The sequence below is a fragment of the Podarcis cretensis genome, assembly GCF_951804945.1.
Source record: "Podarcis cretensis genome assembly, chromosome: 2".
NCBI lineage: Eukaryota > Metazoa > Chordata > Lepidosauria > Squamata > Lacertidae > Podarcis > Podarcis cretensis.
The window spans coordinates 84,961,245-85,084,524 of NC_137171.1; the positions used below are offsets into that span (position 1 = coordinate 84,961,245).

A 123,280-nucleotide genomic window follows, 5' to 3' on the forward strand; every position below is an offset into this window, starting at 1 on the left:
TGCAAGCAGGGGGGCAGCCGCAATGGCACCCCACTGTGATCGCACTGCCAGGGCAGTGTGCCCCCCCTGCACTCCTCTTCCACTGCCAGTGGTCCAGTTAATCTATTTATTGAGCACTCATTCTGATCTGCTTGCACAAAGCTGACATGGTTGGACTACGGCCAGTCTTTATTGTACATATACTGTACCACTTTGGTAAGGTTCGATTGCAAAGTGGTTTGTAAATCTGCAAATAAAGTAAGGGGAAGGGAAAAATGTGAAGGGGGGGGGACTCTGATGAGATGGAATAATGGGGCAGCTTCAGAAGGTGCTGAGGCCATGGAAAATGAGACTGGACTTGCATAGGATCCCTGAGCCACAGGTTGTCCATTTGTGCTTTATAGCAGGTGTGGGGAACCTTTCGCCTTCCAGCTGTTGCTGAACTGCAGCTCCCATCACCTCTGGCCATTGGCCCTGCTTGCTGGGGCTGCTAGGAGTTGTAGTTCAGCAAAATCAGGAGGACCAAAGGTTCCCCAAGCCTCCTTTATATAAACACTGACATTATGGTCTCCTCTGTGCTGGAGAAGTGAACCTGCTTGAATGCTTCCTGTGTAAATAAACAAAGGCACCAACTTCCCCAGCCTGCGGAAAACAAGAACATCATAAAGAAGGCAGAGCTAAAATCCATCTCTTGCATGCACAGCTGCCCTGCAGAAAGAGTTGTTCTGACTGGAGAAGATTAAGGCTCATTGGGCTTCTTGTCCGGGCTGCATATACTGGACCTATCCTCCGAGTCCCATCGCACTCATGGCCCTTTCAGGGATAGAGTCAAACTAGGCAGAATAAAAGTGTGCACAGTTCCATATATATCACAGATCTCAGGTTACTGGTGATTCTGAATGAATTTCAGGCTAGCAAGGATGCAGAGACAGTCCTCCCAGATTGGAAGGGCTAGTAAATTAACCTTGCCCAATAAGAAGAGCCTGAAAGTGCAAGGATTTAATATTTCAGAGCGAAACCTCCCACCTACTAACTGGTTCTCCTGGCAATCTGATGAACAGCATGCCTTTATTAACACTGGTCAGCTCTCCCAGTTTCACCAATCGACAATCAAATGCATATGGGTCACTTTTACTCATCCCCTATGAGGAGGTGGTAGACCTGTTCGGCTCTTGCCAGTATCTGATGTGTGAAAGTATCAACACTTCCTACATTAATGAATAACCATTTATGGCCCTCCTGAATCCCCAGCGGTTGTTGACATACGTTGGGATCATTCCTAGGCTAAGCAATTAAAAGGAACTTTTATTGCCACATAACGCTGCATGTTTTGCCAGGGAGTTCTGGCTTTTTAGGTGGCAAAATACCTTCCTCTAGAATCTAGGTTCCCAAACAGTGCAAAACCGATAAGGAACTTTTGTGTGTCATATTGACAGTACACTCCTGTGGGTGACAAAGTAAAAGCTCCTCACTCCTTTGCAATCTGCATAAGAGCTGGGTAGAATCTACACACATAAAAAACGCTGTGAAAATGCTGCTGCTGCTGCTGTTGTTGTTAAAAAAAAACATTTTGAAAAATACATTGAATTTGGCATAGCTCACTGTCACCATCTAGTGTCACACTTGTATATTGCACATTACAACATATTTAAAACCTTTTATTTGTAGCTGTATAGCTGAGTCCCTGGATGCCTCTTAGTCTGTGCAGGACACACCTTAGGGCTACTCTGCAATTCTGCACAAGCACAGAATTTTCTTGTTTAAAAGAAAAAGCTAATGGGCTTTAGGACTAGGGAATAGCTTAGTTGGCAGAGCATGAGACTCTTAGGGTCATGGGTTCAAGCCCCATGGTGGGCAAAAGTTTTCTGCATTGCAGGGGGTTGGACTAGATGACCCATGAGACACCTTCGAAATCTACAATTCTATGATTTTATGATTCTGTAATAACTTCCTGGTAATAATGCCTCTGAACCCAGAATGCTTCAGGAGGATTTTCAAGCTTCAGAGAGCTATGCTTTAAGTGCCCTAAGCTACCCCTTTACATGAACTAAAATGCATTATTATGCTTTTTTAACGTATAAATGCAAATATATCTCATTTATACAGGTTTCAGCACTTGGCTTTTCTTTGTACAGTTCAGTCACTTGCAGTGCAACATACACAAAGCCCAGCTTAGGGATGGGTTATGTCTTCCTCTCCTAAACATCAACAGCAGTGGAAACAAATTTGGGTAAGTAATCAGAAATTCCTGTCACTCTGTTGCTAAGACAGCATGTATTGGACCCATTCCCTAGTTACATTTCCTAAACTGAAAGCAGATATGTAGAAATTGCCACGAGGATTAGCTTGCCTTTTGTTGTTGTTGCCATTGCAAATATCTCGGCTCAGCCCTGTGCTGTTGTGAAGTGTGTCAGCCTGGCTTGAGAAAGCATCTTCTAGGTTGAAAGGAATCATGGGAGATGTGTGTCTCTCGCATGCTGAGCTGAAGATACAAGTTCCTGATGTCATTTTAAGAAAATCATTGGCCTAATCTTGGCTGGGTCTCTTGTTTGTCTGTCATCATCTGGAGTTTGTTAAATCCTTTTGGCTTAGTAGATGTGGATGCTGTTGTGTCATTCATTGCGCTTGCCAGCACAACAGCCCTCAGCCACTCCTGCTTGGGTTTTTTTTACAGATGTGGAACTGAAAGAGGGTGACAGTTTATTCCCTGCTCCAGGGAAGGTAAACGGTGTTTCCGTGCGCTGCTCTGGTTTGCCAGAAGCGGCTTAGTCATGCTGGCCGCATGACCCGGAAGCTGTCTGCAGTCAAACGCCGGCTCCCTCGGCCAGTAAAGCGAGATGAGCACCGCAACCCGAGTCGTCCACGACTGGACTTAATGCTCAGGGGTCCCTTTACCTTTACAGGTAATTCAGGTCTCCCCCATCTTAAATTTGTGCATTGAAATTCACACTCTTAGCCTGGGGCTAGTTCGAACACAGAACACAGCAAGCTGACTAACACTGAGTCAGGCCATTTTTCATCTACCTCAATATTGTCCACACTGACTGGCAGGAACCCCCCAGGGTTTTAGACAGGACATTCCCAGACCTATCTGGAGTTGCTGGGGGCCTTCTGCTTGCAAACAGATGCTCTAACCACTGAGCGACAGCCCCACTGCTATTGATCCTTTGTATTTAGAAATCTTTGGTTATTTTATTGTCGATTGTATTGTTTTACTTTGGAGAAGCTATCAGAAGTTTCTGAGATGTTGTAAAGGGAAACCTGCTTGACCCAAACAACAAAATTGGCTAGCAATGGGTTTGTTTTGGGGTATATTTAATGCACAGGGCAGCAAAAATGGAGCATAGGTTCCAAGATTAACCTCTTTAAAAATAAAATTCATATATTATTTGAAGGATAAAAATACAGTCTCTGTGGCCCTGTGTTTACCCTGCCGTCTTCAGCGCCCTCCAATTATCGCTCCATCTCTCTTACGCTGCTGTATAATTTATACCCCTGCAGTGGAGTGTTTTGAAGTGGGAGGTCAGGACTTGTGAGCTATGAGCCCGGAGCCTTAAAATTACCCCCTTAAGCCCCTTCGAGGTATCATTACGGAGCCCTCAGAATAGACTGCTGCAAAGTCTTGGCTCACCCTTCAATTTATCTGAATTTGCTTTATTTCTGAGCAGCACCCCTCAACAAGTCTACTGAGCGACCATGACTCTTAAAAAAATGGTGGCCTGAGAAGAAATCCTTGGAGGAGGTGTGGAATATCCTTTTGCCTGGAACACGCTGGCTTGTTCCTACATCACAGCAGAGAACCACGCTGGCTTGTTCCTACATCACAGCAGAGAACCAGGGTATAAGTCTCCCTGTGTTTTTATTCTCTTTGTGTCAGGCTGCTGCCAGCAACTCCCATGGCTGGTTGCCTAGGAATGTACAAAGCCAAGGAAGGTTCTTACCGTCCACTTTTTATTCAATATTTACAGAGACAGGCTATAGAACCCAGCCTCTTGGATAATGCCGTTGTCCCAAGTGAATCTCTACCCCACCCCCCGTCTCTCCAACTTCCTCATTCGTCAATCTCATCATCTCTATGGGTGCTGATAAGTGCTCTCTGCCTTTGAGCTCTTTGCTCTCCTAATTTCAAGGCTCACCCGGTTCTGGGAGAAAGGGGTGTGGAATGCTTTCTAAAGACACTGTGTCCATCAGCTGTCGCCCCCTTGGTGCTTCCTCTTCCTCCTCCTCCTCCTCCTCCTCCTCCTCTCCCATTCTTTCCTAACTTTCCCCCTCATCTGCCTCTGAGCTGTGACCTCCCTCAACCCTCTCCTGTAAATCTAAACTGTCTTCCTCTTCTCTGGAAGGGTTAGGTTGGGATGGCGGTCTCCGCCATTCCTCCTCTGCCCAGTCCCTGACACTTTGACAGCCTTCGGGCACTGCTGCTACTTTCAAGTGCTATTGTCAATCGCTTGCCAACAAATTCATGGCGCACACTTACTACAACAGCAGCGCATGGTGTGGTGGGACAATGGCACTCACCTGACTGTCAGTCACTGCTGCTTATTGGGAGGTAGAGGGGGAGGGGACAAGGCTGCGAGGCCAGTGTGATGCAAGGGCACTGATGGAGCCAATCTGGTGCTCCCACAGCCACCTCCCCCTCTGCCTCCCAGTAAGCAGCAGTGGCACAACCAACTGGAGGTCAGGCAAGCATCGCTGCCATGCCACACCACCTCCTACTGAACAACCTGATAAATCTTCAAGGATGCACTGGCAGCCTCAGTGTCCTATTTGGGAATGACCATCATAATCATAGAATTGTAAAGCTGGAAGGGAGCCTGAGGATGATCTAGTCCAGGCATGGGCAAACTCGGCCCTCCAGATGTTTTGGGACTACAATTCCCATGACCCCTAGCTAACAGGACCAGTGGCCAGGGATGATGGGAATTGTAGTCCCAAAACATCTGGAGGGCTGAGTTTGCCCATGCCTGATCTAGTCCAAACCCCTGCAATGCAGGAATATGCACCAGTCCCATATGGGGATCAAACCTGCAATCTTGCTGTTATCAGCACCATGCTCTAACCAACTGAGCTATCCAGGCTCAATTTCTTATCCCACTGTTGAGTACAGACTGAGGAAATCTTAGGCCTTGTCCATCCTCTCTGTTATGGAACATCCCTGGTATAGGAAAATCCAAATGGAGGGAGGGAAAAGGGTGGGAAGACAGTGATTTGGAGGGAAATGGCATATAGACAGCAGAGAATTAATGGAGATACAGGATGCTCACTATCCACATGGAACAACAATGATGATGGACGAGGCTTTAAACTCAGAGCTGACTCTTTGGCTCTGCCTTTCAAGTATGAGACAACAGGCTTGCACTCAATTCCACAATCAAGTGGCAAGTGGGCCATGGAAGTGGGAAAGTAAGAAGAGTGTCTCCTCCTTCAGATCCGTCAAGAAGAGCAAAAACAGCCAGCAGGCATTCTTGGGTGTCCCTACAGTGCCAGAAAAAAGTGCTTAATTGACAAGGAGAGGCCGTAGCAAAATCAATTGGACTGTTTTTCTTGGGGTAAACAAGCCAAGACGGACAAGTTAATGGCTTGCGAGAGTTTGCCTTGAAACCCTCCATGTGCACATTTGCAGACAGAGAGTCCCTTCACACTCTGCCACCCATCATTCTCACCATTTCCCCCCTTTTCGCTTGCCTTGTTCCCTGGACCTTGTACGACCTTTTGTCTTTTTCTTTTTTTTCCACTTCTAGGAATTCCAGCTGTTGACAGCAGCTGAATGTTCCTTCCCTGGGACTTCAAGGGAGGGGCCGTGGGACACTGCCAGGAGCCTCTATAGATTCTCTGCACAACAGGTTATGTAATAGAGCCTTTCGACAAAGAGGGAAATAATACAGAAAGGCAACAACAAAACTCTGCTGCATCTGCAAAGACGAATGATGCCAGCGAGCCACCCAGATGCAGACAGCCCCTTTTTCTTTGGGTTTCTGTTTACTTCTCACTCACTGTAAGCCAGGCTGGAGATGAACATGCTGGTGTTTTCAATTAGGTCTCCTCGGCCGACTCTCTCTCCCCTGCCTCACTTCTTCTTGGCAGCAGGGTGACCTTGTGTTTACATGCCCTGCTAATGGAGCCTGATGTCCTCAGCCAGAGGCAGCGGAGATGATTTATTCTCACTGTACAGGGGTTGTCTTTCCCTGCTGCTGGCTGGAGACATTTGTTTTTGTGTTTACCCCTCGATGGAGATAAATGAATTGAATCTTGCCAGTTGAATTCCAAGAGGGAAAAAGGAAGCTAAGTAGTGACTGGCCTAAGGAACAACACCAGTGCTTTTGAGCAGCAGTGAGGAGCAGGACTGGCATTTCCGTGAAGCAGAGTAAGGCAGCTGCCTCTGCATACCCTCCAACATTTCTCCGATGAAAATAGGGATGTCCTATTCCATTATTATTATTATTAGTAGTAGTAGTAGTAGTATTAGTATTTTATAATTTATACTCCACCCATCTGACTGGGTTGCCTCAGCCACTCTGGCCAGCTTTCCAAAATATATAAAAACATAACAAAACATTAAGCATTAAACTTCCCTATATAGGGCTGCCTTCAGATGTCTTCTAAAGGTTGTAGAGTTACTTATCTCCTTGGCTCGGGGGTCGCATAACTCCATATCCTCCGACGAAAATAAGGACATCCTAAGGAAAAGTGGGCCATTTGTGGATCAAATCAGAAACCAGGATGGCTTCTGTAAATCCAGAACTGTTCTTGGACAATAGGGACACTTGGAGGGTCTGCCTCAGGTAGCAAATTCTGAGAAGTGGAAAGTGGCAAAAGAAAATGTGTGCCCTGTGGTCTGCCCTGCAGCCCCTAAGCTAAGTTGCTGCCTGAGGTTGTGGTAGTCTTGCCTAAGATTGTTTTTTAAACTTCATTCCAGAGGTGTGAGAAGATATGTATGACAGACTCGCTCAAAGGTCAGATGGTCCTTCCCTGTCTGCTATTACGCCCAACATTTGCTGCCTACGGTTAGCTTCCTGTCCCCTTGTCTTGTGGTCTGCCTGCCTCTGAACACAACTCACCGCCTTTACACAACATGATCCAGTGAATAATAATGCTTCTTTCCTTGTTTCATTTGAGAAACGGGGAAGAAACACACCTTCGGTGTTTCATGTTCCCGTTCCAGCCCTGAGGGCCATTAAACCCTATCAAAGCTCCATGTACTTTTTGCTCAGTGCCATATAGAGGTGGAACAGAATAGCTTCTATATAAAAAAACCCCACGTTTGAAGAATGGTTGCTTTGTTTGTGTTATTTCATCTGTTACGCAAGCAGCCTAAGGATTATATAAAAGTATCGAGAACATGGATGTCCATGTTTATGATACTCTGGAAAATATGGGGAATTTCAGAGAAGCTGGGTGTCAAGGGCAATAGATGCCTGCTTTCTGTGTGCAAGAAGAATCACTTTATACAGAGGGTACATAGAAAATATTACTGCCATGAACTGCAGCAGTCTGATGAGTGGTGCCTATATGATCCATGTTTGTTGCAATTTGACTATTGATTCACACTCCCTAGAAGTGCCTTTCATTTAAGAGGCTTATTAAATTGGGTTTTATATATACCATTCCCTGGGAGGGCTCTAAGCATAGGCCTGCAGAAAGGGTTTGCCTAGACCAGGGGTAGTCAACCTGGTCCCTACTGCCCACTAGTGGGTGTTGCAGGATTCTAGGTGGGCAGTAGGGGGCTCTACGGCACATGTTACTGCAGCACTGGTGGGTGGTAAGGAAACTTTACCACCAAGAAAGATGCATTAGTGGGCGGTAGGTATAAAAAGGTTGACTACCCCGGCCTAGACCAAGGGAAGAGAGGAAGTGGGGAACATATGGAAGTTAGATGGTTCTTAGGGGAACTGTGCACAACTAACCCTAACACATTTTTAGGTGGACATTCATAGTGTCTGAGGTGTACACCAAAAACTGCAAGTAGAATGGGTTGTGTCCAGATTAATGGCTGGAACTGAAACGACCAGCACTTCCACTGAGTCCCTTCTGAATGTGGCATGCATCTGGGAGAAGGGGGAAGCACTCCTTCCCTGCCTAGCACCTGCCCTCTTCAAACCACCCTCCCCGTGGTGCTTTCTAGGGTAGAACTAAATGACATGAAGCAAACATGGGGTTTAAAACCTCTGGTTTGTCTCCTAATGCTTATGTGGGGCTGGAGGGTGTTTGCAGGAGAATCTGTGGGAAGAAGGTGGTGCCTAATGATGATGTCCACCACTCCTCATCCCATGAAAAGAGTCTGGGAGAGTCTGGGAGAAAAGAGTCTGGGAGAGGGATGCAGAGTACAGTCAACACATGGAGGAAAGCTGAGTGAGATTCTCCCCCTGCCTCCACATTGCTCCTCACCTACAAGCATGTTTGGGAAGCATGTTCACTGGTGCGACATCTATTTAGATGTTCTGCCAAGACCCAGGATCCCGGTCTGGGGTCATTTCCACCCGACTTCTAATTTGAATCAGAGTGTGGAGAAACTTTTAAGCCAAGGGAGGAATAGATCAGGCCACTTGCTGTTAGAAGGTGACTCACACTGAATCGGTTTGTTGATCTACGCCACTCACCATTATTTAATCTGGCAGCGGCTTCCCAGTGTTGCAAGCAGAAGTTTTTCCCAGGTCTGCTACTTGTTATGGTTCATCTGGAATTACCAGGATTGAACCTGGGGCATTATAGTTCCATCACACATGACCTGGGTCACAGCACTTTCTTCCTGCAGAAAAGGCTGGTGTCTCGTTGCCTAGGTGATGGGGCCTGTTTGTCAAATTAGAGGCCTTGGCTCTCTTTGCATGCTTCTTGTTTGCTATGGATATACTGTCCTCACCAAGCAATAATTTATGATGTTTGCACAGCACTTGGAATTGCCTAGAAAGCTTTCCTATTGTTACCTCAACAGCCCTTGAACAAAGGTAAAGGTAAAAGGTAAAGGACCCCTGGATGGTTAAGTCCAGTTGAATTCGACTATAGGGTTGCAGTGCTCATCTCTGCTTTCAGGCTGAGGGAGCTGGCGTTTCTCGACAGACAGCTTTCTGGGTCATGTGGCCAGCTCTGGTGCACGGAGCACCGTGACGGAAGCCAGAGCAAAAAGAAAACACCGTTTACTTTCCCACTACCTATTTAACTACTCACACAGGGATGCTTTCGAACTGCAAGGTTGGCAGGAGCTGGGAGAAAGAGAAGATGGGTGGGTGGATTGGAACTGCCGACCTTATGATCTGCAAGCTGAAGTGGGCTGGTGGTTTAGACCACAGCGCCACCCACATCCCTCTTTACCTTTAACACAAGAATGTATGAACACAAGCAAAGCCCCAGAGGCCCATCGCATTTAGCATCCTCTTCTCACAATAGCTAAGCAGGTGTCTCTGTGAAGCCCACATGCATGACTTGAGTGCAACAGCACTTTCCCTGCTTGCAATTATCAGCAACTGGTATTCAGAAGTATTGCAGCCTCTGACTGTGCTCAGCAGAGCCATCACGGCTGTGAACCACCCTGAGACCTTTAGGTATAGGGTAATATATAAATTCAATAAATAATGATAAAATAATAAATAATTATTATAGTGGGACGCCGGTGGCGCTGTGGGTTAAACCACAGAGCCTAGGGCTTGCCGATCACAAGGTCGGTGGTTCGAATCCCCGTGACAGGGTAAGCTCCCATTGCTCGGTCCCTGCTCCTGCCAACCTAGCAGTTCGAAAGCACGTCAAAGTGCAAGTAGATAAATAGGTACCGCTCTGGCAGGAAGGTAAACAGCGTTTCCGTGCACTGCTCTGGTTCGCCAGAAGCGGCTTAGTCATGCTGGCCACATGACTCGGAAGCTGTACGCCGGCTCCCTCGGCCAATAAAGTGAGATGAGCGCTGCAACCCCAGAGTCGGTCACGACTGGATCTAATGGTCAGGGGTCCCTTTACCTAATAAATAATAATAATAATGGCTAATAGCCACTGATAGCCTTATTGACAGGGCCTGGACTGAGGAGGAATGGTGGGGGCCGCCGCTCCTTCTCCTGAACCTTCCCAAGAACTGGAGGACAGTATAGATTTAGAACAGTGGTTTACAGAGGGGCATAGTTCAGAGGCTGCAGAGGGGGAAAGCTGGAAAATATTGGAAGAGGAACAGCAGAAAGAAGAACAAGCACCAGGGAAGACACAGCTGACAGACTCAGTGTCCTTGGGAAGCATTCCTGACCCCCCCCCCCCCAGGCGGGCATTACGGGTAATAGAACAGAGAGCTCAGCGACAGAAAGCTCAGATTAACCGGTGCAGGAGTGATGTAGAATAGGGATGGCGTAGGGGGGTGGGACTTTACTTGGAGCAATGTCATCATGGCATAAAGCAGGCATAGGCAAACTCAGCCCTTCAGATGTTTTGGGACCAGTGGTCAGGGATGCTGGGAGTTGTAGTCCCAAAACATCTGGAGGGCCGAGTTTGCCTATGCCTGGCATAAAGATGACATTCCTTTGTCTCTCTCTCTCTGAATACTGAATAAATTCTGCGGTTAGGACCCTTAGTGTTATCTGCTTTTTTGGCTGCCACTGGGGGAGGGATAGGATTCCCTGAGCCTTGACACTTATTCTCCATGAATTTCTCAAACCCTCTTTAAACCCATCCAAGTTGGTGGTCATCACTACACGATGTGCGAGTGGATTCTGTTATTTAACATGTGCTGTGCACTTTCTTTCGCCTACCCTGGACCCCCACAATCATGGCTCTCAGAAGCACCAGAGAAAGAGGATCAAAGGGCCCTTCTACCCCACCCCATCAAGATGCAGGGCCCTGGGACAAGCAAGGCATGAGAACTCCTGGCTTTGTCTTCAGTGCTGCAGGATGCGAGGGGTGTGCTCTGCATTCAGCTTGTGGCACTTGCTGCGCTGCTGTCTTCATGGAAACGTGGCGTAATTATCCGGAGTGTAAACAACAGCTGAGCACATTCCAGGGAACAAAAGGAGTTGCCTGAACACCTGGCCCCAGCAGGCACCTGTTGCTGCCATTCTGTGTACAGTATGGAGACAAAGCTGATGCCAAACACCAAAGCAAATTGCAGCATTATAAGGGACTGCTGGGAGAGATGGGATAGGGCAGGCTTCCTGGACCTCGGCCCTCCAGATGTTTTGAGACTACAATTCCCATCATCCCTGACCACTGGTCCTGCTAGCTAGGGATTATGGGAGTTGTAGGCCAAAAACATCTCAAGGGCTGAGGTTGAGGAAGCCTGGGATAGGGAATCATCCTTGCAGGCTGTGCAGGGTTACCTGCTGAGCCATCGTATTGTTTTTGCAGCCCTGAAATAGAGTGATGTCTTTTTTTATCAGATTCAGAATCAATAAGTCCAGGCTAGATGAATTAAGGAAACTTTGCCTGTTCAGGAGACAAGGCAGAGAGTAATAAGAGCCAAATAATTCCAAGATCCATCGCAACTGAAGTCCACCACTGGACTGGAACTTAGGGGCATAAGCGTAGGAAGATAGAAGCTTTATATCAAGTCAACCTCTGATCCATCTAATTTAGTACTGTCAGCAAGGCTAGCCAACATGGTACTGTCAGGTTGTTCCTGCTATACAGTTCCCATCATCCCTGACCCCTGGCTGTGCTGGCTGAGGCTGATGGGAGTTGGGGTTCAGCAACATCTAGAAGGCATTGTGTTGGCTACCTCTGATCACCAGGGGCTGACAATGGCTCTCTGGGGTTTGAAGCAGGAAGTCTTGGGCCTGCCCTATCTGGAGAGATCAGGATTTATACCTCGGGAGCCCTTTTGAGTGTGCTCTGTGGCCCAGTGCAAAGCTGGGAACAGGTTGAGAAGGCCAGTTCTATGCATGCAAGGGCCAGGAAAGGCAATGAATGAAAGTTACTATTAAAGCTGTGAGGAGAGACAGAGGGCTGGGCAAAACCGTCCTGAACATGCAGCCACAATGTGCATTTCCTGTCTTCTATACAGACACATTTCTTTGGTCAGTGTACACAAATTGCTATCCGCATAGTATGCAGGTATGGTCTACAAAAGGGCTTTTAGAAACCCCGAACTGCAGTACTTCTAAGGCTGAAGTGTATACACAGCCTAAGTGCAGCTCCTCATTTTTTCTTCCTCCTCCTCCTCCTCCTCCTCCTCCTCCTCCTCCTCCTCCTCCTCCTTCTCTCTCTCTCTCTCTCTCTCTCTCTCTCTCTCTCTCTCTCTGTGTGTGTGTGTGTGTGTAGGAGAAAGAATGCATTTTGAACACAGACTTGGTGAATTGTGTCCATAATCTCTCCACTGCTACCTACCAAAAAAGATTCCATCTGCTGAGTCATTTGTGTAGCCTTCAGGAGTTAAAAAAACACCTCAATTTGTCTGAAGAACAGAACATACTTTGGCAGAGATATCCTTCAGTGCTTTGCTCTTTGGACCTCTTATTTCCCTTTGTTTACAGCGTGTCTTTATTTAGCTTCCATTTGTCAAGAGCCCTGGGCTTTTCCTCACCCTGAGAGGGACACCTTAGCTTCAGGTCACCGACACGTGGCTTTCCTTACCAGCCCTTGAAGCGCAATGCTCCTTTGGTGGCTGGGCCCTTATGCCCAGGTGAGGCCTCTGTTCCTTTCCCTTCACAGCAGGAATACAACACTTGGTGTTAGTTTACCTCCATGGAGGGACAGCCAGGTAATCTGAGCGTCTTGCCAAGGTATCATTAGGCCACTCTTGGTTTTGTAGCCCACACATGACATGTGGAAAACTACCCCAGTCCCATCATGCAAATTTCCCTGCTCTCTCAGTTTTTATTGAAACCAGCATTTGACTTTTGCCTCCTCACTTTCTGAATAATATGGAGGCAACTCTAATGGCATCAGAGCCATAGCGACAGGAATCCCCCACCCTAAGCTACTAAGGCAGAATGAAAGGCAGAATACTTTAAAAGCTAAGAGAAAACCCTGTTGCACATAGTTTCTTTGACCGATCTAGTCCCTCTGTTCACTCTGGAACTATGCCTTGGCTAATTTAAGATTAGCCATAGTGCAGCCTCAGGGGTGTGGGGGTCTTCTTACAGGGGAATTGTTAAGAGGGCATTCCTGGACTTCTTCCATATATGGCCTTCTTCTGAACCACAGCAATGGCCCCCTTTCTCACACCATAAGAAGAACACAGAAATCTCCTTTCTACTGAGGTCAGATGAGTTATCCATTTAGCCCAGTGCTGTCTACTCTGATTGGCAGCAGCTGTCCTGGATCTCAGGCAAAGACCATTCACATTATCTGTTCTGATCCATTTACCTGGAAGTTCCGGGAACTGAATATGAGGCCCTTTGCAAGGAATTGCACTCCCCATCTCATAGACAGCAGGCAGATGGAGTTCATAGGCTCTGGGTTTATACCACAGAAGAAGGGATGTCAGAGAATGCAGCAATAAAACAGGGACAGATATGGAAATTGAAACAGATCGAGTGTTTGTTTGCATCCCAGAATGGAAATAAGTCAAGGGAAGACAAGTGGTATTTGCTGACATCATCGTTGTTTCTAAGCCCCCAAATGGCACTTCATGGATGACGTATTTTTCACATGGTTTTACATTTATATTTCTGCGGCGTATAGATGTGTGAAAATGTTCTGCGCATGGAACATTCTCATGCTCCTGAACCAAAGCGGGACTGAACTCCCTTCATATCAACTGGTGCATGGGCAGTTTAGTCCTGCTTCCTGCAGAACACAAGTGTGCCAGCCAGTTCTGTGCAGGGTGGCACGCCCAAAGCAAGCAGGATTGAATTCATGGTGTGAAGTCACATAATCATACCAATAATCATCACAACTGAAATTATGTTAAATTCAACCATAGCAGATTGCAAGGTGAATAACACAGTACTGGGCAGAAGACAAACTGCAGCGGAAAAGAAACAGCGTTGTTTATAAGATGGCAGCAATTTCCATTCCAATATGTATTCCATATTGGAATGGAAATTGCTGCCATGTTATATTTCTGCACAGTGATATAGCTGCCATCTCCTAAAGGAAAAGAAATGCTGGGTTTACTCATTGTTGGTATATGACCATGTATCATTCTATGCAGAAATGTGACATTTCCTGCAAAATATTGTGGTCAGGCTGAGCCGTGTAGCTACATCCGATCGTAAAATAGCAGCTGAATATTGCAGCAAATGAGAAACAGGAACTACAGCAGGTCAATTGAGGCCGTGCTACTTCGCACCACCTGCAAGGATGTTACAGTGATCCTCATACCATACAAAGTGCAAGCTGGTAACACTGATCATTAGGCTTCCATTAATTAAGTGAATCTTATAAATAAAACTTTGCGGGGGGGGGGGGGTTGATGCTTACCCTTCTTTCTCCATTTGCAGGAAGGTGGAATATTTATTTCTTCCTATCCCGCTCGTCAGCAGAAATTCCTAGGGCAGTTCTGCATAAAAGGAAAACACACAGAAACAAAATAAATAAATAAAGCAGAACAAAATGGAACTGTAATAAAACACAAGCTAAAAAGGCAGCAAGACCTTAAGAGCCAGATTAAAACAACTGGAGAAGAGCCACAGCACAGTGGCAGAGCATCTGCTTTGCATGCACAAGGTCCCAGGTTCAATCCCTGGTATCTACTGCCTGAAAACCTGGAGAGCCACTGCCAGTATTGTCAGTGTTGACAACACTCAGCTAGATGGAGCAATGGTCTGACTTCAGTAAAATGCAACTTCCTTTAATCCTAACAAGAAGCAGGGACTAAAATTAAGACTGGGGAAAATAGAAAAGGACTCTCCCTGGCACTGAAAAGTCAACAAAGTATACCATAGGAAAAACATCTCATAATTGGGGGCCACCATTGAGAAGGTCCTCTCCCTGGTACCTTGCCTTAAATCAGAGGTAGCTAGGCTGTGGCCCTTCAGATGTTGCCACCCTACAGCTCCTATAATTTCTGAACATTGGCCATGTTGGCTGGGGCTGATGGAAGTCCAACATCATCTGGAGGGCCACAGGTTAGCCACACCTGGCTCAGATTTTGGGGGGCCCTTGCAAAAGGTTCTTGAAATGGTGGTGCTAAATGTTCCATGACTGCCAAACTGTACTGCCAAATACTCCAGTACTGTAAGCTGCAACCCTAGACGCTGTTACCCACTGAACTAAATAGGACTTACTTTCAAGTAGACATGTATGTGATTGTTCTGTTAGGCACCGTAGCAGGTGCATTTCAGGGCTCTATGCCGAGTTCTGAGTCATAGCTGCTGTTTTAAAGAAACATTTGTTAAACTCGTGAAACTGTTGACTATTGTCTGAATTGGATGTATGCTAAGTCACTACAACTGTGGAGCCCTCATCAGTCACTAAAATTCCTCTCCTCTGTGAATATTACCTCCGTTAAGCACCTTTTGAATGAAAGCATTAACTGCAATTGGAAAAAATAACAACGTACTGACAGAGAAATCTTAAGAGAGTTCTGTCTTCTGTTCCTGTCTGGGGAGAAGTGCTCTGCATCTTCATGAGTGTTTCTTCTCCCCCAGGAAGCAACGTGGAGCTGATGGGGTCTGCGCTCAGGCTGTTATTTCATCATTAGCCTAGTAGCTCCTTTGAGAAATAGTGAAGAATATGGCTGTTGAGGTCAAAATTAGGCTTCTAAAATCTTGGCTGTTTTGTTAAGATGGACTTAATGGTAGGGATGTGCATTGGCTCTGGATGGGAATAGAATAATGTGGGAAACTGAGGTTATTTGGGGGTCAAGTGTGATGTCAATAATCCCCTGAGTCAGATTCTGTAGTATATCGTTCAGCTCTAAATTGTCCTATATATCTCTATGGTCCGTGGGCTTTGCAAGGAATGAGGCTGTCCAAAATGCTGCCTGCAGAACACTGGATTTTTTGTTTGTTTAAGCATAACAGTGTGGGATTTTTAAAAGTTAAAAGCTTCATTATGTTTGTTTTTTAAATTATATGTTGGTCTGCTAAAACTAAAACACTCAGAACTTGCCAGAACTCTGGTTGTTTGTAAGTTGCTTTGGGCAAGATAAAGCAACTAACAAATTTAATAAATAATAAAAAATGGTGGAAGACTTCTTTAATATAAGACAGTTTATGGAAGGAACAAACCATGCAGCAGGCTGGTGCTGCTAATGCAGAACTGCAAACTAAACTGCTCACTGCCTAAGAGTTGACTGGTATGGCAAGCCAGGAGAGCCAATACACTATGCAACAGCCAGAAAGGAAGTCTGGAAAAAAGCTGCAAAACATAAAAAATATATGTAAACAATAATACACAGCACTTCACCACTTCTTAATTATTTTAGGGAAGAGTCAGCCCCCTGCTCCCACCTCCATAAGGAATTCCTGAGAAACTGGATCCCCTTTGCTCCTCATATAAACAGCGCCTGGACTATTTGTCTGCATGGCAGGCTTAATCCCTAGAGACGACTGCTGCCAGCCAAACCACTTACATATGTTTTGCCTGTTGTATTCCAGTCCTAAACAATTTGGCTGTGTTACATCTAAGCCCTTTGTGTGCTGGAGTATCAAGAGATCATCCCACTACTCACTCTGAAAGGGGCTGGCTGAGCTTTTGTGAGCACTTGCTTTGAGCGCTCGATAAAGGTTTATAGGTGCTCAAAAAGCACCCACCTCTGCCATCTCCCTCTTCCTGTAGCTCTTACCTTTTAAGGAAGGGGAAGATGGCAGTACAGTAAGTCCACAATTTACGCACATTTGACTTGTGTGCATTCAGCTTTACGAGTGGCAAAAATAAATAAATAAAAGAGGGAGCAGAAAGGGAGCAAGGTTCTTGGGGGAAATGTCTTTGGCAATCCCACCCGCCACTGAACCCAATGTGTTTTGAGTATACGTAATTGTGGCAATCGGAAGGTTGGCGGTTCAAATCCCCACAACGGGGTGAGCTCCCGTTGTGCTGTCCCTGCTCCTGCCAACCTAGCAATTTGAAATCACGCAGTGCAAGTAGATAAATAGGTACCGCTCCGGCGGGAAGGTAAACGGCGTTTCCATGCGCTGCTCTGGTTTGCCAGAAGCAGCGTAGTCATGCTGGCCACATGACCCAGAAAAACTGTCTGCGGACAAATGTTGGCTCCCTCGGCCAGTAAAGCAAGATGAGCGCCGCAACCCCAAAGTCGTTCGCGACTGGACTTAACTGTTGGGGGTCCTTTACCTTTTTAATTGTGGCTTTGGGTGTAATACCTGGAATGTAACTCCCACATGAATTGTGGGCATACTGTACTGGTGAAACTTGTTTCCTCACCAACGATGGGATTGGGATTCCCAGTCTCATAATCCCTAAAAGGAAACTGATACTATTTGTGTCATTTCCACCAGACAGAGGAAAGGCCTGGGGGGGGAGGGGTATATCTGCAACATGGTAGCAAAGGGAGGAACTAGATCTCTGACAGGCAAGGATGTTCTAGACACTAGCCAATACTGCCCCACCCCCATTTGCTCCAAAGAAACAGGCTGTATTCTTGCGGCCTGTTTCTTTGGAGAAAAAGGGGTGGGGGTAGTGACATTGCTTGAAATAGTAGTGCTTGCAAGAAAGGTGTTTACTGAGCGAGAGGTTGCACAGTCTTCCCAGGAAAGCCCAGTTCCTGAAAAAGGCTCCTGGTGACATACAGTACTTGGAAATTAAAGTGCATAATTCAAGCTTGGGCGTTTTGCTGTTCTGATAAATATGATGAAATCTCATAAGGAAATGAATTGTGTTTTCTAAGAAAACCTTGCAGTATTCATCTGAATCATCTGAATTTATTTTCCGTTTGCCTGTTTCTTTAGCTGTTGGTTCGCTAAGAAATATTTTATTATTCTTGTGTGCTTTTAATGTTTTGTGCATTTTTTCTTTATGGTCCCAGACTGGGCCAAGGGTGGCTGTCGTGCAATCACAATCATACCCCATCTCTGGCCTGGTGTTTTATTGTAGACCAAGCAGCATGATAATTTAGGATAGCACAGAGCTGGCCCCGAAACATTGCATTTGCATCGGCAAACATTGCATTAGCACCCAGTGGGAATGAAACCTGTTTGCATCTGTGCAGCCTGCCAACTTTCCATTCCTGTTTGATCCAGAGAGATCGTAAAGCTGGAAAAAGACAATACATTTCAAGAGCATTCAAAACAAGTTGAGAAAGGCAAACCACATTTGGTTGATTTGTCTCTTTTAGTGGAACTCTCCAATACCCTGCAAAACCTGGTCAGTAAGGCCCTGTGCAGGTGTCAAATTGTGGGGATAATGTGGAGGAGTAGGACTGTGCCCAGTGGTCTGGCTCCTGACCACTATATACTGAACATGTCTCTTGTGCATGTAGAAGCTCAGCAAAGAAGATCTGTTGGAGGTGCTGGTGGGGTTCAACCTGCTCCTCCATCCATGCATTGATCATGCCCACATTTTGGTCATGTCCCCAGGAATTAGAGACAAAATTATTATTGATTGATTGCATTGATATACCACCTTTTTCTCCAAGAAATGCAACGTGGTGTACATGGTTCTCTCTTTTCTCATTTACTCCCCATAACAACCCTGTGAGGTAGGTGAATAGCCCAAGGTCACCCAATGAGCTTCATAGCCAAGTGCAGACTCTAACCACTATATCACACTGGCTCTCAACTAGATTACTTGCAACTAGATGATTCTATAGGACCATGAGCAGTGATCCCTCTTTCAAATTCCCATCCTAGGCAAGTAAATAAGGGTTTAGAATGGACCTTTTCTATAGCTTTAACAGTGCCCAAATGCACAAGTAACTGAAGTAGTTGGGCAACATGACTTTTTAAGATGCTGGTGGAACATCATACAGTCTAAAAGTTGTACCCTGGGAAGGATTCCTTGAAAACATGAAAGAGCAATGCCAAAACACCATGCCCAGGTAGCATAAGCTGAGAGATGCATGTGCATGGAGCATATGTTAAGGGCTGCAAAATGTCTTAGGCCAGCATGAGATCCAAACATAGATTGCTGTTTGCAAGCATCCCTGCAGATTTAAGCATATTTGTATAAATGGTAGCAGTAAAAGCTCTGCTGAATGAAGTACAATTGCCTCCGGTCTATTTTTTGGGAACTCTGCATCGTGTTTAATTTTTTTCCACCTCTGGCAATGGCATGACAGAGACGGCTCTGGACCTTGCAGCTCCCTGATGAGCCAGAATATGATGCACCTGCTTCTTCTTTTTCCTGCCCTGGTCCTTGTTGCCCAAACAGCCATGACATTGCAATGTGTCCGTACATTTATCATGCCTCTTTTAGACATTCCCAATAACAGCTGTTATTTTGGGGGCTAACAGCAGCTCAGAGGAGAGTTCTCCTCAGGATGGTGTCATGGGGTGAAAGGGGCATACTCCCCAGTCCCCACAGACCTGCTCCTGCTCATCTCATGCAGTTGCCATTTTGAAAATTAAAGAGAGAGAGTCAGTGTAGTGTAATGCTGTTGGGCTATGACCTAGAAAACCAGGGTTTGAATCCCCGCTAAGTCATGAAGCTCACTGAGGATGACCTTGGGCCAGTCACTGTCTCTCAGCCAAACCCGCTTCACAGGGTTGTTGTGAAGATAAAATGGGGAGAGGGAGAAGCATGTATGGCACCTTGGGATTGTTGGAGGAATGGGGGGGGGAGTATGAATGTGAGAAAGACATACAAGATCAAGAAGATGACTTTCTCAGCTGGGTTAGGCACAGCCTGTTGGCCGGGAAACATCTAGTGTAAAAAGTCTCAACTCTTGTGTTTTCCTGGGAGATGACTGAGACCTGTTTCTCAGATCCCCTCAGTCCTTTCTTGGTTTGGGGCCAGGTCACCATGACTGAGTAATCAGGCAGAATCAATGGGAATTGTCCAGTATGTATTTTGCTTACCATCAGTCAGTCCATGATTTTGCAAAATTGGCCGGGGGGGGGGGGGGCTTGTGTAAAGTTCTTGGGGGTTCCATTTTAGTGCTATGTGCATTGGCAGGGTGTGTTCCTATGACTGGACAAATTCATGGATAATAAGGCTGTCACTGACTACAAGCCATATTAGAGACATTCTGCCTCCACTGTTGACGGGAGTACGCTTCTGAATACCTCTTTCTGGGAATCACAAGAAGGGAGAGTGCTGTAGCATTCAGGTTCTGCTTGTGAGCATCCCATGGGCATCTAACTGGCCACAGTGAGAACAGGATGCTGGACCAGATGGGCCTTTGGTCTGATCCAGCAGGCTCTTCTTACAAGGAGGGAGGGAGGTACCTGTTTATTTCTGGTCTCCTTCTGGGAAAGCTAGCTTTCACCTCATTTGTGCTTTCTTGGCCATCTTACTTTTTTGCTCACCAGACTCCTGCTTCCTAGTTTCACCCACTCTGCTCTCCACCATCCTTTCAGTCATCTACCACTAGATTCAATCCATATCTGTTTGGGGTGAAAATCTCACATACCCGAAAGCTGGCAAATTAGGCCATTGCCTGCAAAAGATCATGCCACAGCATGTTGCCACACTGTTCTAGATCTGTGCATTTTTATATTTTTATTTTTAGCTGGTAGGGAATAAAAGTAAACCATGACTTCCGAAAGCAAAACAAAACAGTTCAAAGAAAGCAGAAGGCAGAGTTCAAGGGCTTTTCTATATTTGGTAATTTACGAAGGAATTGGATAGCGAAAGAGCTCTGTTTTGCAAGCTCCGATCGCCCTCTACTGAGCATTTGCTGAACTAAAGCTTCATGGATATTGTTAGCCACACACACACACACACAGAGAGAGAGAGAGAGAGAGAGAGAGAGAGAGAGAGAGAGAAAGAGAGAGAGAGACCAGACACACAAACACAAGAGTTATCAGCAATCTTGGAGGAACCCCAAGGTTTGCAAAAGTACAAACAACTGCCTACGAAAAAATTACAATGGGAACTCTGCAAAAGTCTTATGTGGACTCTCTGAAGCCACAGAATGCTGGTTGATTTTGGTTGGGGAGGGAAGGAAGCTCAGAAAAGGAAAAACTCAGTGGGAGTGGAAATGACATGGAGTATCCAGGAAGGCGGGAATGGCTGGCTGGTTGGAATTCTCAGCAGGAGAACTCCATGCTGCAACACTTCGTTGCAGATTCCACTTGTGGCAATCTAACAGTTCTTTGTCCTTGGAGCTCTGTACTTGGAGCTATAACACTCTGTGAGGACTCAAGAGCCAGCTTTCAATCTCAATTCAGAGACTGATAAGGTTACATCCATACCATACATTTAAAGCCCATTTGAAGCACCTGGCTCCCTCAAACAAATAAAATAAATCATAGCAACTGCAGTTTACCTCTCATAGATTTACAATTCTCAGCACCTTAACAAACTACACTTCACATGATTCTTTGGGAGAAGCAATGTGCTTTAAATGTGGGTATGGCTTGAATAATACATGGAAGCCTCTTTTATTTACAGGTCTAAAAAAAAAGTATTCGTGGGGCATTCATGCAGTTGGGGCTGTGGTTAGTCCTAGAATTAATTTTAATGTCTCTACTGTGACTAGGGCCTTGTTAGATACAACTCTCAATCCCCCCCCCCGGTGTTTTTACTTGTGTAGCTCCCAAGCTCTGTTGGATCATTCTGCTTTCTTGCCTCTGCCATAACTCATGAAAAAGACTGTCATAGTCAAGCCTCCTTGAAACAGTTCCTTTTATTCTCTGTTTTCCATTATCAGCCTTTCAGTCTTACTGTGCCTCTCTCTCTGTCCTTGTCAGGTAGCGGAGAGTGAAAGGAGATATGTGCTCCGTACAGTTCATTTTCACTGGGATTGTCATACCAATTTCAGGTACTTTAAATGAATAGAACTCTGTGTTCTGTTTAAAAAATAAAGAAAACTTGGCAAGTGACTAATCAGTTGTGTTTTGCATGCATTTACATAGTGCAGTACCTTAATAAAGGTGCGTCTTGAAGGTGACAGTTTCTCTCGAGTATAAGGTGACTGAACATTTAAATGTTCTGAAAGCGACCACATTGCTTATGCTAGAGATGCCTGCAGGCAATACCCAGCCTCCCCTCTCATTCCCTTGTCCTCATTCATCCTCTCCCCACTCCTGGCAAGAGTGAAGGGAGCAATCTCTGCTTTCCGCCTGGCTAGCATCACTTCCAGGATGTTAGAAAACTGTGCTGGCAGAGCCAAAAGGGAGTGTGTGAGAACTGATACTCCGGAGCTTTTTTCAACATAATAGCCAACAACAAACAAACAAGCAAGCCTTGGCCCACTACAGACTGTAAAAACAAAAAAACAACCTTTGTGTTTTTACAGTGGATTTACATCTAATTGTTCCAATTTGTTTGCAATTCCTTTACTTATTTATTTCATAAAATTGATATGCCTCTCGAATGTAAAAAAAGAAGACGTCTGCACTTGTCCACAGGTTTCAGGATACAGTGGTACCTCAGGTTAAGTACTTAATTCGTTCCGGAGGTCCGTTCTTAACCTGAAACTGTTCTTAACCTGAAGCACCACTTTAGCTAATGGGGCCTCCTGCTGCTGCCACGCCGCCGGAGCACGATTTCTGTTCTCATCCTGAAGCAAAGTTCTTAACCTGAGGTACTATTTCTGGGTTAGCGGAGTCTGTAACCTACCTGAAGTGTAAGTAACCCGAGGTACCACTGTAGTCTTGTTGTACATAATATGCAGCTGGTGACACAGTTCAATGTACAGTATGTCTTTACATTAACCAGTGTCACTGGCAGCAGATTGTAGCTGAAAGGGAAATGGTTTTTTGCTCAAAAGCATATGAGCAAAGAGTGCAGTAAGGGTACTGGAGTGATCCCCACTGCTCCAGTATTTCTCACTAACAGTGATCCCAAAGTCAGCTTAGGACATCATCCCAGTGCTTAGATTCATCAATGTCTTCCTGCACTGCTTTCACAGTCTGTCTCTGAGATTTCACCTTCCTGCACTAGCTTTGAAAACTTGCCACATGCTTTGCAGTGCTGTCCATATGCTAGGCATTTTTCTTTTCTCTTTACATGTTGGTTCCCGCAATACAGGCCTTGTCTCCTGCATGCTCCTTCACTAGGTGGCACATCCTATTTATAGTGATGTCCGGACTGTTGGACAGCATGCACCTGTGTCTCTTGGGTGCCTGCTAGTATTCTAATTCTTGCTTTAGAAAGTTCTGCTGACCTGCGTACATCCAGGCAGCAATGTAGTGTTAAACTGGTTTCTCGCAACAGCTGCTCATGCAAATGCTGATCTCTTGTCCCCCAAACAATTGTGAATCTGATGCAGTGGCGTAGCGTGGGTTGTCAGGCAAGGCAGGTGGGGGCAAGGCAAGTAATTTGTGCCCCCTAACACATGGATTTGTGCCCCCAACCCGTGGATTTGTGCTCCCTAACCCTAACCCCCAGATGTTGCGCCCGGTGTGGCCGGCCCCCCCTGCACCCCCCCACGCTACGCCACTGATCTGATGAGTCACCCTAAAATTACAGGTTGATGCTAGAGTCCTTAATACAGCAACATAAGCATCTGCCTTCAGCACCATGTTCCCTCATAAAGAACTTGGCAGTGTCCCACTGTTTCATTTTGTTCAGGTATACAGTACAGTATTCATCCAGTGCCTTAAAATATCTCCTCCAGAGTACTGCCAGTGATTAGGCCAAGAGACATGCCCTTCTTGCCCCTTGTCTCCAGTAAAGCAATAGGACAGCTTTACTTTGTGATTTTCCTCCTCTCTCTTCAAAGCAAGAACCAGATAAGAGTTCAAACTCTTCTCTCTACTGCCTCCATGCCTGGGCAAGATTAGCTGCAGTGAAATTTGATGGTGAAACTACCCTCCTCAGTGTGTAGTTATTGTGGATGCATCAGGAAAAAGGCCTGTAAGAGCTTTTTTGTTGTTGTGATTGTATGCTTTTAATAGAATATCTATCTACCTATGTTTGTTTTTTGGCAGTTTCTAAAAACCTGTAAGTCACCGTGAGACCCTGGAATGAAAAATGAGGGTGTACACACAAATATATATAAAACCACACTACGGTTTTATATTTGCTCTAAGCCACCCAGCACAAATAATAGAATTCTTCTTATTCTTATTCTACTGCTACTATTTCTAATAAGGGAAAATGCAGCGCGAGAGCATTTTAGTATAGAGGGGCGCCGGAGACGTTCCCCCAAGGCGGGGTGAGGGACGACAACTTGACCCATTAACAACAGCAGGAGCAGCAGCAGCCGCTTGGGGCGCTGTTGCTCTTTCCGCCGCCGGCCGCGCTTCCCGCCTCCCTCATAGAGCGTCAGCCCAGCAGGTGGCGCCGCAGCCCCGCGAGCCCGGCAGGGGGCGTGGCTGCGCGCTGACATCACCGGCGAGGGTGACGCAGCCCGGGGCGGGGGCGGAGCCTGGGGAGCCGTGTTTTGCATCGGGAGCCGGCGGCAGCGGCGGAGGAGGCGGCGCTGGCACTTGACCGGAGGGTCCCCTTCGGGTCCGCTGCCCTGTAGTGTGTTTCCCCACCCCACCCCGCCCCACCTTCGCGGCCGCCATGTACCGGGCCCTGTACGGCTTCCGCTCGGCCGAGCCCAGCTCCCTGGCCTTCGGCGCCGGAGAGACCTTCCTGCTGCTGGAGCGGAGCAACCAGCACTGGTGGCTGGTGACCCGGGCGGGCTCCGGGGAGACGGGCTACGTGCCGGCCTCTTACCTGCAGCGCCTACAGGTCAGGCGGGGGGCGGCGGCGGGGGCAGGGGGGCGAGGGAGGCGGCGGCGGGGACGGCTGCCTCGAGGGGGCGCGGCGGGGCTCCGGCCCCTTCCTCCTCCTGCTGCTGCTGCTCCCCGTCTGCCATGGGTGGGGGGTGGGCCTTGCGCCCGTGTCCCCCCCTCTTCCAGGTGTGCAAAGCACAGGCACGCAGCTGGTCCTGGGGAGTTTTCCAGGCGCAGCCCATAACTTCGAGGGAAGGAGGCCAGTCCGGATCTGCCTCGCGCGCCGCTCGTGTTGACGCCTGCTTCGCTCTCCCGCGCACACCTTTTTGTTGCTGCGCAGGTCCATGGGGCAGGAAGGTGCCCCTGGCCAGGGCTTCCTAGTGCCGCCTATGTAGCCTGGGTGCAGCTCCGGGCACAGAAGAAGCACTTCGGGACTGTGGAAAGAAGGGGCGGAAGCGTTCCCCACCCCCGGGGGCTTTGCTGCCTTTAGAGAGCTGCTGGGCACCCGGTGAGAATGGTGCGCGCACCTTCCCCTGGAAAGTTAGGCGGCGCTGGCCTCTGGGTCTCGCCAATGCCGTGCCGCTTTGAGATGTGTCAAGTGGCGCAGGGCCTGCTCCGAGGAGATGGGCTGCTTGGCGTGTCTCACATGGTGTGTTGACAGGGTAGGGGTCAAATGACAAGACTCGTGAGACTTGAAGGTGACTCTGGGCTAGAGAGAGAGTGTCTCCTTGCTAAAGGTGCTTCCTAGTAGTGACTGTGTCACTTAGCACCTCTCCATTTCAGATCTTCTTCAAAGCTCTTTTGCGGATGTTTGTCCTTGGTTTGTCCCCTCAGTGGCCTGGTATTGCTCTTGCGGTGCACTTTAATTGACTGTGATTTCTTATAGTTGGGCCAGGCAAATGGTTAAAAATAAAAAGAATATTTTGCAAAGAACGCTTTGCAATCTTACATCAGTATCTGCTCCTAGTGTGCCAAAGGGAGGGGGGCATTTCTCGTTACTTCCAAATATCACTATGTGAGATGAAAACTGATGGGGATTGGTACATTGGGGGAAATGAAAATATGCAGTCTTGCTCAAGTAGCAAGGAAGAGAAACAGGTGCAGAATGAAAGATGGGATAGTATATCAGATGAGGTGCACCCTAAGATGCTTGGCCTATACCTGCTTCTCATTGCCCAAGGGATGTGATACATGCATTTGGTCCAAACGTTCACAGCAGAAAGTCAAGCTCTAATGTGGGCACGTTCAAGGGTGAGTTGCATACAACCCAAGGTATTCATGGTATACTGTATACAGAAACTGATCATGGGGGGGGGGAGCTAACACACACTACTTCCCTTTATCTCTAGTGTTTGCAAATCCAATGACCCGTCTTTCACACCTGATCTCCATGTGCAGAATATATAGTGCATTGGAGCTCGAGTGTATTGATGTGGATGAAATGTGAAGGCATTTGTAATGCTGAAAAGGAAAAGGAAAAGCTATGTGGCAGTTACTCCCAAAGGGAGCCTGTGTTGGATGATAGCTATTACAAAGGATTCAGAGCTCGACTAATGCATGTATTTCTTGATGTTTATGTATACATTCGTGTGTGTGTGTACATACACACACACAAAATCAGGAAGCTGTTTAGAAAGTATCTCTGAAGCTGGCTTTCTGTGTCTACTGAGAATACTATGACTCCTTGAATGCAGAGGAGAGCAGCAGTGGTTTCAAACCTCCTTCTAATGTGGATTATAATAGAGAGAGGCTAATAACAGGCCTGTCCAACTACTGATGAAGGGGCCAGACGGCTAAGCCTGAGCAAATGTTGTAACAATAGTGGCAGTAATTATAGCCAAGTCAGACATGTTAGCAATTATGGAAAGTGAAAGAACAGATTGCTTCAGCCCAAATAGGAATCAGAGTGATGAGTGATAACACCCTCCTCTCTAGTGTGAGGGTGTATTTAGTGGAGAATTCCTAGGGATAGCATAAACATTGAAATGTGAATTTGCTTTGAAACAAACACAGCTTGGCTTAAAGCATTTAGTTCTAATGCTAGAAACTTGAACTTGTGCCTGAAGCAGCTGCATAAAGAAACCATGCTTTTGTGCTTAATAGTTATAATTTACTTACTTAAGAGTCAAACTAGAGGTGATGTTTGTCACATAGTTTACTCTTGCATCGTTGATTCCCTCCCCCATATTTGGGGTGGGGGGTAGCCTCTTTTGGAACAGGCATGGAAGAAGGGGATCATAAGTCTCTAACCCCAACCACTGTCCTAACCTCCCTCACACTTGCCGTTTGCAGTGGGAGAAACACTCCCCTTTATCAATGATGGGAGCATGCAGCATATTTCATTGTAATATTTTAATGCACATATGAAGCTTCCAAATTTTTGAAAATGCAAAAATCGCCCAGTTCCCTCCCCCCCCAAACCCCCACAGCATGTGTACAAGGCCCTATAATGTTCAGAACACACTTGTGTCTTAATATAGGCAATTAATTAGTGTGCAAATTTTAAAGAAATTGTGTCTTAAAACAGGTCCATGACTCATCAGAAGCACTGGCCTTTGTGCTGTTCAGGCTTCCCTATGTTTCAGTTGCTTATTTTTGAAAAGGCCTCTTTTGCTTCAGTATCTGCCTGTCTGCCAAGAGAAAAATGGGGCCAGTGTAAGTATGGTGAAGCCTTGCCCCTTCCTATTAGAGGCCCTGCCACATCCTGCCAACACACACCTCTGTGGGCTGGATAAAGTGGATATGTGGGGTTGGAGCTGATGCAAACCAGCCCTGTCTGCTGTCCCATGCTCCTTATTTACATTGATGTGGACCTAGAACTTGTAAGTCATATTAATTCATGCTCCTTACTTCACGGGTAGCATTTTATATTATGTTGTGTGAAGAGCTCTGAAGTAAATGGGACAACCATGACTGGTTATGGGAAGTTGTGCTTTCATCATAAAATATTTTTCGGCAACTGCTTTATAATGGATATTGGTCTGGGGCCTGTCATTAATTTAATGTCCTGTCAGAATGTACCTGAAACATTTGTTTTTTCAGCCTTGCCTGGTGCATGATTATAGGAGTGTGTGCAAGAGAGTGTGCAGGGGAGCAGGCAGCAGAATACATTCAAAATAGTAGACTCCACACTGACCTCTGCAAACAGCTCGATGCCAGAATTCCAGTTTTGTATCAAAAAACTGTGAAAGGATCAGACTGCATTGGGAGTGCAGTCTTCATTGATGATGTGAGGGTGGGAGAGAACAGTATTGTTTTTTTAAATAGCCAAATTCAGCCAAACAGGAGTAGGGCATTTTGGAAATAGCTTCAAGCATTTTTAGAAATAACTGCACAAAAAAAGTTGTATGTGGCGCCTTCCATAGGGAGATGCCGAGTTCCCTGGGGAGACGTAAACTCCTCTCTGCCCTTGCGTAGCATGAAGCAAAATGCCAGCCTATCCCCTGTCTATGCATGCAGTAAGAAAGGGTGCTCCAAAACTTCTTTATTTTCACAGTTGAGGATCAGTGTCTCAAACTTGTATTTAGCAAGCATTTTCTTCTTCCAGCACCTTAAAATGCATTTTTGAGTCCATCTTTTGCCATCTTTTTGTCTGTATACAGAAGAAAAATAACTAGTGGACTAACTCATCCCTTTTGGTTTAGGGATACTCTGTATTGGTTTTTAAGAGGATTTGCTTTTTGAGCAATCCAGAGAAGTGAACTCCCAACTGATGAGTTATGCTTTCGATGATCAGTTTCTTTCCAGGTTAAATTGCCAGCATCTATAGCACATACTCAGGGATGCGGTTGGTGCTGTGGTCTAAATCACAGAGCCTAGGGCTTGCCAATCAGAAGGTTGGCAGTTCAAACCCCCGCAATGGGGTGAGCTCCCGTTGCTCGGTTGCCCTGCTCCTGCCAACCTAGCAGTTCAAAAGCACATCAAAGTGCAAGTAGATAAATAGGTACCACTCCATCAGGAAGGTAAACGGCACGGTGCTGCTCTCGTTAGCCAGACATGCTGGCTAACTCTGGCTCCCTCAGCCAGTAAAGCAAGATGAGCGCCACAACCCCAGAGTCGTCCATGACTGGACCCAACGGTCAGGGGTCCCTTTACAATAATAATAATTTATTATTTATACCCCACCCATCTGGCTGGGTCTCCCCAGCCACTCTGGGCGGCGGCTTCCATAGAAACCAAAAATACACTAAAATATCACACGTTAAAAACTTTCCTGAACAGGGGAGGGCGTTCCACAGGGCGGGCGCCACTACCGAGAAGGCCCTCTGCCTGGTTCCCTGTAGCTTTGCTTCTCGCAATGAGGGAACCACCAGAAGGCCCTCGGCGCTGGACCTCAGCGTCCAGGCAGAACGATGGGGGTGGAGACGCTGCTTCAGGTATACTGGACCAAGGCCGTTTAGGGCTTTAAAGGTCAGCACCAACACTTTGAATTGTGCTCAGAAACGTACTGGGAGCCAATGTAGGTCTTTCAAGACCGGTGTTATATGGTCTTGGCGGCTGCTCCCAGTCACCAGTCTAGCTGCCGCATTCTGGATTAGTTGTAGTTTCCGAGTCACCTTCAAAGGTAGCCACATGTAGAGCGCATTGCAGTAGTCCAAGCGGGAGATAACCAGAGCATGCACCACTCTGGCGAGACAGTACGTAGGCAGATAGGGTCTCAGCCTACGTACCAGATGGAGCTGGTAAACAGCTGCCCTGGACACAGATTTGACCTGTGCCTCCATGGACAGCTGTGAGTCCAAAATGACTCCCAGGCTGTGCACCTGGTCCTTCAGGGGCACAGTTACCCCATTCAGGACCAGGGAATCCTCCACACCTGCCTGCCCCCTGTCCCCCAAAAACAGTACTTCTATCTTGTCAGGATTCAACTTCAATCTGTTAGCCGCCATCCATCCTCCAACCGCCTCCAGGCACTCACACAGGACCTTCACCGCCTTCACTGGTTCTGATTTAAAAGAGAGGGAGAGCTGGGTATCATCCTCATACTGATGAACACCAAGCCCAAACCTCCTGATGATCTCTCCCAGCGGCTGCATGTAAATGTTGAAAAGCATGGGGGAGAGGACAGAACCCTGAGGCACCCCACAAGTGAGAGCCCAGGGGTCTGAACACTCATCCCCCACCACCACTTTCTGAACACGGCCCAGGAGGAAGGAGTGGAACCACTGTATGACAGTGCCCCCAGCTCCCAGCCCCTCAAGACGGTCCAGAAGGATGTTATGGTCGATGGTATCAAATGCCGCTGAGAGATCCAGCAGAACTAGGAAACAGCTCTCACCTTTGTCCCTAGCCCACCGGAAATCATCAACCAGTGCGACCAAGGCAGTTTCAGTCCCATGATGAGGCCTGAATCCTGACTGGAAGGGATCCAAATGGTCCGCTTCTTCCAGGCGTGCCTGGAGTTGTTCAGCAACCACTCGCTCAATCACCTTGCCCAAGAATGGAAGATTTGAGACTGGGCGATAGTTGGCCATCGTGGCCGCATCTAAAGATGGTTTTTTTAAGAAGCGGTTTAATAACCGCCTCTTTCAGCGGGTCTGGGAAGGCTCCCTCACGGAGGGAAGCATTCACCACCCCACGAAGCCCATCGCCCAGTCCTTCCCAGCTAGCTTTTATAAGCCAGGATGGGCAAGGTTCCAGGAGACAGGTGATTGGTTTCACTCGTCCAAGCAGCCTGTCCACATCCTCGGAGGTAACAGATTGGAATTGATCCCACGCAACTTGACTAGACAAAACTCTAGCACTCTCCCGCGCCGGCCCTGCTCCCACAGTGGAGTCTACTTCTTCCCGAATCTGAGCGATTTTATCTGCAAAAAACTTTGCAAAATCATTGCAGGAGATCATGTTGCCCGTACTGGGCCCCAATGTTGCAGGTGGTTCCGCTAAATTGTGAACCACCTGAAAAAGTCTCCTGCTGCTGTTTTCTGCAGATGCAATAGAAGCGGTGAAGAAATTCTTCTTCAATGTTGCCATCGCCACTTGGTGGGCTCGACGTTGAGCTCTAACCTGCGTCCGGTCAGATTCGGAATGAGTTATCCGCCACCGGCGCTCTAGCCGTCTCAACAATTGTTTCATTGCCCTCAGATCCATGGAAAACCACGGGGCTGTCCGGGCTCCATGCAATCGGAGAGGGCGCTTCGGAGCCAAACAGTCAATAGCCCTGGTTAACTCCACATTCCAGCGGGCCACCAGGGAATCAGCTGAAAGGCCATCAACATGGGATAAAGCATCCCCTACCACTCTCTGGAAACCATTTGGATCCATTAAGTGGTGGGGGCGGACCATCCTAATTGGTCCCACCCCCCTTCAGAGGGGATGGGTCGTAGAGAAGTCCAGTTGCACTAGGAAGTGATCTGACCATGGCACTTCTTTCGTTTCACTTTTATTTAGTGTCAGATCACCAACATCCATAGAGGTAAACACCAGGTCCAAGGCATGTCCGCGGCTATGGGTTGGGCCAAACTTATTCAGGGACAGCCCCATGGAGGCCATGCTTTCCACGAAGTCTCGAGCGGCCCCTTGTAAGGTTGTGTCGGCATGGATGTTAAAATCCCCTAGGACAACCAAACTAGGTGTCTCCAGGAGAACATCTGCCATGACCTGAAGCAGCTCAGGCAGGGAATCCTTGGTGCAGCGGGGAGGTCGGTACACCAAAAGGAATCCTGTACTGCCCCTATTGCCCAGCTTCCAGAACATGCACTCGGAAAACTGGGTCTTCCCAATAGCACCCCTGGTGCAAACTAATGACTTCCTAAAAATCACTGCAACCCCCCCTCCCCGCCCACATGACCTGGGTTGCTGTGCGTAAGAGAAACCTGGTGGACAAGCAGCGGCAAGGACAGGCCCATCTGCTTCATCCAACCAAGTCTCTGTTACACATGACAGGTCAAGTCCTCCATCCATGATCAAGTCATGGATGGCAGTGGTCTTATGAATCATTGACCTGGCATTGCACAGCAGCGCCTTCAGGTCATGTGGGTATCCCTTGCTGATTCTAGTATCCATCCGGTCAGGACCAGACCCAGACCTTTACCTTTATAGCGCATGCTCTGTTCTTCATAACACACTATTTTCTCTTTTGTTGTGTTCAAGCACCAGAAACCTAGCTCTTCTGGTTGTTCAGTAACTTGCTGTTAATTTAGTTGTAACTTTTTTCCCCACACCAGCCTAAAGACATTTCTCCCATGAGTTCATTCTGGTAGGTACTTACAGTGGAGTTTAGCTAGCCTAATCATAGCATCCTGTATTGTAGAATAATTAGCCACTGATTTCAAGGATTTGCTAAGTTATCCATCTATTGATTTTCAATCAAAACAAGGTTTATTTTTGAAATTGCTGTAGCATAGCTAGGCCTAGTGAGCCCAAGGCTTCAATTTGCTAGGAGACAGCGTTCTGGTTGTTTACAGTGACCCGAGCAGGAGGTTTCCAGTGTCTCGGTGACTGTAGGACGGCAACCTCTGTCCCAAATATTTCTGAGCTGCTTTCTAACTTTCAGTGTACAGTACGTCTATTGCTTCCAGTTTGGTGGTGATGCAAGTGTTGATGGATCGAAGATGCCAATAATAATATTTGGAAATGAACCAAATCTTTTATAGAAAATTCGTGTACCAAAGAGTAGCTTAAGGGTTCAAGAGCTGTCTGTTCTTGAGTCTCATTTAATAAGTGCATTGATGCTAATTAGCAAGATGCTTAAAGGTAATTTATGTTGCCACACTCGCTGCAAGAACATTGCATCAAATGATAAGTGACAGTGTGTTGAGACGAGAGAGGATGTGTGGTGCCAGTGAGAATCATCATTGCAAAAAGCAACCCAGCAGCGAACTTCATTAATAATGCAGTCAGGTTCCAGGTAAACTCCACATGCTGCAAGAGCTACAGTCAGCGGAAGAAAACCTCCCTCAGCTGATGGAACTTCCCAGTGGGAGTTATGAACTGATATCACAGCATGGCAATTGAAATAATGTAATTTAAAGTGGGATCTCTGACTTTAATTAAGGCATTACACCTGTTAATGCCACCTGCATGTTTCCTTTGAGTTCTTCCGTCACATCTTGGCTTCAAGAGGCAAAATGCACAACCAGCTTTGTTTTAGAAAACGTTCTGCCAGGCCGTGTGAGTTTTCTCCAGCTTAGTGGTATGCCAAGCTATTTTTGTTCTGTGGAACTACAGAATTTATAGTGCTTCAGTGCAAAATGGGGCACATCTAGGGTTTCACTGTTGACCTGGTTGTAAAGAGCAGCTTGAGAATTTGAGGGCCATATCTGGTGAAACCTAGAACACCAAAGAGTGATTGATTTCAGTTTCAAGTGCATACTTGGTGAGGCTTAGTACCCAGTGAACCTACTGATCCCTGTCCCTACAGGTTACCTGGAACAGATGTCCAAATCCATCTTTTCTCTTGCCTTATCCCCTACCATCTTTCTCTTCAGCAAGAAATGCCAGATTAATTCATGCAAGAGTCCAATTCAGTTTTACTTTGGTGAATTGTTTTTCTCATGTTCAGGATTTGTCACAACATATTTGAACCGAAGAAGCTAGCAGTGATCCTGGGCTTTCTTTTTTGCCTTCCCCTTGAAATTGTGGCTTGAGTCACCTTGAGCTCGTTTCCTGACTGCGTGGCTATTATATTCATTGTAATTTTGAACACAGATGTAGAAAGGGACATAGTGGTAAACGAAAGGTCCTTTTAAGCCAGCCTTGCTTCTAGGAAATGTGTTTAAATTCATGATGCAGATTTTAAGTTCTTGGGCACAGAATTTGTTTGAATTTGCATCCATAGCGTTTTTCCTCGCATGGGGACGGGACGGGACAGCAGCTTCCATGAAGTTGTGTCAACACCACAAAGATCTGGTAAACTGCTTCTTACTCAGCTGCAACGATAATGGGAGAGTTTAATGTAGGCAAGCCTTTAGTGTCTAGAGTTTTGGGTACAGGATCTGAGGTCAGCTACACTGTAGGGAACAATGACTCGAACAGGTGCTACAGCTGAGAGGTATGAGAAGCACACCTGACAGCATCATCTGGTTAATTGCTTGGAGTTACTTGAGAGTCCCTAGTAAGTGCTGCCAATAGTTTAATGCAAAGCAGATGTTGTGGTAGGAAAACCAGCCTATGAACTTCACAGTGTCTGACTAAACAGGAGGATGGCAGTTGTTGGAAGATCTCAAGAGTGTAAGAGTGATACTTAAATAGGTTGCGAACAGCAAAAGTGGTGGCTACAATGGAAGCTTTCATCTGAGGCAAAGAATAATTTATTGTAGATAGAAGAGTGAAGTTTTATATGGAGTAATAAAAAAAAATCAATTTAAAAGCTTTCTCAGGAGAAAGGGATTTATTCTGTGTGTCAAGGAAGTGAATAGTTGCTGAATAGGAAAGAAAGCCCAATGTAACAAATGAGGGCCTTATGGTTAGGTTAAACAGTCCATACATTATCTTAATAGTAAAACATGTAATCACTTAATGGGAATCTGGATCTCTTCCAAGTTTCAGCTTTTAGACCATAAGGGTTTGGATTGCACCATAGTTGTACAGGATCTTTGTCATCAAAGATGAAAGTGAGAACAATATTGCCTCTATCTCTGCAGTTGAAATCATGACAAAAAAAATAACAATTTATTATCTGTTACTGTAGGACTGTTGTCTTCTGTCTCTGAGAGTGAGACGAGGAAAAGACTGGCTCAGCTGTCACTGTAGCATGTTTATTCAGTTGCGGGAAACGGTCTGTGAAATATTAATCTGTTTTGAAATCCTCATATGTGCAAGCAGGCACATGGGTAACCAGTTGCAGCACAGCTACATGGGTAGAACTCAACATGACAATGAGCAGCTCATCAGGCAGGTTGGATGGATTCCAGCCATGCCAGTGCAATTCCAGCAAAAATAAATAAATAAATAAAAATTGGGGAGGGGGTTGCATTGACATGGCTAATCTATATGAACCATGTAGAGAGCTTCTCTTACATATGGTTTGCTACACGTAACTGATCCCTTGCTGTGGCTTTATTTAAGAGCACTTGTTACCAGCTTAATATCACAAAAAATCTCTTAAGTGGCATACAAAACTCAGAATATAGAACAGTATAAAACCACGCATCCCACATCATTGTAACAATGGATAAAACACAAGTCACAGTTGTCAGGTACAGGGGTCCAGCTTCAGCAACCAAATGCAGTGGTCAGGGAAAGCGTGGGAAAAGAAATATGTCTTTTAAAGATCTGTAAAACATAACAGAAGTATGACAGAAGGAAGAGCATTTCAAAATGCAAGGGCACAAGAGCCCACAGGACTTGTTGCTACAAGTAAGATCTCATATGATTGAAGTGATCTATCTATGGGCAGGCAGTCTTTCAGGTACCCTGGCCTGAAGTTGTTTAGGGCTGTATATGTCAACAGCAAGACAGCCATGGACCAATGGATGAATCAGATCTGTCTTTTGAGCACTGTGGATTTTCATTGTGGCAGGTTAATTCAGACTTTTATTTCATGTCAAACTCTGAGCATTCCACGCAGCTGATTGTAGAAAGGATGAGTGGTGAGGACAAAGCAATGAGAACACAGCAGATGAGTCAGGGCAGGAGGTTAAGGGTAATGGCCAACAGAAGAAGCAGTTCAGGAGTGGGGAACCTCCAGTTCACAGGCCAGACTTGACCTGCCAGGAAACCACAACTGCTTGCCCTACACCTGAAATCAGGTGTGCGGCAGGTAACTGTGGGACTTCAAAGAAAATGGGCTGCCTGTTGCCCCTTGGCTGGAGCAAGATTACTTTGTTGGAATGTGCCTTGCTCAGCAAGGAGAAACAGTAAATATTCTGTTGGAACTGTGTCTCCCTCTCTGCACTTTGAAGCCTCCCCATGCTTCTTTCCATCCCCTCCGTGGTGGTCTGTGCTCCCAAATGTTCTTTTGCAGTGAGGCTTCATTTGGTGCTGGATCCAATCCCTGCTGAAAGCAGTGGGACTTGCATTTGGTGCTAAATTTTAAAAGGACTGAGTGCATGCTTCACTGCAAAGGGACAACTGGGATGACACTCTCAGCAGCTGTGCCCTCCCAGTTGTTCTTTGGCAGCAGGGCTTGCAGTTGTCACTGTTTAAATTCAGTGCTGAATGCATCTCTTCCGCACCCCATTGCTTTTGGCAGGGATCGGGTCCACCTTAAGCCAGGTGATTGGCAGGTGGGCAGACCCCACCCACCTGTCAGAGGTGGCCCACAGAGGGTTGGCCTCCTGGACAAAAGTGGTTTCTCCTTCTAGGAGTTAAGGAAGTGCGCAAGTCTAAAAAAATACAAGCCATTCTGTTTAGGTGGCTTCCTGCTTTCAGTGAGTTCTCATTGGAACGGCCTGTGTTCACGTGCTCAGGCTGGTTTGCTGCTTGAACGCTGCTTCCAGTCTTTAGCGTTGTATCCTTCCTTGTGTGAGTTCTCTTGTCCTTCCTCCAACAGTATTGACCAAGTTCAAGGGTTAATCTTGCACTAACCTTATCCGTGGTTAATGCTACCGGAGTTCCCTCTGTAAGCAGAGATTGAAACCAAGACATGAACCTGGTTTGCAAACCATGGTTAAAAGGGAACCTATTTAGCATAAAGCATGCTACTGTAAGTCTTGGACTGTACCTGTGCACCTCAGAGTACCTTGGGCCTTTATTGGACTGACCTCTGAGTAGAAGCGGACAGGATTGCACTGCACACTGAGAATGCAACTACAAAACGCTAGCCATGGGTCTGTGTGCTCCCTACCCCAACCCATTTCTGCTTACTCTGGTGACTAGATTTCTACAGTTGTATTCTCAGTGTGCTAAACTTGAATTTGCAGTGAAATGGTGTGGAAGGTCTACTGTTGCTTTTGATTGGACACTTCTTCCAGTCTGGGAATAGGATTTTTAATTGCCTAGGTTCACTCTCTAGTGTGATTAATACTGGGTTATTTTAAGCCATGTACAATGGAGCTAATACTCCCTCTCTCAGTGGACTAGAGGATTTTTGTGACAAAGGAGGTACCACTGCAATGCCAATTTTAAAAGGAGCTGTTCTCCTAGTTTATTAGTCTAATTTTGAGTCTTCTCTTTAGAGAAAACAAAGGCATTGCCCATGGATTATAGCAAGGTTTGTAGCTTCTTCCTTGCTCTGATCTCCCTGCCTTAATCAAAGCCTCTGAGGATCAAGTTCAGTTCTGACAGCTCTATTATGCTGGCAGTTAAAACCTTTGCTGCTTTACAGTGCTAAAGAGGGCAAAAATAACTACCTTACTGGCTCTGGCTAAAATTGCAAAGGCAGGCATTTAACAGTCTTAGATCAGGTGAAGCTGAGTAAGACCAGGTGGTGTTCCTTCCTCCTTTGAGGCTACAAGAGCTATGTGCAGAATTGGCCTGATGTCCTGCTGCAAAAACTTGCTCATACTTACTCGGGAGTAAATTCCACCGTGTTCTGTGGGCTTGCTTCCAGGTTCGTGTTCATAGGATTGGAACTCCAATGCAGTAAATACTTATGAAAGATTTTCTTTGATAAGCTTCTTTATCAGTTTCTGCAGAATTCTCTAAATGTCAGATTTAGTGATTATCACTGAATCTCAGTGCTATATTTTGTTTCTTATTATAGAGCCATAGGAACAGCACCACGGCTCAGGCATCTTGTTTGTCCAGCATTTACAAAGTCTGAAAATCCTATTTTTCTAAAACTGAGGGTTTGTCCTTTCAGTACGTGTATAAGGTTTGACATGGGCATCTGCTTCATAAGGGATGTAGGTGGCCAGTGTGTGCTTTTGTGTGTTGTGTGTGTGTGTGAGAGAGAGAACGAGAACAGTGCTTTGTGTTTACATGTGGGAGGAGGGAAAGGGGTCGCTGCATGAGAGAAGGTGTTAGGAGTGAGGTGCTGCATGTGTATGTGATTTGGTCAGGTCTATTTCCCGTTGAAAAATGTGTATGTGTTTTCTACATACCATATTTTCTCTCTCTCTTTTACTCTTACTCTTACTATATACTTTGTCTTGTGACTTCAGTTGTAGCCTCTAGGTTGACTCATTCCTTGAGCCATTGAAATTCCTGCCATGGATTTACTTGATCTGCACTCTGTGATAATAATGGGCTACATTCCAAAGTTGTTATAAACTACTCGGTCTCTGTGTTAGCCCCCACCCCACCCCTTTGGGCCAATGCACAATACTGCATTGCAAAATTGTATGCCTACTATACTTCTGGACCAAATGACAAATGATGAGCAAAACAAAGAGGCAAGGTGGGGGATAATTAAAATGGCCTACATTTTACAGGGCTGATGTAAAGTGATTTCGACACATAAAAGTGCAGTATATAAGTATTTATAAAGCCACAGTGATGTTAAATCTTTCTACTTTAAAGATGGCTCATGTGATTCTGTGAATTGTTTTCAAAAACAAGAAATTGTAGCATTATAAAACCTCTAGTTTTAAGACTTCAGACTCTTACAGATTCACACATGTACAAAAAAATCACAGAAATTTCAAGTTAAAGGAAGAAAGACTCTCCTCCTGCAAGAGAGGGGAGTGGTTGTGGTCGGGAGCCGGACTCCGTCTCAAGCAGGGGGCGTTAGCCCCCTGCCTCCCACTCACCTGGCTGGTGAGGGGGCGTGTTTAGCAGCCTAAATTGCTGCGGCACCAGCCTTCCGGCCTCACTTTTCGTCGTCCCGTCGCGAGTCACCCACCCTCCACTCCCTTAGAGCTCCGGGTCTCAGTTTTTTTTGGCCTTGCTATGGACCTTAGGTTGGTCGCCCTGATTGTCTGGGGGGCCTGGTAGGAATTTTTCCATTTAGCATTAGGCTTTTTGGTTTTTTCGCCTACCTCGTAGCAATCGTCACAACTTTCGTGGTATTGGTGGGTAGGTTAGGCATTGGAATAATGTGTTGTGGTGTGTCGAAGGGCTAGGTGTGGCCATCGCCTGCGCCTTCAATTTTGGGTATTCCGTTAAAGGAATCCGGCCGTCGTGTATTCTGTCTGATGCCTGCGTGGCGGGAGGCCATGGCACGACCCTCGGTGACATCAGGGGAGAGCCTATAGTTGGATTAGCATAAACAGGCTCCACCTACTGGTGAATAACCTCCCCTGTTTTAGACTCACCCCTCTCTGAGGGGGTGGAGTCAGCTGACGTAATCCAATGCCTAAGCCAATACCTTTTCACTTGCTGTAATCAGTAAAGTTGTGGCCTTTTCTTGCCCATTAACCTTATATCACGTGTCCTTGTGTTTTCATTCCACTACGCGGAGATCGGGTCCTCGAACCACAACCTTAAGTTGTATGTCATGCAAGCAGCAAGTACTCCATACGTACACTCATTCTTGTTCTGTGCACACTTACAACTACTTTCCTTTGTCTTTCAGCCCCAGGCCCCTTTCTCTGCTTAGGGGAACCACTGGTACTTGCTCTCCCAGCTCCATGGTCCCAGTTCAGATTGGCTCTGATGGCTGCTCTTATTTGGCAAAATTTGAAAAGATGGAAGATTCATTCACAGATCTGTGGTCTCTCTTATTTTGGCATTTAAGATACAGTGCAGGCTTTATTCAATCGTGGTTCTGCACAGTTGTTCCATGCTTGTAAACATTTAATTTTGACATCATATTATATTTAGCTAAAAGATAGCTAGGTGTAGCCTTGGTCTCCTGTTACTAGGATGATAAAAGCAGCAGCTTGAACTGGAGGAAGCTCTTCTGAAAGTGACAGCCCTTTATCATAACATGTTTTACAAATGAATAGCTTATTTGGAAAAACTAAACAAATGTAGAACGAATGCAGAAAATGCATCACCTGGGTTATTGGTAAGTTTTCAATTCCTTACAGTTAAAAGTAATGATACAAAATGTAGTAGCAAACGTTGAAAATATGTTGATGGAAAGTTTAACAGTTGGGGTGGCAGGGTTGGGAAAGGAGATATGAACAGAGGAGCTAAAATATTCTAGGCCAGAATAGCTGAGGCTCCCTTTCTCCCTGTCTTCATACAAGAATAACCTGGCATGCAATGAATCGAGAGTAAATACTCTGCCAACAAGCAGTCTGTGAAATTCACACCCACAGCATACTGCTGAGGATATATATAGGAATAACACTGCTGCTTTAATAAAATTGTGAAGATAAGCATTTGTTTTTGTGTTCCAGAGTGCCTGCCACAAGGTTTTCAAGCAAGCCAAAGTTCCTCTAAATATCTACCACACTTGCTCTTGAACTGCAGGATTGGGCTATTTGGGGGTGTGTGCTTAAGAAGACCCTTGATGGATCACATCAAAGACTTACCTGGTTGTAATGGGGTATGGGGTTGCTTGTGCGTAAAACGCAAACTGCTCCAGGCTGAGTAGTTTGGACAAAACTTTCCCCCCAGGCTGGACAGTCAGTACACCATGACTGTCTCAATCACTGGAAGAATCCGTCAGTGGGCGTTTCCTGAATTTCTTCCAACATAAGAGTTCTTTCACACCCAATCGTCGTCTCCCTTCTCTGCGCGAAAGCTGTCTGCGCAGAGTGGGCGTCCCCAGAGGAGGTCCTGTGCTCTCCCCGCTGGTTTCACTGGAAGAGTCCTGGAGCCTTCTCTCCGCAGCTCCCTCGGACTCCCCTTTCTCCGTGGTGTCACCTCTATCTCCTTCCCCAGCGGAAGCGTCCTCTCTCCCTTTGCTGGTTCCCTCTCCAGCATCATCATTAGGGAGCCTCAGCGCCACCCTTGGCTCCGATGGCAGTTCCCTGACACTGGTCCAGCACCCTGTTGTCAAAAGTTGTCAGCCAGGTGATGCTTTGGAGTTCATATGAAGGGTATTCGGCCCCCTAGCAACTGATATTTAGAGAGATACTGTATCTGAACCTGAAAGTTTGATTGACTCATCTTGGCTGATACCTGTTGATAGTTCTGTTCTCCATGAATTTTTCTGAAACATGGGATCTGATTGTTAGGCCAGTTCTTCACCTCCTCCACTCCATGGACCAGCTTTGACACAGATGGGCACAGCCACCCACCTGTCAATTCTCTGACGTTACAATGACGATCAGTTGTTCTGCTTTCCTTTGCCCACACAGACACTGGTGATCAGCTGATTTTCAGCATCTGCAGAGCCCTGTGCCTTTGTAAGCAATGGCACTTAAGAGGCGCCACAGGGCTTCACAAGCCTCTGCAGCCAGATGACCTGCTGTGCCTTTGCATGTGGCATTCATTGCAGTGGCTGTAGAGGGCTGTTGCCCCACATTTCTGAGCAACAGATGCATTTCCACTTGATGGTTCTCTGCCTCTAGAGTTGTTGCCAGAGTTTCTCTGCCATTTCAGACAGGGTGCATCCAGAAACGCTTGATACACAAACTGCTCCCACCAATGACTTCCACTGGGAGAAACCTACTACAACTGCAGGTAGTGTCTTAATTGCAGGCAATGGTAAGGGCAACATCCCTATGACTTGCAGTTCCTGTCTTCTTCCTACAGATTACAGGGCTAGCCCTACAAAGGTTTGAAAGGTTGCCCTGAATTACCAAGTCTTTCACCCTCTGCCACCTTAGGAAACTCTACAGATAAGCAATGTATTGACTGATTGTGGAATGGGGGTACCACAAGCAATACCTTGGTGTAAAATTACAGCACAATACCACTTGGAGTGGTATTTAACAATTTCCCTACCGTGCAATTCTGTTCATAAACCAAATAAAGTAAAAGGAATGTGTGCAGGCAAATGCAGGTGAATTGGTACCTTTTCCTGCTGGGTCAGACTGAAAGTCCATCTAGTCTAGCATCCTGTTTCCAGCAGGGACTGGCCAGATTCTTTAAAAAAAAAAAAAAAGCCCCAAGCAGCTCTTGAAAAGTAACAGCCCTCCTCTGTTTGCCCTCCATCTTCTTGGGATTCAGAGCTGTACTGTCTCAGAACCTGAAACTTCCCTGTGTGCTTTGGCAGCCCTAAGAATTCAAGGAAAATCTACAAATCTTGGCAGTTTATTGCCATGGTGATTTTTAGTCTGAACTCGTTGATATATTTGGCTATTATGCTGTTAATTGCTTTTAGTTTTTCAGGGGGCATTGAAATGGTTTTTTGGGGGGAGGTTGTATTTTGAAATAAAGGTGCTGTGGTGGTTGTAATGGTCTTTGGCTAAAAGCAAGAAAAACGTATTAACTACAACAAACCAGAAGAAGAAGAGTTTGGATTTGATATCCCGCCTTTTACTCCCTTTAAGGATTCTCAAAGCGGCTAACATTCTCCCTTTTCCTTCCTCCCCCACAACAAACACTCTGTGAGGTGAGTGGAGGTGAGAGACTTCAAAGAAGTATGACTGGCCCAAGGTCACCCAGCAGCTGCATGTGGAGGAGCGGAGACGCGAACCTGGTTCCCCAGATTACGAGACTACTGCTCTTAACATCTACACCACACTGGCTCTCATGGAGGGGAGGGGGATATTTCCTTCTGCCTGTTAGAATAGCAAAGATACTCAGTTGGAATTTTATTTGAAATTAGATCGATCAGTTGCTATAGTTAGCTTCCACTAATTACTATAGCTATACAGTATTTTTATTGGAAATCCTATTTTTACGCCATTCATAGTAATTAAAGTTTATAAGCTAATGATTTTTGGACCTTTTAAGTGTGAATATGGATAGACTGTCCTCATTTCTGGCATTTTGAGCAGAAATAAATTGAATCCTTGGTACTGAGTAAAATTGACACTATGCTTGGATTCCCAAGTGTGAGTGACATTGGCAGCCCAGGGCTGACTGTGCAGTCCATTGTTCACACATTCTATCAGGCAACGCCTCTGCACAAACAACTCTTCACTTATTCAGACAGCATAGCACTGGAGCATGCTAGGGATGTGTAAACCTCTTTACAGAATTTGCTGTGATGACATCTGTCATCTAGTGTTGCCCTGATCACACAAGTTGACCTCTCCCTTAAGCAGTTGTTGTAGAAAATTCATTTTGAAACAGGTTTCAACCCAGTCTAGAGCTGTGTTTCTAGAGCTGTGGGGCTGGGTTAGAAGCACTCTATATTCACTCCAAACACTTTCTCTTTAAAGGTTATGCTCAGAAAAAGGTTATTTTAAGTCTGTAGCATAGGCCACCATACATGGTTCTGATTTGTTGCCATTCTGTGATGTCACCAAGACCACCCACCCTCACATTCAGAACAGCTTTGCACTTTATAACGTCTAGATAATGAGGGCATAAATGTGCATGCAGCACTTAAAAAAATGAAACAGGCAGATCACGGGGAGCATGTGGAGAAGAGTAAAAGTCAGCTTCATGGTTTGCAAGGCTCATCCAAATTGCAAAGCAAGGGTGAAGCCAAGCTTATCTATGCCTAAGGTCATGTTGTGAATTCTTTTTATATTGGGCTCTGACTTCAACCAGAGGGGTAAAGTCCACCTTGTGAGTTTTGAAATACTACATGTTTTGGAAATGGAGAAATGGGTTGATGTCCTTTCTGAGTGTCAGCACATTTGAAAGGTGTGTTCATGCTAGCAGTCTGGTTTACTGCTATAATTACCCCTGGAAGTGGCTCTGCCCTGCAGATTTATCCTTTTTCAGTAGCAGATGGGTGTTAAATTATCACAAAAAGCACCTAGCAGAAGTTTCAAGCATGCTGGGGATACATGTTAGAAAACAATTAAAGGGTTTCTGGATAGATAGAAAGTTCTGCATTTGCATTTTTCTGGGCACATATACTTGTTGGGGTTTTTTAAAGATAGGAAGCTGGAAGTATTCTCTTTATGCAAGGCAGTATGAATGGGACTTCTATTGATATTGGGGAGGAGAGTAAAGACCGATTCAGTGCACATGGCAGAGGCAGTACAGACCACTCAGAAATGTGCTTTTACTGCTGAAGTTAATGTTAGGTTAGTCTACTAATGTTTGAAGAGGTAAGTGTGAATGTGTCTAATTTTCAATTTGGGCTCCCTTAGAGGTCTTTAGACTACTTGACGGATGCATCTTAGTATCTTATTTTAGAAAAATAAAAATTCAATAATGCTTCTTTTCCTCGTGAGATTGGGAATTAATGTCTGCGAAACCATGATATGCTGAATTGGAATGGAAAGCACTAAAGAGAAATACAGTTGCCATTGGTACTAATTGAAATGATTTGCATTTGCTGACATGTTGTGTAACAGCAGAGATAATTGAGCCATACTAGAAGAAAAATGCCTGTGTTGTGAGCAATAGGGTTGCCCTAAGGAGAGGCTGAGATGTAGGGCACTCTGACTCTGAGCACAGGACATACCGCATAGTGCCCCAGTTGCAGCTATAGCTGTTATCATGCCCCTTGAGACATCCAGCCAACCTGCTTGCTTCCAAGTAGGCATTCACTTCCGTTCAGCAGATGTAAGCTGAGAATCTCTCTCCTGTCTTTTACAGGAGCAATACTCATGGTACTGCTTCCCACCTTAGCTTGAGGGAACCCTGGAAAGAGCAAGGCAAGTGGTAGAGCAGCAGCTGATCTGTGGCTTGCCTCACGGCAACTCTTAAATGCTCTCTGTAAATCGGATTTTGCCAGTGGTCATCAGATCCACCCATCATGCAGGTGGATCCCAGGTGCCTCAAACAGGAAATAGTTCCCCCCTCTTAAACAGTCTACAGACAGTGCCCATCTTACATACTCTCTTGAGACCAGTCACTCTTCAAGCATGTAATCTGTTGCCCTTTCAAGTCTTACATAGGAGCCATACACATTTGGCAGGGATTTAAAAAACCACCTTCACCCTTCTGTTTTGCTTCCTAGCATCTCTCATTAAACAATCCCTCATAGCAGGGCCTGGAAAAACTTTTTATCTGAGACTTCTGGTGCTATTGGGGAAGACAAGACATTACTGGGTTGGATAGACCACGGGTCAGACTTTCCATATCAAGCCACAACATCAGCATGTGTTTCCTTGGCTGCTTGTTTTGTCTCAAGCTACAAAGTTAGAGGGATGTATGTCTCTCTCTGTGTGTGTTATGTTGAAGCACAGGTGTTGACACGTGGCTTGTGCTCAAACCCATGTCCAAATCATGGATGTTATGGAACATACTGGAAGGATGCTTCATTATTGCATGTACATAGTTTACCTCTATACACAGCTAAAATGAAGGAATGGCCATGCCCACAGGATTAACGTCAAATAAAATTAGGTTAAGGTTGTTCTTCTAGGGAAGGAGAAAAGGGGCCCTGTAAAGATTTGGTGGGATAGTTGGAGTTGTATCTAGCTAAATCATTGGATGCATGGAACAACATCCACAAGAAAAACAGAATTTTGCTTCTGCCCTTTGGAGCAGATTTGGGGGTGGGAAGGAGGAGAAGGGGAAGTTCTGTTGCACTCATGGAAGGGATTCTGTGCACAGTGATCTATTTGGATCCAACCCAGATCCTCTGAACACAACCTCCATGTGTGTAGTAGAATGATGGGAGTAACAGCAGAGGCTTGGTTAGAAATCTAGGCCCTTAAAAAGCACTGATAAGTAAGTAAAGATAATTTTTGTAAGCGTTGACATTTGGCAGTGGCCATTCTGACCTTGCTGATAAAGAGATCCTTCCTTTATAGGGTGTGTCAGTGTCTCAGACCTGGGCAAACACTTAGGCCTCTGTTTCTGTTACAGAGACCAATCTTTTCTCTTCCTCTTTTGGTAGAGTTTCAGTGTAAATAAAAATAAACAGAATTTTTAATAATGTCTTGGCGCAGTTCCCGGTGAACAATTTAAGCTTCATTCTGTCTCTAGCTAAGATTATGTATTCAGCAACTGAGCTGTCAGGGAGCTAGTAAAAGGATAAATCCTGAAGGAGTTTTGAAAATTAAATACAAAATAGCCCTGATACACAATCATAGTATCAGTCTTCCAAAAAACAAACAAACCCCTTTCGTTCTCTAAACTTAAACACTGACACGAGTGGTCAGCAGTAACTCAAATTACATAGCCACCAGGTTGTGAAGGATCCACAGTGTGCAAAGTATTAAATAGGTAATTATATTATTCTGTGATTCCGGAGAGGCTTAAATTGCATCCTTTCTTCATTACTATAGCAATTTCAGTTGTATAATTTGCTTTGCCACCAGATGCATTTTGAATAAATCGTTGCAAATGCCAAGCAACCATTTGGAGTCCCATTGATCCTAACAAACCCATACCAAATCCAAGAGCTTTCCTTTCTGATATATAAGATTAGAATGTATTTTTGTGAGTGCCAGTGAAGGCATCTTCAGAACTGGCTTGCTACATTGCTGTGGAAAGTGCAGCATCTTGCACAACACCATGTTAAACATATTTTAACTCTGCTCACGAACAAATGCAGTAAAGCAACAAAATAAATCTGCCTGACAGGTGACAAACTAGATTCCTTCTTAAAATGCCGATAATCAATAAAAACGAACCTCTTCTAATCCATTGTTGCTGCTAAAATAAAACGGAGTACTTCATTGTAAGTCAGAGAGGAGACTTAAACACTACCAAGAAAACACATGTGTTTTCCCATGCTAGAGACGGTTGCCATCTGTCTGTTTTTGCTTTTGTTCTAGCTGTGGGTTGGATCAAGTCTGGAGTCATTTAAGCATTTAAGAGTTGAAGTTAGTATGATGCAGGCATCATTTTCCGTGGTACATGCACTCAAATTTAGGGCCCACTTTAAAAATAAAATAAATGCATTCCACAGGTGACCCTGGAATGACTGAACATGCCAGAAACAGTTTGGTATCTTCAACGTGTGTGAACTGTTACGTTACCTTCACTTAAAATGGATCTGTTAGCTTTCCTTTTGATTCTGATGGTATGGTGCAGTGTGTTTCCATTTCTATATGTGCTAGCACATATATTTAGAAAATGATAGTTTAAACTCAACAAGAGTCTTGCTGGATCAGGCCAAAGGACCATTTATCCAGTCTCCTGTTCTTACAGTGACCAGTCAGAAGCAAGCAGGACTTCACCTGCAACTGCCCACTCTACGCTTGTGATTCTCAGCAAGTGGTGTTCAGAGGCATACTACCTCCCACAGTGGAGTTGGTTGTTGTTTAATCGTTTAGTCGTGTCCGACTCTTCGTGACCCCATGGACCAGAGCACGGCAGGCACTTCTGTCTTCCACTGCCTCCCGCAGTTTGGTCAAACTCATGCTGGTAGCTTCGAGAACACTATCCAATCATCTTGTCCTCTGTCGTCCCCTTCTCCTTGTGCCCTCCATCTTTCCCAACATCAGGGTCTTTTCCAGGGAGTCTTCTCTTCTCATGAGGTGGCCAAAGTATTGGAGCCTCAGCTTCACGATCTGTCCTTCCAGTGAGCACTCAGGGCTAATTTCCTTAAGAATGGATAGGTTTGTTCTTCTTTCAGTCCATGGGACTCTCAAGAGTCTCCTACAGCACCATAATTCAAAAGCATCAATTCTTCGGCGATCAGCCTTCTTTATGGTCCAGCTCTCACTTCCTTACATCACTACTGGGAAAACCATAGCGTTAACTATATGGACCTTTGTTGACAAGGTGATGTCTCTGCTTTTTAAGATGCTGTCTAGGTTTGTCATTGCCTTTCTCCCAAGAAGCAGGTGTCTTTTAATTTCGTGACTACTGTCACCATCTGCAGTGATCATGGAGCCCAAGAAAGTAAACTCTCTCACTGCCTCCATTTCTTCCCCTTCTATTTGCCAGGAGGTGATGGGACCAGTGGCCATGATCTTAGTTTGTTTGATGTTGAGCTTCAGACCATATTTTTGCTCTCCTCTTTCACCCTCATTCAAAGGTTCTTTGATTCCACCTCACTTTCTGCCATCAAGGTTGTGTCATCTGCATATCTGAGGTTTCTTCCGGCATCTTATTTCCGGCTTGGGATTCATCCAGTCCAGCCTTTTGCATGATGAATTCTGCATATAAGTTAAATAAGCAGGGAGACAATATACAGCCTTGCCATACTCCTTTCCCAATTTTGAACCAATCAGTTGTTCCATATCCAGTTCTAACTGTTGCTTCTTGTCCCACATAGAGATTTCTCAGGAGACAGATGAGGTGATCAGGCACTCCCATTTCTTTAAGAACTTGCCATAGTTTGCTGTGGTCGACACAGTCAACGGCTTTTGCATAGTGAATGAAACAGAAGTAGATGTTTTTCTGGAACTCTCTAACTTTATAGGCTTATCCAGCATGAATCTGCCTTAAGCCCTTTAAAGGCCAGTCAGTTTTATAGAAGGCATCAGCACCACTGGAAATTGCTATTGCACCCAGGTAGTTTCCTTTCAGTGCTAGGAAAGGAAAACACTTAAGTTTACATAATATAATAATAATAATAATAATAATAATAATAATAATAATAATATATTTATGGCCCAGCCACTCTGGGCAACTTACAGCACATATAAAAACATAGTAAAACATCAAACATTAAAAATTTCCTGATGCAGGGCTTCCTTCAGATGTCTTCTAAAAGTTCTGTAGTTCTTTATTTCCTTTGCATCCTAAGTGAGGGCGTTCCACAGAGGGTGCCACTACTGAGAAGGCCCTCTGCCTGGTTCCCTGTAACTTTGCTTCTCGCAGGGAGGGCAACAAGACACATGTGGACAGAAATGCCCATGCTGTTGTGCCATTGTGGTATTTATTTATGAGTCGAACTACTCCAGTTTCTCTCTTCTGTAGCCTAGCTGATGTTCTTGCCTTTCTCCCGACTCCCATTTACGGCTTGCACGGTAATATCGTTTGGGTAGTGCATGAGTACATAGGGGCTAAGTACTCTGATGTTTTATTAGAGGTTTATTTTAAAAGATTGAGCTACAAGGCAAGCAAACACCATGTACACACCTGACTTCTATGTTACCTGGGTGCATAACCTTACATGCTCTCGTTTGCTAAGTCGTTTGGTGTAAGTGATGGTGACATTACAAGCACATAATGCATTAGTTGCATTTTTCTAAGTGATCACCATTTGAATTCACACATGAAGAAACATGGACTGACTCCCCTCCATGGAAAGAGTTAAGTGTTCTGCCATCAGTAATGGTGAAATTTTATGATTATGGTTCTTTTGGTTGTTGATCTCACCACAAAATTGGGCATTCTCTAGAAAGTTGACCCTGAGGGACTTATACCTTATTTATTTGTGTACTTACTGGAGAGTTGCACAGCTATATCTCTGTCATTATGCCATTCTTAAATAACATACTGTATACTGTGTGGATATGTGCATTTTGACAAAACCATTTATCATATCAAATGTATGTGAAGGCCCATCACACATGAAATAGCTGTATTCTAGACATTTTTCTAGTCTTTCACACCAATTTTCTCCTGTTCTCCTCCCCTTGTGTTAGCAGAGATCCATTTAATAAGCAGTATTAGAGAAGGTTATAGCCTTTTGAATTGTAGTATCTTGCCTCTTGCATTATAGAAACCTAGGTGGTGTTCCTTATAAAATATAATGCTATATATAATAAAGGATGAATGCTTTTGGAGGTAACAGCTATGTGAGTAGTAGAAATTTATTACTTACAGTGATGACATAAATATTCATTCTTTCCTTAGCCTGTTGTTCACTGCTGTATTTATTCACCCAGATTTTAGTGTGATGTTGAAATGCTGCTAACCCCTTTCTTTGTTCTTTGGATATTTAATACATTTATTTATTGGTTGAAGCATAATTGGATCTGTTCTTTTTTAAGCAATGTACAAGAGCTTGCCCTAAAGTGAAGAGAATGCAGACTACACAACATACAGTCTATTTAAAGGTTGAAAGGCAGAACTTTAAATTGCAGCTGAGAAATTTTGAAGGAAGCTGTTTACATCTCACCACTATGCTAATCTATTGGGAAATATGATAGACAGCCTTGCTTTTTCTACCCAAGTTAACAGGCTCCCACTTGATATTAGCTGTGGAATTGTTGCAAATACTTTTAACTGCTTGTAACTCTTAATGCATCTTGTGTTTTTTGAGAGTAGACAACAAATGGCAAGTGAATAGCACATATTAGAAAATGGTGCTTGCAAAATGTGTTCTGAATTAACAGTGAGCCATAGGAACTTGCTCACACTTATCTGACCCATAAAAAATTACTTACTTGGAAGTGTTCCTCTCTGGTGGCTTGGATATCTGGGCAGCCCATGTATATATTTGAATTTCATAGTGTACCTCACTTTTTTAAAGGCTTAGTATAGGCTAAAGTAAATTTAAACTGCTTGAATATGAAAACTCATTATACCATCCAAATAAAATGTACCTTAGTCGTCTGGGCAGCCCAGGATCTCCATATTCACTGCCCAGGCTTGTGCCCCATGGATATCACTTCGGTGCTGCCAGTGCAGCAGTTTGACTTAACTCCCAGAGGTGCACTCCATTGTCTCTTGAGACTGACAGGGACTCAAGGTGCCTTACAGAAAAAATAAGAACAGCTAAAAACATAGGAAAAAATAAGCATTCAACAGTTCTAGTAGGCCAGCAGCCTAATTTTCCCCTGGTTATTTTTAGGACAATAAATGTGCAGTTGATAACTCCATTTTGTGTAGCATTGCAGGTCTTTCTCCACTGAAATATCTTGTTGCTGGGAAATTTAGGGTTTCCCTCAGGTAGTGTGTATGTTGCAGTTAGGAGTATTGTGTGGAACATGTAAAAGCACTCTATTGCATGGACCCGGTGATAAGCGACACAGCTTTACTTCCCTAATTACCTAAAACACTTTGGAAACTTTTTAATTTTATCACTTTTTCCTTGAAGGTTTAACAACTTTTGCTATACAGTAAGCACACAGCTTATGCAGGGGTTGTGTTCCAGGGATCTCACCTAAAGCAAAAATTGCACATAGTCTGTACACATTGGGTTAAAATGGTGGGTGTGATTGCCAAAGCCATTTTCCCTGGAAGCCTACTTCCTTTCTGCCCCCCTTAAAAAAATGGCAACGCACATAAAGCTGAACACAAGTTAAATGCACGTAAGTTGCAGGCTTATTGTATGGCTCATTTGTACCTAACTTAAAAACAAAATATAAACAGGAACACACCCACCCACTTACCCACCCACTCCCCTTAACTGTAGAGATGCTTCACTCTATTGCGAAACCTCTGTATGGAACGTGTTGTCTTTCATTTGGAGAGTACCTCACTTGTCACAAGGGTAACTGAGCATTGTCCATTTTGCTTCTGCTAGTAATGGTTATTATTTGTTAAAGAGGGCAGGTGAAATTTGGCCACAACCTATTTCATGGTTGCTATGAGACTTGTAACATTTGCATTCCACCTGTTGCTTTTTGCATAGCATGCATTTCCCTGGTAAATCAGGGAGCTACTTGGGCTCTACATGTGAAAGCAATCAAGTCCATAGCTCCTTCTACCTCACCATATCATAGCAAGACTAGATAGACCTTTAATGGGAATGCCAGCCATGTCAACCAGAAACATTCTTGGAGCTTTCAGAAATCCATTGGATTCTGTAAGCCTGCGCAAGTAGAACATCTTAATGGCTCCTACACCACTGCAAAGGGGATTAGCTACTTCCAAGCAAAACTACACCAGGAAGCGGTCTATCCATGCCCATCAAGTTATTAAAACACACTAATTTCAGACCATTACCCTCCAGCCCTGTTGAAAATACTAGATCTGGAGTCTGTCCTGCAAAATGTTGGACCAGTGATGTTTTGAGGCAGCACTGTGGTTGTTATAGTAGCCATGAAGCTCTGAGCTGGTCCTCCCAAGGCAGGCCCAACATGGATGTTAAAATCCACAGGGCAGCTGTGTGTGGGTTTTCCCAACACTGCAGCTCAAACAAGGAGACTGATGGGCAATGGGATGATTTTTATAACAACAGAGTTTATGTGTATTACCTATATATCATGACAAATGTTAAACGTGTAGATTAAAATGGTGGGTGGGGGATGATGCATGTGAGTCTTCCAGTGTTTTTGTAAAAGACAACATGAGGGGATTCTAGCGTCTCCATACAAACAGAATTCTATGCATGAGAAATAATAATAATAATAATAATAGTAATAATAATAATATAATATTCCACGCCTTGTAATAATGGTGAATTTCCTCCCCGTAGATAAATGTGGTGCTATATTGATACCTGAAATCTTTTACCATGTACAAGCCCCCTTCACCCCCCCCCAAAAAAAACCCATATTGTCAGAGCTGCCTCCAGGTCCCAGCTCACAGAGGACCAACGCTAGGCTGTAATTATGTACAAAAGTCTTTATTGAGGTTCAGTTTCCATTTTAAAGCCGCAGCGCGCAGCTCTACGTCTCGACCTTAGACCGGCGAAGTCCCGTCTGAGTCTCCGCCCCTTCCACACCAGTTTAAGACTCTCGCTTTGCTCCACCTCTTCCTAAGTTCCTTTCTCCTCTGGGCCCTCCTGCCCGCTAGGGTTTCATCCTTCCTGGACTCCTCTGACGCTGACCCTGATGATTCTTCCCCCTCCTTCCGGCGGGCTTTAGGACCTGGTTCCCTATCCGGGCTACCTTCTGTGCCGCTCGCCTGTACATTTGAACTTGGCGCGTGCGCCCAGCCTGCAACTTTCCTCTTGACCGTTCCCTCGCTCTCCGATGGAGGCGTGGCCAACCCTGACTCATCTTCTCTCGCTGGTGGTGCATATGTGGGCTCTGATACCTGGGACTCCTCCCCCCCACTACGCTCTGGTGGGGAAGCTGGTCCTGATTTCCAACTGCTGCTCTGGGAGTCCCCGCTGGCCCCTTGCTTCTGGGGTGTCCCCCTTGGGTGGCCCCTTGCCCTGCCCATCGGCGCCCCCTTCTGTGAATCTTCCGATTCGCTGGAGAGGCTCATGGAATCTATCGGGCTGCTCTCATCTTCTCCTACGCTGCCCTCGGATTGCTCCCCCTCGCTCTCCATCTCCTCTCCTCCCTGCGCTCCCGCTGAGTCCCTGACACATATGAAAGTGACTTTTCTGTACATTCCTTGTGATGGAGATTCACATGATAATAAGCTATAGTAGGAGTTATTTTGAATGCGTATGACATTAGAATTTATGTGGGTGTTTTTGTTGTGAGGTGATGGCCCAAAGATAACCCCGTTTTAGGAAAACAGCCACGTGAATGACCTTGTTTAATATGAGCATGTCCCGTACGAGGCAAAGCCTTGTCCTTTAGATCAGAATAAAACGTGTTCAGGGAACATCTCAAGGTCTCTTTAAAGTTTGTGCTGATGCCTTTAAATTTCACAATGACAGCTTTGTAGGAAGAAGTGGAGGCTTCTCTGTCAAGCCCCTGGGTTCTCTTCCGATTGCTGTTAAAAAGATCCTTGGGATTTGTGTCTCTGGTTTACTGTTCTCTTTGTACAATTTCTCTCACATCTGTCCAGGAAGAAAAATGTAACTAGTGGCATTTTCTTTCCAAGTCCGTCCCTTGAGCATAAGAGGAGTGCCTTTCCCTCATTAGTGGCTTTATTAAAGTACACATGGCTTTCCTTATGTAGCTTATACCTGAAAGCTATGTTTTGTTTTTGCATGGGTTTTAAGTCCACAGCTTCCTCACTGGCTTCATTGATCCCGTTCCTTCCCCCTTTGCAGCTGGGCAGCTGGGCTGTTGACTATAGAGCTGTGTGACTGCTGGCAGCTTCCCTTTTAATAACTACTTGCTGATGCTGGCTATTGATCAAGCAGCAAGCTGAGCTTCAGCTCAGGGGAGTAAGGTCAGTTTATTCTTCCTCACTTTTCCTTTCCTGTCAAGTCAGTGCAGAACTCCCTTTTGAGCTGTGAAACTTCAGAACTCATGGCTGGTACTGTGCCTGTGGCAAACAGGCACTATCTACCTGGCATATGCCAGTCATGAGGAATGTAACCCGGCTGTGCAAAGGAAGAGAGGGAATTTACCCCTTGTGTACTAAATATCTGCCCTGTAAACTATTTCTGCATGTAGCCAGGGGTGTTTTCGGTGTGGGGAGAAGAAAAGATGGAGACATGGTTATGTTCCCTTGGTAAGGAATGGTGTTTGCTAAGATGCCAGGGTTCTTTTGGTTATCAGCACCTCCACAACTAGAGGATAGCCAGGGCATTTATTCGTTTATTGCGTTCACTCCACACCTTTCACCAAATGGGCTTCACTGCAGCATATAATATAAAACAATATAAAACTTGATGGGGGAAGAGGGTGGACTTCATTGGGTGTCTAAAAAATAACAAAGAAAGCACCAGGATAACATTTCTGGGGTAGGTGTTGCATAGTTTGGGCACCATCAGACTAAAGGCTGTGTTACTGTAGTTTAGCCGATAGGTTACTAGTGCATGGATAATTAGCCAGACTGTGGACACAGTCCATGCATCACTTTAAAGTGAGCTGGTGCATATTGCTTGAAAGTCCCTGCAAGCAGCTCCTCTGCTCCTTGTTATTACATGTGAACCAGGCCATTATCAAGAGCTCTGGAAACTAGTTTTAATGGACAAGCCTATGAAAGAAAGTCATTGTGTCTTGACAATTTCATTGAGAGCTGGTACCTACTTGTATAGTATGCCAACCAGCATTCATCCTGTAGACATATTGCTAGAATGTATGAGTAGTTCTAGTTGAATATTTTACCTTATAATTTCATGGCTATTCTGCTATTATTCTAACAATTTTTCTACCTCTATGACCTTTATTGCTTCTATCGCCGTACTTGTACTCTCAGTGCTTTCTATGTTTATAAGGTTCAAAATTTATTTTTCTCTTCATTTTTATTACTCCTGTGAAAATCCATAAAAATGTAATGAAGAAATGAATCCTGAAACAGGGATGGTTTAAAGCCCTCAGTATGCACTGCCAGGAATCTGCTTATACAAAAAGCCGCACAACTTGTTTTTGCCTGGGAGAAATCTAAGGGTGCTATCCAATGCTACTCAGAGTAGACCCGTTGAAATTAAAATATGTGACTAACATAGGTCCCTTTATTTCAGTGGACAGGATTTGCCTAACGTCATGTCAGCAGAAGCCCTGCTCAAGAACTTCTTGCGCAATGGGGCTTCCCCTCCTCCTCCTGTGTGCCCTTGCCTTTGAAATTGGATAAGCCCCCGAGAACAGGGTTCAGGGGGAGGAGAGTGGGGATTGTTTCATCTGTGAGATGCTTGCACCGGTAGGAGGTTTGTAATAGTACAACATTGAATTCCACCCATTGGGTCTAGCATTAGGTTTGGAGACAGCCCTAATAGGGTCTCTCTCTCTATCTATCTATCTATCTATCTATCTATCTATCTATCTATCTCAATCTCTCTCTCTCTCTCTCTCTCTCTCTTTCTCTCTCTCTCTGTGTGTGTGTGTGCTTTTCACATCTAACCCCTAATTTAAACCTCTTGTCCATTTAGATTCAAGAAACACACTCACAGTTCAAGACTTATTGCTTTTACTTTGCTCCATGTAGACATGAGTTTCCCACTGGCCTTTTTGTAAGTGTGAGATACTAGTTTTTAAAAATACAGTGGTACCCGGGTTAAGAACTTAATTCGTTCTGGAGGTCCGTTCTTAACCTGAAGCTGTTCTTAACCTGGGGTACCACTTTAGCTAATGGGGTTTTCCGCTGCTGCTGTGCTGCTGCCGCGCAATTTCTGTTCTCATCCTGAAGCAAAGTTCTTAACCCAAGGTACTATTTCTGGGTTGGCGGAGTCTGTAACCTGAAGCGTCTGTACCCTGAGGTACCACTGTAATGTGAAATGGAATCTGTAATGTGAAATGGAAGAGCTAAGTAATAGCATTTCTGCCCTTGAATTGCTATAGACCTTTACTCATTTCCTGGATTCTAGTTACAGGTAGGTAGCCATGTTGGTCTGCCGTAGTTGAAACAAAATTTAAAAATTCCTTCCAGTAGCACCTTAGAGACCAACTAAGTTTGTTAGGAATTTTTTAAAATTTTGTTTCATTTCCTGGAGTCTCTGCTTAATGAACCAGTCCAAATGTGATATGTACAATCTGTTGGAAAGTGGGATTCTCAACTAAAATCTGATTTTGTAGTCCTCTAAACTTAGCGCTGGTGGAACAATTCTTTCTGTCTTCATCCAGGAAAAAATGGCTCACTAAAACCAGAATTTCCACTGTTAGCAAATGTTTATTATAACACAAGGCTTTCTGAAACAGTTTCCTAAGTTTATTTTATTTATTCCCCATGCAAGTCAGCAGCAATGTAAAATGTCTGCCTGGCCCCACTGAAGTGCTGTAAATCCACGAACTCAGTAAGCTGGCACTTGTGTGAGTCTACCACATCAAGGCACTAAGAAGCAATCAAAAGCAATTTCAGAGGTATTTGACCCAACTTACTGGAAAAGTGGTCCGTTCAGCTGTCATATGTTGGCTAACACCATGTAGTTTGTGTCCCCAACTTGTATGGCAGTGATTAGGGCAGTTTCCATGCTTCTTCGCCTATATTTTTATTGCAATGGATGTATTTTTCAGATAAGAGGGGGGAAACATGGATGTATTGATCCTGACAATGTTGAGCTCCTATCTCCTTCATTTTAGCCCTCTGCTATTAGTGTTGGAACTAATGCTCGATAGCCAGATTTGTTTGGGAAGGAGAGGAGCAGCTGCTGATAAAGGAGAAGGAAGGTCTTATTTCTTCCCAGTAGTGCTGTTCTTCTAGGCTCCTCAGGTGGGGGAAGGGAGCCTTGCACATTGTGTTATCCAAGGCGATCCAAGTTGGTAAAGGTAAAGGGAGCCCTGACCATTAGGTCCAGTCGTGACCGACTCTGGGGTTGCACGCTGATTGTACTATTAATATGTATATTTTGGTCCGAGTCAGGGGTAGACAGGCTGTGGCCCTCCAGATCTGCCTCAGTGAACCTGGCAAATGGCCAGAGATCTGGGGAGTTGGAGTCCAACAAAGACTCTCCTCCCTGAAAGAGAGGGGAGTGGTTGTGGACGGGAGCCCGAACTCCGCTCCTGCAGGGGGTGTTGCCCCCTGCCTCCAGCTCACCTGGCTGGCGCTCACGCCCCCCCAGGTGGCCATCCAACCAGGTGCCTCGGGGGGGGGTGTCCAGCAGCCTTTATGCTGCTGTGCCAGCCTCTCACCGGCCTCATTTCTCCTCCTCGTCCTATGCAAGTGCAACTATAATCATAGATATGTTTTCTTTTTCTCCATGTGTACATGCAGGTGCACACCAACCTTTTTCCATGTGGCTGTGGACACTTGACTATATGATTTCACAGAGGAATGCAACAACTGGCCTTTTGTTTCTACATGTGCAATAAGCCTGGCCCTTGAGGACATAACACTTTAATCACAATTAAGTGTTGTGTCTGAAAACTTAAAGCTATTCTTTGCTTTTTCACTACCTTTATATCCTGCCTTTCTTCTGAGTAGCTCAAGGTGGCTCTCTCTTCCCCCTCATTTTTATTTTCACAACAATCCTGTGAGGTAGCTGAGTCTGAGAGACAAAGACTGATCCAATTGTACCCAGTTGAGATTCATAGTCCAGTTTGGATTTGAACCCTGGTCTCCCAAGCCCCGATCCAACTCTTCAGGCACCACACCGCCACACTCACTTTTCAGTGCTTAAGAATTGGTCACAGAGCAGGTTGTAAGCAATGTTTAGCACTAACCATGGTTAAGCATTTACAGTGGTACCTCTGGATGCGAGCGGGATCTGTTCCGGAGCCCCGTTCGCATCTTGAAGCGAACGCAACCTGAGTGCACAGGTCGTGATTTGCCGCTTCCGCGCATGCGCATGAGGTATTTTTGACCGTCCGCGCATGCGCGAGTGGCGAAACTCAGAAGTAACATGCTCCGTTACTTCCGGGTCGCCGCAGCACGCAACCCGAAAATACTCATCCCAAAGCTACTTTAACCCGAGGTATGACTGTAATTTGCACTGAGCAAAGTGTGATTCAGGCAATTTCTTCACCTCACAAGCTGGTTCTGATACCGCCTTCACACTGGCATCTTTTGGGTGGAAAGTATGGAAGAAAAGTGCAGCTAGCAGCAGTGGCAAGCATGATTTCTGTTGCTTCCAAAACCTTACAATTTTGCAGCAACAGCAACAAAAAGGTGAGTGTGTGGTTTCACATACTCTTCTGTTTTCCTGCACTGAGCTGAAGAGTCTCTAAAGACCTTCTGGCATGGCTCTGATTTTAACTGGGTTAAGTCAGCCAGCCATGGTTATGCAAAATATGGTTAAGCATTATGTCTGCAGGAAGCCACTGTAGCAGAAAACACCTGAACAACATCTTTCTTTCCCCTCTGCCTGCTTCCTTGGGAGGGTATGCAAACTATTGTTGACACTTGCTTGAATGTGGTGCATTAGCTTCTGTAAGTAATTCAAATTCCTAACCTTGAATGTAGAAAGCATCTTGCTTCTAATTTAGCATGTGACCTCTGGAATGAAACCATTTCGGGCCTGTGTTGCTGTCCCCTAAATTGGGAGAGACAAGGAAGGAGTAGAATATTATTGTGCTTAATCTAACCTTGCCAAAGGAAAAGAAAAACTTGGTTTGAAAGGCACATTTTTCAGGGGCTTGTCATATCTGTAATAGGCCCATTGCCTTAAATATGTAAATTGCGCGCACAGTGCATGCCTGCAGTCCATCTTTGGTTCTGTCAGCAAACCCTATAAGATCCCATTTGTCTAGAAAAATGCTTTTCTGAAAGGTATGATTATTCTAGACTGCTGAACAAGTTTTCCTATGTGACTGGCATTTAAACAACCATGGTGTTTTGTAGAGTGACACTTAGAGAAGTACTCTGCAGGAGTGATATAAGTGTGTTGGAGGGAGGCAGAAAATGGAAAAGAGAAAAGTGGTTGGGGGATGGGGTGTAGAAAGAAACATACTGTACTATCATTACGTCCCCCCTCCCCTTCTGATCAGCACAAAAGCCTGAATCTTCTACAGTCAGAAGATTCCGAGCAATGACTGCAAAGAGATGGATTTTTTATGGAGAAAGGGGTGAAGGCAGTTCTTTTGGGAAATGCTGATTAGTAGCTTGAACACTTGCATGAATATTCTGTAACTGAGTTTAATTAAAAACGCTTCTGAAAAGTGAAGATAATCTGTCCTGTTAGTTGTTGGGAAAGGAGCAATTTCTTTTTATGTTGGTCTCAAATGCAGGCTCAAGCATGTTGTATGAAGCTTTCAAGCAGGAAATGTCTTATTTATATTATTTGTTGTCTTAATCCAGCAGAGAAGTAAGAAGCCCTCTGAGATTTAATGATTAAATTGCCTGTTTGCTCATGTTAGTAACAGAGATTGGAAATATCTGTGTCTTGATTCAGTTCTATAGCTTTGCCTCTTGCTAGACTATAAAGAAGGTATCCTCTGCACAATTAATGTTTGATGATTCAGGCCTCTTCCAGAGTCAATCTAACATGTTTGAGCAACATAGACCTCTCATAGTACCATGAAAACACACCATGGGGTCAATCACCGCTGTAAGGAAAAGCTTCCACATTTATTTGGTTATACCAAATAAATTTGGTTATTTGAAACCTGCTCTGTGTTTCTCACATCTTTAAACATGCATTCTTACAAAATTCATTCTATTGTACAAAGACATCTACATTTCCCAGCAGCGGTTTCTTTGCTGGTAGTGATTGTGCAGGGATTAGGAATGCTAAACCATTGAGGTATCTGTCGGCATTATAAAAGGGCAAAAAGCCTACTAGACCCATACAGGTGAGTCTAGCATCCTCATTGTATAGTTTCTGTCATATGGTACAAATGCAACTCTTTGCCCTGGTCTTTGACACCTAAGATACATGTTTTAAGGTCCTAACCTTCTTATTTTAAATGGTTTTAACTGATTTTAATATGGTATGTTTATATCATTGTAACCTGCCCTAGAACATTATGGTGAAGGTTGGGTAAGAAATTCAGTTAATACTATATGAAGGTTATCGTTATCATCACCACCTTCTTTCATGAATTTATTGAATAATGCTCCTTTTAAACTCACATCTAAGTCAGACTGGTTTTGTCTCAGGGGCATGTCATAAAGTCCTAATAGCATGGTTTCCTTTTCAAAACAGCTGTCGATTGAGGCACTTTGAAGCAGTGAAGGAGCAGAAGGGAAGGAAGGGTGTGCTTACCCCTTTCCCCACCTTCCTATTTTCCTATCAATCTCCCCATCTCCTAAACGCTGTATAATAATAATATAAAAATCATAATGAATGCATTTTATTTATAAGAATAATAAATCTTTATTGCAGTCCAAAGACCTATAGAACAATTTCAGAACAAAATACAGTTAAGACAGCCAACCACAAAAGAGAGAGAAACCGAGGTGGTCATTTTGTTATGTCTCAAGCATGATGATTGTTATGTCTCAAGCATGACAGGTCCAATGATATTACACTGGCCGTGGCATTTTATTTATATGCCATTCTTCTGCTGTCGTACCCCAGAGTGTAGCCAGGGCCAGCCCAAGGCCCTTTGGCACCTGAGGCAAACCACAAAATGCTTCCCACCCCAACCAGGGAAGAAGGTGTGAGTGAAGATTTACGTCAGGAGCAAGGGCAAGAGGAGACCAGCAGCCCCTCCCATTCACCAAGAAGCCCCTGTAGAAGTGGCATGGGGTTTGATTTGTAATTTACAGTTGCAATGTACTGGTTTTTATCCCTGAGCTATAGGCAGGGCGAACCCGTGAAGCAAGATAAGACAACTGCACCAGGCAGCAGGGCGAAACCGTGAAGCAAGATAAGGCAACTGCACCAGGCAGCAGGACCCACAGTGGCAGCAGATCCAGCTTCCAAGGAATGCATTGCCCACTGCTGCTGATACAGTGGCAGTGACAACTGTGGTGCACTCCTTGGGGGTCGGATCTGCTGTCTCCTTGGCCTTTTGGCCAAGGCAGAAGGTGAAGGTTGACAGGGGAGATGCCCCTTTACTGTGCCGGTTCCCAGGCTAGTGCAGTGAAGAGGCCTGGATAAGTTGTTGCCATCATGGGCCAGCTCCTGAACTAGCATTTCAGGATATTTTGTTGGCTGCTGCTAGCAGAGAGGATATCAACAGTACCTTCCCCTACATTTTGGGTTGGGTGAATTGGGGTGCTCCTTGCTGGTGGGGCTCCCTCACTGATGAAGGCTGGGATGGACAGAGGAACACACCCCACTTGTATAGGGGCTTGGATGGTTCTGTTAAACAATGGTTTAAAACACTGTTTGAAGAGATCTGTCTAAATCAAGTTTCCACTTCGTCATTCATAGATCCCCTGAAAAGGAGTACCTGCTACTTGGCTACTATACCAATGGAAACATGATAGTTTACAACTTTTTAAAGGGTTAAAACTACCTGGGAGCATGCTCTAAAACCTCTGGTCTTGCAGATTATGCTTACTTAAGAAACAAGGGGTTAGGACTGGAATTGTGAAATAATGGATGTCTGTCTGGCTCTTCTGTACACACTGAAAGTCAGTAAGCAGGGTCATTTGCCTAAAGGTAACTTTAATTCAGGATAGAGTTCAGCGTGCTGGGTTGTAGGTTTGTTTCCAGAAGCAACTTACTGCTTACTATTTGATAAAACTGTATTTCTCCACGAGATGGAAAGTAAATTTCTGTGAAGCTAGTTATAAATATTCATAATTTGCTGTAATACATTGTCTGCAATCCATTTTAATACAGAATTAAGCATCCTTAAATCCATTGAAAACAATTGGCTTAAGCATACTTTATGTTCTATTTATAATGCTTGACCTGACAAGTCTTCTCCATAGAGAAGAGTAGGCTTAAACTCAGGGTGTTTGATGGAGGGCCGTGAACAGAGTTTCATGAGCAGCGCAGAATTTAATACGTTAGTATTAAATTCAGATTTTATGTTTAACTGGATTTTTTAAAAAGTGACAATTGATCTAATGTGGGAGGGGAGACTGACCTTTAAAAATATGGTTGTACATGATGGTGGCTTTGCATCAATCATGTGATCATTCCTCCTACTGATCACAGCCCTTTGTGCCATAACCTGTACTGTTTGAGGGATCCCCAGTGCTTAGAAGAAGCCAGCGGTGGAACGTATGCCTGTGCTGCCCAGGGTGGGTTCACAGGGCATGGAAGCCACCCTCCGTGCGCCACGGTTCAGGGTTAGGAGACGGGCAGGGAAGCTGCTGCCCACTCTCCTGCTCTCTACCACCAGGTCAGGCACCAGGCAGAAGCACTGCAGCCCAAGGCACAGCTCCTTCTGGAATGGAGCCAGGCTCCGATGAAAGAGTCTGCTGTTTGCACCCCCTCTCAACATTGCCCCCGGGGCCACGGCACCCCCTGTTATGCCTCGGGGAGAAGCAGGCATCCTGTCTTGTGCAAGGAGAAGCAATTCTGCTAGCACTACAATTTGTTAATTTTTACCCGCTCTGGATGTGATGCTGATGGCATAATCTGCAGTGCTTCTCTTGAAAGAGAGGTGTCTGTTTGGGGTGGGCTGTCAGTCCCCGATGCAGTTTTTCTACTCGGAAGAACAGGTGGTGCCTAGGGCTAGGAGCTGCTTTTAACAGCAGATCAGCTGTGCTCCTGCTCCAAAATCGGGAATTTTGGCATCTTTTATCATGCATTTGTAGTCTTGAGGATCATTTTAAGATTATGCCATTCTACCAGGGACTGCTTTGAATATGACTTGCAGCTTTAATTTAGTGGAAAATGCTGCATATTGCCTCCTTGTAGAAGTGTGAATGTGAGGATGTATTCAGCCAGTGTTGTGGTCACTGTAGTGGTTCTGTTGGTTTTCTCAGCCCCTTCACAACCTGTTAACAATATATACCACCCGCCTGGGTCGCTTTGCAAAGAACCTCGAATGTAAAAGAAGCAATAACTGCTGTGGGGTGGAATATGACGTTTGTGCAGCAGCCCCAAGACTTTAAAACATGTCCCTCCCAAGTTATGCTTTAAAATGATAACATTTTTAGAAACCATTTCTTTAGGTGCTGGTGGTTTTGAGGGCTAACTTGGTGCCGCTTATGACGTACTGTATTTTTCGCCCCATAGGACGCACTTTTTCCTCTCCAAAAATGAAGGGGAAATGTGTGTGCATCCTATGGGGCGAATGCAGGCTTCCGCTGAAGCCTGGAGAGCGAGAGGCATCGGTGCGCACCAACCCCTCTCGCTCTCCAGGCTTCAGGAAGCTATCCGCAAGCCTTGCAAGCCCGGCGGGAATTCCCGCGGGCTCACAAGGCTTGCGGGCAGCAGCCTGCAACCCCGGCAAGTGTCCGCAAGCCTTGTGCGCCCGGCAGGAGCTCCCGCCGAGCGCGCAAGGTTTGGGGCGGCAGCCTGTTGCCCGAAGCACAGGGAGCCCTCCGGAGGGTGCCCCGTGCTTCGGGCAGGCGTGTGCAAGGCTTGGGGCGGCAGCCGCGGCTGGGGGGAGGAATAATTTTTTTTATTCATTTCCCCCCCCAAAAAAAACAACAACAATGTGCGTCCTATGGGCCGGTGCGCCCTATAGGATGAAAAATACGGTAGTTTAAGTACTTTTGTGTGTGACAGAAGTTACTTGAATTTTAAGAAAAGAGGGGGTGCTTTTTTAAAAAGACATGCAATGTTAACATGATAACTGAAGGGCTGTGTGTGTGTGCATTGCGTAGCATTGTTAAAGTCAATAAAGGCACATAGCTTATGTTCAGAAGCTTTTGCTGTGAATTCATAGAAATGATGTAGTGCCTGACTCAGAGGAGGGAAGAAAGGAGGGGAAGCCCAAATGAGATGATAGCTGGCAAAGATGCTCTAAATGTCTTAATTGTTCAGTTTTAGTTGACGCCAGTAAGATGATGTCACAGGAATAAACAACAACCTCTTCTTTGGAGAAGCCTGCAGAGTTTGATACTGCTGTTCGGGGGGCGGCGTGGGAGGGTGAGCTACCCAAAAGGGTAGCTCATAGTTGTACAAGAAGCATTGTTTGTGGTGAAGGGTGGGATTCTCAAGGAATTACCTCAGCTGTAAACTGACTTCATCTACATCTCCTTGCCTGATGTATGGATGGATGGATGGATCAAGCAAAGTTGCTCTCATATTTTATCAGTTTGTAGAATTGTTAGTAATTAACATTGTTAGTAACTTTTGCACATTTTTTAAAAAACTAAAAATTTTGGTAACATGATGGAATGGACTTGGTGTTAGCATATGCAATGACACAAACTGGAAATAGACTCTTCCATTTGTCTCTAGGTGACGGTGTTAAATTGATTTAAGAACTGGTTTATGTGGTGCTCTTATTTAAATGTCATTCTAATAGCTATTTTAAATTTTGGAAATGTGTTGATCTGTTGTAAACGCTGGGCATGCACCCAAAAAAAGGATGTGAGACCTTCATAAAATGATAGTGAATAGTAAACTATTTTAATAGTGATTTCGTTATTACTAGGGCAACATCTTTGGCCTGTTGGTAAAAAGATCAGGGAAGATTTCCAAAATAATTTCTTCCAAGCATGAGAAGCAATTCTCATTTGCTGAGCTGCATTGTCATAGAAGACAAGCTGATTTTCTCCTCAAGTTTTTTACTAGTCTCGTTGGGGCCATGTCCTCTGCAGCCAATCACCATGACTTTAGTGGTCTTGATTGCATGAACTGTTTGGGAGTGGGTGTGGCAGATCTTACAACTTGAGTGGGAGATTAGACCATGTGACCATTTGGATCCTTTCTACTCTGAATTTAAATACGTAATAGCTTTCCCTACAGAAAGCTAAGATAACCTGCAAATGAGATTCAGTTATCTTCTGCTTAGACTATTAATCACACAGTATCTCACACTCTCACTCTCCATAGGAAAGGTTTAGAGAGGGCTTTCTCACAGATTTGTATTAAAAACACCAAGGTAGCTTAGCCCCATTTTTGATATTTTTAATGAGTCCGCAGAGTGTTAATGAAATTCAGACTCTTCTCTCCCATTTCTTCTCCCTATCTTTTCTCTTGTAAGATAATTATTTTGAAAAAAACCCGGAAGTTTCATCTTGACCTGAAAGCTCAGCTGATGGCAGTGTGGTATCTAAATTTTGGAGGACTGCGAGGTCACTTCCCTTTGTCATCTTTGAAAGTCTATTTCCATAGTATTCATAGAATTCTTTAAGTACAGATTTGACATGGTAATGTAATGCCTTCCTAATGTACAGTGCTTTATGGCATTCATATTCCTTTGTATGGGCAACAAAGATCTTAACCCCCTGGGGAGCTGGTACCTTCTGCTGTACAAGAATCCTGCCTAAGGCAAATCAAGTTTCCAAACACACCTTAACTGAGCAGAGAAGATGGTTGGCATTTAGATGGCATTAACCCATCTAAGCAAATTGGGTTTTGCCCACTAAAGGCTAATACGTAAAGGCTAATACATCAAATGTCAGTCAAGTAAAGGTAAAGGTAAAGGTAAAGGTACCCCTGCCCGTACGGGCCAGTCTTGACAGACTCTGGGGTTGTGCACCCATCTCACTTAAGAGGCCAGGGGCCAGCGCTGTCCGGAGACACTTCCGGGTCACGTGGCCAGCGTGACAAAGCTGCATCTGGCGAGCCAGAGCCGCACACGGAAACACCGTTTACCTTCCCGCTGGTAAGCGGTCCCTATTTATCTACTTGCACCCGGAGGTGCTTTCGAACTGCTAGGTTGGCAGGCACTGGGACCGAGCAGCGGGAGCGCACCCCGCCGCAGGGATTCGAACCGCCGACCTTTCGATTGGCAAGTCCTAGGCGCTGAGGCTTTAACCAAGTACTCTTTCCTTAAACGTGGTAGGGCCACAAAGCTGATCCTGTGCTCTGCTTCATAAAATGAAACATTAGGCTTACAGTACTGGTAAAAGGAATTTTCTAAATATTGCTCTGACTTGGGGAGTTGCCGCAACATCTGTATCTAACAGATTGAGGTTGAATCCTGACAAGACAGAAGTACTGTTTTGGGTGGACAGGAGGCGGGCAGTTGTGGAGGACTCCCCGGTCCTAAATGGGATAACTTTGCCTCTGAAGGACCAGGTGCACAGCCTGGGAGTCATTTTGGACTTGCAGCTGTCCATGGAGGTGCAGGTGAATTATATGTCCAGGTCAGCTGTTTACCAGCTCCATCTAGTATGCAGGATGAGACCCTATCTGTCCGCTCTAGTTATCTCTCTCTTGGACTACTGCAATTCGCTCTATGTGGGGCTACCTTTGAAGGTGACCCAGAAACTACAACTAATCCAGAATGCGGCAGCTTAACTGATGACTGGGAGTGGCTGCTGAGACCACATAACACCGGTCTTGAAAGACCTACATTGGCTCCCAGTACGTTTCCAGGCACAATTCAAAGTGTTGGTGCTGACCTTTAAAGCCCTAAATGACCTTGGTCCAGTATACCTGAAGGAGCGTCTCCACCCTCATTGTTCTACCCAGACACTGAGGTCCAGCGCGGAGGGCCTTCTGGCGGTTCCCTTTCTGCGAGAAGCCAAGTTACAGGGAACCAGGCAGAAGGCCTTCTCGGTAGTGGCACCTGGCCTGTGGCATGCCCTCCCACCAGATGTCAAAGAGAAAAACAACTACCAGACATTTAGAAGACATCTGAAGACAGCCCTGTTTAGGGAAGCTTTTAATGTTTGATGGACTATTGTATTTTAATATTTTGTTGGAAGCTGCCCAGAGTGGCTGGGGAAACCCAGCCAGATGAGAGGGGTATAAATAATAATAATAATAATAATAATAATAATAATAATAATTATATCTGGGTAGCTGTAGCTAGAACTCTGCTGCACTAGCATGGGAAGAGTGGGGAAAGAGTGCTGGGCAGAAGCCTTGGAGCCAACCAGCCACTATCTCTAGAGCTAGATCCATGTCTATCAAATACTGGAATAATTGAGTGACGGCAAATGTAATGGTGGGCTTTGAAGCAGGTTTTAGCAAGGAGTGGAGGGGCACAGCTCTGCCCCTCCCTACTTTCACAGAATGCCCCTAAAGCTGCAGACTTGCAGTGGAGGTTGGGATTGGGCTTCCCAACTTCATAACATGCTGGCCTTTAGTGGGTCAGAACCCACTACCAGCCACAGCCTGATCTAAGTTGGGTTGCAACAGCAGTATCCAGCACCGTACAGATATATGTAAAATAAAAACAGGAATGGGTCCTCAATTGCATGTTTGGGTTAAAGGTGGGTCCTGAGTTAGCAAACATTGAAGACTATGGATCTCTTGAGCTCCTGGTTGTTTTTTCCTTCAGATCAGGGCCTTTTTGTACTACGTAAACACTTACTGATTAGTCAGTGGAAGTTAAAAGAATAGCTATGTTCTTGACCAGCAAGAATTCCTTCTCCTTGACTTCACCTTCACATAATACTTTCCCCATTTTCCACCTTCCAGTTTTATAACTTTAATTTCATTACAACTCCTTCAACTTTCCAACAGGACCTTGCCACTGCTAACAGCAGCATATATAACTAATCCAAGAAAGGTCGCACTCGGTATGTCAGATCATGCAGAGCCAATATGTGAGTGTCAATGATGACTTGTGCCTGCAGTGAAGCAAATGGAAGACTGTATCCAGCAGTCATCAACATTCATTTGTTTTCATAAGCATATTAAATGTCTGGAGTAGATAACACTTTGGTGAATGTGAGATTCATGATTTGCCTTAAAAAGATTTGACAAAAACAAAGCTGGTTGATGAAGGGCATGCCCGTTTGCTTGGAGAACAATAGCAATAGGGATAACCTTACCACAAGGTTGCTGTCTAAAGGGGCTAGAGTGCAACAGAAGTAGGATGAAAATAAACCTGAATAGTTGTGGTATAAATGGTACAGGATTTCAGAAGTAACAGGATATGCGCTGACTGGAAATGAAGCAATAGGACCACCCTACAACTTTTGCCGGTGCAAGCAATATTTAAAGTGGGATCATGTATGATTGCCCTGATAACAGCATGAGCACAAATCATCATGAACGTACAATAAAAAAGGCTGTCTGGAGGAGCCTTAAGTAGTATGAATCATGGGATAGCTGTTCTCAGGTGTTTGGTTGCCTGACGTATTTCAAGTCAATGCTTGCGCCTATATTTTTTCAAGATGGGCGTTGGCGGTATGTGGGAATCTAGCCCCTTCGTTCTATTCTAAAGGCAAGCAAAGATAGTGGAAGGAAACACACTTCAAATTGTCACAACTTGCAGTGGAGGGTGGAAGAGTCACTGTGGCAATTTGAATGTGAAATTGATCTGAAGAGCCGCTTTGCGCCTCTGAAGTCTTGCCATTGATCTTCATGTAATGAATTGCTGGGGCTCCAGGGCCCAAGATGGGTGAGTGGAGTTGTGATGTATCCTCCGCTGCCTCCAAACAAATGTTTTTCTACTCCGCCAATAAATCTTGCACAGACAGAATCCATTTTGTATATTACTTTTTTAAAACACACGCATACACACACACACCCCTTGGGGTTTATTTTTTGTTTATTTTTAAAGAAACTTTTATCAAATACCCATAAGAAACAAAATGAGGGAATTGATTTCTGTTATGAATGTACGTTGTGGTTGAGTACCAAAACAATGAGAGAGTTTCTAAGTCTGTCCATAAAACAGAATTAAGATGGCTACGCTTGTCAGGTTCACGTTGTCATTATAAGTGTTGATGGGGAGATGAAAGTGAAGGTGTTTAACACAATGCCTGTTACATTCCTTAGGTGCTGGAACAAGATGTGGTTCTGCAGTCTATTGACAGAGCTATTGAGGCCATTCATAATGCCGCGATGAAGAATGGGGGGAAATACAACTTGGAGCAGAGGGATGTCCTCCAGTAAGTACAGCAAGCAGGAATATTCAAGACAGTATGGAAATAATGTTAGGGAAGGCACATCTGAAGGCCAATGACTGTAAGGCATGCGGTTAGCATTCAGGGCCAATCCAGGTGTTTAAAAGACACATGGAGCGGTGCCTGCTCTATCACTTTTTTGTACTCCAGTCTCATCAGGAATTGTTGGAGCGAACACCTGATTGCTTCCCATCTCTGCATAATCACAAAACCTGCTCTCTAAAAAATAAAATAATACTAACAACAATGTTATTATTTGTACTCCGCCCATCTGACTGGGTTGCCACAGCCACTCTGGGCAGCTTCTAGCATATACAGGATATGATAAAATATCAAACATTAAAAAGAACCTGGTGCCTCCAGAGAATGGAGAGGGAGGAGGGAGCAACGAGTCCTGGAAGCCTAGAGCTTCCTTAGCTAGCAACTCCTCGCAGCCACTTTGAACCCCAAGAAGCGCAAGGCAGACACATTCAGAAAAATCGGACTAAGCACAACCCAATAGTGGACAAAGAAACATGGGTTTTCTGGAGAGGGTCCAGGGCAAAAGTAGAAAGTGCACACGTGAACCTCAGAATTTTGCTAGCAATTCTAGATCAGCCCTGAGAAACTATCCATTTACTACAGATTTTCTCATGTTAGTCCCACCTAGAAAAGGCTCCTGGGTATCTGGGCTTGACATGTGCAGACACAATCTTTCTTTTGTAATATATTTTTATTTGTTTTTCAATTGGTGGAGTGTTATCTGGCACTAATAATGGTGGCTAAAACTACTACCCATTCCCTTTCCCAGCCCTGCCCACCCAATAAAGGAAAAGGGAAAAAAACAGAAGAAAGCAGTAGGCTACTAGAATAAGCAACCCAATGTGGTAAGCAATAAGGAAGACAAAAGGCTTGAATATGCAAGAAGAAGTGAGAAGGGTAGGGAGAATGGGATATAGGAGGGATGTGCAGCAGCAAAGGAACGCAGATAATATGAGAGTCACAAAGAAAACCATGCCATATAAATGGGAAGATGTCAGCATGCTTGCCAGTGATTAAGTGATTCTAATCCAGACACCCTCCTGGGGGAAACATGAGGATTTCTAGTTGTAATAAGATGATCCTTTTGGCAACCAAAGCACCTTTATGAATCCAGAGCACCTGATTTTAGAATTGGTATGTATTCCAGATCAAAGTATTAAAATTTAAGGAAGAAAATAAAGCCACAGTAGTTTCATCACAAATTATGTGCAGGTGCCAAGATACCAAAGAGTTGTGTAATCTTGAAATCAATGAAGCTTCGTTTCCAAAGCTTAAAACGCTGCATTCACACTGTTTGCAATCCAGTTTCATTGGAGGGGAAGTAAAGAGCTTTGCAGAGTTTCTTCCTCTAAACTGAACTCCTTGGTTTTCCAGGCTAAAAATGTCTGGTGCCTGCAAATCAAAACAGGTTTGCTTTCCAACATTGGTACTTCAGTTTCATGAGAGATACTCTCTTTCCTTGCACATCTTTTTGTCGTCAAATATCTCATGAATCATGAACAAAAGGGCAAGAAATAGTAAAATACTAAACCTTGCACACCATAAGTAGGAGATGGGAAAATTCATTGGGAGGAATTCGACATTGCACAGTGGAAGCTTTTCAACTTGTCAGATGGAATGATCCCCTCCCCGCTTGCATGTTGCTCTGGGAGTTCTCCCAAGCCCCTCCCAGAGCCAGTTTCTATGGGCGCAGGGATGTGGGGGAGCCCTGTTGTGAAAGTGGAAGACCTTGCAAAGGCACTCATTAGATGAATGCTGCCCATAGCTTTCGATAGCTCAGTGGAATTGGATTCATTCTGCCGTTGAAGTAAGAGCTTCAAGGTCAGTCTGTGTTCACAGTTCAGTAATATGACTTCAGCTTTGGAACTCTGGACCAGTCCTGTGAGCTCTACTTCCTCAATATGGCTGTTGTTTTATGTTGCCAGGAAGCTGATACATCATCGGAAGGAAACTGTTTCCCGCAAAAGTCACTCACCATCCACTCAAGGAATGACTCCATCTTCCAGTGATCATCACCTGGACCTAGCCAGGCAACCCAATGGCGTCTGCAGGACTGGATATGAGCGACACCATAGCTTGCCTAACACAGATCCCCAAGAGGAGGAAGTTGGTGTTTACCAGGTGAGATCTGTGGCATATTTAATCCTTTATCTTACAAGATACCTACTCCATGTGCTAATCGTGTCAAAAAATTTTATTGGGTGGGAAAGAGAGAATTTCTACCTCTTACACTTAACCATTTATAGCTGGCTGTGAGTGTTGATCCTACAGAATAAGTAAAGAGCTTCTTTTTTATTGGACCTGCCAGCTATTTAGAAGCTCAGCCCCCATGCGTTATTTTATTGAGCATAGGTGAAAATATGTTACATGACATACTTACCTGGCAGGGGAGATACCATGATCACGAAAATATGTTACATGCCACCTGCTGCTTCTTGTCGGTGTTCTATTTTGAGAATGAAGGAGGTGACTGCAGGTGATATTAACTGAACGGCAGCTTGAGATCAGTTCTTAAGTTGTGTTCACTACAGCTGACAAGCACTATAGAGTAGCTGAACCTATGATAGACCTGGCTACTGTGTGTGATGGTTTCATTTGTAAAACTTTGGGGAACTCCCGGGAAGAGGCCAATAGGAGAGAGATTTGTGAGAGCAGATTAGGGCATTCAGCAGTCTCGTAACTCGCTTTTAAAGAGATACTGATTTCTCAGATAAGTAGGAAAAATGTATTTGGGACAGTGTTTCTTGTTGTCTTGCCCATTCTTCGACAGATTAGTTCTTTTAACTACAGTGACTGCTTGTTCCCCAGTTTACTGCATTGCGCAATATGCCTTAAATTTTCTGTGCTGATGATAAACTAAGGAAGGAAGCACAGGAAATATGATTTGTAAGCAGAGATTTGTTTATTTAAGGCATTTATATCCTGTTTCTCTAAAAAGACTGTTGGAGCAGCTTACAAAAATTAGTTCTAGGCTGGTCCATGGCACACTAGGGAAAAAAGAATGGGAGGGACGAAGGAAGCAAAACTTAGTTTTGTAGACATTTAAACATATTCTGAGACTTCTCAGATGCCTGTCTAAGTCTCAATTGGTAGGCTGAGTTCTGAAGGTGATAGTACAGTTTGCTGGAATTACTGGCCCAGTAAAGTATGGCTTCCTTTCCCTCCCAAAGGAACAGGGAGACTCTTCCTTCAGAAATGACGTTATTTGTCTTAGTGATTGTTAGGACATTAATATTGACGGGAACTATAAAAAAGGTCGTCTGAATGGAATGGAGCATGTCACTTGCCATAACAACTTGTTTCTTGATCTATTTATATCTACACTCAAGGCAAATAAACTCATTAGATCTCCTTTGGAAGAGGCCAGAGAATGCTTCTTTATAGACAGAAAAATGAATGATGGAAATCCACTCCCCATCTGTATTCTCCATCATGCCCCTCAGTGCCAGTGAAGCTCTAGCAAAACATGAAGTGCCTTGACTAATAGGAAGGAAGCTTCCCAAACCCAGTTTGGCTATAAATCCTCCACAATCTCTTTTGAGTGTGCTCCTGATGGAACGCGCTTTGCACTGTGATAAACAGGTGATGAATTTAGAATCGCTGGAGAGAAAATACTTTTTGAACATCCAAATTGAAGAATACCAACCTGTCAGCTCTCCTGATTGTTAAGATTGGCATCTCTTTGGCACCGTCATCACCAGTGTTTCCCAAGTAGAGTTATTAGCAAAGGTAAACAGGGAATTGCCACCAAAATGATATTGAGGATGGGGCAATGGGGTTTGGAAGACACGTGTCGTAGGGCACACATCTTGCAGAGCCAATGCCCCTCCCCAGATTCTTTTAAAGATCCTTAAAAAAACAACAACCCAGAAACCTTGGACTTGGAGGAAGCATGTTCTGTTAGACAGCTTGCTCTCAGCCCCCCATACTAGGGATTTTCTGGATATTGGGACATGCGTTCCTTTTTGCACAAGAATCTCTAGCTAGCAAGGGTATGCTAAACCTGAAGTGATCAGAACTCATTTAAGGGTGTGACCTGTGATATGGTCTTACACATGAAACCAGCTTGCAAGGAGAGAAGGAAGATGGAAGTAGATTCACCAACAACAACCCCCCCCCCAATTTCTTTTCAGTATTCCCTTGTTATTGTTGGTGCTTCTCTTAGAAAGCATCAAAGCATCAGCAGCGTGAAATTGACCTGATTCTTTGAAATTTCACAGGCTCTCACTTCTGGTCGACGTCCAGAAAAGCATCAAGCAGCAAACATGTTCAAAACTGGGCTATTCTTCTCATTCTACAAAGCAAGGGTAGATGCAGAGGAAACTCAGGCAGCTTCAACATTGAGAGCAGAATTGTACATCATTATGGAAATATGCCTGGTAGTGTTGTGTTGCCTGGTAGTGCTAAATAGGGACGGGGCATTTACATGGGAGAATTCTTCAACCACTGAGTGATATTGACAATGTCCCTCTCCTGGCCATTTAAAAAAACTGTTCTGCCCACCATCATGGGCTCTGAGGCTAGAAGAAATCTGGCTGTTGGGAGAAAAACATTCTTGTGGGTATTGACAGGGGAGGATTAGCAGGAGCTGTTGAGCTTTCTTGCCCACAGGCACACTAACCAGCAGGAATGTACAGTGGTGCCTCGCAAGATGAAAAGAATCTGTTCCGTGAGTCTTTTCGTCTTGCGGTTTTTTCGTCTTGCGAAGCAAGCCCATTAGCGGCTTAGCGGATTAGCGCTATTAGCGGCTTAGGGGCTTAGCGGATCAGCTGATAAGCGGCTTAGTGGCTTAGAAAAAAGGGGGGGAGGAAAAAACCCCGCAGGAACTCGCAAGACATTTTCGTCTTGCGAAGCAAGCCCATAGGAAATTTGTTTTGCGAAGCACCTCCAAAACGGAAAACCCTTTCGTCTAGCGGGTTTTCCGTCTTGCGAGGCATTTGTCTTGCGGGGCACCACTGTATTTGAGAAATATATATTTATTTGCCTGTGCAAAGCATACTTACAGCTACAGCTGCAGATGAGCTTCCAGCCTTTATAACAATAATGAAGGTGTTGCTTTAAAATCTTATGAAGTCTCAGACGGAAGTTTTAAAAATAACTCATGTTTATGCAAAACAACAAACTATATTTGTCTTATCTGTGTTGCATCCTGTTCTGGGGTTTTAAAAAAGATTTCCTGAACACCACCCAGGACTAAAGTACAAATTTTCATCATTTTGTTAAAAAAGAGAGAACAAATAAGGGTCAATTTGAGAAGTTTGATGGAAACCACTGAAAAACCACGATCCTTTTTTCTTAGCTTACTTCAATGGAACGTTTAAAATAACTGGCTTATTTAGTTATGTTTATTTGTTGCTTTCCAAGTGGCGTGAAGCACTTTTATTTGCAGTTTTGCACACTGCCCTAGAATCTTTTATTGGAGCGCTGCTAAGAAGTAACTCAAATGAATAATATAAAAACAAATTCTGCTGCTTCCTTGTCATACCAAGCAGTTTTCAGAGCCCATGAAGTTTACAGAATGCCAAGGATTGAAGATTTAAGTTGACTTGGTGCATGTGCATATACATAATCTTTTAGGGCAGGTGTGGCCAACCCCCAAAAGACTGCGATCTACTCACAGCATTAAAATCTAGCAGTGATCTAGGGTTCAGGTCAGTTGTTGAGCTTTTTTTAGGGAGGAGGAAAGCCCCGATTTTTGAGAATTCAAGCCTAAGCTCTAGGGACAAAGGGGAAAAGCGCTACTCACATCACTGGCGAAACAAACAGCCTCACTGAATAAACTCCGTCTTTCATTCTGCAGATCGTGCAACAATGGGGGGGGCGAGGGGGTGGGACCGGATTCTATTTTACCAGTGCTAAGGAAAGGGACCCAGCCATCGACCGCAATCTACCAAAACCTCCCAGGGATCTAACAGTAGATGGCGATCAACCTGTTGGACATCCCTGCTTTAGGGGAAAGGAAGAGGCATTTTGCCAGTATTTTGAAAGACATCCTTTATGTCCTTAACTCCCAGCTGTCTGATATTTATTGAGATGGAATACCAATAATTTCTAAATGAACAAATGAGTTGTTGTCTTTCATTAGAATCATGTGTAAGCATTGCCATTTTTCAAATGAGTAACACTTTTTTCTTTAAACTTAAAAAAAAGGGACTGAGCTTGAGCTTCATCATGGTTTTAAGTATTGTGTTTATGAACTGTAACTGTTAATTCTGGGCTTGGAGTAAAGAATGACTGTGGAAGGCAAACGCATAGGCCTCACTATGGTAATGTAGTGAATGTGATGGAACTGTTTAAATAGTATCTTTCATTTAAAAAAAAATCATTTCATTTTATTTATTTATTTATTTATTTATTCTGGATTACGATTGTCAGAATGATAAAAGACCGGAAACAAAGTATGGCGTAAGTTAACATATTTTATGGTTGTAGTTTCTAACTCCATATACCCTAACTTTAACTTTTTCATACTTAAGTGTAAAACGTTCTGCAAAACATAATCATAGGCTATGCTTGTTTTGTTCAAAAGCTGCATTTCATTTTAGTTTCCATTTATCTCCTGCCCACTGCTGTTTAACCAATAATGTTTATATATAATTCCTAGTATACCGTTGACATGAAGCTGCCACTTGCAAATCACTATTCTGCAAAATATGCTGCTTACACTAGAATATGCAAACAACTGGCTATTTGGGATGCATGGAGTTCCACCTATAAGCTGGCCTAAACACATGAAAAATGTTGAACATTTTTTTTTTCAAATGAACATCTTTTGAACATCCTTTAAAGCAGCAGCCGTCCCCAACCTGATACCCTCCGGGTGTTGATAGAATATAACCCCCCTCAGTTTCCAGCCAGCATGGCCAGTGGCCAGAGATAATGTGACTTTTAGTCCCAAACATCTGTTGTATCTTCTAGAGGAGCCAGGTTTGATTCATTTTTACTTTATTTATAAAGCACATTATAAAATAATAAATTGAGCAGCAGACCATAAAATGATAAATTCAACAATAGACTAAAATAATAATTTCCAAAACAGTGCAGCTTGCTGTGTGGTGATGCATAAAGGCATTTAAATAAGTACAGTGGTACCTCGGGTTACATACGCTTCAGGTTACATACGCTTCAGGTTACAGACTCTGCTAACCCAGAAATAGTGCTTCAGGTTAAGAACTTTGTTTCAGGATGAGAACAGAAATTGTGCTCCGGTGGCGTGGCGGCAGCAGGAGGCCCCATTAGCTAAAGTGGTGCTTCAGGTTAAGAACAGTTTCAGGTTAAGAACAGACCTCCAGAACGAATTAAGTACTTAACCCGAGGTACCACTGTATAAGGAAAGGACTGTCCTTTTTTTCTGGGAAGGGGAGAGAAGAGAAGGGACAAACATAGATGAGGAAAAAGAGTGCAAGAGATGAGTGCTGGCCCAAAGGGTGAGATTTTTGGTCTCCGCCATCCAGACTCCTGCAAATAAGCGTTGGTGTCAAGAGAGTTGCCTCCAGCTGCCACCTGAGTGGCAAGAACTCCAGGAGCAGAATGAGGTCAAATAAAGGAAATCAGGTGCAGGACCCCTGTGGCGATGTAGCCCTAAGTTTGGGGAAGTGGGCTGTGTTAAGGAGCCCAGGATGATGTGTGCCATTGAATGGGAAACTGTTCTCTAGCTGGCTAACTGCCTTTGTTATAACAAACACTAATGGGAAGCAGTGTTAGAAACTGAGATATGAAAGCTAGGAGCTAAATGGCACCTTAAGCCTAGGTTATGGGCACAACAATGGAATGTCTAGGCACACTTTTTTATAACAAGAATACAAAGCTGAAAATGAATGAACTGCAGCTAAAATAATATGTTCATTTTTCACGTGGTCTATTCCTTCCCCTGCCCACTCCCCTAATATTATTAAGAGGGTCTCTTCTCCAGTCTTCAGAAAGTAGCTGAAAGTGGGCAGGCAGAAAAAGGTCCTCTTTTCCTTCCATTCTGCAGTTTTAATCCGAAATTGTAGGCGCAGTACGGTGCCTAAACTGATTGTGCTAATGAAATTCCCTGTTGCAAAATGCGCCTAGAACAATGGGAGTTTCTAAGATGGATGGGAAGTGCTTCTCCTGTATCCCAAAAGAAGGAAATTGAGCCTTAAAACCTAGAGCTACTTCTGTCTAATCCAGATGTCACAGACGGACTATTTAATCTAGCCTCTGCCCCACTCACCTCCCCCCACTGCTGATCAAGCTATGCAATTAATATTCCAGCCTTATCTGCTCACAGAAGAATTGTGTGACTTTGGAAGTGTGCTAGCTGTAGGGAGCTCTAAGCACCGCGCACGAGTCAAAGCTTTCCTTGTCAGGAGCCTCTGCAGGGAATGAATGGCATTGTAAATGGCCTTGTCTAGCCTGAGACTTTTTTCCGGTCTCAGTAAAAAATGCTCTGAATGCATTAATGCGAATAAAACCTACATGCTTCTAGTCTTTGTCTTTATCCCTTTGCGAGCATAATTTGTTGCATGGATCGCTCCGAATGCATCTAATATGCACATGGCTTGCTGCCTCTGTGGAGGGGCTGAGAGGAAGGCAAAGTGTACGTGTTTGACAGGTCTGTGTAACACAAGCACAGTGCACTGCTGAACGTAGCAATTAAACATGCTGCTTGTCTTGTCCATGGGAGGGAGGAAAGCGACATGTTCAGACGCTTCCGCTTTGCTCTTGGAGGAAACTGATTATTATTAACATTGCTATCCTCCAGCGGCATCTTTAAGGAATGAAAAGAGCAATATTGGGACAAATCTGTGCACACAGAGAAAAAATAATAATTTATTTTTTATGTGTCTGTCTTCGCTACTTCCTTTGATTGTTCTAAAACCTTTCTTCTAGATCCCACCACAGCCACGCCGTGCTGCTCCCGTTACTCCGCCACCGCCAGAGAAATACAAAAACACACAGATGGCTGCCTCTGTTAAAAGTAAGAAAAAAGCTTTTTGCAGCTGTATGACACTGAGGATCAGATGCATTGCTCAGCTAACTTATTTGGTTGTCAACGATTAGGAATGTGGAAAACTTGCTTATAGTATGTCAGGCTGTTGATCCGTCAAGCTTAGTATTGTCTACATCACGGTGGGGATCCTCTGAGTCACAGGCCTGGTTAGGCCCACCAGGCCTCCCCGTTTGAACTGTCAGGTTGTTTTGGCCAAGGCACGTCCACCGGCCCTATAAACATCTGGTGTGGGGTGGGTAACGTACCGCTGAGCTACTTAAGGCTGTGTGTGTTCCACAAGATGGAAAGGAGTATATTATAGATAAGAGTTTATTCCAAATGTTTTGCTTTTGTATTTTTTGCCATGGAACTTTGAAGAAGGCTTGCAGTCCTAGAACGATTTTTTCCAATTGTTCTAAAAACTTCTAGCAGAAAGCTTTCCAAACGTCTCATGTTGGTGATACACTGTTTAGACATGCATCATTTTGCAACACAGTAATTCAGTTTTACTAGCAAACTGGAGGCTAAACTAACCCCTTTCCAGCCCTGGAAGCAGCATGGGGAGAGTTCACACGACACACCGACACACTGCAGGCAACACAATAACGTGACGTGGCACACGATTTGGAAAGCCCTGTTCTAGCATGATTTCAGCTAGTTGAGAACTTCAGGCTGTTCCCATATGATTTTTTTTACAAAACCACCAGTCCTATGACTTAAAGTTATTATCATGGGAAGATTTGTATGAGTAAGCACACAATATAAACATGAGTATTTTAGAAAGCTCGGGAATGGATTGGTGTATCTTTGTGTCCTTTGTGGCTAGATTTAGGTATTCCAGAAACTGCTGGAATCTTTCCTCAGTTAGATAGATACATGTGCCTAGGGCTCCCACCTTAAGAATTTTGGTTCTGGTAGTAACTTGGAGGGAGAACTTAAGAGATTGGTAATAAATAGCTTCATGGGAACCACCATCCCTCCTCCTTCCTTTCTAGTCAGCTTCAGATGAGCTGGAAGTGGCAGTGGTTGGTCTTTCCCAAATGACCTGGCAATATTTGAATGACAGACATGCCTCTGTGCAGTTAGTTGCTTTGGCTAAGGTGCATAAGCCCTTGTTGTTGTTCTTTGGAGTACTGCAACCAAGTGTACTGAGAATCCCAGCTTTCCCCTGACCAGGATGTGATAATTCCATAGATCACCAGGGGGAGCCCACTAATAATGCAATGATGAAGGGCTCAATTAAGAATGAGCTTTCTGGGAACAATCCATCCTGCTCTTTGTTCGGAGCTGAACATTGTAGAAGCGGTGCTCTCGGGAACCATATTCTTTCAGCTTTTACCAGGAGGGTGTGTCAGTTATGTAACTGTTGGCCGTCAATGATGTATGTTCATTAAATCTGAAATGCCCAGTGTTGTTGTGAACAAAGCAGATAATTCTCCGGTGCTATGCTTTTTAGAAAAATGAATTATCCAAAGGGTCAACCTTATTCAACAGGAACTATTTTCTTCAGGAATGCCCAGTGCAGACATAAAACATAGCCATGGTTAGAACCAATCAGCATTTGTTGCTTTAACCCTGGTTAAGGTTCCTAAGCTAAGTGTTGCCCCTTTAAGTCACCAGTGAGACCCACTTGTCACCTTGTAATCAGAAACGTTTGAGTGTCGGAAGCTGAGCCAAAGTCATAGACCAGGGTTGCTCATTCTGGATTTCAGTCAGTCCTGACTACTTCTAACCATAGTTATAACAGCTGTACACACAGCCTCTTTGCCCCTGCTTCACTCTTCCTTTCATGCACATAGTAAAACAAACCAGGAAACTGCAGTTAATCAAAGCTTCCTGTTATGTCTGAAATGGGCAACTGTGGTTAATGCCTTCCAAACAAGTCGGGGAACTAGAGGTGAATTTTAAACCATAGATCCATATCTGGCTTGCTTCTAAGCCATTAGTTTGGGCATGTTACCATCGGCTTTCTGCCTGCTTCCCCTGCTTATGCAAAGGGAGGAGTGAAGAAGGAGCAAAAGGTGCATGTATAGATTCAAGCTGAAATTTGCATTAACAATAACTCCAACACATCTAGAATCAAGAGCACTAGGAAGAAACTTTGTCCAATAATTTTTCCATCTGTTTCCTCTTCAGAGATTTGTTTAGTCGTTTAGTCATGTCCGACTCTTTGTGACCCCATGGACCAGAGCACGCCAGGCACTCCTGTCTTCCACTGCCTCCCGCAGTGTTCACTTCAGAGATAGATAGCTAAAAATCCAAAAAAGTTGGAAGGAACCATGAACCTTACTAAACTAGTCACATAGTGAGGCAAATACAACAAAAGCAACTCATATTGCTTTTATAGGAAGCTTGAGGTGTGACGGTCAAAGTATTGGATTGCGTGTAGGTACTAATAATTTACTTAGTACCAGATTGAGCACATACAATGAGTTTCATTATTTAAAGTTTAATCATCCTGGATTATTAGGTGCAAAGGAATTATGCTACATGAGCCCTAGTCACCCAGGGGAAATTTATACTCCGTTGAGTATAAACCAGGCAAATAGCATTGAAAGCATTGAAAATATAGCACTGAAAACTTGGTGTAAGGAAAACAAACATTGGTTAAGCATTGTGACTTAGGCCAAAAATAATAAAGTATAGTACTTGTGTGTTACTTGAGTCCTACTGGTCTTTGGCCGTAATAAATTATCTGAATCTGAGTCCTACTCTGTATAGAAAAGAGATCAGTAGGTATAGAGGTTACCAATGTTTCTTTTAAATAAATAAAGGAAAGGAAATATTCTGGAGCCAGATCCTGCTAGGCGTGTGTGCTGAGTACAAGGCGATGAGAGCGTGTTAGTGATTCATTAGCAATTTAAAAAATCTTTTTGGGAATTGAGAATAAATCTGTTCCCCTTTGGTTTTTAAGAGTGGTGGGTAACATAAGGGTGATACAGTTAATCAAGAATTAGAATCAGCGTTGTTGCCATTTGAAAGTACTGCTTTTTTCCTTTTACAGATAAGGTTCTCAAGTTGTTCATCTATGTCACTATTTACTATATATACTCTTCCTTGTCTTAGCAATGAAAGACTGACTGTGGGATATATAGTAGCCTATTTTGGGAAGATAAGGAATAAAACTTAGTACGGAAATGCAGGCAGAATCTTAAACAAGACATTCCAGCAGTTGGACTGTTCGTACATATATGCTTGATTTGCCTTGAGTATTTGGGTTTGTGAAGGTATGAGTTTATGGCTGCAAAAATAGCATAGTACTTAGAAAGCCTTAACCAGCAAGATTGCTGAAGAAAATAAATTACGCAAATCTAATTTATTTATTTATTTATTTATTTATTTATTTATTTATTTATTTTACTTATTAGGTACAAACCATTCCTATTATCTGTAAAAGTTGTAACTGGTTGTTTCCACTTCTTAACAACGCCAGCCATGCAAGAGCGAATCGTAATATAATGCAAGGTTTTTTTGTTACTGAAAACCAAAGGGCATCCAGAAATTCCATGCAGGAGGAAGATCTCTGACCAATTTTAGGATAAACCTTGTGAACCAACATCCCATTGTGTTGGTTAACAAGCTAAAGGTCAGAGATGCAGAACTTTTTGGCCTGGAGGGCCAGATCTTTACCTCCACCCCACGGGCCAGTTTTGTCAGGCGGATGGGACCACATACTGGTCAGTCATATGACAACATAATGATGCCAGGTGATTGACACCTGTCTAAACACAGTGCTCTTCACGGTGCTTTCCAAGTATCCAACATCCAACTGATTGATGGGCACTTCTGAAATGCTGCATGAAGCACTTTGTAAGCCATGTACTTGGTGACTGTCAGCCAGCCAGCAGGTCCTGCAAAGCCCATCAGTCATCATCCTATGACCTCACTTAATGTCCTATGACTTCAGGCGTATGTTAGGTGGGCATGACTTACCTGAAATAGCCTTGTGGGCCAAATGGACAGCCCTGGCAGGCTACGTTTTGCCCATGAGCCACGAGTGTTATGGAGGGGTGGCGGTCAGTACCTTGTAGCCAATGATCTCTGTTGTTGACTTCCGTACATAGTACATTCTCAACTGGTGCTTGAAAGTAGCTGCAGAAAGGAAAAGGGGGATGCTTCAGCAATGGGCAGTTTTCCTCTTGTAATTTGAAATATGTAAGAAACATTATTCAAAAGTAATAGCTGTATGCTTAAAAATGAAAGAGGAAAAAAAGTGCATCTATTCCTGCGGGGAAAATCTCTTCCACCCGCAGATTAATGCTTTTTAATAAAAATACTGGGATCTTTGAAGAAAATTCATGTCTGCAGAGCAGCTTTTTCTCCCTTGTTGGAAAGAGGTTAGTGATCAGGAATACTCAAGAGAGAATTAATACAATTTTGCTTTGAGATAAGTGAACCAGGAAGGCTAGTTAAACTACTTTGGAAGCATGCACAATGAGCTTCTTAATGGACTCTGCTGTTGCAGTTTGTTTTTTCCCCTCCTTTCCTTTGATGCTGTTGCTAAGACATTTTAATCGTTGCCTTTCAGACGCAGTTGAAATCACCTCTCGGTCAGTTTCTAGTGCCTCCTCTGTAAGCACAACTTCGCTGGATACCTTGTACACTGGCTCGACAGAGTCAGCTCTCCCGACTGCTACTCCCAGCCCCAGCAACACCCCTCCCCCTGTCCCCAGCAGAAGTGCCCACACGATGGCATCGCACAGCTTGGATATTAGCCCGCCAGGGCAAAGAAAGCATGGGAGTGCAAGCAAATCACCCCAGACCAAGAGGGCTGCCCCACAAGTGCCCGTGCAAGCAGGGGCTTCAAGTGCAAATGAAGAGAAGACCGTACAAGCCAAGGAGACTGTGCCAGTTGCTCCTGCGGAGGCAGAGGATTTTGACTCCCTTTGCCTGGAAGATAAAAAGTCGGCTGATGTAGACGATGCAGATCATGAATCACCGAGCCTAGTAGTATCTGTGCCAAAGACAATAGGCGCCGAATTGATTGAACTCGTCCGCAGGAACACGAATCTCAGCTATGAGCTCTCCCGGGTTGCCATTGGTGTAGTAATTGGCCATATCCAAACTTCTGTTCCTGCCACTAATAGCATCATGGAGCAGATTCTCATCTCATTGGTGGAAAGCAAGGTAGGAAAATACAGAGGTTGAAAAGCATTTTCTGTGCCTTGTTGGCTGATGAACTTTGTTTTTAGAAGGCATGGGTTTTTTTGGTGTGCAGGCAGTAACATGAGTTGGGAGCTGAAGTACTTAGGTGACTGAGGCAGTGTGGATCATATTCTGTCCAACATAAGAGTGGACATATCCCCTTGAGGATATGTCGGCTCCTTTAGAGATGGTTGAACTTCAGACTAGCAGGGTGTCCTTGATTCTTTTGTTCTAGAATCCCAAGATCCACCAATCACAGCCAGGTGCAAAATACATTGAATAAGAATTAAATAATTTTGAGCCCAGAAATTTGATTCCAGAACCAGAGCTGAATTGAGGTCACAGTCCTTTCAGACAAGAATCCACTCCTAACTACCCCTTCCCCCTGGTGTGTCAGAAGTATAATTTGTGGCCGGGAAGGGGGTGTTGTTATTGTTAAACAATTGGGAGTCAATAATCCTTGCCAATCTGCTTCAAATTACCCAGATCTACCAGTATATCCTGCTTTCTGCCCATCCCTACTGAGATGTATTTGTCACCTCAGAAAGTAGCAGAATGCATGTTCAGTTACTGGGCTTTATTTATGAAGAGATGATAGAATTACTGAACACTTCATATGCCAGAAGAGCAACAGAATAAAAAGGGAATGGGATCATGCGGTCTTGTTGACATCCTTATTGGTAAATAATACACTGGCAATGTAGTGTTAGGCATACAGAGAAAGAACTGCATAAATCTGGCCTGCATAGTTTGGAACCCTAAATCGGAGATGATTTAGGCAGCAACTTAATGACCCTGGTTGGTATAGACTGAGTTAGTGTTATAAAAATAGCAGTTGTCTATAAAGGGAAAAAATAATACAGAATCTGCAAAGAGGTGGGAGAACCATAAGCAACATTGGTTCATTGCGAGGTCCTGTTCAGATTATTTTATCCGAAACCACATTTCCCCCCCCCCCAAATGAAGAGTTCTAGAGATAAGGCTGTTACACTGCTTTGCGTTCATATGGCCCCAAAAGTCAAATCCTTTGGTCTCTGTCAACCTTGGGTACGATGTTTTCTTTTTCTTTTATTTATCTATAAGCTAGTTTTATTTCTATCCTGCTACATCTTTTATTTACCAGCGTATGGTCTGAGGTCACGGCCTTGCTGAAGCTAAGCAGGCGTGGATCTGGTCAGTGCCTGGATGGGTGTCCGTCTGAGAAACAAGTGTAAAAATTTGTGTAAAATAACCCTAGCAACATTATCACAGGACAGAAACAGCACCAAGGGCATTGCCATAAAAAGTGTGTTTGGAGAGGATTCTTGATTTCCTGGCTCAGTGCGCTCAATGACATGGAAAGCCAGATCTCCCACAGCATTACATGATGTGAGCACTGATTATGAGAAGGTCTGATCCGTGTCCTCTACACCTCACAGGTAGATGGATGCTTAACACAGATTCTGATGGGTGCAGCATGTAGGGCCAGATTTATGCTTTGTTCACAGTTTCCAATTCCCTCTTTAACTCACCAAGTGGCATCTTCAAACCACTTGAGCTATGCTGGAACTGCTCGTTCCCCCAACATTAAATTGCACACTCTTGCCACTGACTCCATAGCCTGTCTGGCTAACTGGCTTTAAGTGGAAAAATATTCAATTCAGTTCCTTTCTGTTTTGTGGTAGTGGAGAAGGAAACTTCCTACTGACCTCTAATAGGAAAGCTTTATTGATGCTGGCAAGATTACAAAAGGGTTTAGCGAGCCATACAGATATGGAAAACTGTTTTGCTCAAAATTCAGATCAAATCGTAATCCAGTTAGCTGTCCATAGTGAACACAATCGCTAGATGCAGCAGCGGAACTTCACATTTCTGGGATCATGTGACCCACTGGGTAATCAAGATAATTGCTTTTTAACTTGATAAAGATGGCGTATCAATACTCAGCCTCAATTCAGCAGAAACCTATAAGCAATTTCATGCTGCAGCCTTTTCTCCCCGCAACCTCTCTACAATTTGGCTTAGACTGTTGGTTTCTGTTCCTGTTCTATGGCTCAAAGGAAACAACTACAATACTTTGAGCTGACCGTATCCTGATAAAACACTAACAAAACCATTTTTTAATTGAAGACTGGAAATGTGTGGAGTCTGTGCACCAACTTCTCGTGTAAAGATAATTTTAAAGGGCTGAATCCCTGCAGCGGGGTGCGCTCCCGCTGCTCGGTCCCAGCGCCTGCCAACCTAGCAGTTCGAAAGCACCTCCGGGTGCAAGTAGATAAATAGGGACCGCTTACCAGCAGGAAGGTAAACGGCGTTTCCATGTGCGGCTCTGGCTCTGGCCAGAGCAGCGATGTCACGCTGGCCACATGACCCGGAAGTGTCTCCGGACAGCGCTGGCCCCTGGCCTCTTAAGTGAGATGGGCGCACAACCCCAGAGTCTGTCAAGACTGGCCCGTACGGGCAGGGGTACCTTTACCTTTACCTTTACTATCCAGTGCTACTGCTACTCAGAGTTGCCCCATTGAAATTAATGGGCATGACTAGCTTAGGTCTCTTAATTTCAGTGGGTCAACTCTAAGTAGGACTAGCACTGGATCCAACCCCAAATGTGGAACTTCTCTTGTCACTTTTTCCCTACTCAGAAAAACAAGACCATGGTTTTTCCCCCATTTGGCAGCGTATGGCAAAATATTAGCAATATTATTAATTCAATTTCTGTACTGCTTTATATTTTAAAGAAAATTTTCAAAAGTGTTTTAGAACACATTAAATAATCAAATAAAACAATCCAGAATAAAACATTACTGAAGAAAGTCAAATATAAAGTATACAGTCAAAGCAACAGGGCAGCCAAGAGTGTCTACGAACCCAGGCAATTTCCGTAATACTTTAGTGGGAGTGAAGAAACCACCAAAATCTTAAAAACAGAGCTAAACCACAATCCTAGAAGTATTGTTCTGAGTTAGAGGGGCGGCATGTAACAGTATTGCTTCAAGATTAATCTCAAGGTCAACCCCATCCCAATTACCTTTTTTTTAGCTGACTATAACAACCTAATTGCATAGTGTTTGGGTGAACTAATTCAGCACTTATTATAAAATAAAACCTACAAGCATGAAATTGTTGACAAGGGAAGCCATGTGTATAAAAATTATTCGGGGCCAGCAACAAATTTAAAAAACCAAATTAAAATTGCGACGATAAAATGTTGGGGCAAGCAAAGCCTTAGAGCCCACATATTTTCACAATTGCTCTGAAGCGCTTTCCCCACCTTTTAACAGTCCACTTTATTTCCCTCCCATCTCCCATCCACAGGGTTTCCACTGTGAACCAAGCCGTTAATGGACTTGAATGAGATTAATCTATTAGCAAAGCTCTCTAATCTGACTAACTTCTTGACATATCATGCGCCTCCTTAATGAGATTTCATCACTAACTCCATTTCTTTCACTCACACAGCTAGGGTCAGATCTGCTCTTATTAAGTAACTAGCAACTATTACTGCTGTATAGCCACCCCATACAGTTGTTTCCAGGAACCAGACTACACCTTACGAAAGCAACAGCCAACTTAAATGATTTACACTACAGTATTTGTAAGATGTGCCTTAAGCTCATCTGTGTTTTGTCATTCTGCATTTGGAGGGCAAAATTATACGCGGGAAACATCCAATCGCAATCTTTTCCGCTGAAGAGAACATGATTATTTTTGGAAAGTTCCCTCTGCCGCTATCTCGCCTCCACTGCTAACAGATGGAATGACAATTCTGCTGTGCAAACGTGGCTGCACTTCTGCAAAAGCTGCTCTGGTCCTTTCCCCCAAGTCCTGGCTATCCGTTCTAGAGAGCCAATGGCACTCTCAAAAAAATGTAGGCAATATTTTTAGGGGGGGGGGTTGTTTGTTTTTTGAGGGGGTGTGCACAATCATCTCCCCCAAGCCCTAAATAAATAAATAAAAAGGTATCATTGTACATTACTCCGTTGATAACTGTGTGATAGATCCCTGTACGAACCTATGCTTAATGCAAGAGATGGGGCTGCCATCTCAACAGCACACCCTAGGAGACTCCAGCCCAGATTAACAGTGCCGAGTGAGACAGACACTTAATTCAATTTATTGAGCCTCTCTCTAGGGTAGAGCCTTTGGAAACTTAGTGTTTCATTTAGGAGCAAGCTCAGCTCCCTGAGCTGAGTGTGTAGTAATTACAGGGTGTTTCCTTCCTCCTTCTTCTGCAGTTATAATCCTCTTACAGAGAAGGCTATTTTACAGCGCAATGGAAGCAAGTGCTTACAGATGTTCAGCAGCACCGGACAGCAAGAGGAGTTTTTTTGGCTTCTCCTATTGCAATAATTATGCTCCCCCCACTTTGCCTGTCAGGTATTCCCATCGTCATCTGTAGGCCAGTCACTCAAGCACTCCTTCCACAGAGTTATTGGGCTGCAAGATATGCTTTGGTGACTGCAGTCAAGGGACTTAAGGTGCAGCCAGGTTTCCTGATCCCAGAAGGATCCCAATGTTTGTCTTGCAAAACTGGAAGTGCTGAACAGCACCGGACACCAAGCTGGGTTTCTTTTATTTTTATATAAACTTACATTTATTTCTATCCTTGTGTGTGAATCCCCACAGTCACTTCTGCTCCAAATGTAGTAACTTTCTCCGTACAACTAGTGATGGCTGTCCAATTCCGGTACTTGTTTCAGCTCTGGATCTGGCTCTCCCATATTTATAGGAGGATGCAATATCATGAAGCATTTTCAATTGAAGACCCCATAGTAATGCAATGGGCATAGGCCCCAGCCAAGAAAAAGCATATCCCATAGCTGCTTATAGATCAAACCAAACCCCTACAAGAGGATGTTTGGAGCTATGTAGTCTAGGGAGAATTTTTTAAAAAATGAGTAAGAGGGGACGCTATGGAAGTTCACAAAAATACACATGATGCAGAGAAAGCACACTGGGTTATTTTTTCCTCTCCCCTCCTGTCATAATAGCAGAACCCAAAAAGCCATCCAATGAAGCTAAACGGTGGGAGATTCAGAACAGACAAAAGGAAATACACAGTGCATCTTTGCGCAGTGCATAGTTAAACTGTGGAATTTGAAGTCTAAAGACGGCCAACATTAAAAGAGGATTAGTCAAATTCCTGTAGGATAAGGCCTATAATGACCATTATTCATTCATGATGACTATAGATTACATTGAGTGTCAGAAAATCAGTACCAGTTGTTGGAGATTATGAGGAGAAGAGTTGTTGGAGATTATGAGCAGGAGAGTGCTGCTTCCCTCACCCCCTGCTTGTAGGCTTCCTGCACAGACATTTGGTTGGCCACTGCGGAAGGAGAATGCTAAACTTGATAGGCCTCTGGTCTGATCCAGAAGGGCTGCTCTTTTGATCTTATGAATGAATGCATGTTTGCCACACTTGGATATTAAATAAAATGTGCAGAGGGCATGTGTGCAGGGGCACTGAAGTTACCACAGGAGCAGCTTACACAGTGTGTGAGTGGGCCTTCAGCAGCCTGTCATTATGTGGATGTATGTTCTCTTATATTGCCCAAATGGGCAATATGTTAAAAGGCAATTTAGAGAAATAAGTGGAAACCCAAAGCTCAAGGGAAAGCTAGCTTCTACTGACATTTTAAAAAGAAGTCTCTCCTACATCAAAGGAGGCCTGAATTACACCTTTGGCTAGATTCTCTCCATTCCTGCCTTATTTAGGTATATGAGAGTACCTGAGAGGTACAAGTTCCTTCTTTTTGAAATTGCTTCCACTATAGAATAAGTGCAAGGACACCCTGGCAGACTATGTGCAACATCAGAGGTATGAGTATATTTCTTTTCCCTTGATCCTTGTATTGCATGAACACAGCAGCAAGGCAGGCCTGAATGAAAAATACCACAAGCAATTCATCCTTCAAAAGAGCACATTGGGAATAAGTCTGTGGTAATGGATTCTAAAATTGATTTAGTAAAGCAGTGCTTTGACTTTTAATTTAAAGTAGGAGGACAGAAGAAAGGATACAACTAATTAAAGAATGTAATATGAAGCCTGAAAAAAGGTTGAGAGATTTAGTATAGAGCAGCAGGAAGCTTTAATCAATGATGATCTCTTATTCCATTTGGGAGGAAAAAATTCTTAGAAAATCTTTCAGCCCTCTCCTCCAATTCTCACTTTCCCCAGAGAGAACATAGTTAAAGTTGTTTGGGAAAGAAGCACTTAACTTCATGCTGAAGCTAGCACTGCTGTCCATACACACTTCACGAGTTTGTAAAAGAACATGCTCACATTCTCAGAAACACTACTTATACTCAAAAAGCTTGCTTATACTAAAAAATTAGTGAAGCACCATTTTAGCTTGAGGCACCCTGATGGGCTGCACAGAGGTTCCTTGAAGGAAAGACCCTCAAGACAAGGAATTGCCCCCACCCCAATAGTACGGGGACCATGCTGCTTTGAGGCAAACCCTTGGGGCTGGGAACGTCTCAGTGTTGCAAACCTGTGAGGCCACTGCCTCATCACTATGCCCAGTGTTCAAAACTCCCATTGTTTTAGGCACATTTTGTGACGGGCAATTTCATTAGCACAAGCAGTTGCTGAGCTCAGGGCGCCGTACTGCGCCTAAGATTTCAGAATAAAACTGCAGAGTGGAAGGAAAGGAGGACCTTTTTCTGCCTGACCACTTCTAGCTACTCTCTGAAGACTGGAGAAGAGACCCTCTTAAGGATATTAGGGGGGTGGGGCAGGGGAAGGGCCAAACCATGTGGAAAATGGACATGATATTTTGGCTGCAGTTCATTCATTTTCAACTTTGTATTTTTATTATAAAAAAGTGCGCCTAGACATTCTGTTGTTGTGCCCATAGCTTTGGTTTAAGGTGCCATTTAGCTCCTAGCTTTCATATCTCAGTTTCTAACACTACGCTGCTCCCACACTGCTGTTGACTAGTCTAGAGGTCATCTTATATGGCACATTAGTTAAGCCCTATCTTGCTGATTACAGAACAAAGTTAGTTATTGCACTAAGCAAATAGCTGACTTGGATCTTGAAATCATTACAGTTTCGTGATAAGTTACATCAACCCAATTTTCAATCCATATACACCCAGGGCACACATAGTGGCTCTTCAGGAGGAAGGACTGGATATAAATTTAATAAATGCACAAGTAACATAGTGGAACTGCAATTATGGCTGCCCAGCATGGATAGAGGGGAAACAGTTTTGAATGTGCAGCTGCCCAAATACACTGACCTTTGACTTCTTTCTTATCATGGAGAGTCTGGTCATGATCCCTCAAAATGACAGTGTAAAACTAGGGTCTAACTTGTCTTCCAGGGACACAGCTTATTTGCACACCTTTGCTCACAAACACCTTTTATTTACACTCTAGCAATGAAACACTTTAGCTCTGCACTCTTCAGACTACCAACTCTTAAATAGTCAGCCAACTACAAATTTAGTTTATTTCTTACCCAACTGGCAATATGGAGAGCATGGAAGTGAAATACTTTAACTTACTTCTGGATTAAACTTTTGCTGTTTGGGAACTTGTGTTGGGAACTTGTCTGATTTGTCTGATCACATAATGGTTCTGCATGTACCTTAGCATCACACAATGCTTCTCCTCTGGTTTGGGTCATATTATGGTCTGAATTGATCTGTTTGTAGAAAATCCTGTCTTAGACCATAGGGCTGGATAAAGACCTGCATCACTATAAGTCTATGTGAAGATAAAAGCATAAAGTTTTATCTTGGTCCTGAAAAAATGTTGCATGAACCATCTATAAGGCTCAGTCAGTGTGGATGCACAGAACAAGGACTTATTTATTGTGGCATCACTTGTTTGGGGACACTCCTTCAGGAGAAGCCTGGTTTTTGTTTCACCAAGCTTTTGTGGTTTTCAGAGCCTAGTATCTTTTATCCTTATTCCGCTCTCCCACCCTCATCCCAAATATAAGGCCTCGGGTTCAATCTCTAACATTTCAAGGAACTGCTGGGCATTCCTCCCATCTGAAACTGTTGAACTACAGCCAGCCACTGTAGTAGGGTCAGCATGCAGCTAAGTGAACTATGGTCTGACACTATAAGGCAGCTTCCAATTTCCTTCCTTGCAAATTGCTCAGATACTGAGAGATGACATTTCAGGGTGCTGATGGCAAATTCTAGGGCATGTTTTGCATGGAAATCAGGCCTCTAGAGAAATCATCTTGCTCAGTTCCAACCATGTGTTATCCTTTCTACATGAATTACTTTTCAAAGATCGCCCCCATCCACACTGCAAATTAGCCAGCTAAGGAACTCTTGGATGTATCTAAGCAACTGCCCCTGTATGGTTTTTGTTGTTGTGGGTGGTGGGGAGGCACCCAAAAAAACATTAGCACGATCCTTTACCTATTCCCAATATAGTACCAGTAGCGCTCCGTCTAAGGAAGGGAGAGAAAGGGTTGGAGAAATCTGATAGAGTTAACAGTGTTTCTGTTCTCACAGTGTTGATTTAAAATGAGGTTGAATGAACAGTGTGATGGGAGATGGAGATTCTTTCCATCTTAACTCTAAAATGATGCAAGGCTCTTTTAGTTGGGTTCCTAGGGCTATGATTTTCATCACATTTTGCAAGCACATAGGGTCACTTTAATGCCTTGTGAGAAAACAAAAGTTGCACAAATAGGGAGAAATAGATTTCTAATCTTCAAGAGAATCACAGTTGCTTTATACACCCCCTCTGCCAATGTGAATTCATTTGTTTAATGAGGTTAATGGCATAGTTGGCAGGTGCAAAAACCCAACAGTTGTAAGATTCCCAAACTGCCTCCTTCCTTACAGAAGAAGAGTTTGAATTTGATATCCCGCCTTTCACTCCCCTTCAGGAGTCTCAAAGCGGCTAACATTCTCCTTTCCCTTCCTCCCCCACAACAAACACTCTGTGAGGTGAGTGAGGCTGAGAGACTTCAGAGAAGTGTGACTAGCCCAAGGTCACCCAGCAGCTGCATGTGGAGGAGCGGAGACGCGAACCCGGTTCCCCAGATTACAAGACTACCGCTCTTAACCACTACACCACACTGGCTCACAGATATGATTGTGCCCAATGAGCTGTATTGTGTTGACACTTCTGCTCCCCAGGTTATACACATCTTTGAGGAATATCGTTTTCTGTGTACCAGCTGAATTAACTAATTGTTCAAGCTGTTTGCCATCCATTTCCCAGGACACTGAGCAGAACAGACATTTCAGTTTTCAGAGTACTAATTCATGCTTATGACTGAGTGTATTCTCATAAGTGATACTAACCCCATTCAACCTCTTGTGGCCAGTTCAAATAAAACCTTTATTATTATGACCAATGGCCATTAAGAAACCAGGGTAAGAAAAAAATAGAAGACATTATCCGGATGTGGAATAAAATAAAGTAAAATAAGTCACTTGTGGCATTTATGGATGCCTGTGCGTGAATTTGCAAATGGCAGTTCATTGAAGGCCTTCACTTGGAAGGTGCACTTACCTTAGCCATTTAAATCTCAGTTGAAAATTAAATTATAGTTGAAAACAAGTGCTTTTCCAGTAAGTGCTCACTGTTAAAGCGATGTATATTATATTTGTTGCAGGATCTTTGTTCAGGACTGCCTTCTGGTCAGATCTGCCATGACGAACAGAGGCTAAAGGTTATTTTTGCAGATCTGGCCCGCCATAAGGATGATGCCCAGCAACGCAGCTGGGCCCTCTATGAAGATGAAAACGTCATTTGCTGTTACTTGGAGGAACTGCTTCGTATTCTGGTAATTTCCTGCTCTGGCTTTTGCATGGCTGGAGACTTGGTTACTTTCTCAGAATTCTGTTCAGCAGAAATGTAAAATTTGATTTATGTATTATTTATTGAATTTATACCCCCACGTATCCTCCCGGAGGAGCCCTGAGTAGCAATCAAGACAGGGTAACTTAGAGCTTTCCAAACTTTTCATGTTGGTGACACACTTTTTAGACATGCATCATTTTGCGACATAGTAATTCAGTTTTACCCATTAAACTAGCCCCTTTCCAGCCCCAAGAGGAGCACTGGGAAGCGTTCGCTTAACACAACTACACACTGCAGCCAACACACTAACATGTTGCGACAGTTTGGAAAGCTCTGGTATAACTTTTTAGCTGGGGTGGGGGATGAAAAAAAAATGATACAGATGCATTTCTGTTATATATGTGGCATGATAACCTTGTCTTGATCCATATCTCTCTTGAGAGGCCAGCATGTGTACGAACATGAATGTGAACTGAAATGTGAAATTGCCTAATGCTGCTTGTTTTTAGCGTGAACTTCAATAGTGTTTCTAAAGTAAGGAGTCTGCAGGTGGGAATTTACATTAAAAGGCCGACTCTTTCAGAAGAAGCATCTATTAGCAAGCGGGAAAGTCCAAAACAACTTATACCTCTCATATTTGGTGCATTTTAGTGAATGTTCATTGTTTAAGGATGTGATTGGCTCAAGGGGCTCCTTTTCCTCCTCCAGGCCTGAAATAGGAAATTTGTGGGTTGGGGGGAAACCCTTATAAGTTATTTTGTCTTCCAGAATGAGAGATAAATTACTTTATAGGTAGTGGCATGCTCTTGTTGGGCCTTTCAGCAGCTTGCTTAGCTCTCTGGAATTATATATGTTTTTTTGTTTGGACCATACATCTATAGACTGTTTTTGTTTCAGGACAGAGACTTGCTTCAGTACTGAATGTAACTTTAGTTTGCATTATATTAGTTTATGTTTGGGGAATGGAAAGATTGCGGTTTGGGACAGATCTGCAGGTTCATCTTGCATGGCTATTGTCAGAAACAATCCATTCTTGGTTCACTGGGAAACTGATTTTTCTATCCACATTTCCAGACCGATGCGGATCCTGAAGTCTGCAAGAAGATGTGCAAGAAGAATGACTTCGAATCGGTTATGTCCCTTGTTACATATTATCAGATGGTATGAGGCTGCAGTCAATATTTTTTGTTTCTAGAGAATGGTAGAGGATTTTTATCCCATGTTGATGGCCTTTCAGCTGATTCCCTGGTGGCCAGCTGGAATGCAGAGTTAACCAGGGCTATCGACTGTCTGGCTCCAAAGTGCCCTCTCCGATTGCATGGAGCCCAGACAGTCCCGTGGTTTTCCCCAGAGCTGAGAGCGATGAAACAGTCGTTGAAACGGCTAGAGGGCCAGTGGCGGAAAACTTACTCTGACCGGACATGGGTGTAGAGCTCAAGAGTGGCTGAGGAAACCCAGCCAGATGGGCGGGGTATACATAAATTATTATTATTATTGTTATCATCATCATCATCATCATCATCGCAGCTGCATGTAGGGGCACACTGTTTTTATGTAATCCTTGTTCACAAATCAAAACTGATGGAGAGTTTTTGGGGACAGGAATAAGTGAAAATGTGAACACAAGTTTACAACAGTGTTGTCAAGAACCTTAACCTCCTCCTGGCATTCTCAGTTCCAGGAATATTTCTAATTGGTTTGTCTAGCCTGTGAATAGTGAACCTTTAGCCATGCAGATGCTGTCTGATTGGTTTGTCTAGCCTGTGAATAATGAACCTTTAGCCATCCAGGTGCTGTTGGAGTCCAACTCCCATCTGGCCAGTGGTTATAGATAATGGATGTTGTAGTCTGGCAACATCTGGTGGGGGGCACAGTTTCCCCATGCATGGGCTTGTCAGTTAAATCAGGCAACTATGAAGGCCATAGTATTCCACACTACAATCAAGTAGCCAAAGAGTAAGAGCAAAGGAAGAATATGAGCATGCTGAGTGTGAGCTTAACACTGTAAATCTAGAGAGCGTAAGCTGTAAATGAACCCATAACAAAGGACTGCTTATTTCCAAAGTTTATTTGTGGTATCAGGAAAAGTGTGCCTGACAACAAGCCTTATATCTGGGTCATGGACACATCTCTGCTAGCAGCTTGGAAGATAAATCTAGCTGCCCCTTATAAAAACACACAAAACACTCCACTCAGGAACAGAGGTAGCTGCTTTGCTGTCATCGAGAGGAAGGATTTCTGAGAATGCCTTGGGAACATTGGCAGGCTGTTCCTGCTCTTCTCTTAATTGATGCACATCTGTGCATTCATAAACAGCTTTGGGTAGGAAATTAGGTTATGAAGATACTTCTCTGGGACAAAGGAAGGAAATCAAGTATGCGGAGGAACATGTAGGTGTTTCTCTTTAGTGCCTACAAGAATGCTTCTTTGCTCCATCCCTTTCCGAGGGCTCACTGTTACAGCCATCTGCCCTAGATAATCCACTCTCCTATGCTTGTCATAATTAATTCATGTTATTTTAAACATGTTTTTATTTTAAAAAATCCAGCGCATGGAAAGTAGGGGGAGGTCTCTAGTGTACTGCTGGAGCATCTTCTTTGCATGCCGAAGGTTCCCGGTTCAATGCCCAGCATCGCCAGGTAGGGCTGGGAGATGGAGATATTCCTGCCTAAAACCCCAGGCAGCCACTACCAGTCATTGTAGTTGCGTCTGAACTAGATCGACCAACGGTATGACTTGGTACGAGGCATGTTCCTGTGTGGTGAGAGTTGCCATTGTGACAGATAGTCCACTTGTATGGATCAGAAATTAGTATTACAAGTGTAACGTTTCCTTTCTGTGATGAAATATCTGAAAGGATCTTCACACACAAAAAGAAATTATAGAGGAGTTGGAGTTATTTATTAGTGGATAATTCATCTGTTCCCAGTTGTATCAATTAGAAGACTCTCTCTTGAGGAGTAAGCTTACTTTCCTCTAATCCCAAACAATGCTTGGATTGCACTCTATCACAAAACTTGTGTGATGCTACAAATTGACACAGAAGGCAAATTGGAAGGTGGTAATAAATGGGTCTGCCTCAAGTAGGAAGAGGTTATCTGGTACTGTCTTGTAGTGTTTAGAGCTGGTTTCGACAAACCAGGAAGTCTAGGTTAACTGTCATTCCTCTGTACTTCGAGTCCAGGAAACAGTGGTTAATAACTCCCAAACAAGCTGTAGCTTCATTTCTGGCTTGTCACTAACCTTGGTTTCCTGGTTTATTGATTATCTTATTCATAAAGAACTAGGCAAGAAACACTAATGGTGAAATCCCGTTCACCACCATTTTCCATACCCTGAAAGACCAGCTTCCATGTGAGCTCACTAACTTGAAACTGTTCCAGTGAAGATAAATGTACTCGCTTTGCTGAGCTCAGTTCTTAAACTAAATACTTAACCTTGGTGAGTACTGATAGCAAACAGGAAGTATTTTCCTGGCATTTTGTCATTTAAAATTTGTCGTTTAAAACTTTTTAGGAGCACAGAGTGTCATTACGGCTACTGCTTCTGAAGTGTTTTGGAGCAATGTGCAACTTGGATGCTGCTATTATCTCTGCTCTGGTGAATTCGGTCCTGCCAATGGAGCTAGCTCGAGACATGCAGACTCATACCCAAGGTAAGGCAAGCTTATAAAATGGCTCTTGCTACATCTCTGCTGCTGGTCATGGAGATCTCGAGGTGTTATTATTATTATTATTATTATTATTATTATTATTATTATTATTACTACTACTACTACTACTACTACTGCTGCTGCTGCTACTACCGACCTACCTACCCACCCACCCATCTGATCTGACTGGGTTGCCCCAGCCACTCTGGGCAGCTTGTGGGGTATTGTGGGGTTATGAAGATTGGGCATCCAAAATAATTGTTATAGGTATTTGGACAGCAATCTAATCCACCATTGCAAGAGCCTCTGAGATGGGTGTTAGTAGGAAATTAAGACTGATGGGCACAGTGGAGTTATGCCACCAAGTTGAAGCAGGGCTGAGGCTGGACTATAAACAGGAAGAAAAGAGAGGGAGGGAGAGTAGATCTGAAAGTACATTATCTTACCCGTATCCTTGATCAATTGCCTGGCATTTCTTCCATTCTTCTACATCCTTGGAAATCCTGTTGCAAGCTGAGGAAGCAGCTCACGATAGCCAAAGAAAGAGTGCTTGAGTTTTAGTTTGGGTTTTGCAAGCATCTCCCGGGTAGCTGAGTGAGTAGTAAGGTGCTGGTCTATGTGTTTTGAGTTTACTGGCCTCCTTCTAAATGATCATCCAAGTAGCTTCTGTTTCCATTTCCCCAGCTAAACTCTTCAAATCTTGCTCATTCTGAATTGTCATGAATTTGGGCCCCTTGGATTGTAGTTGAATGTTCCGTTTTGAGTATTTGGCTTCACTAGCATTTCATTTAAGTGACTGCATGTCTCCCAGGTAAACCTTCAAGTGGCTCAGAAGATGGCTTGAGTGAGTTTGGAGACCATTAATAAAGGTTTTTTGGGGGGACGATACCTTGACCGTTCTATGATGGAAAGTGTATGTAAATCTTGGGGAAGGGTGGCCTTGTGTATTTCTGATTTAGAAATGAGGGAAGAGCAATAGCATGAATATGGCTGGGTGGGGGGTGAACTTGCCTGGTTCAGGCAGTTTAAAAAGGCGGAGTAGATCTTGATCTCATGGGTGACCTCGTGTGAAGCCATGTCTTTGAAAGCAAAGTTTTGCAGAAGAAAAAGATTGGAAGTGCTTTCATTAGACAGAGAACATTTTTTATTAACTAGGTTTAGCAGAGCCAGCTACTTCTGCTCTTCGATATGTATAAAATATGCAGCAGGCTGAATAAATTAATTCTGCAGTTTGTTTATTGCTGCCAAGTGCCGATTTAAATCTCTTGGCTTTCTATCTGTTCCATGGCTTTGATGGGCAATGCATACATATCTCGGAGAAAGAAGCCAATGGTGTCTTTATAGTGGGCTGTGTCTTGTTTCCTTTTACCTTTTTATATTCAGTTGCTGAACGTGGAATAGTTAAAAAAAAGAGTTGCTGTCTTTGACTTAGCGGTGATGTCACTTGTTGCCATCTAGTACACTGGCAAAAGAGTGGGAGTTTTCTTGGGATTTAATGGGCTATTTGATTTTTAAAAAAATCAGTTAAGTATCCCTTAAAAATTATCTGGCTTAGTATCACACACACACACATGCTGCAACGGACTGCCACCATGGGAACTAGTTTAATTAGAACTCTGAAACTAATGCAGGCGCAAATGATAAAGTCTAGACCCTTAATCTTTTAAAACTGAATCCATAATCCACTATCAAACGTGGCATTAACAGCCTGCTTTTCTATACAAATGAATAACCCTTTGAAGGTAAGCATTATAAATGATCATTATATGACTACCCATATTTGCATCCCATCCTTTGACTGAGGTCAGGGTAGTGAGCTACCTGTACAGGTGAATTAACTCACTTTGTCCTCATAGCGTACTAGTGAGAGGTTAGACAGATGGTGTTAGCTGTGTAAGCTTAACTCTGATCTTCCCAGTCCAAGTTCAGCGCTAACCTTTGCACCCCACTGCCTCCTGCGATACAATCCTGTTCAGGTCTGCTCAGACATCCCAAGTCTTCTGATAAAGGATTTGGAAGCTTAATGGCTTCAATCTAGAGTTACGGGTTAGAGGGAAGAACCGGATATTTACCAAACGGGTGCAACATAGCTATGGTAATGAGAAACTGGGTTCCATCTGTCTAGGGTGCAAACAGATCTGTTTGATAAGTCTAAACAGAGGCTCACTACACAGTTTCTTTGAAGAACAAAACTTTGAAGAGAATCCATTGGCCATCTTTAAGAAAATCACAGTTCTGTTTTGTTTCATTTGTCGCATTCAAAAATCATTTGAGGGGTACACTCGGGTGCTAAGCATAGGGTTGATATGTACGAGTAAGACGGCCTTTCCTCAGTGCAAGCAGCAAACAAGAGAGGGGGGATTAATTAAAGCCAGCAGAAGCACAAGGTAGGCTAGAGAACATGAATGCCCTGTGCTCGATCGGATGCAACTCTAAGCCTTGCTGAGCTGCAAGGGGCTGAGAGGGAATGCCAGGCTGCTGTTATCTGCATACAGATAGCCAAGATTGTTCTGCCCTGAAGGTATAAAAAATCCGACAGTCACACTTAACACAAACAAAATGGGAAAACTACAGAGCAGAACTAGCATGGGGAGCAGGCGGGCGATGTGTGTTCTTGAGTGGGTGGGATGGTGATCTGGGAGATGGCAACTGGCTTCTTACGCAACGACCCAGCTATGCTCTGTGATACATTCATTCATTCCCTGTGTTGCTGCAATGCAAATATGATCTGTGCCTTCACTTTATACTTGTTATGCTTATAGATGTCTGAGCTTTCTCTTTATCACAGCAGTTTATTGATTGTCCACAGTGTCTGAAGTTGTTAGCATTTTTTATCTTGGCATGCAAAAGTCTCTGTAAGGGTGTTTATTTCTGCTGGTTAAGATGGCAGTACTTGAAGCTGTAGTTCTCATTGTTCACTCTAGCAGGAAGCTTGCCTGGATTTCAAGATTAGTCCTAGCTTGCTGGCATCTAAAAATAAACTTTTGGCTCCATACATCACTAATTTATAAGTTCATCTACAGGCAGATGTTTTTATTCTGTACTCCGTATTTCTCACAAATGGATTCCTTTTTTCATCTACTGCTTGGATAATTCAGAATTCAGGTGCCCTTTTAGACCTCTGCTGGGGGGCGCTGAAAAAGAAGGTCTTTTTTGTCTCCTGTTTCTTCCTTCCTCCTACAAGTCTATCTTGCCAGAGCTGTGTGGTAGCACCTGCACAACCTGGCCAGCCAATTTAGCTGTCACCAAATGTGCAGACCATGTTCTCCTGGTAGCTGCCCTGGGCTGTTCCTTTGTGATCTCCCTACAGATAGTACCTTCCAGTCTTCTAGAGTCAGCCTCTGGCTTTGTGGCCAGTAGTTGCTTCCTGGTTACTATTAACTAGCTTTTGTGCAATTGCGCCCTAACAGTTTTGTTTTTCAATTCTGCGCGCTTCAAATACAATACAAATAAGCTGCTAAGGGAAGAGACCATAAGGCTAGATTATAAATATTACATATGCTTTTGTTTGACTGAAGCATCTGCTTCTGGAAAGGTATTCTGCCCCATGCCCTCCTGTCACGTTTATTTTCAGCTTGAGCATTTTCTATCCCCACACAGCACATCTGAGGAGCATTCATCTTGTGCACACACTATTGCTCATGTGTTAGCAATGGCAGACCTTGACAGGTATGTGATTTTGACAGCCAAAACTATCCAGCGCTTTCCCTTCATGTCACTTACCAGTTCATTTGAAATAACACTTCACAATGAAACAGGACTGATCACCGAGACAATGAAAAAGTGGCAAGGGGCAGTGAATACTTTGCCACCGGTCCATGTCAGCCATTTCTTTCTTTCCAGGGGCCATTTTGTGCAACAGTGCTTAGATGATTTCTTTTTCTTTCTTTTTTTTGCTGTTGCTGTCACAAAACTGTAAACAGATTCTCTCATGAAAAATGACCTTGAGTGCTGGAGTGATAGAGGCTTACTTTGTTGCTTGGAACTTGGGAATCGAGGCTGATCTGTCTTCTGATAGACTGCAGAGCATCTAATCCCTTTTGCGGATGGCAAAGAGCAGAGCAATCCATGCCAACTCTCAGGCGGCTGGGGATTGTTGTCAAGCAGGTTCCATTGGATCCTGCCTGGTGCTTAAAGAGGAATACTGGAGGCTAAAGCTCTCTGCATGGATTCTGGATGCTTTTGATGAAATAATGCTTTCCCCTTGTGCTGATGCAAGCACCTTGGCTGCTGTCCAACTTTTCCTGCTAGATGCTTCTTGCCCCTGGACAGCCACTTTCCTGTGGTGCTTCTAGTCTGCAAATCTTTTCCACATGGTATTTTTTGGGGGAAGCTTATTATAAGACGCAGCAAGGCAGTATTAACTAGAACAATTCTGTTTATAATCCACTCCTGTAATCAACTGTCCCTTGCCATTGCTACATAGAGACACAACACTGCTGTCAGTTCTGCATTTTTCTTTTGCTCTCTCCTTTTTTATGAGCTTCACTTTTCGAGCCCTTCCAAAGTCCTAATCTTCCTTTGTTGCATTTGTGGTCCAGAGGATTGGCTTAGTGGTTAAGTTCAGAAAACATTCAAGCTGACTCAAAACTCTGGGTAATGCGGTTTTCATTTCCTCTGCCCTTCATAAATTGGCCTCAGCTTTGTGTGTAGTGTCAGTCATCAGAGGTCCCCCCTGGTGAATTGCAGTACTGTGTCTTCAAAGTGAATTGGGTTGAATCGTGGTTTTTCAGTCTTCGTAGAGCTACTGGTACCCCTTTCCCCTCCTCCTTTAATATGCCAGGATAGAAAAGTGACTGGTCACATTTGCTAAGGATGCACGATTTTGCCATGGCTTAAGAGAAATGAACTAGGTGCTCAGAACAATCTTAAGGTTTTGTATCAATGAATTTAGCATGCACTGAATAATTGAATTAGCTTACATATTGCATTCGGCTTCTAGCATTCCAGATATATTTCTTACAAATCTTTAATTGCCTTAGCTCTTTTCATTCCTCTGCGAGTAACTGCTACTGGGTACAATACCAGAGAAAATGGTAGCAGGGGCCAGTGGCAGCTTGTACGTTGCCACTGCTGCCCAGTGCAAAACCTGCTGCAGTGATGGCTAGATATCTTTAGAAGGCCCATCAGCCCCAAATAGTTCCCTGCTTAGAATCCCCATACACTGGCGGGCGTGCTATTTGAATAGCAGAGACCCTATACAGCAGAACATGTTTCATTGTTCTGCTCTTTCCTTGTTTTAGTTTTAGGGTGCTTTTGAGTTGTTGACATATTGTCAGATCATATATCGTTTCCCCCAGTTTCTTCATCCTTTCTCTTGGCTAACTGGGGCTTCTGCTCCTTGACTCCTTTCCCAGGCAGCCAAAGGCCTTCTCCCAGGCAGCTGCACCCATAAACAAAGCTGATGGTGTCTGGACACGAGAGTTTCCCCTACAGGGCACATTTGCTGGTAAAATAACAGAGCGAGGTACATATGAAACATTGGCGCTCCCTAACCTGTTCTGGGGGACGCGGGTGGCGCTGTGGGTAAAAGCCTCAGCGCCTAGGGCTTGCCGATCGAAAGGTCGGCGGTTCGAATCCCCGTGGCGGGGTGCACTCCCGCTGCTCGGTCCCAGCGCCTGCCAACCTAGCAGTTCGAAAGCACCCCCGGGTGCAAGTAGATAAATAGGGACCGCTTACTAGTGGGAAGGTAAACGGCGTTTCCGTGTGCGGCTCTGGCTCGCCAGAGCAGCAATGTCACGCTGGCCACGTGACCCGGAAGTGTCTCCGGACAGCGCTGGCCCCCGGCCTCTTGAGTAGATGGGCGCACAACCCCAGAGTCTGTCAAGACTGGCCCGTATGGGCAGGGGTGCCTTTACCTTTACCTTTTAACCTGTTCTGGAGCTTCGGGGAAACCTGTGTCCAACCCTGCCACAAATTCTTATGTTCATCTGCCTGACTGGCGGTCACATCCAGCAGAGGGGGATGGTTGTGCCAGATGAAAGTTGGGACCCACCCGGGAAACAAAACATGGTGAGAGAGAAATGGACAAATCCACACTTTCAAAGTCCAAGTACTTTCCTGCTAATCGTCACATAGAGTACATAACCCAAGTATTGGCCTATACAGAAATGAGCCAACTTTTACTGGGTTATTCATCGCTGCACATAATAACTAGGCTGTGTAAACCTCTCCATGCTTTAATGATCTCTTGTAAACAGTGCAGTGCATATTTCATTGTGGCCATATGCCCTATCATTGGGCGTTTCTTATTTAAACCCCTACTGGAACATGCCAACTAATTAAGATTCAGGAAAGGCAGTGGCTGTGATTCTGTGGAGCGCTCATGTATAGATGCTGCCAGTGAAAATTGTGCTATGCTAGCAGGCTGCAGGACAGGTTGATGCATGAGGTACAAATGTGCACTGGAAAGGAAGCGAAAACGCACACCTGGAATAGTCTGAATCTCAGGTGACTTGTAGCCAAACTATTGCTGATTTATGAGAAAGAAATGTGTTCTACAGGAATGGCTGTAAAAAACAACAACACCAAACCAAATTACAATATATGCGAGATCTTGAAATACTATTTGTGGTAGGGGAAGCTGTTTAACCCAGTTTTATTATATTTTTTAAATTGTCCTGCTTTTCTTTCACGTAGGAGCTCAACACAATTAACAGAAAAGCAAACAAACAAATCCATATACAAAGGGCAGAATTTAATGTGTGAGCAAATTTCCAATCGTGCCCAGAACCTCCCCTTTCCCCTTTCCCCCTTCCCCCTTGCAGCCCCTCCCCCACTATCCCAAAATCTGTTCCAGAGGCTCCCCATACCTTTTGGAGAAGACTCTGAGGTCCGTGGAAGGCTCTGGGAAGTGGGGTGGGGAGAAGAGTGGTGAAATTCCTCTGGGCAAGCAGAAGTCTGTTCTTCTCCAGCACAGCATTTGATAATGTGCCATACCCCCTGTTTTATTAAAAAGCAATCAAGATCAGAATTTAATACTACAATAATACAATTAGCAGTCAGAGAAATAGGAGAAGAGGTCCTGTCCCGATGTGCATCAGCAATGAGTTAAGACCAGGAATTTTTATTAAATCCATTTTTCTTTAAATGTGTGCTCTAATGCCTTAACCAACCTGGTTTTCCTTTGAAAAGCAAGTTTATCCTCCACAATGAACTTCATTTGTGTAAAATTTACTTCTGGTTTGGTCTAGTCAATTTCACCAATCTGAAATGTATTGGACAAGAGGTGATTAGAATTAGGAAATATGAAAGCAGGGACTGAATAGACTCTTTCCTCTACTGCCGATTATGTTTGTGCTATTAGAGCCAATGGATAGAGGCACCCTTTGCAGTAAGGAGTAAGTCACTACTATTTTGCTCAACAGCAGGGGTGGCTAATCTGTGACTCTCAGGTGTTGATGGGCTACAACTCACATTGTCCTTTACCATTGGGGCTGGTGAGACTTGGAGTCCAACAACATCTGAAGGGCCACAGATTTCCCATCCTTGTCCTGCAGAAATCAAACTCTGTTGCCTTAATCAGACAGAATGGATATCTGAAAGTTCAGTTAGAATTAACGTAGAACAAGGATTGTAGAAAAAAGAAAAATCCAGCAGACGTGGAGCTTGGCCCTTGCCTTTTGCAGTGACATGCTGGTCTTTGGACCAGAGATGAGGAACCTGTGGACCTCCAGATCTTGTTCAACTCCAAGTCCCATCAGCTTTAGCCAGCACGGTCGGGGTCGGGGATGGTGAGAATTATATAGCAACATCTGGCAGTGGGCAAATTCCCTATATTTAAACTTAACAGTTCTGCATGTAGCTCTTGCATACTCCACTTCAAGACTCAAGACTTTGTTGACGGTATCAAATATCAAGAGAAATGTACCATATTGGCCCAAATATAAGCCACACTCTCCCCCCCCCCAAAAAAAAAATTCAACTGTGTAAAGTTAAAATGTGGCTTAAATTTGCGACCTTACAAAAATTGGCTGTTATGATATCATTGCTGAAACACATACAGTAAAATGGAACGGGTGTGAGTGCCTGTGGAATTTTAAGGGAGCTGCTTGTATTTGGGTATTGTCTTTTTTTTTCTTTTCCCCCCTTGAATTTTAAAGGTGCAGCTTATATGCGGTTGCGGCTTTTATTCAGGCCAATACGGTATCAGTTTAAGAGCTGACACCATGCCGGAAATGTAACGCATATCTTCTGATCTGCTGCATTCATTGTATAATCTATTTTTCTATCTTGACTTTTTTCAATGTGGCAGAAATTTTGCCTTAGGGAAGGAAGAGAGCAGACCTTCAAGCAAGCCAGCTGCCTTCCTTCAATGGCTGTTCTAGATGCCTGCCATGTTTAGATCGCATGAGCATGTGCCCTGGCGCAGGTGTAACTGAACTCGTGGCTTTCTTTTCCAGACCATCAGAAGATGTGCTACTCTGCTTTGGTGCTGGCTATGATATTCTGTATGGGAGAACCGCTGCCATATCATCACTATGGTGAGAAAAAGCTCCACCACAGGGGGTGGATGGCAAGCTGCCACTGAGCAGAGGATTTCTGCAGTTTTTTTAACCTATAATTAAAGAGAGACAGCTTGATCCAAGATTGCTCTCCACAGTCTGGGAAACGGCTCACCAAAATGCTTACAGGGAATATGAGAACTGGATGGAGCCCAGATGAGTGAAAACTTGCTTGGTCTTCCCTTCAGAACTGTGTGTTGAATTCAGCTTCCCCGAGATCAGTCAGGACATTTGTTGGAGGGCAGCCATATCTTTCTTATTAGCTGATAAATGGCCCTAAGCCTTCAACTCCGTCCTTCCACAGTCTGTGTCTGTCTATTTCATTTATACCCCACCTTTCCTCCAAGGAGCTCAAAGTAGCATACATAGTTCTCCTCCTCATTTTATCCTCACAACAACCCTGTGCACTAGGTTATGATGAGAGCAGGAGAGACTGGCCCAAGGTCACCCAGTGAGTTTCATGGCTGAGTGGAAATTTGAACACTGGTCTCCCAGATCCTAGCCCAGGCACTCTAACCACTACACCACACTGGCTCTCAGTAAACCACCCTTTCAGGGCAAACAGCAGCTTGGGAGGAGCAACTTTTCAAGAGAAAATATGCAAGAGGAAAGGGGTGAAATCTCCGTCTCCCAGCACCATAGTTACCAATCCTAGTCCCTCTCCCCAAGAGCTGTGTTTAACCAGCAGGTGGATGGGGTGAGGGCATAACAGGGATTCATATTTGGATTACCCCTCTTTTATCATCTAGTTTGGGTCCTCAGTTAATGGAACTGTTTGGCCTTGGTGACTGCTGTGCACCTACTTAATACGAATACAATACAATATGACCCATTTAATGCACATCAGATACAGACTTCCTAGAATCATAGAATCATAGAGTTGGAAGAGACCACCAGGGCCATCGAGTCCAACCCCCTGCCAAGCAGGAAACACCATCAGAGCACTCCTGACATATGGTTGTCAAGCCTCTGCTTAAAGACCTCCAAAGAAGGAGACTCCACCTGTCTTTATCACATGGACATGACTAACATAGTTTCATTTATTTCAGTGGATCTACTCTGAATAGGACTTAAATACAACCCAAAAATGAATAACCCCAGTTTCTCATTTGCTACTCAGCTTTGTGAAATGTAGTGGCTGGACTTATAGTTTTGCTCCGCATACCAGAAATCACATCCCCTGTGGAGTCTTTTAAAAACGACAACAGAACAAAAACATTTCTAAACATGTTTTATTTTGCACAGAGCACCTCAATTCCCAGTTTGTCCAGTTTCTGTTGGATGTGATTGAAGATGGGTTGCCATCAGACACCACAGACCAGCTGCCTGATCTGTTCATTAATGTTCTTCTGGCTTTTAACCTTCACATTCCAGGTGAGTAATAAAAGTTTTCCCAGCTGAGACGATGCCAAGGTTTGCAGTGAGCTGTGGAAGATCTTTCACTGTACTTTGTTTAAGTTGCAAGAAGCCTCTGTCTAGGTTTTGGAATGGGTAAGATACAGATTTAAATAAGACACTTGGCCATGCTCTACAGGTGGAAGGGGAGCAGATTTACATTTCTGAAAATATGAGCTCAGGTATTATTAAGGGAGATTTAAACTGCTTCCAGACTAGCCAGCAAGCTCTCATTTCTGCACCTCTTCCTCGAGAGGGAACACTTTTCTGCCAACTTGGTAAACATGGTTGGCAGTTTTCCCCTTGGAACTTTACACTGACCTATCAGAGCTCTCCTTTTGCGCTGTGATTAGTATTTCCAATTGGCTCAGCAACATGCACACATCTTGGTACAATTCAGGATTAAATCCACAGTCACCTCCTTTCTAGCCAGTTCAATGGCCAGCTCTTCTAGGGCACTGTCATTTGAGGTGTCTATAAATTTTGCCGCTTTGTCCGAGTCAGAACACACACTTGCCCAGTCTGTGTAAGGCACATTGAAGTCATGCATTATGATCATGCTTTCTATGTAGGATGCTTCCCTGATGGTATGTCTTCAGTGTGGAATTAGTTTGAGGCCGGCACTGCCCCCCCAAAATTATTCTGTGGATGAAGTTGTTCCATTGGAGAATCCTGGTTTGTTTGGCACTGTGCCCTCTTTGATGTCCACAGTATGCCCTTCCCCCCATTTCTCTTTCCACTCGGTTTCCTTTTTGCCCACTACATCTATGGCTCCTTTTTAAAAATGAGCATGCCTATTCTACTGTCTTGACTTGGAGGCTTCTATTGGTAGGATATAAACACCTATACGTGTTTCCCCCTACTGCCTGTATGCTCATTGTTTAATATTAACCTGTCAATATTAACCTGTGGACGATCAAAAACAGTTTCATCCTCCTCCTCCCTGCTTTCCCCAATAGGTAAAGTGTGCATGTGAGAACTGCGCTTTCATAGTTGTGCTCCATGAAATGTGGAGACTCAAAGCTGGGTTGCTGGGAGGAAATTCCAGTCTGAGACTTTGTTGTAACAAGTACTGGGTCCTTAGCAATGCAGTTAACTGGGCATCTTCCTCCTTTTGGTGATTGGCAGGTGTTCTGCTTATCCCTTGCTGTGCCTTGTGAATTTCATTAGCTGTAGACGCATTGTAGGTTATTCCTTATAATGGTATTCTGCTGGGCAGCACTTTCTCCAGGAATACTTGATCTCCCCTTGTTCCTGCCAGGCTGAGCCTTTTGGGAAGCAGCTTAGCTTAGCCTTGCTGTTGGTGATTGCAGGCACTTTTTAATGTAATTTTTTGAGTGGGCAGTCATAAGCAGGTCAAAACACACCATGGTATCAGGCTGCATCTTGTTAATCCTGAATATCTTGGCAAATTATTACGCTGCCAAGTTCTCATGGCCTTGCCTTAATTGCTTTCTGCTTTTGCATGGGATGCCTTTCCACCTTGGCTTCATGAAGTGGAATGGATTAAGCAGCTATAAACACATCCAGTAATTTGCCACGTAGTATTTAAGGGATAACATCATTAAGATATGGGTTATAGTAAAGTGTGTGTGTGTGTAAATAAATAAATCTGTTGCATTATTAATCACCTAATAGAAATGGATTTAAGTCTATTTTTTTCTTCCCTTTTATTCATTACAGTTTTATTCTTTCAGTGCTGGCTAGTTTCAGTAATTACACTGTTTCACCTGACGGGCAGAGCATTTATATGAATTATTTTGTGCCCACCTGGGGTACAGTGGGAAACTGGAACTTAGTCATAAACTTAGAAACTAATGCTCAGCCTCTTTTTGGACTGCATTTCTTTTTATGTGGAAAAAAGTCTATGTCTTTCAAGCCACCAGAGTGTGTAATGCAGAAAAGGCCACAAATTCTGCTTCTCTGAAACCTGTTCAGTGTGTGTGTGTGTGTGTGTGTGTTGTCTTCGGCACGACGCTTTCTGAAATGTTACAGATATTTCCCAACATGTAGAGGTTCTACCGTTTTCTTCCCTGACACATCTCTACCTTTCTGTTGTCTTGCTCTGATTTGCCCTAAGAGTGCCAACTAGTATTAGACACAGCATTCAGTAAGTGCAGATGGAGGGAGCAGTAATGGAGGCAAAGACGTCACCATGGCAAGTTGAGGTCATTTGCAAATTGCAAGGGATGGCAAGACAGAATCAGTTGCCTTCTTCCATCCTTATGGGTTTCCCTCCCCAGTTCATATATAGCCATATTGTATGGTTCTGAAACAAAAACAAATAAGCCCAAATTCTTATTATAACCATGTATCTCTTCCATCCTAGGCCTTCCAAAGCAACATGCAGTTGAAAAAGCATAAATAATGAAGAAGGAAAAAATCATGTAAAAGTGGCAGCACAATCTTAAGGAATAAGATTATTTATTTAAGGAATAAAGCACAAAAACATAAAATAAAATAGAAAGAAATCCTTAAAAATATCCCTCCCTACACATGAATAGTAATGAGATTGTTGTCCATGAAACAAGGGGTGGGAGGTAGCTGGTGCAAAGTCAGGTGACTCAGACAGACCAATGGTAGCTCTGATTGGACAGAGGCTATGGCAACTCAATGTTGTTGGTTTTTTTAAAAAAAATAATCATTTGCATTCATTTGCTGCCTTCATTACAAGTTGTTCAGGGTGTGAGTATGAAACATTCAAAATTAAACTTAAACCAGACTGTGAAATACTAGCTTTTTCACAGGGAGGAAGGGAGCTGCTGACTACTTACTCCTGTCGCTTCCTCCTGCACTTCCATGCCCATGCTGTGTGATAGAATGGCATCAATTATGGAATGTGCCGAAATAGCGGTGGGCCTCCACTGCGTGGCATTGTCTGCGCCTCTTTTTGGCGTCTTCCCATCCCCTGTGGTGGTGTAGCGTAAGTAAGCTCAATTTTCTATATGGTTGTCTGAATAATCTTGGCTTCTTGGTTGAGCAGGTGTAGTTTGCTGACTGGAGAGCAGGGAGCTTCACATTACCTAGCAAGACATATTTCTGCAGCTGAATTTTGCAGCACAAACCCTGATGACTATTTCAGGAGCAAGCTGTGAGCCCCTGTTTTGAAACAGTGCCTGATGCAGTGACTAGATGCAAACGCACACAGTAGAAATGAAGAAGTGTGTATTGTATAAGTTAAACATTTGTTCTAGAATCTTCGACCAGATTTTGAATACAGGCTTCCATGGCTTTAATGCTTGATAATGGCTAGTAGCAAATTCAGTAGTTTCATGTATGAAAAGAACAAAAAGCTATATTTTAAAAAAAGAAAGTAGTGGTATTGATTTTTTTTTTTCAGGTGTATAAAGTAATAAAGAAAACTAATAAATGGAGGATACAGGTGACAGCCCAAAGATTGCGGAGGGGACACATGTATAAAATGGCATTTTTAACGGACAACTACATTACAGCACTGGTTGCATCATAACAAGGCTTCTTACAGCCAGGGTTTCTCCAGATGACATATTTATTGTGCATTCATCTTGACACGCTTACAGAAAGTTTATACAGAGGTTATACAGTGTCAGTTGTTTACTGAACATTGGTCCTGATTGGTTCACAAGGAAGTTATATGACAGTGAACAGTCATTCTGATTTGCTTTCACCATGTCTTTGTTACTTCATTTCATTTCATTTGTTCATTTATTAAATATACTACCCTTCATCCAAAGATCTCAGGGCAGTTCACAAGATAAAAATACAGGATCAAAGTGCAAATAAATACAGTGGTACATCAGTTTAAGAACGGTCCGGTTTAAGAACCGTTAACGGTCCGGTCCGGTTTCCTGCTTGGCAGGGGGTTGGACTCGATGGCCCTTGTGGTCTCTTCCAACTCTATGATTCTATGATTCTAAGAACAATCTGGTTTACAAACTCTGCAAAACCGGAAGTAGTGTCTTGGTTTGAGAACTTTACCTCAGTCTAAGAATGGAATCCAAACGGTGGAAGGCCACCGGCAGTAGGAGGCCTCATTAGGGAAAGCGTATCTCAGTTTAAGAACAGTTTTGGTTTAAGAACGGACTTTTGAAATGGATTAAGTTCGTAAACCGAGGTACCACTGCAGTTAGAACAAAAACAAAAGCATAAGCCACCCCCCAAACACATTTAAAAGGCCATAGAATATTAATCAGCTTGACATCTAGTATTATGCGAGAACACCCTTTCCCTATCTACTTTCTCCACACCAAGCATAATTGTATACACCTCTGTCATGTCTCCTCTTACTTGCCTTTTCTCTAAACTAAAAAGTCCCTTGCCTCCATTCCTTTGATAATTCTGGCAACCCTTTTTATTGTGATCTTGCTTCAGCTCTGCAGTGGCTGTACATGGCATTCCCGGTGCAGTCCCATCTTAGGTAGCAGCATTATGATATTGATGTGTTTGTGTTTGTGAGAGCTGATGGAAGTGGGATGTGCATCCGAGTCGAGTGATCACTGTGGGGTAAACAACACTAGCCCTGTTCAGTCATTCTGCTTGGTTGCAAGCCTTAAACACAAGCAGAGACAAACCATTACTCATGTTGCTATCCCCATTGTGGAGGATGACTATGAAGCAGGGAGCCTCCTCTACTAATAAAAGATTCCCACACATTGTAGGCTCCTGAATAAGCGGCATTCTGATTGGCACAGAGACCCTCCACTTATAGAGAGAGACCCCTACTTTGCATCACGACACTCCAGAAGTTGGGGGTGGGCAGTGGAGATGTGTCTTCCCCCCATCTCTTTTTTTCCATCACTGATAGGTATTGTAACTGAGCCAGTTATAGGCAGCTGGTCACTTCTAATAAAGCCTGTTTTATTTCCTAGTGCCTGAGCATAATGTGATCATGGTTACCGTGAGCAAGCACCCCAATGTCAAAACCTTCACAGAAAAACTTCTTCTTCTCTTGAATCGTGCGGGTGAGTTTGTCTGCAGGTTTCTATTACTGTTTCGAGATAACAGCAGCACTAATGGCCAAGTAGATCTGAAGAGTGGCACCTGCTGACATTGCAGAGGAGGAATAATTGGCAAACAGTTTCTAAGCTCCCGTGAAGTTTTCTGCCTTTTAAAGTTTCTAGGCCAGGGGAGTCGGTTCTGCCTTTGTGGTATAAGGAGATTGACCTGCTGGAATGCAGGTAATTGCTCAGTTAGTGGCAGAATGGCATGCAGTGACCTTATCTGGCCAAAGAGCTGTATTCTAGGTGTGTAGAACTAGACAAAGCGCCGTATGGAGTGCAGCTCCCCCAGCATCTTAACCGTGGTGTCCTTAGAACTGTATTTTTGGAAACTGAATTTTTAATAGCTGTTTGCAGTCACTTTGGAGTGTCTTGGTTGCGAAGCAGAATAAAAGTATAATAAATATTTAGTGCAAAGCTCTGTGCAGCTGTTTCTCAGGGATTTTGAGATCTGTATAACCAGGAAAGATGGTATTGAATAAAGGATCTGGTAGCTGATGTGAAATCCTAATAACCCTCCCCACTACTTAAAAGCATGCTTTCTAGCCCTGGTAGTCACTGTAATAAACCCAAGGGACTCCCACCTTTGTTCTGTATTTTGCCTCTGCTTTTCCCTTCCCTCTTTCAAAAGGATTTATGGTTCGACAAACTGGTCTTGTCATCAGCTTTGGATCTATACTGATTCTCTTTGTGCCCAACCTCCAGGGATATTTTGAAACCAGGGTTTGTGAGTGGTTGTGTATGTCTCAACATCTGGATTTTCTTCCCTGTTGGCACACTCTGTGAACCAAAAACCTCCAGAGTCTAGCTTCTTAGGGGATCCTGTTGTGTTTTCTTTCTCTCCCAACCCACCAGCTTTTCAAGTAGCCCACCTATAGAATACTTTGTCAGCGCTGACCATTGTGTTGAGTCTGCTGTAGAGCCTATTGTAAAGCACTTCATTAAAGCAGGAGAGCTTTTCCCTACACTCTCTAATTCCTTAAGTATTCTACCTATGCCTTCCTAACAAAGGATTGTGTGGACTAATGTATTTAGGAGCATGGGGGTCCTGCTTGCTAGTGTGTGTGTTCAGGCTCCCTTTACTTTGTTGATTTGCTCTTAAATGACTTCCTGTGTTTCATGCTTCTACTTTATTCCTGGTTTAAGCCCTTTTCCAGACTGAAAATGATGTTCTTAGCACACTGCAGGCTGTTTTTAGCTTTTGAATCTCCTTGCCGTGGCCTCCTTTCAGATCCTTAGTTGTTGCTAGAAAGCCTACTCTTGACATCTCACTTTGAGTTTATTTCTCAAATGCCAAGACTTAAGCAAGATTCTCCTTGAACGCCTCCCTGCAGCTACCGTCTTTGTCCCTTGTGCAGGAGTATATGTCCTGCACTTACACTTTTTCATGTACGGAGCGGCAGTGAAGTGGTCCAGGGAAGAAGTAGGTGTCTTAGGGGGTAAGCGAAATGTTACAGTTGTATGACCCATGTGTCACAATACAGTTTATGCCAATTTTCTATAAAGAGAGTGTGATGGGACAATGAGCTACTTGTGCGTAAAAGGATTAGTCCCTCGGGGTTTGCTTAACGTAGCAAAGCTCTCCCTTGAGCGGAGCCCTTGCACATGGCTCCGTTAGTCACTGGTAGAATCCGACAGTGGGCGCTTGCGGAAACGTTTCCAGCATAAAAGCTGCTTGACGGAAACGCGTCTCCTAGATTCCCTGCGTGACAGCTTCCGGCGAGGGGTGGGGGTCGCTAAAGGGAGCCTTGATACCTCCTCACTGTTCTCGCTGGAAGTGTCCCAGAGCCTCCCCTCCGACTTCCTGTCCCTGGAAGCTCCTGCTCCCCCCCTACTGGTTCCCTCTTCGGCTGCTGAATCTCTTCTATCCTCCTGGAGCCCTCCCACCACCTGTTCGTCCGATGGCAGTTCCCTGACATCCACCTCCCCTCCAGGCCCCCCTCTAGCCCCTCCCGCCTCCCCTTCTACAGGCGGTGAGGCTGGAAAGCCTCGGAAGGAACTCTCCTCGTCCTCAGAGGATTCAAACACTTCTAGCCACTGCCTCCCATTTCCTTCCCCGTCTTCCTCTTCTTCGTCGGAGTATGCCGCCTCCTCACTCCCTGACTCTGGGAACCCTTCAAACACCCCTTCCTCATCAGTGGTTCCGAAGTATTCCCTCCTAAATCGCTCCATCGGCTGCGGTTTTCTTGGGAAACGCTGATGGAACGTTTCTATCAGAACCTCGTCGTGGACTTCTTCCGCCGGTCCTTCCCCCTCTAAGTACTCAGGTTTTCTGGAGAGAGCGTCCGCTCTGACATTCTCTGCCCCTGGCACGTAGCGAATTTCAAAATTGAACTTGGAGAACTCTTGCGCCCATCTTACTTGTCTCTGGTTCAATACTCGGGCTGTCCTCCAGTATTCTAGATTTTTGTGATCTGTCCGCACTTGAACCTTGTGTTGCGCCCCAATCAACAGGTGTCTCCATCTCTTGAACGCTTCATGGATGGCGAGTAGTTCTCTGTCGTACACGGTATAGTTCCTCTCGGATTTGTTCAATTTCCTCGAGAAGAAGGCACACGGTCTCCATTCTGACGTATCCTGTCCCGGCTGTAGGAGTACGGCGCCCACCGCTCTGTCAGACGCGTCGGTTTCCACCCTCATCGGCTGCTGCAGATCCACGTGTAAGAGTTGTTCTTCCGAAGCAAACGCCCTCTTTAAACTTTCGAATGCTCGCTGCGCTTCTTCCGTCCAGACAAATTTCTTCTTACTGCTGAGACAATCCGTGATGGGGGCTGTTAAGTGGGCAAAGTTCTTGATGAACTTCCGATAGAAGTTTCCGAACCCCAAAAACCTTTGCACATCTTTCTTAGTTTTCGGAGGCCTCCATTCCAGTACCGCTTGCACCTTGCTAGGATCCATGGCCAGCCCCTTGTCTGACAACCGGTACCCTAGGAATTCCACCTCCCTGGTGTGAAACTGACACTTCTCCAGTTTCACCCACAGCTGGTTTTCTTGCAGTTTGCTCAGTACCTCTCGTACATCTCGCACATGCTGCTCTTCATCCTCTGAGTACACCAGTACATCATCTAAGAACGCAGCGCAGTTCTTGTAAAGCAATGGTCCTAGGACGTGATTCATGAATGATTGAAATACTGCCGATCCCCCCTGGAGGCCGAAAGGCATAACGCAGTACTCAAAGGCCCCCAAGGGGGTGAACATAGTGGTTTTCCACTCATCTCCCTTTCTCATACGTATCAGGTTATACGCCCCCCTCAGGTCCAGCTTGGTAAAAATCTTCCCTTTTCTCACCCGGGTAAGAATGTCATCAATTCTGGGCATAGGGAAAGTCACGGGTTCGGACACTGCGTTTAGGGCCCGGAAGTCCACAATTAATCTTGGTTTGTCTGAATTTTTTTTTGTCCACAAAGAACACTGGGCTACCCCCCACCGCTCGTGACTCTCTGATGAACCCACGCTTGAGGTTTTTGTCAATAAACTCCCTTAACTCCTGCATCTCCCTGTCTGACATTGCATACACCTTGCCCACTGGCAATTGTGCTCCTGGGAGTAAGTTGATTTGGCAGTCAAAGGGTCTGTGCGGGGGTAGTTTATCTGCTTCCCTTTCGCTGAAGACGTTGGCAAAATCTGCATATTGTCGTGGTACCCTACCTTGATCCGTTGCTTCTATCTTTGCTAACGTGGCCTGGGTACCTACTTGGCCCCCCTTTTCCGTGCAGTGTCCCATACAATGTGCTGACCCAAAGGAAACCACTCTCTGATGCCATCCCACAAGCGGATCATGCAGCGCTAGCCAGCTCATCCCCAAAATGATGGGCGCTCCTCCCAAAGTGGCTATATTAAACGCTATCAGTTCTGTGTGTCTTGCCACCCTCATTGTCATGGGGACAGTCTGCTGGTTAACTTCTCCTCCCAACAGCGCCCTCCCATCAATCGTGGTCACCTGCAGGGGATTTTTTAAAGGGATGGTTGGTATCTGGTGTGCGGCTGCAAACTCCTTACTCATAAAGTTGCAGGAGCTGCCTGAGTCTAATAGCGCCTTAACTTGTAGAGGGTGTCCGTTTGCCAGCTCTAACAACACCTCTATTACTAGCGCTGGTTTTGGCGGTTCCGGCATGGGCACATTCACTGATCCTTGGCCTGGCTGCTGTGCCCTGATGGTCCCAGCCAGGCGTTGGCTTTTACTGACTCCTTAGCCCCCTCCGCCTCCTCCCCAACAGCTCCCGCCATTCCTTGCCATTCCTTTCTCTGCGGACAAACCCTGGCAAAGTGACCTGGCTGTTGGCAGAGAAAACATTTCTTGGCGCCTTTCCCCTCCTTCTTCCGCCCTTCGCTGGGGTTTGAAACTGCGCGCGCGCGCGCTGTTCCGATTTCCATCGGCTCTGCTGGCTGGGAAGGCTGCTCTGGAATCTCTGGAATGCGGAAATCCCTCCAACGCTCCTCTTTCGCTTCCCGCTTCTCCAGGGCTCTGGCTTCCTGGCGTGCTCCTATGGCCAGCGCAGATTTAGTCAAATGGTCCATAGACTCTGCCCTGGGCGCCCGGGAAAGTTCATCCTTTACTGCCGAAGATAATCCTTCTTCGAACAGCATTTGTATCGGTTCCACAGACAAATCCCAATTTAATTTATGGATCAACATGGTGAACTCAGTCCAGTACTCACGGACAGATCGGTTCCCTTGCTTACACGCCATTAACTGTCTGCGCGCCACTCCCTGCTCAATCTCACTGGAGAACATCAGATCCATGGCGCGAAAAAACTTCCTTGTGTCCTTTAGGACCTCGTTATTGGCTGCCATCAGGGGCCGCACCCAGTCTCTCGCCCCTTTTTCTAGATGGCCAATCACAAATCCCACCCTCGATTCCTCATCAGGAAAATCATCAAACTGCAGATTAAGGGCATATTGCATCTCTGGCCTAAAGGCTTGGTAGTTCCTGGGATCACCCCCAAATTTCTGCACCAGTCCCGGCACCTTCCTTGAGACTTGGGTGGCTTTTCCCATCTCTGCATCTTGCGCCCTCCTCTCCTCCAGCCTAGCGGTTTGCAGGGCTAACTGCATCTCCAACATCCTGTACCTTTCTTCCAGGCTTGGAACGGCTGCAGCTGCTTCCCCTTCTCCGGCTCTGGTTGGGTTGCTCATGATGCCTCTCCTTGCACAAGCGCTTTCAGGGACTGTCGGATTGCTGTGATGGGACAATGAGCTACTTGTGCGTAAAAGGATTAGTCCCTCGGGGTTTGCTTAACGTAGCAAAGCTCTCCCTTGAGCGGAGCCCTTGCACATGGCTCCGTTAGTCACTGGTAGAATCCGACAGTGGGCGCTTGCGGAAACGTTTCCAGCATAAAAGCTGCTTGACGGAAACGCGTCTCCTAGATTCCCTGCGTGACAGCTTCCGGCGAGGGGTGGGGGTCGCTAAAGGGAGCCTTGATACCTCCTCACTGTTCTCACTGGAAGTGTCCCAGAGCCTCCCCTCCGACTTCCTGTCCCTGGAAGCTCCTGCTCCCCCCCTACTGGTTCCCTCTTCGGCTGCTGAATCTCTTCTATCCTCCTGGAGCCCTCCCACCACCTGTTCTTCCGATGGCAGTTCCCTGACAGAGAGGCACTGATAGAGAATACAAGGCGAGGGTAATGCACTTGTGGAAAGCTTTCTCTCTCCTCCTAGGGCAGTACTGCAATGGGGAGGGAAATCTCTCTGCTCTTCAAGAGACTGGTTTCTTTGCTGCTCAGAAACTAGCTAAGCCTCTCCGTCCACGCACATTGTGTATAAATTGCTTCCTTCGGCTAAAGGGAGCTCGTGTCTATGCATGTCACAACAAGCTTCTTTCTCTCTAACTTGTGATCAGACGACCCTGTGTGCATCTTCAAGCACCAGCCGCAGCCGCCCCACTCTGTGCTGAAATTTCTACAGGACATCTTTGCCAGCAAGGACACGGCAAACATCTTCTACCACACAGACATGATGGTGATGATCGACATAATTGTGAGGCAGATTGCAGATCTCTCCCCTGGAGAAAAGGTACTTACAGAAAGAAAAAGAAAGCCTCCTCTTTGGAAGTTTGAAAAAAGAGAGGCAGAACTGAACATGTGTGAAGAGGTAGAAGCTTCCTGGTGTGTGTCTGAATGGATAGGCAGCTCTTCCAGCTTGCAGGCATTTGCCACACACTTAAAAGCACATATTCGCATCCAGCAGGGTTAGAAAGATGCTTTTTTTTAATTTTAAGAAAAAGTAAAGCTCTTAAGAAGCCAAAAGGGACAGCCAGTGCTACAGCTTCTACCTTTTGTCGGTGGGGTTTGTGTACAGGCTCTGAGGCTACACTTGCTGTATAATGAAGGTGCATCTCCTGGTAGTGATGGAATGCTAGAAGCACATTATGCCAATGTTCTAGAACTGCAGTCTTCAACCTTTTCAGACACAGGGCCCATCTTCAACCCAAACATGCATTTGAGGACTGCTTAAGTTTTCAGCCATATATTTGTGTGGTGGAAACACTGCTGTTGTGACTCACCATAGATCAGGCCACAACCCAATACAGTTGTACCTTGGAAGTTGAACGGAATCGGTTCCGGAAGTCCGTTCAACTTCCAAAATGTTTGGAAACCAAAGCGTGACTTCTGATTGGCTGCAGGAAACTCCTGCAGCCAATTGGAAGCCACAGAAGCTCCGTCAGACGTTCAGGTTTCAAAGAACATTCGCAAACCAGAACACTCACTTCCAGATTTGTGGCATTCAGGAGCCAAAACGTTCAACTTTCAAGGCGTTTGGGATCCAAGGTACGGCTGTATTAGGTCCTGAACCACCTGTTGATGACTAATGGTCATCTAATTGTGAGTCTGTATTTGCCTCCCAGGACCAATTCAATGTGCTCCTGTTTTGCAATGAAGTTCTAATGGGTTTGGGGCACCAATATTTTGGCATCTTTATTCTGAAATCGCTTTAATATCATCCTGATAGCATTTGTGCTCCAAAAGCTCAAATGGGCACAAAGGTTGTGTTTTGTTCTAGTCTTTCCATTGCTGAACTACTTTTTCTAGTGATTCACTAAAAGCCTGAATTATGCATGCATAACATATATTTTTATATTTCATAGTTGCAAAGAACATCTGTTCTTAAAGCTGTCACCCATCTCAAACTTTTTCCAATAGGCTAGACCACAAGACCAATAAATATGCATGGCTGACAGGTTCTTTTCAGAGGAGGGCTTTTCAGTTTATTGGGCCTTTGGCCGGTCAAGGTTGGGGATTTTAGCTGTCTCATTTTTTGGCTTCACACAGTGAGCCTGAAACCTAGAGGAATGTTTCTCTAAAGCATTATCTACCATCTCCTTTCTCCCCTGTGTAAAGCAATGAGGCTGTATATTCTAGAGTCTGCATTCTTTCTGGCCAGGGTTAGTTGAGTAATTGTTCTCATCCCTGAAGCTGCTTGAAATGGAAGAGGCAAATCTAGCACTGGGATGTTGTTTGTTGAGCCACCTGAGTCCGAGTCCAGTTGACTAGTATTTGAAAGCCATTCAGCTATTTCGATTGGTTGGCTAAATAGATTTCCAGAACTCCTCTGAAAGTGAGGGCCCCTATGGACCAATGGGGAAAACAAAGATCGCAGAAGAATCTTTCACCTATGAGCCTATTCTATTTGCGATTGCTTGTGCTGCAGTCTTGCGCGTGACGAACAGGTTGTTTTCCAATGTCTGTGTTTCCGCTTGTGTTTATGTTGCTGCTAAAGCCCTTTTCGATGTCTTCTGTTCCCGCAGCTGCGGATGGAATACTTGTCTCTGATGCATTCTATCATCCGGTCGACGCCATACCTGCAGCACAAGCACCGTTACACTGACTTGCAGAGGACCTTGCAGCGCATCATGGTGGAAGAGGAGGAGAATCAGCAGTGCCAGATGGACAAAATGATAATCCAAGAGATCTATAAGGAGTTTCCAGAAATATCTCCTGGAGACAGCTAACTGGTGCGGGGAAAGGACAGTTTGGGATAAGAATGCCTCTTGTGGTTGTATCCTTTCCATCCCTTTTCCCGGTACCACTCATACCTTATTATCCCTTCAGGTGAGCCCTAAGGTTTAAGTGGAGTGCCATAAGACCCTACAGAAGAAATGTTCAGCATTTATGCAAGTCAGTGGGCAGTTAGCTAAAGTTGATGGTTGTCTGCCCATTTCTAAGGGGTGGGGCAAAACAGCTGGAGGCAAAAGACTTGTCTTCACAGATGGAGTGCTTTGACAAGTCTAGGAGAATATACCTCCCTAGTAACCTTTGCACAGGAGAGAGGGTAGAGGCCTGTGACCTTGAGGGTCTTTGAGCTGCACCTAGGATCCCAAAGCAAGAGGTCTCTGCTGTCAGCATCCATTTCCACCGGCATTTCTTGTCCTGCTGCTACCCAGTGGAGTAGGCCAGTGTTCGCGGCCAGCTTTTGTAACATCTCGTCTGCTGTGTCTAGTGCTCAAGTGCTGCAATCCTAGCCAAAGGAGCTGCTGCTTGCTACTCTCTTAGTCCTGTGTCCAGTGAGCCTTTCAGTCCTTTTTAAACCCCGCTGCTTGATTTCTGGGTTAGAGACCGGCTTATCTGGGGTCTAATACAAGTAAGCACCTGCTTCTCTTCCTGTTCTATGCCGTGGTGTTTGCGCTTGAATTTCTCGCCCACGGCGCCAGCAGAGAGATAACGATGGTCCCAGGCAGCAGGGGTTCCTTCGACAGATCTTCTGCCTGGACTCACTGCGAAGGTGTGTCCTTTTTGAGAGTTGCTGCTTGTCTCCTGCGATGTACTGGCCTTGTTGCCTCTGGCACTGCACACACAAGGACCATGTATCTGTAGATGGCAGCGCACGTTCTTCTCCCTTCAGCCTGGGGGTGTTTCTTGCCTTGAGCTTAATAGCAATTGGTTCTGCCTAGCTTTACCTTTTTATGTCCTGAAGGCTGCTTAAGCCTGGTATCTGATAGCTCTGCTCCTTAATATGCACAAATCGGGAGAGCTCCCTTTTCTTTATCTAATTCCTCCAGGTCTCCTGCAAAATGGATTTGCCTGCTTTTTTCCTATTTAGATCTTTCCGACAGGCTCACATACTAATACGGGTCTGTAATATCTTAATAAACATGCACGCTGCCAAAGCTCTTTGCAGAGTGGGTAAACAAGAGCTTTGCAACCTTCAGTGTAGAAGTAGCTTGAATTAAAACTGGAAATATTTGGATAACCTCTAAACCTAATGTGAACCAAATAAATTAAGGAATTGCCTTGGGCCAGGGCATCTGCTTTGGTATGATGTCAGTGCCGGGAGCCTCTGGAATTGGCCATCAGGTTTGAGCTGGTGAGCAAAGTGTTAGTTTGGGGGTCACTGTCTGAGACGAGTGAGCAGCCCTGTTTTTAAGTGAAATGTTTAAAATAAAAACCATTGTGAACATTGAAAGGGATTTGTATTTTCATAGACTCAAATAAACGTAGTCAATGGATAAATATTTGTGTGTGCGTTTTTAATTTGATAATATTTGCATATTCTGTATCAGTTGCAGGATATTGGAAGTGTGTTTTTACAAAGGGCAAGACAACACTGCAAAATTGCTAGCTAAAGCAGTCTGCACATGTCGCTAACGCTTTGTTTTATAGCCCTGGGCCTGGTGAGGCCTGGTGACTTCAAAACCTGGTTGCCCCCTGTTCTTCCTTGCCTGCTCCACTTCACTCCCAGAACCAGCTCAACGATGCAGGTAAAGTGGATATCTGGGTTGTCCCAATGCAACAGGCACCCAGCCATACAAATAGGAGCACATGAACTTAGACCATTGCACTGCTTCTGGTGCGGCAAACTCCCAGTGTGAATGGAGAGAGTACCCTAGCATTCTCTGCAATTTGAGCAGGGTCACCTCTGCCCTGTCTAGGACAACCATATAATGCTTGCAATTCTCCTCCCTGTCCCTACCTCAAATATGGGAGGATGAACAAAATGAGAACCACCACTCCAACAGGGTTTGAGTCTATTCGTTTTATTGTAAATGATAAAAAACCTTGCAACTTTCCTCCTCCACTTTGACATACAGCTTTTGCCAGGGGAGGCGGGTAGGAAGCACCAAGAGTTTCTCTTTGTTTGTTTGTTTGGTTGGTTGGTTTGGTTGGTTGGTTGGTTGTTTGTTTGTCTCATCCTAGCAATGAATGACATAGGTGGCTGGCACTGAGGAAACTGCCAAGAGCTTCTGCAGCCCTGTGTGTTCATTTGATTATCTTAAAATGATTCAATTACAGTTGCTTCCTAGCTTTGGGAGTTTGGGCGATTTCTCCCATCTTTGCTTCTGCAGATCATGAAGAAGTCTTCTTCCTTTTTTCTTCATAGATTAAAACCATGACTGACCACTCGGTGGGCACTCCTCCTGTGTGACGTCAGGGATGGCAAACCTGTGTCCCTCTGTATGGTGTTGGACTGCAACTCTCATGATCATTATCTGTGATGGCTGGGGGCTGCCACCCAACCCCCTCAAATATTTTATTGGGGGGACCGAAGGGACCTTGGTCGCTAGGAGTTGGCTCCTATGCTCCTGACTTCCTACCTAGTTCAGTATTTTGTGAAACTTTTTAGAACATCAAGAGGACATTAACTGAATACTTCATTCCTTGCTGTAGAGGCCAAATTTGCTGGGCTTATAAACAACCTATGCATGATAATACATCAAAATTAAGGTAGAGATAGATCTGTCACCCGTGAATTGCATTTTGTCTGCATTTAAAATTGCAGACCATCACATTTTTGCTTGCAGGGCTGAATTCTTCTTCTTTTTTTTTTTTTAAGAAAAGCAATGCATGATGGCAGCAGGTACTGCTGACTGCTCCCTACACAATCTCTCTCTCTCTCTCTCTCTCTCAGATTGAAAATAGGTGTAGTGCAGTTATGCTTGTCTGCCAATCTCTGCTCTTCTGTGGCAGTGAAATAACTTCAATAAATTGAGAAGGAACTAATATCTCCAAGGTGCTTGATAAGGCCTTTCCAGGATATTGTACACGGAAGATGAATAGCTTTTGCAAAGCCTTCCTCATATTGTGATAAGGCCCATTATGTAATAATGGTGTCCTATAAACTGAAGGAGACATCTTGTCAAAGAGTCTGATTGGAACAGAGCAGGCCTGGCATTTAATGAGATGCCTTTGACCCCTATGTCTGCCTAAACGCCTTTCCTAAAAGTGGGTAAGGGGAGGGGGGTGCCCCCTAGTAAGGCTGTCTTTGTTCACTTTTGCATGTATGCCTTGTGCTGTACCCACTGTTGGCCCTAGAAATTTCAAAAATTGTGTGTATTTTTGCTTTCATTTTTGACCCTACCGTAAGAGTCCCTTAATCCTTTTATACATTTAGTTGATGTCTTGGAAGGCTGACAAAAGGTGAAATGGGCAAGGTTGTCCCTTGTGTCTGTAGGAGGGGTATGCCACTCTGAGAACAGTTTTGACAGCATGGGAGTGAATTGTTGGATAGTCTGCAGTGGGGAAATCAAAACTACATTTATGTATATCTGATCGTACAAGGATATTCCTACACAATGCAGAAGAGAGGATGTACATACAACATTATTTAATTCGTTTTGCTAGCTGATCCTGAGTGACTGCCCCCCCCCCACTGATACTATAGAAATGCATCTCCTCCGATTTGAAATTTTACAGATGAGCAAGATGTGTTTTTTGCTCACGAATTTTGTGGAGGAATTCAGAAGGCCCCTTAGTCCTTGTTCCAGTGAGAATGTTTGGCTTTCCCTTCCCCCTCCCCCAGTTGGTATAATCTGCATTCATTTTTTTTACTTTGCATTTTCTGAAAGAGGCAACTCAGGAGTTGAATCAGTACTTACTTACTAGAAAAAATGGAAGTGGGTGCAGGATTAGCAACTAGAATTCTAGGTTGGAACTTAATTGTTCTTATTCTTTGAGTGTGCGTGCATGCACATGTCTGTGTTCGTGCGGATTTAAAAAAAAACATGTACAATGATTTAAAAATCTGGCTATTAAGCAGTATATAAATACTTGAAATAAATAATAAATGTCATCTTCTCTGTAAGAAACATCTCAAAAAGGAAACCCTTCAATGGTTAGTTGTTGCCAGAAGATTCACTGACATTGTTGAAAATGTATTTTTAACCACCTTCTCTGGTAAGAGGGGGCAGTCTGTGTTTTGATTTGTTTGAAAGACACCTGTCAGAGCAGAATTGCAGACTTGGAAAGTTTGTAAAGCAAATTTTTATTTGTGTGTGTGTGTGTGTGTGTGTGTGTGTGTGTGTTTTAAAATGTGATTTTAATGCAAACATGGTGCAGGCTGACTATCTTCGGGTGGGATTCAGTCACATACTGGTAAATTCAAGTTGTGCAATTATAGTGGGCTGGGAAGTCTGGCCCAACAAATGAATCAGAACGAAAGCTCATTAAATAGCCAGTGTTGTCTAAATTTCCTGCAAGAACATGTAATCTTGCAAACATATCACAACAAATGCTCAACAAACAGGTCATCTAGAAGTGTCTGTTGTCTCTCAAAGCTGAATCCACGAACCTTTACTGAACACAGAAGCTGAATGCTGCTCTTTCTGCAGAAGGAGAATCTGCAGGCAATGTTATGACTTAAATCCAACCAAGAGTTAGGCATGCATTGAGTGTAGGAGGCTTGAGAATGCCCCAAGCTGGGTTCAGTTTAGGCCTAAAAATATTGCCACAGCAGGTGTCCTATTACCGGTATTTTACCCTGAGCTTAAAAATGGGGACCAGAAACTAGTTAGCCATCACAGCATCCAGGCCCTGCTTCAGAAGATGCTCTCCTCAACCATCCCTTGGCCACC

At 44.4% G+C, this 123,280-nt stretch overlaps 1 protein-coding gene across 2 annotated transcripts; it reads left to right on the plus strand.

The window, feature by feature from the left end:
- Nucleotides 1-24,256: 24,256 nt before the first annotated feature.
- NCKIPSD (NCK interacting protein with SH3 domain) lies at nt 24,257-119,942 on the plus strand. Of its 2 annotated transcripts, XM_079967016.1 has the most exons (14): nt 24,257-24,573; nt 67,954-68,066; nt 70,028-70,223; nt 74,478-74,507; nt 76,959-77,046; nt 81,587-82,185; nt 91,784-91,954; nt 93,046-93,132; nt 95,488-95,626; nt 104,026-104,106; nt 105,373-105,501; nt 110,370-110,462; nt 116,336-116,508; nt 118,241-119,942. In XM_079967016.1, exons 1-14 carry the CDS (start codon nt 24,403-24,405, stop codon nt 118,442-118,444), a joined length of 2,274 nt encoding a protein of 757 aa, XP_079823142.1. In that variant the 5' UTR covers nt 24,257-24,402; the 3' UTR covers nt 118,445-119,942. The 2 variants fall into 2 exon arrangements, with proteins under 2 accessions (XP_079823142.1, XP_079823143.1); XM_079967017.1 differs by lacking the exon at nt 74,478-74,507.
- Nucleotides 119,943-123,280: the final 3,338 nt, after the last annotated feature.

Bases quoted from the DNA above. Each gene is read 5' to 3' on its own strand.
- NCKIPSD (XM_079967016.1), top strand. From the start codon at position 24,403: ATGTACCGGGCCCTGTACGGCTTCCGCTCGGCCGAGCCCAGCTCCCTG. The intron at 93,133-95,487 runs GTATGAGGCTGC...AAAACTTTTTAG, and splicing joins TTGTTACATATTATCAGATG to GAGCACAGAGTGTCATTACG. The intron at 116,509-118,240 runs GTACTTACAGAA...CTGTTCCCGCAG, and splicing joins ATCTCTCCCCTGGAGAAAAG to CTGCGGATGGAATACTTGTC.